The sequence below is a fragment of the Beta vulgaris genome, chromosome 8 (assembly GCF_026745355.1).
Source record: "Beta vulgaris subsp. vulgaris cultivar EL10 chromosome 8, EL10.2, whole genome shotgun sequence".
NCBI classification, from domain to species: Eukaryota; Viridiplantae; Streptophyta; class Magnoliopsida; order Caryophyllales; family Amaranthaceae; genus Beta; species Beta vulgaris.
Window position 1 is genome coordinate 36,237,137 of NC_079209.1, and position 144,179 is coordinate 36,381,315.

The 144,179-nt window shown below is 37.8% G+C and overlaps 5 protein-coding genes across 7 annotated transcripts; 3 read left to right on the forward strand and 2 right to left on the reverse strand.

Moving 5' to 3' along the window:
- Positions 1–9,831: 9,831 nt before the first annotated feature.
- LOC104901373 (uncharacterized) lies at positions 9,832–26,359 on the forward strand. Of its 2 annotated transcripts, XM_010688942.4 has the most exons (10): positions 9,832–10,199; positions 10,292–10,385; positions 10,970–11,119; positions 13,090–13,221; positions 15,247–15,310; positions 15,390–15,428; positions 15,526–15,600; positions 19,798–19,862; positions 25,629–25,719; positions 26,010–26,359. In XM_010688942.4, exons 1-10 carry the CDS (start codon positions 9,866–9,868, stop codon positions 26,058–26,060), a joined length of 1,095 nt encoding a protein of 364 aa, XP_010687244.1. In that variant the 5' UTR covers positions 9,832–9,865; the 3' UTR covers positions 26,061–26,359. The 2 variants fall into 2 exon arrangements, with proteins under 2 accessions (XP_010687244.1, XP_057247374.1); XM_057391391.1 differs by lacking the exons at positions 25,629–25,719; positions 26,010–26,359 and adding an exon at positions 22,649–24,649.
- Positions 26,360–27,476: 1,117 nt separating this feature from the next.
- On the forward strand, positions 27,477–53,482 carry LOC104901485 (uncharacterized). The gene is made up of 3 exons (XM_010689075.1): positions 27,477–27,550; positions 52,885–53,074; positions 53,162–53,482. Exons 1-3 carry the CDS (start codon positions 27,477–27,479, stop codon positions 53,480–53,482), a joined length of 585 nt encoding a protein of 194 aa, XP_010687377.1.
- A 30,929-nt stretch (positions 53,483–84,411) lies between these two features.
- Positions 84,412–85,077, reverse strand: LOC104901486 (miraculin). Its single transcript, XM_010689076.1, has one exon. The coding sequence runs from the start codon at positions 85,075–85,077 to the stop codon at positions 84,412–84,414; it is 666 nt and encodes a 221-aa protein (XP_010687378.1).
- A 19,609-nt stretch (positions 85,078–104,686) lies between these two features.
- Positions 104,687–105,971, forward strand: LOC130589900 (uncharacterized). The gene is made up of 2 exons (XM_057391531.1): positions 104,687–104,767; positions 104,868–105,971. Exons 1-2 carry the CDS (start codon positions 104,687–104,689, stop codon positions 105,969–105,971), a joined length of 1,185 nt encoding a protein of 394 aa, XP_057247514.1.
- Positions 105,972–127,263: 21,292 nt separating this feature from the next.
- Positions 127,264–132,374, reverse strand: LOC104901374 (hypothetical protein). Of its 2 annotated transcripts, none has more exons than XM_010688943.4 (4): positions 132,214–132,374; positions 131,955–132,095; positions 128,333–128,625; positions 127,264–128,238 (listed from the first exon to the last, which is right to left on the reverse strand). In XM_010688943.4, exons 2-4 carry the CDS (start codon positions 132,084–132,086, stop codon positions 127,401–127,403), a joined length of 1,263 nt encoding a protein of 420 aa, XP_010687245.1. In that variant the 5' UTR covers positions 132,087–132,095; positions 132,214–132,374; the 3' UTR covers positions 127,264–127,400. The 2 variants fall into 2 exon arrangements, with proteins under 2 accessions (XP_010687245.1, XP_010687246.1); XM_010688944.4 differs by having other exon boundaries at positions 131,955–132,092; positions 132,214–132,365.
- Between the last annotated feature and the right edge of the window lie 11,805 nt (positions 132,375–144,179).

The window sequence follows — 144,179 nt, forward strand, 5'->3', positions numbered from 1 at the left end:
ATTGTTCCCATTAGATGTCTGATTATTGGTGTTGGTTAAGGCTTGGAGTAGTTAGAATTCCCATTGTAAGCACTTCCCCCATTTCCATTCCCGTTTCCATTTCCATTTCGAGGTTGTCCCCATAATTCCCATTCTTTTGGCCATTGGGGTTCAGTTTGTTCTTCGAGTAGCACTCATATGCCCTATGTCCCAATTTCCCGCATTCTCGACATTCCACCTTGTTACCCTCACAGTCTTTCCAGGATGGTTGTTAGGGCACTTCTACACCTATACACACGCTCAGTCTGCGGTTATTGGTGTTGTTATTGCGGTTATTGTTGTTGGGATTAGAGTTGTTGTTATTGGGTCCCTTACCGAAATTCCTTTGAGGGTCTTGATGGTTTTGGTTCCCATTATGCTTCTTCTCAAACTTCTGGACCTCAGGGTTTGGATTTTTTCGTTTCTCACCCTGCTTACCCCCTTCCTCTCTCTTCCTGATGGCATAAAGATGAGCAGCTTTGCCAAACACATGATCTAAAGAGGTGAATGTATCTCCCCCCAGTCTTCCTTGCAGGTCAAGGGTAAGTCCTAGTTCGAAACGTGAGGCTTTATTTCCAGGGCAAATCTCATCAGCTCAATGAATTTCCGGTAGTACTCCTCAACAGACAGAGTCCCTTGTTCCAACATCATAAATTCCTGGGCTTTCTGCTTCTTAAGGTATGGAGGGTAATATTTGTCCCTTAAGGCCTTTTTGAAAGTTTCCCACCCAAAACCGGCTGACTCAGGAGGTTGTCTTAGCTTGGGTCCACCAGAAATGAGCATCTCCCTGAAGGTAGTAGCTCGCTAAGGGCACAGTTTTCTCATCAGGGCAGGATAGGTGAAGAAAAGTTTATCGAATTCCCCAACCCGTTCTCTAATTCTTCAGGTCCCCCTTTCCCATTCAGTATTGGTGGGTTCCTACGGGCAACCTTTTCAGATAAATCCCCTTCACGATTGTGACCTTGGGCTAGGTTGGCAGTGATTTGCACCAAGTCACGTATCGATTGCTGGATATTGAGAGAGGTTTCAGGTGTGCCTCCCGTCCGAACCATTCTACGCTGAAAATAACATAATAGTTATCTCAGTGACGCACCTCATCATTTATTTTCTTAACCAATACATATTGTCAATATAGAGCAATAGTTGTACGAACAAATATTAAGTCTTATTGACTTGCAACACACATCTCAACTGAGAGTCCAACAATAAAAAGGAATATCATAAAGTATCATTAAAGGTTTTCAAACATATATCATATATATATAGGTATTTAAGAGATAAAACGATCGTTTCAATCAAGTAAATAGTTTTGTCGCAAAATAAGGTTTTAGTTCAACACCATTTTTGAAACATCCTTGTACATCCTCTTAATGTAGTCATATTTGAAGATTTCAAGAATCTTTCACACTTCAATTGAGCAATCAAACAACACATACAAATTCAAGATACGAAACGAAATCACAGTTGGAATCATTCCTATGACTTAATGCACATAAAATAATATGTTCTATATGCTCCTATCCCATACTACCCATTTTGAAATCGTTTTAAAATGTCTTTGAAAATAAGAACTTCTAGCTCTGATACCAATTTTGTAACACCCCAAAATCCACACACGTCTACAGCTACGTCGCATCGACTTTGGGAGTGTTACCGCCGCGATGAAACGCAAGGAATGATAAGAAATAACGATAGCTTAAAACATTGTCACGGAAACTGAAACGCAGCGGAAATAAAATGTAACTACAACTCGGAAATCATCGACGACCCCTTTTATTCAACCACAACAATTTATGTAAGTCTTAGAAAATCCAATAGTACTTAATTTCAAATGCTTTAAATTCAAAAACTAAAGACTAGCCCCCGTATGCTTGATATCATGCAGCAGCACCAGCACACCTAGTCTGCTCCCCATTGTAGCATCAATGGTTCATCGCAGGTCAACAAACACATAATAACACACAATCAGCTATGCTGAGTACGTAATGAACCATTTAATACATATAAACATAAACAATGCACGCATGACAATCCTAAGCATGATACTACGTTACGTTATATCCTTTAATCTTTATTTACTTGGCATCGAACGGGCACCGTCATCTTACTAGAATCATACGGGATACTGAATCCTTAATAGACAACTTGGTCTATTAGATGAAATGCAAATACGGTTTTGTTCCGTCTCACCCCCATCACCTTAGTATGCATACCCCCAAGATCTACTTGAGTTATCAAAAATATAAGGACACTACTGTCGTCACAATAGGCCTGCGTAGGAGCGTAGGACAAGTCCCACACTCCCCCCATTGTTCATCACTTGTAGGGAGTCTAGCTACAAGTTATTGCCATAATTCACTTTAATACTGTCCATTCATTTCATAACCATATAGAGTCGTTTACATGTTCTCTTAGTTATAATGCTCAAATCGTATCTCTTGTAACACTCTTATTACACTACAGATCAGATTAATAATGCTCATATTTATACTACGATAGAATTACGCATTCCAATGCAACATATCGTTTTCAAATTATAAATGTCTAACCAAACAATCTCCACAATCAAACGTTCCCTATCATGCTTCTAGGTTCCAATAGAATAGATTGCAACCTAATCATGATAATAATACTTGGGATTAAACTGGTACGCGTACGTACCTTGTAACGGAGAATTTTCGCTGTCTTTAATAGAATGTTCCGCTTATGAAATTGGGACCTAAACCGTTAAATAAAACTTTTGTGCTACGTCCTTGATAAAATTAACAACTACTACGTAACTAAGACTATAACGATCTAATAATTCAAAATAAACGATAGTTAAACCCCTTGTTCATGAACTTTCGTTACTTTTCTATTCTAATGAGTTTAGCGTATTTTAGGAGTCAAAGTTGGTGAACGAACTAAACTTAGCTAGTGTAATTAGTCCACTACCTTTACCAAACCAATTAAGTCATAAGTTCAACCACGTCTTATGTCCAAAATCTTAAGTTCAAACCAGTCTTATGTTCAAAAGTCTTATGTCCAAAAGTCAGGTTCGCCTAATAAGATGGTACCTCCAACTAATAACAGGAATATAATTTGTTCTACTTCCCATCTTACTTAATTACAAACCTAAACCAGCTTCTCAACTAAAATCAGAATAATAAAATAATCAACTTATTGTTTAAACTTTCTTTTCATAAACTTTATTGCAGCTAACATAATTAGGAACAAATAATAGGGTGTTTGCAAAATCTGATCTTCTTTAACTTATTTTAAACTTGTTCATAACAACGGAAATCAAAACTGGTATTTGTATGTTTTATAAAATCAGAGTTAAGAATAACCATCTTACTAACTAGCTAATAAACCAGGATCTGATTGTTTTCAACTTATAAAATACTTTGCTTACAACAACAACTTAACTTCAACATTTATACAAGTGTTAAAGTAACATCAGAATTGTGAAATAAAATCTTCGTAAGAACTAAGAAAACAATTGTAAATCTGAAATATGGAGGTTACCGAACTCCTTGCCGGCGATGATGCACGAATTCCGGCGACTGCTCCCTCGATTTGCGCGATCGCACCTCGCACCACTCCGGCAGCGCTGCAACAAGGCCCAACGCTACCACACTGCCTCGCGCGAGCATGTCCCAACGCACCACGCACATCCCTTGACAACTCGTCGCTCGCTCGCTCGCACCGCACCCCAGCAGCGACGACTCGACGGTTCGTCGCGCACAACACGCCTCGTCTGTCACCCGCGTCACGCACGCGAGCCTCGCGCAACACTCGACGCTCGACTTCTCACCCTCGCTTGCACACCACGACGCACACACTCACACACTTGTTCGCACAAAGCCTTCGAGTCTCGTCGAAGGTTCGCACCACACAATGTGCGCACAACCCTCGCCCGTCGTTCGCACCCTCAAGCTGACCTCCGAATGCACAACAGCGGCGCTTGTCCAATCTCGCACTCGCCACGCACCCTCAGACCGTCGACGGTAAAGAGTTCAGGGGAGGTGACGAGAGAGAGGGAGAGAGGGAGAGAGAGAAGCTGAGAGAGGAAGAACAACGAGAGAGAGGAGATAGAAGAAAGGGAAAATGACGGCTGAGGGAGGAGAGGAAGAAATTTAGGGTTTCTTAAAATTTCTCCTCTTATTTTCGTTTTATACTCTCCTAATTATAAAGTGGCAACCCTAGGTCAAGTGAACTCGGTTTAATGCTTTATAAATCCGAAATTAACTAAACCGACTCGTATTATTATTATCCTATTTTTATTATTCTGTGAATAATACTAAAATACCTTTTTATTACCTTCTTTGTATTTTCTTAATTATAACGAATTAACTCCAAAATACGGAGTATTACACGACTATCATACATCCAAGTACGATCCATCTCATTCAAGAAGACCTCTAATAATTAAACACGACCATTCATTAAAATGCCTCAATCACTATTTAAGTACATACACTCACATATTCAAATCACACACGTATAGAGCAAGCTAAGATAGTGACATGTTCAATTGTATGTATGAAGCCGAAGGTCCTTATCACTCCAGCCTAACCCATCCTTGGACGTCTAATCTCACTAGTGAATATATGCCAACTTTTCAATTCTAAGGAAAATCCGACAGCATTTCCCTACAGTTCTCCAAGTACACAATGTAGATAATTGCTTATCTACATATGTACCTAGAGAACAATGTAGAGAAACGATAAGCCAAGAATTTCCTCAGAATTGAAACGAAGACACACATTCACCACCTAAGTGAGATCAAATGTCCAAGAACTGTCCCAAACCGGGGACTATTCAGGACTTACTCCTAATGAGGAAGTCTTGAACGGGTATCTAGGCATATGATGACGATTCAAATAACTTGTAGATTGCATAACTAAACTACATTGTGTTTTCATACAATCTCATATCAAAAAATACAAATAAATCTATCTCCCCAACCCTCCCCCACCCCTGCCAGCCTCCCCAACCTTCCCCACCCCTTGCACAGCATCCCCAGCCCTCCCCCACCCCCTACCATCCCTCCCCCACCCCCTGCCGAGCATCCCAGCCCTCCCCACCCCCTGTCCAGCTTCCCAACCCTCCCTACCCCTGCCAGCCCTCCCACCCCTGCCCAACATCCACAACCTCCCCACCCTGTCAGCCCTCCCCCACCACCTGCCCAGCACCCCACCCCACCCTACCCTCCCTCAGCCCTCCCCCACCCCAACCCACCCCAAACATCACTCTTTGAGCAAATACAAGCACATTTAACAACAAAAAATAGAAAAAGTTAGAGAAATGTAAAAGACGAGAGAGAGTGAGAGGGGATTTACAGCGAAAGAGAGTGAGAGAAGTGATGCTCCACAAACAATGCAGTAGTGAAGGAGAGAAGAGAAGATGGTGCGCAAGGTGGTGCAGTTGCGTGGTGGTGGCACATTGGTGGTGGTTCAATGTGGTGGCGGAGGTAGGGTTCGCGCAAAGAAGGTGGTGCAACTTCAACTCGCTCGTAAAATTTGTCTAAGGGAGAGAAATAGAAATGTGGGTACTGTACAATATGCGCGCAATTCATTAGAATCAAAAAAAAATAATGAAAGTGAAGGGATGCGCTTATCCAAAAAACGCAGCCCTTCGTAAAAGAAGGGATGCGGTTTTTTGGATAAGCGCATCCCTTCACCTTTAGGGCTGCGATTAGCCCAAAAACCGCAGCCATTCACTAAAAGGACTGCGGTTTTCTTTGAAACGTATCCCTTCTTGCAGTAAGAAGGGCTGCGTTTTCTAGTTAACCGCAACCCTTCACTAAAAGGACTGCAGTTTTCTTTAAAACCGCAACCCTTTATGAAAGAAGGGATGTGTTTTAAAGAAAACGTAGCCCTTCTAGCGCAACCCTTCCAGCGTAGCCCTTCCTTTTTTTCCCCTAGTGATAATAATAAATAAACATTCATAATATGATACTAATAAATATAAGCAGGGATAAATAACAACAAAACAATATGCAGATAACTTTTACTGAACTAAACTTTAACAATTTTTTTATTACTTTAATGGAATAGTTATTGGATCGATGTCTCATCTAAAACCAGCCCTCCCTTTGGAAGACGAAATACGGGCGTTACTGCGTATTCCATAATGACCTACGATATAGAGTAACATTTTAATAAAAATAGGAACGGTGATCAATATTAATACAATTCCCAGAAAAAGTCATGGCACGACCACCATGAACCCCAACTCCTGATTGTCGAACTTCATACGTGCACCAATCTAAAGTTTATTACTATCCAAGTTTCACTTTACATGATTTACCAATTATTACTTGTTATGACACACATGCAATACATATAATATATAATCAAATATTCACAACTTTATTCCTTTTTATCTTAGGATTAAATAAGGGATCATACAATTTACAACCAAAGATTAATTCCTTCTTTATTTCAATCCTTCTTATTTGTTGAACCTAGCCAACAACCAACTTACCTTTCAAAGGTATAAATTATCAACTTACCAAATAAGGCCATAGTCCTCATAAAGTAGTGAAATTAATAATATAAGGGAATACATGATTCAATCATGATCCAACTAATAAATATATATATTCCCCTATGTGAATTAGTAAATAGAGTTCTCAACCAACATGCTTGCATCCATATTCCATACAAACATGATATTAATCGCATAATTAAATCTCATACATCACATGTTCGCACGCAGGCATAAAACATGTAGAATCGAATTATAATAGCAATCATATATGAACTCACATAGTTTCCATACATGATATTATATAACTTTCCCTCCTAAAGTCATGATACTACATCAAACAACACATAGGTATGTACGTACCTTGTGTAGACAAATTGATCGGCTACTTTTAACAACTTTAGAAGTCGCCTACAGAGAAATCTCCGCCTAAAACAACCAATAGAATTTATAATCAATACTCCAAATAAATTCCAACACCTTTAAAATACTTTAAGTCTCATTTAAAAATATTTAGAAGTTTTTTTCATCCTTAAAACTTCAATTACTTATATTTCCTAGCATAGTACTATTATACTAGTCATTAAAATCCATAAAACTCCATTAATAACAACCTTTCTAAAATTCCAGCAACTTATAATTTATTAAAACTCCCTTTAAACATAATTAAACATGCTTAAACTCATAAGTAAAATCAATTTCATAGTTTATAACATGCTACTATGATTTTCTAATCTTTAATACCCTAAAAATCCATGCTTTGATAATTAAAAATCTAATTTAATTATAATAATCAAATCTGAATTTTTATTCTTTCAGTACATAATTTATATAATCATAGATCCATCATTAAAACAATAAATTAAAGATTCTAATCATAATTAGTACTAAAGCAAAACTTAATATTTAATCAAAACTTGAGGAAGAAGAAAGAAAGAAGGAAGAAAGAAAAATTACGTGAAGAGGGAGGATTGAAGCTGGCGGATTTTCTTGAGGAGGGAGGAGAGAGAATATTTTTTATGGGTAAAATATTTGGGCTTAATGATATTTATAGGCAAGCTTTCCTTTTGGGCTTAAAAAAAGGTAATTGGATCCTAAGTAGGATAGGATAATGAATAAGATTGATGAATAAACTCCTAACATTACTAGAAGTTCCTTTTCCTAATCCAATTAATATTTGGATTCCTCAAGCCCATTTAAAATTATTTTGCAAATCCAATTAGTATTTCCAATATTTTTCAAAGCATACCTTAATAAAATATTTTAACTTCCTTAAATCTATAAAATAATTCCTTTGACTTTCAAATAGTCAACCTTTTAAATAAATAAATTATATACCAAAATATATTTATAAAATCCATAAATTTACGGGGGATTACAAATAGTCTAAAGGTTCCAAATACGTTTCGTTCACTCTTCTGCTTGTAGTCCACTGCCCTTTCACTAAGCACTTTGATTTCAAATAAATTTATGTAATATAAAGTGTTCAGTATTAAACTCCTCTCATTCCCAAAATTTCTATATATTTTCTATTCTCTCTTCCAAAAGGTCAGTAGCAGGGGATTGTTGGAGTAACGCCTTTTGTTATACCTTGCACGGGTTAGGTGTCGCGTGTATGTTAGATCACGGCTTGGGTGTGGAGTAGGCTTCCCATTGGCCCCAATCTATGTTTAATCTTCTTTGAGTCTCATGAATTCTCCCCCTTAATGTAGATACTTCTATAACGATTACTCTTATTGGCTTTAATGAGTATTATTTTCTAATTTTGACGATTGGTTGATATTTCCTTTAATTATCATTATTTTTTTTATTTTTTTTTTTACTTCTTTGAATGTTTTGTTCCTCCACTAATCTTATCTATTATGATTTATCTTACGATAAGTATCTAGATTATTGTCTCCACAAAAAAAAGCTTTCATCTCTTCTTCTTTTTGGCAGTAAGTTCATGTGACTCCAACTTTCATCTAAAAGTGCCTTTATGTGAGAGAGGTGTGTTAAACATAAGTGACGAATCAAAGAATACAATTATAGATCTTCATTGCGCCGAATTATTATTTTCAAGTAAGTGTTATATTCCACGACACATCATTATTTTTTTGAATTATCATTCTATCTCATTTTACATCTTTTTATTACTTTTGAAAACCTCTATGTTGCCAAATTCAAACTACGAGGAACATTCCACTTAAGTAACCTGTCAACAATTGTAAGTCTTTGCTTAGTTGCTAACCAAAAAATAAACACGTTTTTTTAAGTAGTTCCATTGTTACAGATGATCATTTTTCCTTGAATCTTAGGCATGACACTTGGAATAGCATGAAGAGCCTTACCAATAGACATTTTATATCGTTGTAAAAGAAAAAGTCTACAGGTGCATAAATTGACTTCACCCACCATAAACAACAACAAGATCTATAAATGGAATGATCTTCTTGAGCATCCAAAACCCCTTGCTACTTATCCTAATTTGTTCCACTTACTGTCTTTTAATGTTATAAAGGTGGACTTAAGTGTACCTGCAACTTGTTTCCTTTGAAAGAGATTGCGCAAAGAAGTTTTAATGTTATCGGTGCGAACCACTACACTCGCAACTTATCTCTTTTGAAAGAGATTACCCAAAGAAATTTTTAGAATTGTTGCCTTGTTCCGCACGAACATATCCTTGATATACCACCCATCTGAAGCTTTAGGGAAAATAAATTGTAGACTACACATTAACAAAGTCAAATAAATTAATGATGGCAATTATAGCATCCCCACCCATGTTATTGCTATCATGAAAATATATTATGAGGTTTGATTATTAAAAAAAGTAGTTTTTAGACCGGGATATGCATCGGGTACTTACATTTTTTAATTTATTAATATTTTGCTGTAAAATAGTAACACTAAATATCAACCGATTTAGTGGTTAAGACTTTACTATATAAGCTTGAAGTCGTAGATCAAACTTTATACAATGTATTTATTAACTATAATAAAACACTCTAAGAGAATATTATGTGACACCATTCTTTATTTAGGAACATCTTTTAATATACTACATCTGTTTCAAATTAATAGTTACACTTTGACATTTTACACTATTCACAAATTGCACTTTGACCCTCGTTTGTGATTTATACGTGAATAAAAACATAATCATGTGGGATCTTGTTAGATTCGTATTAGTATGTATTTTATTAATATGTACTTTTTATAATTTTTAGAAATACAAAACTAAAGATATATGTCCACAAAGTTTTGCATTAGCATGCGTAAAAAGTGTAAGTGTAACAATTAATTTGAAACAGAGGTAGTATTTGCATCGATAGATATTGAAATAAATTTGGCAAGGTAAAGTACTACGAAATAAGATGAGTTAAGCTTTGGTATGAAAAGCAGCCAAGTGAGGCAAGGGGTGGTGCATTGGGCAAAAGGAGGGCAAAAACAAAGATTAGTAAAGAAGATGACAACGATTGAACAAGCCAGAATCCACCATTACCACTCCTTCAATCTCTACTCTTCCATTCCAACACCCACGTCCACCTTCTTCCCTCTTAAACTCCATTTTTTCAAAACTCACAATTCCCTCCAAATTAACAGTTCCCTCCAAACTAATCACTCCAACTCCAACTCCAACCAACAATCTCCCCTTTTTCCTCCCACAAACCCAATTTCATCTTCATTGCATCCTAACAATTTAAAACCTCTGCCTAAAACAACTGGTGGGTCTCTCTCTATGTCCCTTTTATTTATGTACTTTGTTAATGCGTCGGACGTTTTTACTATGACAATTGTTTTTTCTTGTGTGGTGTAGGTGCCACTGCCAGTGATCCTGAGTTGAGGGCAGTTCTTCAACTTGCTACCAACTCTGAACTTTTTGAGATTGAAAGAATTCTTTTTGGATCCAGGTACTGCTTTAGTGCTTTTGCTTTTTCCCCTCCCTCCTTGTGGAATTCAGTATAAATGACTAAATGAGCTTTTGGTTAAATGATTTTAGTACATATTCTTAGCGCCTGAGTATCATTTGTTGGCAATTAATACCTCAAAATAGTGATTTTGGGCTCGGAAATGCATCACCATGTGTGAGTTTACAAATTACCAACTCAAATGAATAATTGTAAAAAATGGTCTTAATATAAAGGTGATTTTGTACAACATTTTGAAAAGAATTGACTAATAATTTCTTATGGAATAACTGCTAGTTGATAACACTATTTTTGGAGGGATTTCGATAGAGGAATTGAATAATGGCCGGAATGGACGATTTCAGGCCCTTGTAGATTGTAGTCCTACCATATCTTATTTCTTCTTTCTTTTTCGTTACTAGGTTATAATTTTAGAATCACATTTTATAAGGTACTTGCTTTACAATGTTGTACATTGTCCACAGAATTTCATAATACAAGATGGAATGCTCACACCATATTTTTTGACGATTGAAATGGTTTGACTTGACTTGAATTTGATTTCTTCTTTTATGATGGTGCTGCAGCTACATGAGTCCCCTGCTAAAATCCATAAATAGTCCGGTGGAATTCGATCGATTCATGATTGAGGAGGACTTTGAAGAGCGAGAGCATTTCATTGAAGTTCTCGAGTCTCGATTCTTATATCTCGCTGCTGATGCTCGTTCCACGTTGAGGTTACTCCAAAGACATTCCTCTTTGAAATAAGCCTTCTTTGTTCCTATGTCCACAAGTTTCTCTCATATGGTTCCTTGCTTCACCTAGTTTTTCATATCTTAACTTTCCACCTTAGACGCATTGTTTGGTTCTTTTTCTGAACAGCAACTGTGCAAGGTTTCTGTTTTGTTAATATCTGCTTAACCACTTTACTTTCTGCCTTTGTTATTGATTTCTTATATTGCATTTTATGTCATTTCTTGCTTTCCTTTAGTTCTATAATTGGCTTTTCCATACCTCCTCCTTATCCTTTTTTCAGAGGATTTGGGGGGGGGGGTTGCTAACACGAAAGGCTTCACTGTTATAACCCTGTATTTATTTTGTGAAGAAAGACAATGTGTTGGTACTAGCGCTTGGCTTGAAAACCACGAGGAGTAATAGTTTATCGTGCTGGTGCAAAAAGCATATTGCCTGAGTTTGCTGTGGATATAATTCTATTGTATTTTGTAGGTTGCTCAAGAATTGTATACAAAAAGTCCCTTAAAAAGAATTGAATTGTTTACAAAAAAGATATTTTATTGTATGAAGTGGGAGTTATGTCCCTGGAGAGTAAGTTCTTTTTGTATATAATTCTTGAGTATTGCATAAAGCTCTAGGTGTCAGGCCCTCTTCATTGTTAATTTTGCAATTAAGCTAGCCATTCTATTAAGATGACAGGAGAGGGCAAAAAAATATTAGTGAGTAAAAGAATCTTGTAGCTTTATCTGTGGAAATTTCACTGGCAAGAGGGAGAGGACACAGGATGGCAAGAGAGAGTGAGAATTAATAGTCTTCGTGGATTGACCTTCGATATTGACCATATATTGGAAGGAAACCGCAATATATGAATTTGAGATTTTTATCACGTCAAAGATGTCAAGATTCTAATACATCACATATTCCTTCTCCCTGTTTTCCAAAGAAGCTACATTCTTACTTATTACCAAAACTCCCTGATAGATTTCCTCTAATTCATTATTGAGGTAGTCTTACCTGGTATCGTAACTTCTACAACTTCTATACTTTTTGAGATAATTCCCTTTCTTCAGCAGGAACTTTGCCATAAGAAACGGTTTTATGTCTATAATCCATGCAATTCCATCAATATAGGACATTGTAGGCTTTGTGTCAAGACTCACAATAATAAGATGTCTAGTTTATATGTAGTTTCTATATCTTTCTGCATGGAGATAGTATGGCCATGTCTGGAAATGAGCTGATGGCTACTGGTTGATTTATTAGTGTGTTTAAGAAATAATAGGATAAGCTCTCTCTAAAAATTTGGTAAAATTAGGTGTTGTTTACATGCAAAAAAAAAAAACTTCTAGGCAAAACAGCTGAAAAGGTTACAGCTAAATGGTATCCAGCCTGCTTTTTATGCTGTTATGTTTACATAAATTATGAACATTCACCGTCTAGGGTCAGCTTTTGGCATGTCTATATCCGTTATTGGGCACAATTGGACCCCTCACCCTCTAGTGTGCTGGATGCAGGGGTAAAATTGGCTTGATAGTTGAGGATCAGTGCACAAGTGATTACAGCAGCCATGACAAATTCTCTTGCAATCAAAAAAATTTCATGCATTCGCTTTTTTTCTTAAATTCCACTTTTTTGTGCATGCTGTTGTATGTGTCTATACAGTGAGCAGGTTTTTCTTACACCAGCTAACGTTTTTTTTGGGTTTCTATTGGACGATAGCTGCAGAGATTTTAGTTCTCTGTTATATCTCCAATAAAATTGTTTTTGGCATGAGTATACTTCGAAAATAGGGGTTTCCCAAGCATTATGGTTGGAGTTTCTTCTTTGGCTTGTTGAGCAGGAACTTATGTATCTTTTTTTGGATTATTTCTCAATAAAGTTATTAAGCTTTCAGATACATGTAGGCTGGTATTGACTTCTTGCAGGGTAGGTCTATGTATCTAACACATTATCTTCTTGTATATCTGAACAGAGGATGGAGGCCTTCATATAGAAAAGTTTTGCTTGACGTGAGAAAAGAATTGAAAATTCCTTGCTCTACAAAATTATCGGCGGAAGACTTAGAGGTGGAGATCTTTATTCATCTCGTTGGGGAATGTTCAAGGTAAACATACAATATTATACAATGCTATGAAGCATTTGGCTTTTTTTAGCTGTTGTAAGAATAGAAGTATTTGCTTTTTCTTTTTATTCTTAAAGAGGTTTATTTAAGTCTACATATGGGTGTTAGGGGTTTTGGTGGAGATGTTGTTAATTAATAATACAGATTTCTAGAGGTTGTTCTCTGACTAACACTAGTAACATTTCTAAGAGAGAATAAAGTAATTCGATATTTCTTAGGCCTCCGTGATACCAAAGTCTAATTTTCTGAAGGCATCAGGAAACTCATTGAAATCTTTCCATTAGTGGACATATTAGCATTTGTCGTGGAGACAAGGACCTTTCCCTTATACGAGAGGTCCGGGAAGGACAGTTATCTTATCATTTACCATATAGCAAGTACTTCCATGGTCTTATTAATGTCTACTTTGACGTTTCCCAAAGTTTAAGTAATTTTCCCAAATTGTCTACCCACTTCTAATAAATCTATTAATTTTTTCACAGGTACAATATAGATGGCAAAAAGTATGGGTATTATAGGAAAGCAGGAAGAGTTTGTAAACTTTTGAAGAACGCACTCAAGCAGACATATATTCTTGGTCATCCAAAGAATAGAAATAAAAGGAAAAATTGACACCAATCATCCTAACTATGGCTAAATAATCCCCATTATCGATTTACTACAGCGCCAACTATTAGGTTATCCTCCTCAAAATAGTCTCAAGTTTTTGTTAACCTGTTAGATAGATAAGGGCGACTTGTCATCGTTCAATTTGCTTGCCATTTTTAAAATGAAAATCCTGATGATGATCTCCCTTGCTGTCTGACATCAACATTCACTACCCAAAAACCCACCACAAACCCTCAGCCACCTCCCTCAACCACCATAACCCAATCTTGAACCACCCCCCTTCTTTCCCTAACAACACCTCAACCTCCCTACTCAACTTCTAAGCCCAATGTGACCCAACTTCTGTTGTTGATCTACATACAAGCCTCCACATCACAACCCTTGAAGAAATCAGTTCCCCTCCTTGATTTTCTGCCTTCACAAAACTGCTTTTTCCATAGCACCGACCTTTTCATTACCTTCATCTCTATCAACTAATCAAAGGTTCAAGGGAGAGATAATCGAAGTTGTAGAGGGCAATGATAGCTCATGGTTCTGTTGTCAGGTTGTAATGGTGGCCAAAGAAAGGGGGAGGGTAGTGTTGGTTATGAGTCGAAATGGGTAATGGTGGTGCGGTTTGTAGTAATGGTGGAAACCAAGCACGCTGAATGGTGGTGGCTTGAGCATGAAAATTGAATAGAGTTCTATCATGGGTTGGTGGTGGTTAATGTGGTTGTGCAGGGGTGGGTCAAACGAAAGGAGGAGAGAGATAATGGCAGGGCTAGGAGAAAGGGGAGGAGAGGGAGAAAAATAATTGACAGGTTTAAAAGGTTGCAAGTAAAGGTGGACTGTTTTTAGTAGGGAAAACCTTTTGAGAGGGTCAACCATAGTTGAGATTATAGATGTTAAACTTTTCCAAAATATAATAGCAAAAAGTTGGGGCATTGAAAGAAAGGAGTAGGCAAATGTAAACTGAATAGAAAGGAGTAGGCAAATGTAGTAGGCAAATGTAGATAGGGAAATATAAACTGTTTTAGTAGGGAAAACCTTTTGCTTTTCATGTGTACAATGTTCATTTTTTTATACAATTTTCAGCTTTGTTAAGCAAAGTATCATGTACCTGGTGCATAAGGTGCTTCCTTTGTGCAATAAATTTAGTTGTCTCCTATGCAAGTGTTATAGAGCAGAAGCAGTATATTTTCAGAATTTAGACTGTTTTGAGTTCAGTAATCATTTTCACTATTACATCAGCAACCTTGTTGTGTAACAGCTGGCTGTGCATATTGATATGCTGTTATGTTCTGCCATCATCTGTTGGCTTTTGTGATTGTATGTGACTTTGACTTGATGCCTGAGTGAAAATCCATAATGCTTGTTCGCAATGTAACCACATTCAATATCACCTTCATTCTGTTTCAGGGACTGGGATAATGCTGCTGCTATTAAAGTTGGGACAGCAGAACTATGTTCGATGCTTCTTAAAGTATTAATTCTTGTACATGTTTATCACTTCTTTGGTATTTGCATTGCATCATGTAATTCGTCTCTAGCTTTGTGTTTAGGGTGGTCAATTGATTTCTATGTTGAAGATTTCGGAACTGGTAAGAGATTAACTACAATGTAAAATCTTGGTTATTTTAAATTCCCACTTTCAATATTTGACTTGCCTCCTTAGAGTCTGCAATTTTCACTTGCTAGGTAACGACAAGATTGTCAGGAAAAATGCTTTATGAAGCAGCTAAACGTAAGCTAGAAAATGGAGTTGCTACAAAGGTACATCTTAACACTCCAGCTGATCTATTTTGTTCTTTGTTATTTAGATTGTCGGTTTTAACTGTAGCCCAACCTTTGAAAGGTGGAGTTTGGAAAAATGGAAACCTATCTTCCCACTGCTAATTACATTTAGGATAGACCTGTAGGCTCGTAAGTAGTCCATATTTTCCTCCTCCTTCGTAGGCTAGGCCAAGGCACATTTTGACGTAGTTCATATCTAGTATTTCTCTTGCTGATTCTTCCTCAAAAGGATTAGAGGGACATCTTGTGAGGTGGAATTTGGTCTCAAATCAAATTGGAAGTAGGTTTGGGTTTCAAGACATTGTTTTACAATTTACGTCATCAACAATATATTCAGGCTGTTTTGAAACAGATGAGATGCTTAGGGTACTAAAATAACGGCACATGTTATAATGCTTTTCTAGGGGAAGTTTAGTTTTGAGATGTCCTACATCTTGTTTCCATTACTCTCGGTTAATATTGGAGTATGTTCCCTGCATTCAATTCAGAGTATATATAAAAGTGGGCTTGACCTTTATGTGTCTGATTCCAGTTGTCATCACTGCTTAATGCCCATGTCTTCTGACTTTGTTGCGAATACTTGGGTTTCACACTTTCGGAGGCCTCCCCATGATAGAGAGAAATTCACTTTATGTTTGCAGTTCTGAGTTATAATTGCCGGATTGAAGGATTCTTGGCTGTTGGTTTGGCAATATTTCGGAGGTTATTTTAGTATTGCTTAACCTGTCTCCTCGCTACTCTTATTTCCTGTTTGCCAAGTTCATTTGAAAGGCCGGTGAGAGCTTTTGTGTTGACTTGGTATTGGGGTACTATTAATATTACTAATATGCTCCAATGGCCTAGATTGGCTATCTGACAATACTTTTGTGCTTTTTTGAGTTTATGAGTATTGTTCGCATGTCTTTCTCCATTTTGAGGTGGAAAGCTATCTTTGAAGGTGGTTGTGTTTGTCTAACTTAGCGGATCTCAGAGGGGTTAAGGGTCAAAAGTAAGTTGCTTTGGCGCAATGCTTTAATGGTGATAATATGATTACTGTAATAACAAAGTTTGCACCTTTTTTTGGTGATCTTATCATGTGGTCTTTTGAGGTAATATGGATGTTGCTTAAGGTGACTTAAGTGGTACGGAAGATTCAAAGGTGAGAGGGAGAGGGGGTGAAAATAGGGCTGGGTTTCATAATGGTTCATTGTCAGGTGCCCTTTTAATCCTGGAGCCTCTATTACCCGGACTCGACAAATTTTGCCAAATTCCAGTGTTGGTACAACATGACACCGACACGAAATTCGTCTCAGATTCGAAAGTTTCACTCGGACACGACTAAGATAGAGAGAAGAAGAAGAGGAAGCCATGCACTATAGTTTAGAGCTTTGTTTTCAGAATTTAGGAATTGAGAAGGGGGAGTAGAGGAAGTGAGGAACAACTGTCTGCTGATAGGTGGGTAGGTTATTTTTCATTTTTTTAGTGTGAATTTTTACATTTCATTGTTATTGAGTAGAGTAGGGGAAAAAATTATATTTAATTGGAAAATGACTAGTGGCCCCTCTTTTTTTTTTTTTCTTTTACTTCTTACTTCTTGTTTGATTGACTTTGCTGCACCTTGCACGTCTCATATCTCTCTGTGTTTTTTATTCCTTTTTTATTTTTAATTTCCCCTCACCACATCCTTTTTTCTTTTTCTACAGTCAAGTATATTATTTTGTTATAATAGAGATGCCTCTCTAATAAAATACTAGTTTAATTATTTGTTTGAGTATCATACTTCTTTTCAACAATAACAATTACAATTACAATTACAATTAAAATTACAATTTACAGTTTACGTTTATAATTTACAATCTACATGTACAATTACAATTACAATCACAATTACAATCACATTTAAAATTACATTTTGTTTTAGTATCATACTTGTTTTATCTTTTTATTTTTCCTTATCCTCTCCTTCACTTCTATTATGCTTTCTTTAGAAATAAGTGCTTTTGTTCTTTTCAGCCTCTGGCTAGGTTATTGTCCTTAATTATATTGGTATGTATTATAAATAGACAATTATAAAATTTAAATTAGTGGATTTATTAATATATTTTATATTATAAAATATTAATTTTGAATACAATTACCCGTGTTCAAATTTCGGTCTTGATTTTTGGGAAGTGCCGTACTGGACATTCGGATCCGTATCCATATCCGATACTGCTAGACGAGTTTAGGTAACATGTCTTGTAACTAGCAACACTTTATTCCTTTTCAAATTCTGTAGCTTTTGGATCTTTTCTCTCACATTTTCATTTCCTATGGGTTGAATGTGCTTGGTATATTATATTTCTTGTGAACAAGTCATTTTTGACAAGTTTTGGTATGAAAACTTACCAATGTAGTATGACTCTCAATTAATTTACCATCCCCACCAACAACAAAGATAGTCCCATCCCATCTAATCCAGAAACCATTCTACTAAGGGGGCGTTTGGTATGATTAATGGAAACGGAATGGAAAGGATTTCAGATAAGGAGGGGAAATAGAAATAATAATTGTTACCTTTAATAGTTGTTTGGTAATCTAGTGTAATAGATACAATTGAGAGGTTTATGATTGAGGAAGGAAACGTGATTTGTTTCCACTAGTTTGATAAGGGTAACAAATAGTGGGATTTACAATCCCTCTGGAAAACAGTATTTGTTACCTAACACTCATACCAAACAATTAAAAATGGAAATGCTTATTTGAATCTGTTTCCTATATCAATTTTTTCTATACCAAACACCCTCTAAGTAGTTACCCTTTTATCTTACTAATCACTCCCCTTCCCCTTCTCTCTCCTCACTTGTTGAACCCCCCACCATCTCTCCTTACCCCTTTCTCCCCCGCCACCAAAACACCTGTCCACTCTCTCCTCATTCGCTTCTCCCATGGCATCTAAGTCCCCCGTCACTCCCTCCTCCCATGCCATGGAAACCAAACCCCTTAACCCCCCCCCCCTTTCTCCTCATTCCCTTCTCCCCTTGTAAGGAAACCGCCTCCATTCCGCCTCACTCCCTCCTCCTGGGGAAACCACTACCCTCCTGTTCTTTCTCCTCACCCCCTTCCAATTAATCACGAGCCTCCTTCCCCCTTCAATTGAAACCTCCACTGTCCTTTCAAATACAACCATCACCACCCTCCTCATTTCAACTACGGCCACTATCCTCCTCTTGTGCCCAAAACTATGATGAGAGCATTATTTTGTTGTGTTCAATTTATTCTCCCTTTTCCCCAATAAATATTCTCGATAGTGGTGGTGATTGATTTATGGTTAAGAAAGAGGGTGGGGTTGGGGTTGGGGTTGGGGTTGGGGTTGGGGTGGTGGGTGATTGATGCTTGTTGGTTTTCTAACAAGGGTGAGGTTAGGAAATATGGTGGGTAATTGAAGATACCTACTGCTGTTCCCCGTCTGTAGCGTTTGAATAATAATTTGGATGGATCGCTCTTGTCAAAAGCCTACCTAAGCAAAATGGACTTGGATTAATACTCACTAAAATGTTCTAGAAAATTCTTTTTATGGGCGCAAATGTTCTAATTGAATTCTTTTTAATTAAATTCTTTTTAAAATACCGCATGGAGAGTTAAATTCCTGTAAGGGCCATGCTGATGAAATTTATTAGCTCTCTTAATTTATTTGGAAAATATTTCAAAATATCTTCAGATCTTTCCAAAATCCGTATTATGTTAAAAATCTGAAAAATTGTATAGGTTGGATAAAATCATGTTGAAAAATAGCCTTTGTAGAAAACACACATATAACTAGTTTCTACCTAACATGTGGCTAGCACAGGCCTTTCAGCATGTGGTGCAGCATTGCAGCTATTGGTGCATTTACTGCATTATGGTTACTTGTAGTGACAGTATAATTCTTTCAAATCCTTGCATTTTAGGAACTGTGTTCAAGAGCTTACTTTACTTTAGATTGGGAATGGCCTACTCATTCCATCGTGCTATCTAGTTTTTAGATATCGGAGTGTCTATGCATGTCTCCATTTTGCTTTCTTACTTTGAAGATCTATGTTTTCTTGTGTCCATTGAGCCTTTGAATGCTTAATCGCATGCCCCCTTAACTTTCACATTTTGCTGCTTTCTGGTTTTGCTGCCATTTATTTGTCGCCATCATAGAACTGAGACTTTGTATGTGATTGTTCTTATTAGGGGCTCTCTGCGGCTGCATCACGGTATTTGGGGTTCCGCAGTCTGGCTACTTTCATTGGTCCAATGTAAGAGACAACTTGTTTAATTGTTTTATCATCTTCTCTACAAATCGTTCATTTTGCATCAAAGAATCATGTAAATAATGCAATATTCTCAATATCTAAGACCTTTACTTAATCCCACTACGCTGCCTCAAATAATGAAATTCTCTTACTGTCTATTTTCTCCGTTTTGTTTTAAGGATTGATCATCTTCACTACTATCTTTGATATGGTTACCAAGCCAAGAAAGCTCAATAATCAAAGAGTTGCGCCAAAGTTCTTGAACAAGTCATGAAGTTTGTGAACTCAAGAATCAATTAGTACTAATCGAGAAACTAAAGGACGGATATTTCTTGTTTATAGAACACTCCTGAACTCTAAATTAAGAATCTAAATACACTTAAAACCACTCCTGGATTCAATTTGTTTAGCATCAATCACTTAACACTCCTGATTAATGATTAATGGATGAATAATGTCTATGAATAACCACAAACACTTATCAAGAATTTGTATGTGAATAACTCTAACTAAATTGTATTATCTGAAAATAAGCTTTATATAGGCGGTTACAAAGAATCCTAAAAGAGATAAAACAACTAAGATAACTATGAGTAAGAAAGGATAACCATGATCAACCACCTTCAGCCTTGCACACCATGTAAGGTGCACAAGCCTAATTACAGGCCACTTACTCCTAAGATGCTTCAAGTAAGAAAAACCTATTACAAGTAGAAGAGTAAGAACTTACAAGCAAAAGAACATTGAAACGACTAAAACACTACTCATACATAAGGTTCCTAACAGAGCTAGGAAACCATGTACTTAGACAAGTCCTAACAAAACTAGGACTCATTTCCATGATCTTCAATCATCTTCATCCTCAAGCCATGTCACCAACGTCACAAAAGCTTGATGTTTCACCATGAGATTGAACCCCATGCTTTGTAGCCAATGAGATTGGTTCTTCTAGCACAAGTGCCTTTGCATCCGCATCAATCTTCCATCTGAGAAACACCTCAATATGTCGAATAGTCCAATGGAGCTAAAGTTTAGACCTTAGTGTTGCGATGTTCTGGATTTAGTGTACCGAATGCGCTGAGTTAGGGGTTGGGGTATTGTGTTTGCCTGCCACTTCTATCTGAATTTTAATCCATATCATATCCTTTCTATTTCTCCTATCACTAGTATATATTAAGTTTGGCCTTCTAGCTAATGAATTTTTATTCAATGATATGAGCATTGTTGAAATCGATAGACCTAGGAGTCCTATGAAACTCATTGGAAAAATGAATGCATGGCATCCTCACTGTTCACTCTGCCTTTTTATAGTGTTGAATATACATTGGTACTGGTAACATATAAGAACATAACTCTGTTTAGGTTGTTGTCCTCATATATCTTGGTCACCCATGATATCTATGATTCTGTATTAATGTAAGCTATTTTTATAGATATGGTAGCTATGTATAGTAGCAGCAGACTTCAGAAACTTCCATCATCCTTTTGAGACGAAAGAACACTTCCTCTGTTTTGACATGGGGGGAGGGAGGCACACTAATTTAGGAGCCAAGAGAGATATCCCAAGTGATGAAAAGAGAGATAAAGAGAAAAAAAATATCCCTAGAACACCTAGAAAAAGGAAGTGTTACAACTAAATAGAGAACAGAGAGGAAGTATAACATATTACTGGGAGGATCCCATAGAAAAGCACCCAAACCAATCCTGGTAGAGTGCTTTATTGTACAAAGGTTGCAACCCAAATAACAATTCTGGAATACTCATTTCTATCTGCCATGAACTAACATAGCTTAGACACCAATAATGGCAGATTGTAAGGAAGAAGAATATGATTTTGATTAATAAACTGGAATCACAGGAAATGTAAGGATATTCAATCTTCCGAGATGCTTGATTCTCTCCCAATTAACTCTTAAAAGTTAAACAAAGCACTGCACAATATTCAACATCTTTCTCTCTCTGTTTTCTTGTAATGGGCCTCTAGGTGGGCGCCTTGTGCGGGGGCATCCCAAAGGATTTCTTCTTACCTTAAAAATAAATAAATAAATACGTTAGTGCCGAAAGTATCCTTTCCCCATTCATTAATTCTTAGCACTTTATAGCAAGAAAGCCACAAGATTGGAGAGGCATGTTGATTTCTGAAGGCGTATACTCTGATTTTTCCGTGCAAAACTAATTTTATGTCTTGAAATAGATGAATAGACACATACATAAGGGCTTTGATTTGATAGCCCTGCAAATCATTCATTCCTCATTACTAAGATCTCGAACTTATGCTAGATGGCAGAGGACTCCCAGAAAAGGTTTAAAGATTACCAACTTTAATGCTGCACGATTGTCATTGAAACTGTGGTTATCATCTTGTATGTCAGCTTCAAAATGCTGATGAGATATGCTATGAACTGATATTTTAGTGGAGGGTAATTTAGGTATTATCGTAATTAGTAGCTTGGGGAATAAGCTAGGTAGTTGTGCTAGGGTAATTACACTATATATAGGGATAATTAGAGAGAGAATGACATGTTGAAAATTGTTAAGGAAAAATTGGGTGAGCTCTTGTAGTTCATTTGGGAGAGAATCAAGCCTCTCGAAAGCTTGTAACTATCATTTCATATTGCTGTAATTTCTGTTTTTTCAATCAAATACTCATTTTCTTCCTTAATTTCTGCCATTAAAGTGTCCAAGCTATGTTAGTTCATAGCAAATGGTATCAGAGCAGAACAATTCTGGGAGATTAGAGTGCTGATTTTTCGAGTTTTTTTTTTTAAAAAAAAATTACTGCAATGAAGATCGCCAGAAGAACTGCAGCGAAACAGATGCAAATGTGGATCAATGAGGAGTACGCCTACGTCACACACAAAAGAGAACGAGGGATTTTAGATCCTGAAGAAGAGCGAAGAATACGATGAGAACTTCAACTTCTTGAGTTTGATGGAAAAAATGTGGATGACTAGATTTTATTGATGGAGGACTCCTTCAATTTTTTCCAGTTAGATACAGAGACAAGGTTACAAGCTGCCATAATAGCACTTGATGGCAACGCACTACGGTGGTTTGAAAGAGAACACCGGTGGTAGCCGTTCAGTGAGTGGCAACAACTGAAAAAACAAGTCAAGCTACGGTTTGGTTCTTCACGGCCAACCCCAACGAAGTTCACTATACCCACTGTCGAACTGATTCCGGCTGTTGAAGAGGCACACACTCGGGCACCAGATGTGGTGAAGAGCAAAAGTGGTGATGGTTTGAGCCTGGTTGTCGCTGGAAAGTGTGGAGGTGAGAAGAAGGAAAACCCAACCTCCATTAATCTGGAGAAACTTCTGCAAAAAAAGGGTGAATTACATGGAAGTGGTAGATCTGGTTGTAATTTGAGTGTTTCCGCAAGTCGAAACACCAATGGGGGTTCAAAAGTTGCTGCCAGAAATTTCAGGGAAGGCGGTGAAGTTTCAGTAGAACATGGAGGGGCTGATGGTTGCTGCTCTGGCAGTGGCCCAAGTTGCTTCGCATACGCCAATGGAACTTCACTAAGAGTTGATAATCTCGCACCAAGTTATTGTGAAGCTGGTGGTTCTCGCGGTGATTTTGGCTTAGATTTTTCGGCAGGTGGTGCTGGCCTTTTTGCCGGTGATATTAGTGACGCAAGGAAGATGGTTGGTAGAAGAGATAAGTTCACGAAGGGGGGCTCGTGTGCAAGTGGATCCGGTGGCGGTCCGGGAAGCCTTGATGACAGAGGAGGTGGGGCAAGAGGACTGTACCAGAATGTTCCAGAGATGGAGATTCAAAAAGAAGCTTATGGGAGAAGATGTGCTGAGTCATTAATCAGCTTGAGGAGGAAGCCAAGTGTAGCTGATGCAATTACTAAGGGCAATGCTGTAATTACCGAAAAAAGGCAGTGCCAGGTAGCAAGACATCACATGCTGGCAGCTACTATTATTTCACAGATTGAATTCGCTCTTATTAATGAGATGGAGCCCACTTTGGAGGCCCAAATTTATGAACCCACTTTCCCTCCTGTCCATCTACCTAATCAACCCAACCCAGTTCTAGATGTCAACACTCCTTCTAACTTCATGCTCAGACCAACTAGTGTGGAACACTTTTCTGGGCCACCATACTTAAATCTCAGCCCAATCATCTTTAAGCCCATTCTCTTTCCCAACTTGTCCAGTCCACAAACTCCCAACTCTGATTTTTTCTTCCACATCTAAATTCACTCTAGAAAAAATTTCTACAACCAAACCATTCAACACTGCTCTTACTTTCCTCAACCCACCCCCTTTCCATCTTACCTCTGAAAATCCCAATTTCAACCACTCTTTACTTCTACCCCATGACAACTTCAAGGCTGACTTTTTCTTAGCTACACCACCAGAGGAAGAACAAGGACTCCAAAATGAAGAGCTTGAACGCCAGTGGAAGCCGGGCATCAATTCTCACACGGACATTGCTAATTGTTACCAAGCCCTGGAATTTCGTTCTAATTACTATCCACCTTGAGGACAAGGTGGAAGTTTGGGGGGCCGGTAATGCTATGAACTGATATTTTAGTGGAGGGTAATTTAGGTATTATCGTAATTAGTAGCTTGGGGAATAAGCTAGGTAGTTGTGCTAGGGTAATTACACTATATATAGGGATAATTAGAGAGAGAATGACATGTTGAAAATTGTTAAGAAAAATTGGGTGAGCTTTTTAAGTTCAATGGGAGAGAACAAGCCTCTCGAAAGCTTGTAACTATCATTTCATATTGCTGTAATTTCTGTTTTTTCAATCAAATACTCGTTTTCTTCCTTAATTTCTGCCATTAAAGTGTCCAAGCTATGTCAGTTCATAGCAAGATATTGTTTATGCTGGTTTCTATATTAAATATTTACTTACCCATGTTTGCATACATTCTTATGGGAAGGGATATGTTAAGCTACCATGATTTTGAGGAGATTGTAATAGACTAGCCTAGAGGGGTAAGGCACTTTTGGTAATAAACACTAGTTATTATGTTAGCATTGGGAGTAAGGCAAGTAGACTATAAATAGAGGAGATGAGGGAGAGAAGAGATCATGAAGAATATATTTGAGAGTTCAAATTAGTGGTTAACTTGGGAGTGTGTCAAGTCACTGGAAAACTTGATAATCTATCTTTATTTTCTGTAATTGCCATTCAAAGCAATCAAAATCATCACCTTCTTCCTTTATTTTACTGCCCAAATATCCAGCTTATTATAGAGAGTAAAAGGATGTTAATTTTGTTTGATGGTGCTTAGTGTGGTTGTAAAATCATTTCGTTTTTGTTTTCTGTATTACTTGCATTCCCTTGATTTTGTGTACGTGCTGAGCTGCTGAAAGCTGCTCAATAATCAGGATTTCTTGTTGAAAGGCTCTAATTCTCTGCTCAACAAATGGCTCTAAATTCTTTCTCTATCAGTTACTCTAAATCTCTAACTAGATAGGATTACAACATGGATATGAATAGCATACATTCTGATCCTTGGATGAGAGTTATGACTCCCAACAATTCATTTCTTTGACACAACATCGATGCACGATTCTTGATTTAAACTCATGATTGTTTTTCTCATTTTTCTATTCACACGTTGAAAATAAATGGTTGTCTTGATCTCACCATTTCCTCGATCAATAATGTGATTCGAGGCATAAAGGATAGCCTGACATTATTGTTTCAATCGCATCTTGTTGGGATGATCCAGGAAAAAAAAAAAATTGGACCTCAAAAATTTATGACCTGTCTTATTTTTTTATTTTTTTTTATGTTCTTAGGGTGTGGGGAACGTTTTTGGCAGACATCGTCATCCAAATGCTGGGAACTGATTATATTAGGATCCTGCAAGCTATTTATGCCTTTGCTCAGGTATCGTTCGCATCTTTGATCCAATTGCATTGATAGTTTCCTGATTATGAGAATGCAATGAATCAATGGTTTACTTAATATAAATACCATAATGTTTTGTCCCATTTGGTTCTGTGAAAACTTGCTGGTGATTGAGCTGCAAGCTCTATAAAACTTGTTAAAATCTTGACTATTTGCGGGCCATACAGTAAACTTGCGTACATATAAGCTTCTTTTCTGTTCTTTTGCTATCTCATTCATTTTTTTTTCTTCTCTTTTTTTCCCTTGTTGGTTTACCCTTTTTGGTTTAGATACGTATTCTTCGCAGACACGGCCTACACTTGGATAAGCTGGGAACTTGATTTTGAGAAGCTGTTTAATTTTCATGAACTGCTTGTGTATAGTTAATAGATTGGAGTACCAGTGTTTCTTTTTCCTTTGTTATCAGCTAACAGTTTGTATAGGAAATATTTTTCTATTGGGCATCTGTCAGCTGATTAAAACTCACTGAACTAGGCATCTGAAATACAATCTTCGGCCACCCTTTGATGTTGAATTGAAATTGAAATCTAGCCCACTCATTTCTTGACAGATGATCGTAGAACTGGTTCAGACTTCAGAGTCTCTTTCGAAGTAATATAAAGTTTCATTGTGCTTAAAAGTGTGCTTGTATCCCTCGAATTGTAAAGTGCTTTATAAAATTTGAATTGCTATCAACTTGCTCGATTCCAATAAAGTTTAGCTTATATAGTATATCCTTCACTTCATTTTGTGGGAGGTCTTGGACTCGGGTTGAATTCCACGTAAGAGCATGTTCTTTGATCTCGGAATGTTTAGGTTGGGGGGAGGGGGGGAAGATGGTATGTTTGGGCTTCATCTAGGCTACAGGTTACCCAGGGAGCTCACTATATTACCCAAAAAAGCACCAACTTGTTGGAAAATAATTTTAAAACAACATAACACATAACTCGTGTTTTCAACTTGCATCATATAGTTGAAATTTATTGACAAATTAGTGAATATTAAGAAATGTATAACTTTGACTAATAATCTAGAAATAAGTGAGTATAAAAATATTTGGGATTTTAACCACCAACTTATTTTACAAGTGTGCTCTAATTCTAAGGACATTTACATGTGAGCTGTTCTACATTGGAGAGAGAGGAGAGAAAGTACCATCAAATAAGCTAGAGGAGCTACCCCTATTATAGTTAATTGATTTTAGTATGTGTTTGGACTCAATAAATGGCCAACTCAGTATCTCCACCAAATCATCATAAGTTACCAGACAAGCTCAGTGGGTCTTACCTTGGAGTTTACCTAGCTCCAGGGTGTCTAAGGATGCACAAAAGGGGATGGAAAGGCTAATTGCCTGAAAAGAGAACATAGTCATTGATTCCAAGGCAAACCATCCCATCAATGTTGCATGTCTTGGAATTTGCAATACCATAAATATCACTAGTGTCATCAATGAACAGAGATTGAATTCTCACATAATAAATTAGAGCATCTCTCTCTACACTTTCACTTTTTACCTCAACTGACTTGAGCGTCGGAGGGACGATTCCGGAATAACCCCCGGGGTAGTCTAACTTTGTCTTTCAGGTTTTTCGGCGTATGATTAACTAATTCCGACGAACCTTCTTGTGGACCTACTCTTACTTAACACACATCAACAATTTGTAATTCTAGACATAAACAGTTTGGTGTCGCATGTGAGGAAGTTACAAAGTTGCTTCACCACCACTCAGTAAGATTTTCTTCGGTGTTACTTAACAATGGCCCCACCCAAGAACACTCGCTTCAAACCACAACAATCAGTACATGCTCAGAGGTCAGTGCAAACTCAGAGGTCAGTGCAAGCTCAGAGGTTCGAACAAGTACCTTCTCCCCCATCGGAGGACCGAGCGGGAACCTTCACCCCCTCCCCATCGGATCCACCATGCAGACTATAGACCCCGAAGAAGAACAATCCAATAAGAATCGGCCTACTCCCTCACAACAATTGCAACAAGCAGACCCCAACCCTTATTCGCAACAAACATCACTCTGATAGCCACTCAGCTCTAATAGACCTTGCAATGCAGCATAATGGACATGCTGGCAGCCTGGCAACCTTAAAACAACGGTGAGTTTAACCCTATCCTAAGGAGCAAGTCTTGGTACCCTCTATAAGGGAAGAACATAATCCCCGCTCTGTCAACGGTCAACCTAACCGACAAAAATATGGAGCGAGGGAACATAGCCAACTCGATCGACAGAGATCTAGGCAGGGCGAAGAAGAGCGCCACCCACCGAGAGGGAGATCCGCTCGGCACGGGGAAGAGGCCCATGTCTCTCAATCACCAAGAAGCGATGTCAGGCAAAAGGCCAATGACGACCGACATTTTCTCAACAAAAAGTGCCTCCGCAAGGGGTATGATCCAGACACATCCTCAACATAAAAGTTGCTCAAAGAGAAGGGTAGCTGATTTGGTCCAATCCAGACCCCCTTAGATAAATACTGACACTCTCAAATTCACGGTCCCATTCAGCCAGACAATCCTAGAGGCACCCAATCCAGGGAAAATCACAACACCCACTATCGAACCATTTGTGGGACTAACCGACCCGGATGATTTCTTGGCCACATACAAAGCCCAAATGAGCGTTCACACCAGCTGCGAGGCTACCTGGTGTCGCTTCTTCCCTACAACACTGAAGGGGCTCACTCTAAACTAGTTCTAGGAATTGCCTGCTAGAATCATAACTAACTTCTCGATACCAGAAGATCTGTTCATAAATCGTTTTGTTGTGCGAAAAAGGAAAATTAAAGAAGCCTTCACCTGATAGCAGCCAAACAAGAGAAGAATGAAAGTCTAGTCGACTACATAAAAAGGTTCAATGGAGAATCGCTAAAGGTCTCAGAACTTCAGGATGCGGTAGCATTCACCGCCCTGATGTTCGGACTTCAACCCGATCGGTTAAGATGGTCCTTAACAGGAAACGAAGTTAAAACCTTTTTCGAAGCAATGAGCAGGGCTCAAAGCTTCATCCAGGTGACATACATATGTCGCCACTTGGATGATGGAAGTAAGAAGAGAAAGAAAGAAATCACAAGAACTATCCGAAACAACGAAAAACGGGGGGGGGGGGGGGTCGGTCAGACAGATTCAACGACCATGGTAACGACCCCCGGTTCACCAAAAACAGAAGAGATATTTGCTTGTAAATAAAGGATAAGTTCATGCTTCCCCACCCACTCCCATCAGAATTTCATCCGCTTGGAGAGACAAGAACCAATGGCGTGAATACCACACGGAATGTGGGCACACCACTAAAGATTGCAGAGAGCTAAAGAAATCCCTCGATAACTTAGCACACCAAGGAAAGGTGAACCCCTACCTCAAACACATAAGTGAGGAAAAAGGCAAACAGAAGGTGGGTCAGTCGAATGGTGGGGATACAGAAGGGTTCATCGGGATCATAGCAGGTGGCTTCGCGTCGGGAGGCCTGATCGACCGATCCCGCAAAGCTCACCTATAGAGTCTCAAGCACCAGGTGCTTGACGTCCACCACCCCGACCCGACAGCCCTGTAATGACCTTTGGGGAATCTAGTCCGGCCCTCCACATACCACATGATGACCCTTTGGTGATCATATTAAAAGTGGCTAAAGGGTCAAGAGAGTGTGAGTAGATAGCTGATCGTCGGCCGACATAATCACCATGGAGTGCCCAAGAAGTTGAAGTACAGGGAGAAGGATGTCACCCCCCTGAATCAAACGCTCATAGGCTTCGAGGGATACTGTGTGCATCCAGTCGGATCTATCAAGCTACCCACTCGGATTGGGGAGAAAGGCAAGGGAAGAAGCCTATCGATTGACTTCTTGGTGGTGGACATCCCTCCAGCATACAATGTTATAATGAGGAGACCAACTCTAAACAAGGTCAAAGCTAGAATTTCCATCTATCATCTCCTCATGCAATTCGAAACTAATGAGGGTAGGATCGGAAAGATCAAGGGGTCAACAGTCTAAAAAACAAGGCCGACGTCCAAGAGGACTCGAAAAAGAGAAAGCAAGAGGAGAGTCAGCCAATAAATGGCCTTGGGGTATACATCACTAAGAACCCTAAACCAGACGAACACCCTCAGCCAACTGAAGTGATGAAGAAGTTGTCATTGATAAAGAGTCGGCTAGACACTGAGGGTAAGCAAAGCCATGGACCCTCAAATAAGAGAGGGAATCATTTAGGTACTCACCGAGTACAAAGATGTCTTTGCTTATATAGCCTCTCGGAAATGCTCGGACTTGACCTCTGAATCATGTGCCACGAACTTAAAATATCAAAGAGGGGTTCAAGCCGATTAAGCAAAAGCTGAGACCCCAGGGTCCCGAGAGCAATGCTACAGCAGCAGAGGTTAAAAAATTGCTTGAGGCAGGCTTCACACAAGAGTGTCAGTACTCGGAATAGTTGGCTAATGTAGTGCTGGTCAAAAAGTCGAGCAGGGAATGGAGGATGTGTGTGTATTTCACAGACTTAAACAAGGCCTGTCCGAAAGATAACCACCCTCTACCCAAGATTGGCAGGTTGGTCGATTCAACAGCTGGGCATGGTCTCTTAAGCTTCATGGATGCAAATGCGGGGTACAATCAAATCCTAATGGCTGAACATGACGAATTCCATACCGCCTTCGTCACAAACTAAGGGGTGTGTTGTTATAAGATGATGTTATTTGGACTAAAAAATGTAAGGGCTACATACCAACAAATAGTGAACAATATCTTCAACGACCATATGGGTCGGAATATTTAAGTGTATGTTGATGACATGATCGTCAAAAGTAAAGTCAGGGAGATCATCCCTCAGACTTAAGGGAAATCCTCGGAACATTGAGACGGTTTCACATGACGTTGAATCTGAAGAAGTGTGTATTCAGAAAGAGGGGTAGGAAGTGCCTCGGATTTCTGGTGGATGAAAGAGGAACCGAGGCCAGGCCAGACAAGCTCAAGGCAGTAATGGAGATGAAATCCCCTTGTAACATGCGAGAGGTGCAACGCCTAATCGGCTGCTTAGCAGCCCTCTAACGCTTTCTTTCCAGATCGACAGATAAAAGCCTTTATTTTTTCAAAGCTTTAAAAAAAAAAGAGTTCACTTGGGACAAAGAAGTTGAGTAAGCTTTCTCTTCCCTGAAAATGCACATATCAACCCTCCCCAAGTTAATCTGCCCTTGCCGAGAGAAACATTGTTCATCTACTTGGTCGTATCAAAATACGCACTGAGCGCCGTTTTAGTAGTTGAGAGAGAGGAAAAGCAGCACCCGAAATATTTCATAAGCCACGCCTTCCGAGGAGCGGAGGCTAAGTATAGTGAATTAACCCCTCATTCGAGTATACTTGGCCAGTAGGAGATCCCTCTCCTTTGCGGAGCCGCTTTCATACTTAGCCAAATAGGATTAAGTACTAATTAGCACCCATTTGAGCAACACAGGGCTCAATAGCCCCTCATCTGAGTGGCGTCCGACCTACTCTGCCAGTAGGAGATCCCCTATCCTTTGTCAAGCCGCTTTCACACTTAGCCAAATACGGCTAAGTACCAATTGGCACCATTCAGACAGGATGGGGTTCATTAGCCCTCATTCGAGTGGCGTTGGACCCACTCAGCCAGTAGGAGATCCCCTATCTTTTGCCTACCAGCTTTCATACTTAGCCAAACATGGCTAAGTACCAATTAATACCCAGTCAGACAACATGGGGCTCATTAGCCCCTCATCCGAGCGGCATCCGACCCACTTGCCCTGTTGAAGACCCAACAATGAAAGGTTAGTCGGCATAAGAAAAACTACCTAAGGTTCTTGTTCCGCCATTAGGTCGGACCGCGGTTCGCGATGATCCTACCTCCATGGCGTGGGGCTAATATTTTGGGCTCAATAAATGGCCAGCCCATTATCTCCTCCAAATCATCACAATTTACCAGATATGTGGTGTAGTGGGTCCCACTTGGAGCTGGCCTAGCTCCAAAGTGTGTAAGGATGCACAAAAGGGGTTGGAAAGGCTAATTACCTAAAAAGGCAACATAACCATTGATCACAAGGAAAACCCATCCCATCTGTGTTGCCTATATGGGAATCAATAATATTATAAATATCACCAGTATCATCAATGAACAGGTATTGAATTCTCATCTAACAAACTAGAGCATCTATTTTAACATTTCATCTCTCTACCTCAACTGACTTGAGCATTGATGCGTGGATGAGGTCCTTTAGGGATGAGTCCTAATTCTGTTAGGACATCTATGTAGTATCCTAGTTCTGTTAGGAGACTATGTAGTTTAATTGCTTTTTAATTGATTTAATTTAAGTGTTTTAGTGATGAAGGAATCCTATTATACTTAGGAGTCTGATTCCTTTGTCATTGAGTCTTATTAGGAGTCTTATTTTTATAATTATCTTTAAAGTAGGCGTGTGGAATAAGAATAGATAAGTTTAAGTTTGTTATTTATCTTTATCCTTTAAGATAAAGATAGATAAGTTTGTTAGTTATTATTTATCTTTATGCTTTAAGCTTTACTAGATAAGTTAGGAATCTTGTACTATATAACAAGATTTTCGGCCATACAAATAAAAATAGAGAGTTTTTTTTTAAAAGTTAAACGTGAGTTTACTATTGAATTTGGACGGATTTTTCAGATTTAATATTGTTTTTAGGGAGTGAACCTAAACTACAAGATCCTTGATTTAAACGAGTGAAGTTTAGATTAAGATTAGGTGAGTTGTTTAGTGAGTGAAGCTAAATCAAATCATCTAAAATCCTTCCTAATTCAAGTTTAAGGTGAGTGAAGCCCTAAAAGTGAATTAGAACCCTCAGTGGAGATTAACTGAGTGAAGGTTATTCGAAGCTAAGCAGATCTCGTTTGCGGAATCATATCAAGCATCGTAGGGGTGATCCCAGAAAAACCTTCGGGGTAGTCTAACTTTGTCTTTCAAGTTTCCGGCATACGACCAACTGATTCCGACAAACGTTCTTGGGGACCTGCTCCTACTCAGCACACATCAACAATCCGTAATTTTTAGACAAAAATAATATGGAACATCCTTTGACCTTGTATGTGGACTGAACTCTACTCCTCCTTATTGTGTTGCCCAAGCTCATTTTCAGTCTTATCAAATTTATCAATAAGAAGTGTTGGGGTGGTGGTGCACTGGTGGGGGTAGAGGGGGAGGAGGTGGCACCCTTGGGCATATCTTAACTTCATGAGTGATATCAAAGAGAAATACTCAAGATCCTCGAAAGAAATTAATAATGTTCATTGAAATATGGAAATTATAGTTCTAAGTAACTAGATCTACCTTTTCTCTTTCATAAGGTTTTAAGCTAAGCATGAAATTTTTGAAGACTAATCTTTCTTAATTAAAGTGTAATTGGATAATATCAATTAGGGGCAGAAAATTCCCTTAATAGTAGCAGTACTTTAGAATCCTTAGCTTAACTACAACAAACTACTCCTAAAATCAAGAAAACAAGATAAGAGTTTTTTCAAAACAAGGTTAACCTAAACGGGTTGGGAGACCCGAGAGCTCGAGTAGCTTAATAACCCGAGCGAGAAGCTTAAATTACATGAGTGAGAAGCTCACTGCGAAGCAGTGTAAAACCCAAAAATATACCCGAGTGGGTAAATTTAGTTGAGCGCTTGGGTGAACGAAGTAGCTTTATCAACTTATTTTTTCAAAACACCATATCTCTCCTTTTTTTTTATCGGAATTAGAATTATGATCAATCGCAGAAAATCTCTTACGATAAACTTACATGTCCAACTTGAATTGTGCAAAAATGTTTAGTGATGAGCTGAGAATTACATGTATTTGAAGTTGACCCATGTGCGTAAAACCTTCCAAAATGTCTTACTCCAACGCGATATTCGACACTTGGACATATCTTGGCTTCATCGCCATTGAAATAAAATTAAAATCATAATAATCAACATAATGAAAGTAAAGAGAGAAAATTAAGTAAATCTAGCTCCTAATAAAAAATCTTCAAACAATATAAATATGAAATTGAGAAGAGGAACGAGATATACTTAAGATCTTCAAAAATATATTAACAACGTTCTTCATTGAAATATGAAAATTATAGCTTAAAGTAACTAGATTTAGTTCTTCTCGCTCATTGGGTTCTAAGCTAAGCATGTAATTTTTGAAGACTAATCTTGCTTAATTCAAGTGTAAGTAAATATATATCAAATAGGGGAGTATAATCCCCCTAAACTTTAGAAACCTAAGCATAATTACAAGAAAACCCCATACAATTATAGACAAATAAATCTATCTCCATATTTTAGTACCCTAAGTGTAGATACAAAATGTGTCTCTCCATTGAATACATATGATGAAACATATTGTCGTCGTAAATTGGTACGGTCCAAAGGAAGAGCAATCAAACATCTAAGCCCAAAAGCATTTCGAAAATATAAAGTTTATTTATTAAATTCAAACCCAATTTTATAGACTCAATTAATTATTCCAGATAATTAACTGTATTTTTAGTATTTTAATATTGATTATTCTTGATAATTAATTTTTAAAGGATATTTCGATATCATATTTTTATTCCAAATAGTTGATTTTCAATTTCAAACAATTATAAAATTTAGAAGTTCAATTAGTATTTTTAATTTTTTATTTGGTAAGTAAAAAATTGTATTGATACTTTACTCCAAACAACCTATCTTCCCAAGGAAGGAAAAGAACACACTTGGGCAGCAATACCCCTATTACAAATTAGCTAACCAAGCCCTATCTCTGTGACTCCACTTTGTGGAATTACACATATTACTCCTGTGATTCACTATACATTTTATTTCTTTGTATATACAATCTACGTTATGCACTTTAAGTTGCCTTAAAGCATCATTTCTAGCCCTCCAAACTTGATTCACAACACCTGCCAGTACTGTATACATGACCTGCCTTCTCATCTTTGTTCCTGATTAACCTCTTCTAACCCACTAAATCCATTGTTGCAAGGACTTATTACTTGCTGCTATTCCAAACCACCTGAGCATCTTAGCCAAGAGTTGTTGCTAAACTCACACTCAAAAAACAGGTGTCTGTGAGTTTCAACAAGTTGATTAATGAAAAGATGATTATGAATAACGTGAAATTGTTAAGCCAAAGTTATAATAGAGTAATTACCGTAATACCGATACGACGATACATATAGCAACTCAAAGAGACGGATAATCAAATAGACCCAAGACTCCAAAGTTCTATGTTACTATGTTACTATCTTTTAAGATCTACAACTGAAACATAAACGATGAAAGTCGTTTAATCTAATGATGCTTCTATTATTGTTAACCGTGTAATAACATCATTGATGATCGATCCCTATCTCGTATAAAGAACCCGTAACACGAAAGATGAAAGACGATCAATCTTTTGATGGTTTTGATTAATGTCAAAGACAATCAATCTTATGATCATTTGATTTATGTGAACTTTAACTTAACGAAAGTCGATCAATCTAATCTAATGATGCTTCGATTATTGTGAATCGTGTAATAAAATCGAGCCTTGTTTTGTAAGATAAATAACTGTAATGTGGTTTTCCAAATATGGACCGTTTAATATGATTGCCTCCTATGTTACTATCTTTTAAGATCAACAACTGAAACATCAACGATCTTGATCCTTCACTGATATGAAGTGTATTAACTATGATCTACTTTGATAGTTTCAATGTTTCAGCCTCTACTCATATGATTATGTATCATCTTGATCACAGTTATCATCTTCATATTTGATTAACGTTGATCATGATTGTTACTTGTTCAGTTGTTTCATGAACGATGAAAGTCAAACAATGTTATAATTACGATGCTTTCATTAATGTCAACCTACTTCTTTAATTCTAACTCCTTTTGTTGCTATGTAGTGACTTAGTGAGAGTGAGTAAGTCACTAACTACCTAAATGTTTAAGTTCAATAGTTTATCGACTCTAATCAATAATCGGTATGGACTTATGCCTTAGCCCTTATGGTTGTTACTTGGATACTAATGCAATCATGAATAAGAATAACCCGATGGGTAATAACCAATAATATAATTATATAAATTATAAGTCTTAGTTTCGTAACTTTTTAAATTAGTAATATAAGTATCAATTTATCATCACAAAATTCACAATGACTCAATCACAATATCAATGTATATAATTGTTATAGCTTTCGACTTCGTAACTTTATATATATATATAGAAGTGAGTTCATATGAGAATGCATACTTACATGGGAAATGAGAATGAATTTTACACGCTATAACTCTTATGAATAAGTGATGTAACTCTAATGAAAAAGTGATGTAACTCCAAAAAAAGAATATTAGAAAAAAAAATTCAAAACGAATTTTTTTATTTGGGCTTAAATCTTTTTTAGGCGGGTATAACTCTAATGAGCCAGTGTTGTAACTCTAATCCAATCGTGTGGTCATGATTCATTCTCATTTCTCATGTAAGGAGCATTCTCATGTTATATATATATACGACCCAATTCCTATACAGAGCCCGATTCATTTCGACCCAATTTATTCCTAAACCCAAATTTCTTCCGACCCAAGTCATTCTGAAAGCCGTTTTCTTTCGACCCAAGTCATTCCAATACCGATTTCATCCGACCCAAGTCATTTCGATATCGATTTCTTCCGACCTAAGTCATTTCGAAAGCCTATTTCTTCCGACCCAAGTTATTCTGAAAGCCGATTTGGACCGACTTCACCTTATTCTATTCCGACCCAAATTCACCCAGCCCAGATACCGGCCGACCCAGTCCCAGCCGACCCAGTTATGAGAGCCTCCCACTTAGTTGAACCCGAGTTAAATCCACCCTACCCATACAGTTTCGACCCATGGCATACTCTCACCCAGATTATTCCGACCCGGGTTGGATCTACCCAAACCCATTCAGTGACCCAGATGGACACCACTACTTTTGCCTATAAATACACTCCATTTGATAACTTTATTAGTTAATTAAATTGTAGGACTATAAGTAGTGGAAGGGGTATTGCAACCTCGCGGTTCCTATTGGAGTAGTTACTGACTAGGCTTTGACTTCAGCGTGAGGTAATATCTAACTAATTATGTAAGGGCCAACTTATCCAACTTTCGGGCATTAAAATACGTTTAAGCCGTGGATGATTCTTTGAACGACTTTTCACAATTCTTTCCTACACTTCAATACTTTGAAACAACACTTTTCCTACGACTTCTACACATACTCTCAAATTAAACACTCAAACTCATATTCAAACACTCCAACTCAGATTTAAACATTTAAATACTCAAACACATTCATACCTTCGAATTTCTTATATCAACTTTCAAGATTTCTCATCATGAAGATCATTGCATAAGATCCAGGCGATAGAGGTATAATTCGCGAGGGTCAATTGCAATTTTATTCTTGTTTTACTAACAATCTACTTGTCTGATATATATCTTCAAAGATTTAATGCTATACTATATTCTTCTCTAATCTTTTCGTATATATGCAAGTTACATGATTTTCCTGTTATGCTTTCATCACCCCACATGTTATTATTGCTAATTAAGATCTAAAGAACTGTTCTAATATAAATAAAAAGATTTGAACAACCTACTAAGGTCCTTGTAATTTGATTGCTTAATAACATGTCACTTACAAAATAATTTTTTTATGTGTTCCATGAACCAACCTAGACTAATATTTTTATGGTGTATGAAAATATTATTTGGTTATTCTTCTGCATGAAAAAAATGATATTTAGTAGAGGACACCAATGGGCGTATGTGGGTCCTAATCGTGTTTGTATCCTCACCCAATAACTAAATCTATGGTTCACTGACTATCTACAAAGTAATGATACGAAAATATATATTGGATAAGTCTCTAAGTTGTGCCTACGATTTTCCGATTTCCAATTAGGTTTATAATTATTCCTTTAAAGACTTGTTGGTATCTTCAAAACATTTTCACTACAAAACCTTTACAAGAGGTAGTCAAATACGCCCTCATCCTGCGTAGGCGAAATAAAATCACGCCTATAATTTGAAGACTCCGCTGGCGTGGATTTAATTTTTTTTTTAAATGAGTGGGTGAAACTCGAAAATATAATTCATACTTGTTTTGTGGCTTAGAATAACATTACAGTTTTGCATATGCATGGCTATTGTTTCAGCCACCATAAGGACAATCTCCGTTGCCTCATTAGTGCATGTTCTATGTGTAAGGCCACCCTCGGTGGGGGGTTTTGTGCTTTGTCCTTCTGAAAGCTACTTGAGCGATAGGGTTGAATCCTAGTCATAAGCAAACCTACCTAACCATGGAATTGCTCTCTTGTTCATGACTTGAGAACTGGAGTGCGTCTTACACGTGGCCACCTTTTTAAGCAAAGGTACGGAGAATGGATCAATCTCTTAGTCATGGACCCTTTTCAGCCTTAACATAAACATGACCATAGTTTCAAACATAGAACTGAACTTTAAGTTCAGAACTTTTGCATCCATGCAATATCACATTTGCTTGATTACAATTTTTGCATGTAATTTACTTGTCAAATTTTCATTGTTATGCATTGCGTCTAAAATCGCGTCTAAACAAAAAAATATCTTCAAAATTGGCCAAACATCGCCTAAATATTCGAAAAAAAATGTCAGGGGAGTAGTGCACCAAACACTTAAGCTGCGGCTGGCGCATTGCTCTCACGCCAAACACACCGATGTGCGCCGCGCACAACAGTGTTGTGTGGCACATAGTCTGTGCATCTCATGTGTTTTATCGATTTAGTCGTGGTGATGGTCGATCCTATGTTCTTTCCGTCTGCATTCACGCAAACTCACCTAATTTAGAAAAAAAAAAATCTTTTCATGCATAAAATCTAATGTCAAGTCTATCCTAAAAGATGCATATAGAAAAGTGTCATGTTAGAGTTAGAGTTGTCATGCATGTCTACCTTCTCCATACTATCCAACTATTCTTCCCTATAAATCTTATATCCTCTTTTATTCTACCTTTTTCGAAAACATTTACTAATCACCTACCACCGATTCAATAAAAAATCTTTTCAAAAGAAATCCATCACCTTTTCTCAATAAAAAAGAAAAATCAGGGGTCCCTTTCAAAAACGAATTTCGTTCTAATCCTAGTATAGACACCTTCATTCAATACAATCCAATCCATTTGCATTCATTTTAGGCCCTTGTTCATTAGAGTCCATTTTGCATTCTTCTTAGGTTTGAGTCCATACATTCACTTGCATTATAATCCATCTTAGGCCCAATCTAAGTCTCATCTCAGTCATTCCAATTTGAGTCCAAACCTAGTCTTTCAAAGTCTAGCCCATGTGCATCTCCTAGTCTAAGTCAAACCTAACTATATGTTAATCCAGTCCAAACTTACATAAGTGGAAAAAATCCCATCTGATGCGGTCAAAATTGGGCTTACGAATGCGGTTTTGGTCTGCATCAGATGAGAACGCAGCAGCTTTGACAAATAATCTGATACGGTCCAAAACTGCATCAGAAAGTACAGATAGGGTTTTAAAAAAAACGACAACAACAACCTGCTATCAACAGCAACAACAGTACTAAAAAAACAACCAAAACCTAACCAAGACATTGAGACGAATTAATAGGACGAATTAATAAATAAACAAGGCGAATTTACAATAATTAAACATTAAAAAAAATTAAAATTCGAAAAAAACCAGATTTACAAACTAAATTAAAGAACAAATATTATACAAACAAAAAGAACTAGATTATACAAATTAAAAACAAATTTCGGTGATGTCTTCGATGATGCAAACAAAAACCAGATCTGAAGGACGACGGATGACGTGTGGTGAAGATGTCTTCGAACGAAGAGAATGATGAATTCGACGAGCATGTGATGAATTGGACGAGCACGACGATGAATTCGACGAGAACGACGACTAGAGGAGGTGTTCGTTGCTGCGGTGTTCGTTGCTGCGCCGTGGTTTGAATTCGACGAGAAGGAAGAGGAGGTGTTCGTTGCTGCTTTGGATTAACGATTAGGGTTGAGTGTTTGAGTGAGGAGAGAGAGAGAAGGGGTGCCGTGGTTTGAGAGAGAAGAGGGAGTGTCGTGGTTTGAGAGAGGAGAGGATAGGGGAGGGAGGAAGGAGGAAAGAGGAGGGAGGGAGGCGTAGGGGCGTGGGGCGTGGAGTGAGGACAGAGAAATGAGATATGGGAATTACGTTAGAAATGAGGTGGGTTAGGTTTAAGCAAGTGATATGGGATTTGGGCCGCGAATTCACTTCATGGACATATTTTCTGACGCGATTTAAGAACCGCATCAGATTTTTTAAAAACTGCAACGGTTTTTTTAATCTGATGCGATTTTTTGAGGACCGCATCAGATTTTTTTGCCAACTTTCCCTCTTATTTTTTGGTTGCTTTTTTCGGATGCGGTTTTTCTGTTACTAAGTGATATATAAGGTTTTTTCCACTAGTGTAGGTCCATTTAGGGCCAATTCATATCATAGGTCTAGTTTGCATCTCCATGTAGGCCCTAGTCAGGTCCAACGCCTCCCTAAGTCCATAATAGCCTAGTCCTTGAATTTAGCAAACCTACTCCTTCCTAAGTCCATAATAGCCCAAATCCCTTAAGTCTAGCGCATCTGGTGCTTCCATAGATCCATAACTACCCAAATCCTCCACTTTAGCGAAGCTACTCATCCTTGTAACACCATAAAGACCACCCCTAAGTCTAACGAACCTAGCATTCCATAAATCCATATAGGCAAATTTTTGAGTCTAGCTTGCTTAGACTAATGTAAGTTTAAAAGTCTAGTTGTATAGCCTGCTTGCTCACTCATTAGTTTAGAGTCTAGTTGCTTAGACTGCTTGCTTCAAGTTAGGAGTCTAGTCTCCCTTATTGTCCGTCCTTCCTTAAAGTCTAGCCTACTTACTCATCCGTACGTTCAAAGTCTAGTCTCTCCTATCATCACCAAATCCCAGTCATGAAGTCTAGTCTGCTTGCATAGTCCAGTCTAGTCCAATCCATATTTGTATTTGCATATATTTAGGCCCATGTGTACATCATGTTCAAGTCCGTACTATAAAACCAAATATGTTTCTAATCCTCCATTTCCGTTTCTCAAATCATTTGTCATTTGCCATTTCCCATTTTCATTTCCCATTTTTCATTTCTCATTTTTATTTCTAGTTTTGAAAATCATTTCTTAAAATTTACAAGCAAGATCCACTCGATTTTTTTCATGACTGGTTCAGAGATTATAACTTAGGATCCCCCTTATGGAGGAACAAAAAGTTGAGCTTACTCTAAAGCTCATCAATCGTATAATCACCACCCTGACTTCATTTAGATTCATGGAGACTATTTTTGACCACCTTAATAATAGAGGCGTGATCTACAAGATTACTCCAAAACCTAAACACCTTAAAAAAATTCATTAGGTGCAACCTATATTTTTACTACGAATCCAATGAAGTAATGAATATCTAACATCTAGTGTCATATACCTCAAATGCAGCGCAAAATATAGTCGACGACGATAAACTTCTCAAACTTCCTACGACAAGAATCAACATCACCAGCAGCTCCTTAGGCAGTGCATCAACAATTCAATAGACTGAGTCTTTTATTTCTGGTTTTCTAGGATGAATCACAGAGTCCTTACCCTAAGTCGTTTTTGTTTTTTCCCATCGAGTCTATGTAACTATAGGGCTTCATCTATTATAGCCTCCACTTTCATTTCATTTCATTTTTATTTTTATTTTCATTGGCCTTTCACCATCATTTATGCTTCGAGTTCGATGATGAAACTCAAATCAAGTTGTTCTAATGACTTTGACTTTTTTTTTAAAAAAATGTACATACTTTGGATTAAGAGTTATTTCCCCTCTTCTTTCCATCATTCAAAAAAAGCCACCACCTTCAATAAACCATCCTCATATATGCAACTCAGAATAAAAAAAACATTAAGCCATCATCCACCCCTTAAGCCATCATTCTCCATGATCTTTAACCAAAACCCCCTTTCAAAATCAAAGCTCATCCACAAATAACATTCAAACCATCCACTACCTTAAAACGAAATCTTTTGTGCAAGCCTCAATACATAAAAAAAAAGTCAATGCTAAGCAAAAGTAAAAAAAAGTGAAAAATTCAAAGTGGGAAAAAAAGCAAAAGGAAAAGAAAAGGCACATGATAAAAAGAAAAACCGCAAAAAGAAAAAAAATAGAGGCCAAAGGCAAAGAAAGAAAAAGTTAAGTTAGAGGGCTTATACACAAGTTCTACCCCTCATTCAAATACTTCAAACAATCAAAACCTTAACCCATATAATCCAAATCCATGATTCTACCTCAGGCCAACCAATTGAACCTTCACCTCAAGCCTTAAATTATTCAACCTTTCATCAACCCTAATTCCTTTTAAAGGTATGTCTAAACTCGCTAGGTTGAAAACGAGAAAAGGCGGCCTAGCAAAAGTTAGGGTACAAAAAAAAGCAATCAAATCCAAAACTACGGATAGGTTGATTCCGCAAGGATACATAGGAATCCTCATCTCGAGGTCCGACCGCTTCAATAAAGAAAAAATTAATGATTTAATTTTATAGAGTTTAGAAGCATATTCTTTTTAGATCCAGATATAGCTTGAGTCTAAACCTAGCCTCGTCAAAGCCTTTTCCCACCTACATTGATTTAAGTCACAGATTTAAACATTTTGGGGTTGTTTGACAATCATCTGTTGGCTGTTGGTTTTTGCCTAGTTTAGTTAGCTTATTTGACTGGCTGGAAGCATTGGCTATATGTATTGGCTTTTTAAGCCAGCAATTGCAAAAGTGTTTGGCAAAATTAATTGTGGCCGTTGGCTGTTTATTAGAGAGTTTGTGGGCCAATAAGCCAAAAGCCAATTCAAAAAGCTGCTCCAGGCAGCTTTTCATTTTGGCTTAAAAGCCAGCTTTTCAGCCAACCAAAAAGCCAATAACCAAACACCTTTTTTAGCTGTTTGACCAAATTGAAAAGCCAAAAGCCAATGGAAAAACCATTTGCCAAACATGGCCTTTATTTTTCAATCCAAATTCTCTTTATCCTTGAAGGACTCTCCGACAGTTCCATGATCTCTAACAATATCTGACTTTGCCTGTATGAACTCCCAAAGGAGAATCCTTTGTTAAAAACTCTGAATGCTCAATACAAATCAAGTACATTTCAATCGAGGCTCATAGTGTGTAATTCAAGTAAAGATTACCCAAAGTGGGGGATTCTTATATATGTGGTGGTTCCTCCAAATCAAGTCCGGAAAGTTATAATTTGCAGATCTCACTTGCAGACCCTGACGTTTCCTAAAACAGTTGTAATACTCCGTATTTTTGGGAATTATTCTTTTATAAATAAGAAAATATAAAGAATAAAGCGAAAAGCATTTTAATATTATTTACAAAAAAAATACATTTTGGGTAAGCCTACAGTTATAACTTAAATATACAACCTACTTTTTATACCTAATTATATTTATATTATGATTTGGTTTTGTTTTATTTTCGAAATAAATAAAATAAGAGATAGGAGTTTGATTTGGGAACAAATCCTATTAAACTTACGCTTACCATCCTATAAATAGGAGAGAAGATGGAAAAAAAATAAAAAAATAAACAAAACCCTAAACATCAAATAAGCGTGTGTTTTTCCTAAGGCATTTTCTCTCTCCTTTCCTCTTCTCTCATCTCCCGCACTACTCTTGAACCTCTTTGTTGGGTTTCTTGGCCGGTAATTCGCGGCCTCCTTTGTCGCTCTCAGCTGCTGTTGAAGATTCGCACCTGCTCGTCGGAAGTCGCGGGGTTGGCGCTACACATCAGTCGTGGGTCGAATGTCAAGGGTTTTTGCGAGTGGTGTCGCACAGATGATAGAGTTCGTGGTGAGGGTTGTGAGAGTGGTGTCGCGCAGAGGCCGGAGTTTGTGGTTGGGTTCGTTATGCGAGTGGTATCGCGCAGAGGCTGGAGTTCGTGGCTGGGTTCGTTCGCGTGGGTTCATGTTTAGTGGCTCGAGCGTGAAGGTTGAGTGAGGTGCCCGTCGAGGTTCGCGAGTAGTTGGGTGTCGCGCAGGTCAGGGCGGTGGTCATCGGAGTTCGCGCGACGTTGCCGGGGGTTTATCGCCGGTGAGTCGATCCGGTAACCTATACTTCTAAAAAGAAAAAAAAATTCCTTCTCTTTCCTACTTAATTTAATTGGATAATCTAATTTTGTAATTCTAATGTAATTTGATTAAGTTTTAATTCGATTATGATTGTAATTATAAGTAACTTATAAAATAAGTAAAGGAAATCAGATTTATAATTATAGTTGTAGTTCTTATGATAATTTTATTGTCCAAATCTGATTTTTATAAGACTTGTACATATTGGGTTAAGTTTTGGTTATTATGAATAAGTATAATATAAGCTAACTAAAATCAGATTTGTAAACATATTATTTAGCTCCCAAAGACGTTAGTTTTACTAAAGTTTATGAAAAAGGAAGTTTGAACAACAAGATTGATTATTTTTATATTTCGAAACACTAAGTTTTACATAGTTGGTTAAGCTAATTTTTATTTTAATAATATCAAAGACTTAGGACTGAAATATTTTATTACTCGATTAAGTCCCAATTTCATAAGCGGAGCATTTAAATAGTTAGCAAAGATTCGTCGTTACAAGCTACGTACGCGTACTAGTTTAGTTCGATATGTTAGTATCATGTTCGATTATGAATTATTTCATTGGAATCTAGAATCATGATAGGGAACAATTGTATGATTATGATTGATGAGATTGTTTGGTAGAATGAAATCGATTGGAAATTTGTATGTATTTACTGGTTGTATGACTTGTGAATTGGATTGCATTATTATTGGAATGTGAAATTCTATTGTATCACAAGCATGAAATGTATTGGATTGAAATTCTTTGATTTATTGTGTAGCAAGGATGTTAGAAGAGCTAAAGAATTGAGCAATGTATCTAAGAAAGAACATTATATGATTACATGTTTAATATTATGTGAGTGGATAACACTAAGAAAGGATATTTGGAGATAAACTTGTAGTCGAAATCCCTAGCTACAAGTACTGAACAATGGAGGGAGTGTGAGACTTGTTCTACACTCCTACGCATGGCTACCCTGATGACAGTATTGTCCTTATAGATTCTGATAACTCAAGTAGGCGAAAGGTTCCGTACGATCTTGGGGGTATGCATACTAAGGTGATGAATGTGGGACAGAACGAAACCGTATTTGCATTTCATCTAATAGACCAAGTTGTTTATTAAGGATTAAGTAGTCCGTATGATTCTAGTAATATGATGGTGCTCGTTCGCGGCCAACTAATTATAAAAGTAATAAATGTAATACTTTCGTACTATCATGTCTAGGAATGATTCTTATTGTTTTGATTATGCTTAGTATATTATTTCAATGCTTTAAGTACGCACTCAACGTAATTGATTGTTTGTTATTTGTGTTTGTTTGTTGACCTGTGATGAACTATTGATGCTTCAATGGGGAGCAAATTAGGTATGCTGGTATTGCTGCATGAGGATGGGCATACGGGGGATATTCTCTGGTTTCTAAACTTTTAAATATTTTGGTTGAACTTATTGAACTATTATATTTTACTTAGTTTGTGGTTTGAATAATAAGGGGATGATTTCCGAGTTGTAGTTAACATATTATTTCCGCTGTAGTTTAGTTTTTGTAATAATGCTTTAAGTTAATGTTTTCATTCCAATAAGCCTTGCGTTTCACCGTAGCAGTAACACCCCCAAAGTCGATGCGACGTAGTTTAGATATATATATGGATTTTGGGGGTGTTACCACAATTTTTGAAAGCTTTCAATCTATTTCTGATCATTCCGTCTCTTTACATATCCAGATCTCCTTACATTGCAAAACTCTAACCTTGCATTACATTTGATACCTCTTAATCTTGCATAACCTTGACCTTGCAAAACATTACATCATTCTCATCCTTGCATAACCCCGACCTGCATGATAGTTCATCTTCCTTAGCTTTGCATAATCTTCATCCTTGCATAGCATCTCATGCATCCTTAGAGAGTTTGAGTTTACATCTTTGCATGATTATATGCCTTATCTAAGTTGTTTGCACCTATCTGCTAATATCTTCTTCAGCAGGTAATCAAATTGATTGTAGTTATTATCCTGCATACTAACATTGTTTTGCAGAAACCGGCGGCGACTTATAGCTCAGTTCTAAACTGCAGAGCGTTTAGAATCGTTCTCTGTCCCAACACAGTATACTTTGACTATCGTTTTCCTGAACCTTAGTCAAAAGTAAGGGTTTATGTAGATACAAAATTATGTTTTCCCCATTGAGTACCCAATAATGAAATATACCGTCGTCCTAATTGGTCAAAGGAAGAGCAATCAAACGAACTGAGCCCAAAAGCATTTAGAAAATATAAAGTATATTTATTAAATCCAAGGCCAATTTTAAGACCCAATTTATTGTTCTTGATAAGTAATTGTATTTTTAATATTCTAATATTAATTATTATTGATAATTAATTTTTATAGGATATTTCAAAAATTAGATTTTTATTCCTAATTTAAAGATAGTTGATTTCGGATTTCGAATGATAGATATCAAATGATAAAAAAGAATCTTAAAACAATAAAAACCGGATAAGTACGTGCGGCGCAAAGCTTTGTGTCTGGCTCACAACTATTTGTGCGTCAGGGTCACAATTGTGTGTCAAGTGCAAAGCCGTGCGCCTAGCGCACTGTTTTATTTTATTTTTACGATTCATTTTCTGTTTCCGTTGCCTATAAATACCTGGTTTCTTCAAACGAATTTTTATAATGCTTTCTTACGCTTTAATACTTCGGAACAACACTTTTCTAAGACTTCCACATATACTATCAAACACTCAATTAAACTGACTCTCAAAATTAGATTTACACATTCAAATACATTCAAACATATTCATACCTTCAAATTTCTTATTTCAATCTTCAAGATCGCTCATACTGAAGATCGTTAGATAAGACCCAGTCGACATATGTATAATTTCTGAGGGTCAATTTCAATTCAATTCTTGTTTTAATCTACTTGTCATGATTTAGATTTTCAGAGAATTAATGCTATACTGTACATTCATCCCTAATCTCTATTCTTTTTATATTATATAAGTTTCGTATATATGCATGTTACATGATTGTCCTGTTATGCTTGCATCAACCCACATGTTATAATTGTTAGTCAATATCTAAAGAACTGTTATAATATCAAATTAAATAATTTGAACATCTTGCTAGGATCGCTATAATTTGATTGTTAAATAACATGTCACTTAAAAAAATTGTCTTTTATGTGTTTCATGAACCAACCAAGTCTAATATTTTTAGGGTGTAGGAAAATAGTATTTGGTTATTCTTCTGCATATATAGGCAGCTGTTGTTTCTCCGATACCCGCAGTCTTTGAATAAGTAGTTGCTGAATCGACATTTAGTAGAGGATATCAATGGGCGAATGTGGTTCCTAACCTTATTCATACCCTTACCTGAACTCAATATATGGTTCCTTTACCATTTATGGAGTCATGACGGGGAAATATACATTGGATAAGTCACTAAATTGTCCCTATATATGATTTTCTAATATCCAATTAGATTTATGAGTCTTCCTTCAATGATTTGTTGGCGACTTCAAAACATTTTCAATACAAAACTTTACAACGAGGTAGTCAAATATGGCTCATCCCGCGTAGGCGAAATAAAAAAACGCCTACACTATGGTAAATACTATATTCGCTCTAATTGGTCCGGATGGAAGAAAGAATAAAAAAGGAGCCTAAAATTAACCTTTTGAAGTCCACTCCATATTTTCAACCCATCTTATAAGCCCACTTTCAGAAACCGTTTCAAAATACTTTTATAAGACCATCTTCGAAAACATTTTAAAAAATAGTTTTATCAAAGCGCATTTTCTAAAATCATTTTTCTAACCTAATTTAGTTAATAGAGTTGATTAATTATATTAGTTAATTTGCATTGATTATCTAAATTTTTTTCAAAATATCTTTTATAAATATCATTTGTAAAAGTTCATCTTTTATCTAAAATCTTTTCAATAATAAATCTGTTAATTAGCCACCTATCACTTATTAGATATGTAACACTATATCATATATACTTACACTCATTAATCTCCACCAACTAATTGTATCTTACCCAAAAAAAAAAATTCATACTTCTTCCTACTTTAATCTCACGCCTAACATTAGTCCTCTCTCACATTACATTAATCATTTAACATCATCATCATAAATCAAATACAAAAAAATCATTTACCACCATAATCTCCTAAGCATCTAGTACTCCACGCAGCCTCAATACACTAAATACATCTTCTATTCTCTCAGCCAACAAAATCACCATAAGCACCTTTAGCCTCCTAATAGTCATTTCCAATCACCACCGAATCATCATCACTACCTTTCAATCTTCTAGGGCTACATTACATGATCATAATGTTCATATCATGAAAACCTTAGCATTGACATCATACTTAAAGACCGAAACCTTTTTACAGCACAAAAGCAAACAAACCTCGCGTATTCCACGCAATTGTCATTCCAAAACATAAATATTTTTTAAGGGTTATCCAAACATTCGATCCAAGATCCGTGCAAATAAACGAACATAAAGGTATTAATTTATGATTGATGTGTAATAAATTTAACTCTTTTTTTATTGTTTTTTATTGAATTTACTAACTATCTATTCATGATGTAGACTGTTAATGCAATCTTATAATTTTAAATCTTTATGTATTATACAAACTCCTTGCACATATTTCTTTTCATAATTTTTTCATGTACATTATTTTTTTATGCTCGATTGCAATATATTTCCGCGTTGTATATTATTGCTAACAAGACCTAAATAAGTGTTCAAATGACTAAATCATTTAACTTTGACAACCTACTAGATTCCTTGTAATTTAATTGTTTAATTTAAGTGGTCATATAAAAATTAGATACTTGATATTGAAAAACCTAGTTAGCATTATTGTGTTTTTCAAGGTTGCAATCAATTAACCTTTTGAATGTGTAGCAATTTCATGTGTCATTAAATTGATTAGTAAGGATACTCACTGTAATTCTAAATCTTTTTTATTTTTGATTTATTAGTTTTTTCCTGAAAATTGATTGGGGACTCTGTTCTTACAAAAATGATATTGTGTAGGTCACATGATTTTTATGCCTATAATTTGGCGACTCTGCTGGGAATTTTGTTTTTTACATATTAGTTATTATCTTTAAAAATTAAATGTTTCAAAGGAAATTTACTCTCTGAAACTTGAAACAATTCAATGACATTACTATTACTATTACCATTACCATTACCATTACCATTACCATTACCATTACCATTACCATTACCATTACCATTACCATTACCATTACCATTACCATTACCATTACCATTACTATTACTATTACTATTACTATTACTATTACTATCCTTCAGAGCCACTATAAGGTTATTGTCCTTCCCTCACTAGAACATGTTCTATGTGTGAGACCACTGGGTTTATGTTTTATCCTTCCAAAAAGTTTATAGAGCCATAGTCATAGATCTTACTCATAAGCAAAGCCATCCAACCATAACGTTGCTATCTTTTTATTGACGACAGACCGAAGTGCATCTTACTTGAGATCAAGCTCTTAATGGCCCATTTTCAACCTAACCCCAGAACTGACCATAGTTTTCAAATGTAAATCAGATCTTGACTTTAGGTTGAAATCGCATTTTATTTCTTGCCTATTTGACATTTTTTATTGCATGTTTTCTATGTTTAATATGTATTTCCCTCATGTTCCTCTCGAAGTATGCTACAAGACGTTGAAAGATGACCTGTAAACTGTCAAACCTCAAAAAACTCATCATAGACATCATGTGCCAAACACAAGAAGCTTGCATGACACGCCTTATCGTGCCTCTGGTACAAGGTGTTTGCATGGCACATAAATGTCTTGTGTGTGGCGCAAGTTTCTCGCGTGTCACACAAGTATCTTACGTGTGGCTAATGTCTTGTTTATTGCTTTATTTTTTCAAATATTTTAGTTGGTGTTATAGTCGTTTTTGAGTTAGTTTAGGCTAGTCTATTAGCTATTTTCTTAAGTTGTGCAATTTTCCTCCTTGTATGGACTTTCTTTCGGTGCTTTGTTTCGTTTCAGGGCATAGGAGTACGTTTTCAGGGCACTTGCACAAGGTCAAATAGGAAGGTCAAGGAAGCATGAAGGAAGCATTACCGAGTTCATGACAAGAAGTTTTGGAAGGATTTTTTGCACAAGGGTCAACTTAAAATAGACATAACTTTTAGCACATGCAATATTTTTGGTGATTCAAGTTGTATATGAATTTTTGGCTCGACAACTTCCCAACGAGTTTTCCGATGAAAAACGAGCAAGATATGACCGTTTAAGAATGAACTAACGAAACAAACCAAGTTACCTGAGCGCCCGGGTCAACCAACCCTCTTGGGTTGATTTGTGAAAAAAAAATGAAATTTCAGTTGTGTTGATCTAACCTGCCCGGGTATTCTCCAACCCGTCCAGGTCAGTTTATATTCTGGAAATCTTTATTTCTAATTCATCTTTCTATACGGGGGTTTATTTGCGATTATACTTAGCTTATTTTAGTACTATATAAGACAAGTTTATGTAATTTTAGTTTAAGCTAATTTATATTTAAATTAAGTGAGATTTTATTTGGTTTATTAAAATTCTTAGAGCCCTAGGAGAGAGAAAATTGATCCTTGAAGCTTTTGAACTCCATTTTCAGATTTATACAAGATTAAAAGTTAATAATTTCTAATTTATTTCATTTATCTTTCTCTAATCTTGATTGGTTTATATTTTGCTTGATTAGATCTTATTTTTATTATTTTATTATTTTCCTTTTCTCTACCCTCCATTATTTTGGTGATTAAGTCATTTCAATCTTTAATTTGCTTTGTTGCTATGATTTGTGAGTAGTCTGCTACTAGGGGGAGGGATGTATTCATTTGTTCCTTTGATCCTAAATCTAAGTTAGCAGGCTAATATTTGGGGTTTAGCTTCTTTGGTTTGGTTTGGTTTGTTGGATGATTGGTCACCACTTGACTTGCATATTTCGAATCCCTAGTAAAGGATCGAGAAATGAAGTTAGGGATAGAGTAAACTTGATTGCTAGACTAGGATTTCCATGAGAAATACAGATTTTCTAGTTTCGGGAAGTTGATTTATGATATTGTTTCTTGATTTGCTAGATTATTTGCTCTTGTCATGAGAATAGGTCATGAGTGACTAATTATGCTCCTCTAATTAGGTCGAGAGAGTAATTAAAGAACCTAATTGTATGATATGCCCTTGTGATTCCCCCATATATTTTCTCCTTAACTTTGATGTTGGATTTTTGGATCATTTGTTGGTGACCCTCCCTAATCCCCTAGTTTCTTTATCTTTGATTTATCTCCCTTATTTGTTTTTCTCATTTAAGTTATAAATTTTTTTAGTTACCTTAGACTTTAGACCTAGTTACTAATCCTTTTCAACTTCATCCACATCTCCTATCTCCGGAATTAAAATTGTTGATAATTACGGGTCATTGTATTGTTTTGTTTTCCTATTATCTTAACATATCTCATAGCGCCAAATAAGCATGATAAAAACTGACCAACCCGAGAACCCAACACAAACGTAACCCCAAATAAGCGGGTTCAAATTGAAGTTTTCGACCCGTTTAACTAAATGGCTTCGACATGTATTCGATATGAAAATTAAATGGGTTATGTTTGCATTGAAAAATTCAACTCGAAAATTATCTGATTAATTAATGGGGTCAAATTAAGGCAGGGGAAACAGATTGAATGCTTTTTCTAGGTCAAGTTCAATGGAAGTATGCATAAAAATGAAAACGCCTAAAAATGATTGTTTGGTTTATTCCCCAGCTGTAGCTCAACCCTCCCCTCTTTGTATCTTTCTATCTCCATTGTATTTGTTCAACTCTGCTCACAAATTTGATGTCTCATTTGTTTTCAATAGAAATCCAAAAAATTGAGTATATATCAATACAAAATCAGTGATCTTGATCTTGTAAAGTCATACAAAAAAAGAGAGAGAAGGAGAAAGAGAAATGGTGAAGAAGAAACTCATAGATTAGCGAAATTCATATAATTGAAAATGGAAGCCATTTTTGCAGATTCAAGTACTAAACAAATAGAATAAGAGATATGAAGGCTATATAAAAGGACTCAATAATCAGTTATTGATAATAGTTCCTGGAGCTCAATGCCCCAAATTAATTATACTTTCTTTCTTATATAATTCTCACCATAGAAAACATGCCCACCTACTCTTGGAACTTTGAAGAAATTTTTTAAAATCAGGCTAAATGGTTTTGGTATTAGGTCAACCCGTTCATAAACAGGTCAAGTTCGGGCTGGAATTTTTAACCTATTTAGGTAAACGGGTTGGGTTCAGATTTGGGGTGCTAACCCGATTATATAAACAAGTCCACTTGATTGCCAGCTCTAGCGCCAAAGACGGTGAGTCTCAAATGCCTTCTCCATGACATGTAAAGTCAAGATGGAGACCGAAGAAGCGAAAACCTTCGACGAAACGGGTCGTAGCTGCCGATAATAGTAGGAGTCTATTGTGTTCTAGTGGATTTGATAGATTATTGTGGAGAAATAGGAAACCATCTAGAAGATCGGTCAAGAAAAGGACCGAGTATAAGATTTATTTATATTTTCTATAAAGTTATTATCCTAGTCAACTATAGTGATTAGTAAGTCACTATAAATAGAGAAAGATTAACTCTTGTAATGATTGATTTAGTTGAGCTGAGTAATTAATTTCTATCTCTTGTTTTCTTCCTCAATAAATCTTACTGTAATCTCTCTATGAATCTGAATATGATACCGTGATTACAATATCTACATGGTATCAGAGCGAGGATCTCTTTACGAGATTGAAATTTCTTTTGATATTTTTAGTGATTGAAAAAAATTCTGAAATTGTGCGATTTGTTGCGACAAAACTGAAATTGCGGATTTTCTTGATTTTTTCTGAAATTTCGTTGATCTGATTGTTTGCGATCTTGTTATCTTGCAATTCAATCAAAATCTTGAAGAACTATAGCTCAAAATTCCGAGGTTTCAGCTAATAAGGAAAATGGAGGAAACACTAATGGCAGAGGTAATGCTAATGGAGGAAATGTAGATAATATTGATCCTCTATTCATAGCTATGTTTGATAGTCCTACTGCATCTTTAGTTACTTCTATTTTTACTGGAAGTAATTTTGCAAGATGGAGCAGAAATGTTTGTCGTGCTTTAATTGCGAAAAATAAGGAAGGATTCATTAATGGAACCTTACTTATGCCTAATGAAATGAATAAGGATTTTTAGAAATGGAAAAGAGCTGATTATATGGTGATGAGTTGGATCTTGAGTTATATGAATTCTGAATTAGCTGATGCTTTTGGTTATATGGAGAATTCTATGGAATTATGGAGTGAGTTACAAGAGAGATTTGGTCAATCTAAGGGACCTTTGATATATCAATTGAAGAAAGAAATTGATGGTTTAAAACAAGAAAACATGACTATTGATGCATATTATGGCAAAATCACGAGATTGTGGGATGAATTGCAAAGTTTAAAGATGATGCTGGTTTGTAGTTGTGGTGCTTTGTACTTGCAATTTCTTGAAGAAATTACAAGATCTTGAAGCAGAATATGGATTGATGCAATTTCTTCTTGGTCTAAATAGTAGTTTTGACACTACTATTACTAATGTTCTTTCTATGGATCCACTTCCTTCTATAAATCATGTGTTCTCAATTGCTCAATAAATTAAGAAACAAAAGGAGGTTAGTGCTAGCGGTGTAGATATTGGTGCTGAAAGTAGTGCAATGGATTCACAAAGATTTTAGAGAGTACAAACACAACAGAAACCATATTTTTCTAATCTACCTAAAAGAGATTGGAAAAAGGAGAAAATGGAGAAATTTTGTGATCATTGCAAAAATAAAGGACATCTATTAGACCAATGCTTCAAGTTGATTGGTTATCCTGAGTGGTATAACACCATTAAGGCAGGAAAGAAAGGTGGAATGCCACATAACAACAATTATAACAGAATTGAAGCAAATGCTCATACTGAATATGAGGAGATACCTCTTGATTTCACTCTTGGAGCTGGCACTTCTTCACATGCTGCTAATGCTGCTGAATATATCAATTTTGATTTGGTTGCTTCTATTCGTCAACAAGTAATGCGTGCTATGTAAGGCAAGCAACAGTCTGATGATAATAATGGAGCTGGATCTACTAGCTTTGTTAGTTTTGCAGGTCTTGACTTGCTATCTTTTTTATGTTATGTGATTAAATAACATGATAATGATAGTTGGATCATTGACTCTAGTGCTTGTGATCACATGATATTTGATGAGTCATTCTTAACTGATAAAAGAAAGTTGCATGCAGCCATCAAAGTATGATTACCTAATTGAAGTCATAAGTTGGTGAAAATAACTGAAAAAGTTATTTTGAGTAGGGATTTAGTCCTACATGATGTGCTCTTGGTAGAAGGATTTAAATACAATCTGATGTCCATAGGAAAACTGGTGAAAACATCTGATATTGCAGTAATATTTATAAGTGATGGTTGTCTATTTCAGGCCCATTCTAGTAAGGATGTCATTGTTGTTAGGAAGAAGTATAATGGTTTGTATTTTTTCAATGTCAATTTTCTGAAGCATATCAAGAGCCTGAGGTATATAGTAATAAAAAAATCTTGTAATGTTGATGTAACTGAGTTGGTGGTTGATACTCAGGTACTACCTACTAGAACTGCTACTACCACTAAGAATAACATGCTCGTTTAGGACATGTTTCATTATCTAAAATGTAACATATAACAATTTGTAATTGCAAAAAGAATTGAAAGAATACAAATGTTCTGTTTGAATACATAGTAAACAAGAGAAATTACCATTTTCTATCAGTACAAGCAGATCTACTTCTTGTTTTGCTTTAGTGCATATTGACTTGTGGGGTCCATATAAAGTAGCTGCTCTTCATGGTGCATCTTATTTCCTTACTATATTGGATAGTAGGGTTGTTTGGACATTCTTCATACATAACAAGCTTTAAGTATCTAAGGTTGTTGCTGATTTTTCTAAACTTGGTAGACAATTAGTTTCATGTTGAGGTGAAAAGTATCAGATCTGATAATGGGATTGAACTGAATAAGAAAGAATGCTTAAGGTTGTTTGCCGAAAGAGGTATTATTCATCAGAAGAGTGTTCCTTATGTGCCTCAACAAAATGGTCGAGTTGATAGGAAACATAAGCATCTACTGGCTATTGCTAGAGCTTTAAGATTTCAAGCTAGACTGCCTAAGAAATTTTGGGGAGATTCTTTGTTAACTGCTACCCACATGATTAACAAACTTCCTATCAAGCTGCTGAATTAGAAAGCTCCTTTTGAAATTTATCTCACACACCTCTTTCTTATAGTAATCTAAGAGTGTTTGGTTGTTTATGCTTTACTTATAACATGAACACACAAAGAGATAAATTTGATACAAGAGCAAGAAAATGTATTTTCTTGGGATATCCATATGGTCAAAAGGCCTCTCAGTTGTATGATTTAAACACTCATACTTCCTTTGTATCCAGAGATGTCATATTCTTTGAAACCATATTTCCATATCCTAACCCTCCATGTCTTCTAATCTTTCTATTCCTATTCATCTTGTTAATTTTGAAACAAATTCTGAAGAATGTTCTGTTCCTACTACTCATTTTTCTTCTGATCATAATTCTACATATAATTCTCTCAATTCTCACTCAGATTCTTCCTTGAATCAACTTGACAGTCCTTCTCTTTCTCATGATTTTCCTAATATTTCTTCTCCTACATCTGTTTCTCATATTAACTCTTTACATTCTCTAGTTCCCCCCCCCCCACAAATTCTTCCCAGAACCTCTTACAAACAAATTACACCTTCCACCAAACTTACAGATTTTGTTTCCACTTATATTCCTCACAAAAATCCCATTATGAACTCTTCTAGTGAATCTGCTTCTTTTGTAGTTAATTCACATCATATTGTGGAACCTAAATTTTACAATCAAGATAAAAATAATCCTGATTGGATTATGGCTATGGAATAAAGAATTAGCAGCCTTGGAGGCCGATGATACTTGGGAGTTAACCTCTCTTCTTGAAGGTAAACAAGCTATTGGTGCAAAATGAGTTTACAAAACAAAGTTGCAGCATGATGGTAGCATTGAGAGACATAAAGCTCGATTAGTTATTATTGGTTATCAACATATTGAGGGGTAAGATTTTACACAGACCTTTGCACTAGTTGCTAAATTAGCAACTATAAGAGTTCTGATTGTTGTTGCTACCGTTCATGGTTGGCCATTGTGTCAACTTGATGTGAACAATGCATTTTTACATGGCTTTCTGGATAAATCTTCCTTCTGCTAGTTATACTAAGGCTTGTGATGGTTAAGTATGCAAACTGTAAAACTCCATTTACGGACTTAAACAAGCTTCTAGACAATGGAACAAGGAATTGAGTAAGTTCCTTAGAAGCTTAGGTTTTATTCAGTCTAAGCAAGATTATTCTTTGTTTACTAGACTATTAGATGGTCGATTTTTGGCTATCTTGGTTTATGTTGATGATATGCTAGTGACTGGTACAAGTATGCTTCACATTGATGACGTTAAAAGATCTTAATAATGCTTTTACCATCAAGGATCTTGGCAACCTGAATTACTTCTTGGGCATTGAAATATCCAGAAACTCAACTGGTGTTCTTCTATCTTAGAAAAAGTATATCAAAGACATTATCATTGATTGTGGAATGGAAGGTTGTGAATCCTCTTCTGCTCCTTTACCTATTGGTTTAAAACTCTCGACTGACATTGATGATATTCTTGATGAACCTGATATCTATAGAAGATTAGTTGGAATGACTTCTATACTTGGGTCTCACTAGACCTGATCTTTCTTATCCTATGCAACACCTTAGTCAGTTCATGCATCAACCTCGTGTTCCTCACTTAAGAGCTACTCTACATGTTGTAAAGTACCTACAAGGTACTAAGGATCATGTGCTATTTTATTTTGCACAAATCAATTTTGATATCTCTACTTACAGTGACTCTAATTGGAGTGTTTGTCAGTTTAGCAGTAGATCATTAAGTGCTTATGCTGTGTTTATTGGTAACAACTTGGTCTCCTGGAAGACTAAGAAGCAGACCACAGTCAGTAAATCTTCTGCTGAAGCAGAATATAGGAGCATGTCCTCCACAGCTAGTGAATTGATTTGGCTTCATGGTTTATTAGAAGATTTTCAAGTCACTCCACAACTTCCTATTTCTATCTACTGTGACAACACTTCAGTAGAGCATCTTACTCAAAATCCCAAATTTCATGAGAAAATGAAACATCTTAACAGGTATATGCATTATGTCAAGGAACAAGTAGAAGCAAGCTTTATTGCAACTACTCATGCCCTAGTGCTGCTCAATTGGCCGAGTTACTCACCAAGTCTCTGCCTTTTCCTCAACATCATTTGCTTTGTTCCAAGCTTGGTCTTGTTTCAACAAGTCCAGCTTGAAGGGGGAGTATAAGCTTTATTTATATTTTCTGTAAAGTTATTATCCTGGTCAGCAATAGTGAATAGTTAGTCGCTATAAATAAAGATAGATTAACTCTTGTAATGATTGAGTTACTTGAGCTGAATAACCGATTTCTCTCTCTTCTTTTCTTCCACAATAAATCTTTCTGTAATCTCTCAATGAATGTGAATATTAAACCTTGATTATGGTTTCTACACCGAGTTAGGAAGCCTCTCTCCATTCTTTCTTTTACATCAATAAAGTAGTTTGAAATCATCAAATGTATTCAATTCGTTCATTTATTTCTTCGCCAGTGCAGTAATTCCTGCTGATCAAGTAGGTAATAAAATGGGGGAAAAAGAATTTATTTTTCCTTTAATGTACCCTTTTGCCCTTCCACTTGTTTAACTGGATTGCTAATATGTCTATGTGGTTTATAGTCAGAATTAGACTTGGCAAAGTGAACACGCACTCATTACTAACTTGTTCGATAAAGTTTTGGGTTAAATTGGTTCCAATAAAGATGAATAAATCAATCAAAACGGACTAACCCTGTAGCAGTGACTAAAACTATACTATCTGATAGCACTTGGCAGTAATAATGTATTAACGTTTAAAAATTGCTCCCCGTCAATAAACCAAGCTACAACTAAGTGAGTTAACAATGACTCAAAGAGAAACAAACATCGAAGAACGTGCAGATAATCTATACAAATATATTAAAAGTCGTGTGTGACAATGTATATATGCCACGTGGCACCTCTATTATTCCATGAGAATTGTTCAATGTACATAAATCATGTCAATTAACAAAATAAAATTAGCTTGCAACAAGATTTGAACACGTGACCTTTTGCTATTATACATGACACAATTACCATCTTAACCAACTTTTAATCATGCTTTAAGTGCTCACATTATTATATTTATACCTTTTAAATGTTGAGTTTTCTTTAATATATTATAATGACATTGCAAAAAAAAATGCATATTAAATTTGGAAAACAAGACCAACCCGGGGCAACGCCCCGAGCCCAAATACTAGTTTACCTTTAATTAATGTAACAAATGGCTTCTAACAATCTCCTCACTTTCAATGGTCCAATTCAGTTGTTATCCAAACAAGGGAAAATGGATACATTCCTTTTGCTCCATTCTTAGCTTTAAACACACTAGTCTTATGTGCACGTTATGTACACAAAGTTATTATCTACACAGTTTGTAACTACTGCATATGCAAGTGTTTTAGCGATCAATTTTTCCTTTTTTTCCAAATTAGAAGAGTTCAATTTGTATTTTTAGTTTTTCAAATAGGGATATATTGGTCAAAAAAGATAGGCACCAAAGTTCTCAAAAATTTCCATACACAACAGAGATTGTAGGTCATGAAACTACAACCTCATTATAAAATAAGGGCTCAGATCGTTGTCAATTATGTGCTACTAGTTTTTGAAGATCTAACAAGGCAGCGAAATATGTAAAAATAATCCTATCTCAAAAGGCAATGGAGGGATCCTGATTGGGACTACTCACATTAATTTATTTGTCACTTTCTTTTACCATTGCCAGACACAAGGATAAAAATGTTTTTAATATTTTCCCTAGTGTATGTTAGAAATTGGTTTGCGGAATATATTGATTTGTATTGTGAACTTGTGATGAAAAGGTTATTGTGTTTGGTGTATAATTGGGTGATATGGTAGGAGAAACTTTGGGAATGATATCTTTTTTTGACTCATTGTAAGTTGCTTGCTTACATTCACACATATATATACTTGTTACGTAGTATGAAACTAGTAATTAAATATCACAACTCCCAAAGATAGGTTCTAAAACTGGAGACTTGTGCAACAATGATCGGCTCGGATCCCGGTACAAACTTCTGACCAGCAACCTGCAAAAAGGGACCCACCCTGGAGGTTTGGGTGGTATTTCCACCTCTATGCTTAAGTCAGATATCAGGGATATGAAGGAACTTTTAGAGAGAGAAAGTAGAGAGAGAGAGAGAATTTATGGCAGAATAACAGTACTATGCTCTGAAAAACGTACCTTTCCCCTGATTTCAAGGACTATTTATACTGTTTGAAATGACTGTTGTACCTTGATGTCACCCTAATTTGGAAGCATCTGATTGGCTGAGCAATAATATCAAGACACGTGGCAAGTGCTGATTGGCCAACACATTTTACCTTTTTGCTGAATCAGGCTTTACTCTATTGGGCCTAAGTACAATTTCAGGGCCACAAGGGAGCTTTTCAGTACACCTCTTCTTCAGAGAAGTGTACTTTAGCCCAAAGAACCTGCAGCCCTTTGTACTTTTCTTTGCATAAGCGAATGCCACATGTAGGGTTGAGATAGTGCCACGTGTCATAAGGATAGCTGTTGATTTTCAGGCTACAACATTTGCCCCTTAAAAGAGGGAGTTACTCATTAGGTGCCAAGACGGTTGATCTTCCTCTTTTGACCGACCTGAAACTGCCATCTTCTTTTTTCAAAAAAGAGGCGCCATTTTGCCGGTCTCCACAGGTCAACCCCTGAGGGCAACGGTTACTTTTACCGGATGAGGAGGTCATTTTCACCCCTCTATAAATATGCGACCTTGTCGTTTCTGGAATCATTTTAACGTTGCTGAGAAATTTTCTAGAGAGAGAGGCTCTGCAATTTTTACTGAGTTTTTTTAGAGAGAGAATTTTCTTTCGTCCAAGCTCTTGCAAACTGCTACTCCGCTCGTCCGAGATTTCAACTCGTCCTTGACATTCGTCCGAGCTTTCATCTACATGTATTTCTTCATTCATTTCCTTTATATTTTCAAGCATATTTTAAGAAAATGGATTCGTCCTCTTCATCGAACAATCTCGGCCGCTCAAGGGTTGGTGCTAACCCTAGAACAGAGGGCCTGACTTCCTCGGCATCTTCTAGAGTTAGACCTATCTCGGCCGAACATGCATTCTTTTTCTTTAGCCATGGACGGCATAGTCAGACGACCCAGTATTTACCTGTGCAGGGTAATCTGGCGCGCGTCAAGCAGACGGCTCGTATCAGAAGAGGGGTTAACATGCCGGCCTCTAGCTCAGACTAGGAGGCATCAATTGGACGGAATCCCGCTGATGGAGAGCGAGAAATCCAGAGCGCTCGTCCTGCCAATCCAAACCCGTCTCCCGACCTTGTCCAGGAGGAATCTGAAGTTCAAGGCTCTCCAGAGCCTAACCCGTCAAATCCAAGGGCAGCCTCAGATGAGCCGAATGAGGCCGAAAGCTCTTCTGCCGCCGGTAGCGACTCAGACGAGCCATCCACTACCTCTTCTGAGATAAGGCGGCGTCTTGGCCCCTTGTCTGACCCTAGATACATCCTGGCCGAAAGTGGCTGGTTAGGACGAGTAGGTCGCCATCTGGACCACCTTTCTTCGGCAATACCCATGCCGAGGTATCGGTTTGTTCTTCCTGGTCGGGAGGACACTATACTTAGTGCTCCTGCTGGCCATTTTGATGTCTATCGTCTGGCCTTAGATGTCGGACTGCGCTTTCCTCTTCATCCCTTCATCACTCGACTTCTTTATTATTATAACATAGGACTCAATCAACTTGCCCCAAATTCATGGCAAAATATTCTAACTTTTTTAGCCGTCTGTGAGTTTAAGGGTGTCGACTCGTCTATGGCGGCCTTCTCACAAATGCACTATGTCTCCAAGGTCCCCAAAACTGTTAATGGGGCTTGGGTTAGCGTTTACAACCGGCAAGGCTTCGTGACGTCTTGGGACAAGACGTCCAAGATGCATGCTTGGAAGGCTGAGTTCTTGTTCGTCCAAGCTCCGAACGAGGCGGTAGCCAGACGGTATCGCTTTAGTAGCCGGAGCGCTACCAACACTGGACGAACAACGTCCTTCCTGGAGCTGGAGAACAGCTCGGCTGAGGAATTGATGGAATATTTTAAGATTTCAGAGTATTCCATCAATGACATCTCCTTTAAGGGTCCGTCCAACTGGATCCCTTTCAAGGAGATGTTTTACAGCGACGATTTCTTGGTCGCGGCCGGGTTGAGGCCGGCCGCGGATAGAGGTATACCCTTCAAAAATTCTAAGTAAGCCCCTTCGTCCTAAGTTTGAGGTTCTCACCATGCCTTTTCTTCTTATGCAGATTCGGCCAAGGCGAAACTAAGAAAGTCTTGGAAAGGAGACATGAGTGCGTCCAAGTTCACAGACTCCCTCTAGAAGGAGTTCAGCAAGACTGGTGCTGAAAAAAGAGCGGACACACTGGTAATTTTTTTTTTTTTACGCGTCCAGTGCTCACTCTGGACGAGTTCGCTCTTTATGGAGCAAAGCGTCATAAATTTTTCTGGATGCTTTTCTTCGTCAAAGGGTAGAGCGTCTTTGGTTGATGGTTGGACGAATTCCTTCCCCCTGAAGCAGGCCGTCCTAACACCATTTTGGACGCCTGGTTTATTCAAGGAGCAGATCGTCCTAAGTTTATCTTGGACGCCTTGCTTCTTCGAAGAGCAAACCGTCTTTACTTTGTTCTGGACGCTTTGCTTCCTCGAAGAGCAAATCGTCCAGATAATATTCGGACGCCTTGCTTCCTCGAAGAGCAGATCGTCCTAATTTTTAACTTGGACGCCTTGCTTCTTCGAAGAGCAAACCGTCCTGACTTTGTTCTGGACACCTTGCTTCCTCGAAGAGCAGATCGTCCTAATTTAACTTGGACGCCTTGCTTCTTCGAAGTGCAAATCGTCCTGACGTTGTTCTGGACGCCTTGCCTCCTCGAAGAGCAGACCGTCCTGATAATTTTCGGACGCCTTGCTTCTTTGAGAAACAAAGCATTTTGGGATAACTTCAGGACGAGCCCCAGCTTCTTCTGATTCCTTTATCCTTTATTTTTTCAGAAAAATTCCCCAACGTCCAAAGCGTTGGCAGAGAAAACGGTGTCTAAGAAGAGGCCTGCCGCAACTGGCGACGCTCCTCCAGCCAAAAAATCCAAAGGCTTCACGGCCAAGAAGAAGAAACCTTCTCGGCCGATTCCCAAAGTCGAGATAGTCATCCCAGCCGAGGATGCTCCTCCAGCCGTCGAGGAGAGGGCTTTGGTTACTTACACCGGCCCTATCGATCAATCTGAGCAGCCTGAGACGGTTGCTCCAGTGGACGGATCCGAGGTTAAACCCTCTCAGCCGGACACGGCTTTGGACGGATCTGCTTTTACTGGGCCAGTTGCCAAACTGGTAGGCCTGATGCCGGAGGCTTATAGGACGGCCTCCCGTACTTCTGGTGAATCTTATTACTCAAATATAGTTAGAACACTGCAGGTTGGCGGGCGTCCGATGAGTCCGTCCAACAAACAAGCCGTGGTTATTCCAATCAGAAATATTGACGAGTCTAATCTTTCAGATAAAGGGAAGGGACCAGCCCCTAACGGCTCTCCCATCCTTTCAGACGATGAATTTTCCGCTGCCTTTGGGAAGATGTCATCGGCTGACCGCGAGAAGCTCAAGCTGGAGCTTTTCAAATGCTTCCCTAAACCTTACATCAAGGGGTTGAGGGGAGCATCATCAGGACATGTAGGCTACATGTCTCAACTTGCTGCCGAGGTACACCTTTCTTTTTCTTTGGACGCTTGTCTTTTCTACTTGTTAGATTTTTATGTTTGTACAACCGTCCTAACACATCGTCTTCTTTTCCTTTTTTCAGCTCTTTGCTCGCAGCATGATAACTGAGGACTGGGCGAGGGCGCTTAGAAAAGAAAACAAGCACCTCGTCCAGGATGTGACCAAGGCCGCGGACCATGCTCAGTATTTTTCTATGGCCGAGCAAGAAGTGCTGCACCAACAATCCAAGTTGGCTTGGGAAATGCGGTCAGCTGAGCTGGAGTCCCAAAACAAAACCTACCTCATTCGGCTGACGGAGCTGTTGGACGAGAAGGCTGCTTCGGAAAATCGAAACGCTCTTTCAAGGACGAGAGAAACTCGGCCATGCTGATGGCCGCAGATTTCTTCAAAGAAAATCTCGTCCTTAGGGTAAAAAACCAAGCCTTAAGAGTCGAGGTCACAGCCACGGTGGATGCGGCCGAGGAGGCCATGAATACCATCATTGACACTTCGAAGGACTGGGCCATGCAGGCCTTTGGAATGATGGCCGAGGAGGAGGATATCCCCAGGTATGCTCGCCGGCTGGAATTTCAAGAAAGCCTGCACAGAGCCAACATCAAAGGGGAAGAGCCCCCCGTCTTCCAAGAGTCTTCCGAAGACAAAGAAGAAGAAGATGATGTTGAGGCCCAGGACGAAGAGAATAACAGCCCTCCTGACGCTTAGCTTCTCCACTTTCAATTTTGGCCGCAGGCCACTTGTAACTTTTTGTCTTTTGTACTTTTGCTTTAGATTAGGTTGTAATTTAGTTTTTAGATTAGCTTGTAATCCTTTCTTCTATCTATGAAAGGTTATCTTTTTCAATCTCTAATGCTTTATACTTTAATGCATAAGACGCCTTGTTTCATGATTGAATATTTGTGCCAATTACAAAAGCAATTTGTCTTAACATACTTCAGACGATCCCCCAGCTCCTTTGGCCGAGTGTATTAAGGCATTTATCAATTGCCTAGGCTTCAATGCACAAGTATGAAAGCTATTCGTCATAACCTACTTCGTCTGAACCAATAGCTCTTTTCTGGACGAGTAGAAGTTAGGACATGCAAGAACTTGTGAGTTTAAAAACTGCTAAGTTAATAACTAGCTCGGCCTGAATCTGAATAATCATTCGTCATTGGACAAAGACTTAGTCATCTTTAAATTATACCCCTATATGCCCCCCTTCTTGGACGAAGAGGTTTTTGACAACCTTCCTTTGTTCAAGAAGGAGAAAAGGTCATAATTTTTAAATAACTTGGACGTTTTCATGCGGGTGATTGCAACCCGTCCATCTTTGTTAAATTATGAAATAACTTGTTCCTTTACTAAGGTTGTTATTTCTAAGTTTTTTGGCTTTTGGACGGAAGGTAGAATACCTTTACTAAGGCGTCCTAATTCCAGCCGACCTTGTTTAGGAGATGTTTAACTCTTTAAGTAAACAAACGACCAATTTTATGTAATTATCCATTTTAGGATGATAACATGTTCAGCCAATCTCCTAATGAAAGATGTGTTGTCTTGCTGCTCTGTTATATTAGTTAGCTTTGGACGATAGTATATAACTTAAGCAAATAAATCAAAAGAGAGTCATAGAGAAGTAGAGCTGTATTATAGAATTTTGCTTGACGGATAGTCAAGGTACATGTATACATTCTACTTTTTTCATTGTAATGCATTAAGAGAAGATTACAATTTGTCAAGATGCCCTAAACAAATATTCTTCAAAGTATCAGAATTCCACGTCCTAGGAATAGAACGTCCGTCCATGCCTTCCAGACGAAAGGTGCCATTCTGAACTACTTCGATTATTTTGTAGGGTCCTTCCCAGTTAGGGGTGAGCTTCCCTAGCTCCTTGGCTCGGCCGACCGCTTCCATTTTCCTCAAGACGAGGTCTCCAAGCTTCAATGGACGCCTTACAACTCTTTTGTTAAACTCCCTTGCCATTCTTAACTTGTATAGCTGCATTCTCAGCAATGCATTGCCCCTGACTTCGGGAACTAAGTCCAAAGCCGTCCGAAGAGCTGCCCAGTTAGCATCTTCTGAGTACATCATCACCCTCAAAGTTGGTTCTTCAATCTAAATAGGAAGGACGGCCTTAGAGCCATATACCAGCATGAATGGAGTTTCTCCCGTGGAGTTCTTGGTCGTTCTCCTTATTGACCATAAGACCAGCTGCAATTCTTCTACCCAAAGTCCTCTCGCATTATCTAACTTCTTTTTGATCCCGGCCGACAAGATCTTGTTAAAAGCCTCAACTTGCCCATTGGCCTGTGGATGAGCCACTGCAGCAAAGTGAGCTTTGATTCCTTGGTCGGCCAACCATTGGAAGCTTGGGTGTTTCAACTGCGGTCCATTGTCAAAGACGATCGATGGGCATACCAAACCTTGTGATAGAGTTCTTCCAGATGAACCCTTTGACGTCATTGGTGGTAATGCCTCTTAATGCTTCAGCTTCAACCCATTTTGTAAAGTAGTCACAGCTACTATTACAAACTTTTTCTGGCCGACGCAATAGGAAAGGGGCCAAGAATTCCATTCCCCATTTGGCAAAGGGAAGAGGGAAGAGGATTGGAGTTAAGTAGGACGCTTCTGATAGATGTTGCCATGCTTCTGGCAACTATCACATTTCTTGGCATAGAGCAAGGCGTCCTCTTTCAAGGTCGGCCAAAATAGCCAGTCCTCAGAGCCTTTTCTCCTAACGCTCTCCCTCCAATGTGGGAAGCACAAGCTCCTTCATGCAGTTCTTTTAAAACGTCCAATCCCTCCTTTCTGCTGATGCACTTAAGAAGAGGCCGGTTGTAGGATTTTTTGTATAAAGTCTCATTCCACAACTCGAACCACTTGTCCCTAGCCTTCACGTACTTAGCTTCCAAAGGATCAAGAGGCAACCGACCAGTCTTCTTATTCAATGATGGGGCTCATCCACTCATTTTCCCGCTGAGAATCAGAACTTCCTCGGCCTCAATGCTCTTGGCCGCCTTGACCTCCCAGAAGACTGTTCTAGGGACATCCCCTTCAGCCGAACTGGCCAGCTTAGAAAGACATCAGCCTGATGATTTTCAGATCTAGGCACTTGATCTAGGACGAAACTCTTCAAAGACTTGATCTCCTCTTTGACCAAGTTCATATATTTACTCATGGACGCTTCTTTGCACTCAAAATCTCCGTTTACTTGACTGACCACCAGCAGAGAGTCAGTTTTAGCCTCAATCTCCAAGGCTCCAGCCGCTTTGCACATTTTTATGCCGGCTAAGAGAGCTTCATACTCTGCCTCATTGTTTGAAGCCTGGAATTGAACTTCATTGCATACTCAAACTTATCCCCTTCTAGTGATTGGAAAATGATCCCTGCCCCACATCCATTCGCAGTGGAGGATCCGTCCACCATTAGGGTCCAATGCCGCTTTCCCTCTACTGGGTCTTGGACGCTTTCTACTTAGGCCGGGTAAGCTCTACAATAAACAGCTAGAGCTTGCCCTTGATTGCCTTTCGAGGCTCGAATGTTAAGTCAAACATATTGAGCTCAACGGCCCATTTCAACATTCGGCCAGATGCATCCATCTTATGCAATACTTGTCTCAGTGGCTGATCTGTATAAACAAGAATGCTATGGGCTAGAGAATAAGGCCTTAACTTCCGGCTGGCCATCAACAGCGTCAGGCCGGACTTCTCAATGGACGAATACCTGCCCTCCGCGTCTTTCAAGACGTGGCTTACAAAATAGACGGGTATTTGTACTGAGTCTCTCTTAGCCAAGAGAACAGCACTTACCGCGAATGGAGACACGGCCAGGTAAACGTACAATTTTTCTCCCTCGGCCGGACTGATCAATCTAGGTAGCTGCCGAAGATGATCTTTAACTTGCTGAAGCGCAGCCTCAGCTTCTTCCGTCCATTCAAACTTGGCATCCTTTTTTATGGTTGCAAAGAAATGGTGATATTTGTCCCCTGATTTCGAAAGAAACCGTCCAAGAGCAGCCAAACAGCCCGTTAGACGCTGAACTTCTTTGACTTTAGACGGCGAAGTCATATTCATGATAGCTTGAATTTTGTCGGGGTTGGCCTCAATCCCTCTCTGATCGACCAAAAACCCCAGAAATTTTCCAGGTACTACACCGAATACGCATTTCTGCGGATTGAGCTTTAAATTCTACTTCCTCAAAGTGAGGAAAGTTTCCCTTAAATAATCCAGATGATCCTTTTCTTCTCTACTCTTGACGATCATATCGTCGATATAAGCTTCCATATTTCTCCCAAGTTGTGGCTGAAACACTGTGTTGATAAGCCTTTGAAAAGTGGTCGGCGCATTTCTCAGGCCGAAGGGCATCCAGAGCCACCCATACAGCCCTTTCTCTGTAATGAAGGAGGTTTTATCTTGGTCGTCTGGCCACATGGGAATCTGGTGGAAGCCTGAGTAAGCGTCCATGAAACTCAGCAGTGCATGACCTGCTGTAGAATCAACCAGCGATCAATCTTGGGCAACCGAAAGCTGTCCTTAGGACAAGCCTTGTTTAAATCCGTGTAATCAACGCACATCCTCCATGTGCCATTCGGCTTCGGAACCATCACAACATTTGCTACCCAATCTGGATAATAAGTTTCACGTATAAACTTAGATTTGAGCAGCTTTTGAACCTCTTGGTCAACGACCTGATTTCTGGCTGGCCCCAGATGCCTCTTCTTCTGCCGAATGGCTTCTTCCCGGCTCAATGTTTAGCCTATGCACCGCCTCAGGATCTATCCTAGGCATTTCCTCTACGGTATAGGCAAATACATCTTGAAATTCTCTTAACAGCTTGATCAAGGCATCCTTGATCTCAGAATTCAGGACGGACCCAATCTTCAATGTTCTTTCTGGACGATCTGGTTTTAAACAAATTTCTACCGGACTTTCTACCGGCTCCGGACGTTCTAGTCCCAGACTCATTATTGCCATAACCTCCTCAGATGAATTCTTTTCTTCTTTAATAGCCAAGCACTTTCTCTTCTTGCTGGGCAAGAGCATTGACGGCTTGCTCTCAGGAAGAGGTAGCATTTGAACCTTCTCTACCTTTGCTTTAGCTCAACAATCTGACCTTTACTTCTCGGCCGAGTCATCCTCCGGACCTTTGGATGTTCTGCCTTTTCTTTCCATGATGATGGTTTGAGAGTGGTAAGGGACATTCTCTAGCAGCTTGCTGATCTCCATAGAGAGATCCAATCTTCCCCCATCACACTCAAACTTCATTAGCATTAAGTGGGTCACAATAAACCTTGATGTGATTTAAGGTAGGTCGTCCGAGAATGACATTATAAGCAGTCAAGTCTCGTACTACCAAAAATTTCACAAAAGCGTCCTGGCAGCATCTTTCTCCCCAATCCTGACGGGTAGAGTGACGGTCCCCATGGGATGGATGATCCCTCCGCCAAAACCGATTATAGGGTGATTTACAGGAACCAAGTCATTTTTATCAAACTTCAACCGAGACAAACAATCAGCACTGATTATATCAGTGGAGCTTTCGGTATCAATCAGAATTCGCCTAACCCTGAGGTTGGCAATCTTCATTTCCACATAGGGGTCATCATGCGGTTCTTACTTCCTCGGTCCAGCTCGCTGACCACTATTTTGGGAAAGGATCAGACTCGGCCTGGTTAGTGAGCATAACCTGACTGAGTTCCCTTAAATAGTTTTTGTGGCGCGATTTGTTGGACCTCCGGCCTCAAATCCTCCTGAAATGACCATTACAACATCATCATCCGTGCTATCACCATCCATCTTCTTCCTTGACGATATCTCTTTTCTGAAATTTCCTTCCTGACGAAGGTAGATAATTGTTCATCTTACCCTTTCGGCCAAATCTTCTAATGCTCTCTTCAAGTGCTTGATTTCATTGGTTTCATGCCCACAATCCTTGTGAAATGACAATACTTGCTTTTGTCTCTATTACGTAGGGCGTCTTCATTTCGCGCGGGCCTTTAGCTCATGCTGATCCTTTATTTCCATAAGAATGGAATATTGATCTTTGTTGATCTCTATAGGTTCAACTGAGGCCGCCGTCAGACCGCCTACTTCTCTTGGACGAGGTGGTCAAAGAAGTCATTGCCCAAGTTTCAGCTTTCTTGGGCGGATTCTTTTTTGGTGAAACAGCCTCTTCTACCTTCTTTACCTCCGGCTGCTTTGCCTCAGCACAAACCTCCGTGGGATGAATGAATGCTTCAGCCTCCTTCAAAGCTTCTGTCAAAGTGGTGATTTTCTTTTTGACCAAATCAAACTTAAAGCTTCCTGGTCTTAAACCTCAAGGCGTCAAACGCCACTCCGCATTCAGATCTTGGATCTGCAATGCTTCTAGGTTGAATCTCTTCACATAACCTCTCAAGGCCTCTTTAGGACCTGAATCACCTTACCCAAGTGCATGCTTGTTTTTTGTTCTTGACGGTTAGCCACAAAGTGACTAGTGAACAGGATACGAGCTCAGTGAAATTGTTCACTGAGTTAGGCGGCAAATTGTTAAACCATTTTGAGCTACTCCCTTCAACGTAGCTGGGAAATTCTTACACCAAGTAGCATCGTCCACCCCTTGGACATACATCTGATGCTTATAGGCTGATAGATGATCGTCTGGATCTGTTGTTCATCGAAAGGTTCGATCGTCGGGAGCTTAACCTTTGGAAAGGAGGGACTCCATAATTCTGACCGAGAAAGGAGTTGGCCAATTGATCTGGAGTGCCCCAACCTGACCCTCAATGGGTATGTGCTCCCGGCGGTACTCCTTTACTACCGGATTAGAAGAGGCGTTAGCTAAGGCCTGACGCCTATACACCATTGGCTGCAGAACTGTTTTCTCTTGCCTGGGCTGGAAAGCTGAAGGTCCATGGCTTCGTCCCACTGTTCTGGACGGGAGCCTCAATGACGGATCCTTCATATAAGGAGTGAAACCAGAGGCTGAACGCTGCTGAGATGCCGCCCTCTTGGCTTCCAGATACTCCCTAGCATCAGTCTCCATCTTGTGGCCAGTAGGGGAAATATTGTCTCCTGGACGGACTACCAACCTCTAAGTCCATCTTCCTCCTGGAGTCACTAACAGCTGGCTGCTTTCCCTTGGAAAGCGGCCTAGTCAACTCTGGCCGAGGTGGCCGGCTAGTCCCTGGACGACCCTCTTGGGACCTCCCTTTGAGTGGCTCTGCTGCCTCTCCTCCTGGACTTATTTGAAAGAACAACATATTGTTCTTAATCTGCTCTTCCATAACCACGACCATTTTAGCCTGGAAATCATTTAAGACATTTTCCAAGTGACCAGCTGTCATTGGACGATCAAGGTTTTCCTGGATGACCGGAGTCACGGTTCTACCCTCCAGATGAACGGCAGCATGGCCTCTGTCCCGTCCACGGGGTGGCCTCTCGTCATCCACTGTGTCTTCCACTTGAACTCTAAAACTTCTGTTCCTTGAAACATTCGATGAATGACAATCCGTCATTGTTGCGTCTCCCCACAGACGGTGCCAAATGTTACTGTTATTTCCCTAGGAACACTACAAGAGGGGGGGTGAATTGTAGGTGTAGAAATAAACGTAACTTTTTGCGGAAATTAAAACTTAAACGAATAAACAAGCTAAAGGAACACAAGGGATTTTTACGAGGAAAAACTTCTTGGGCCCAACAAGAAGAAACAACCTCGACCACTAGGGATTTTAAACTCAACACTTTCACTAATTAGGCCAAACAACTCGTTACAACCTAATTCTAACTCGAGCCACACCTCGAGTTCCTAAACTCAAGTTCCTGAGCCACTGTCCCCTTAACAGCAGTTCCTCTCAACTTCACTCGAAGTTTTCTTACACATACAAGCTTCACTCAAAGCCTCTCTCTTACAGAACTTCACTCAAAGTTCCCTTACCCCAAAAACCAAAATACAATTGATCGAAATAAGCTTAGTGGAATTAGAGTAAGAAGGCAAAGAACAAATGGCTATTATGAGAGAATGAAGGCACTGACACTTAATAAGTTAAACTCACTTAGTTACTTTGTCAGACACAATTTGGAACTTATCTAGACTTCTATATTTATAGTGTTAATCATGAAGAACGTGGGATTAATGTTAGAGTAAATGTTTAGTCCATTAACCCATGATGTTCCTTCCCCTAAGGAACACGTTTTACATCATGTCCATGATCCCATGAACTATAAATGAACGTGGATAAATTGCAGCCATTACTCCTAAGTAATAGGAGTTCCTTGAGCTTTATCCGAAAATCAGTTTTTATAAAACTCTTTTTATCTTTAAAACTGAATTTTTAACTTTAAGAAAATAATATCTTTTAAATAAAATCTTTCTAACAACCGGATATTTATTTTCTTATTTTCCGAAAAATAAAATCTTTTTCTAAACAGATTTTCTTTTTAAAACTGATTTTATCATTTAAATTAGATATAACTAATTTCCTATAATTTAGGCATGACTACTCAAATATCTTTTTAACCGTTACATATATACAGTCTAGTCTATTCCTTAACACCTAAGTCTAGTTCCTTTTATTAACTCAGTTCCTTTAACATATTCGCTAAGTGCCACTTAGTTTGTTCCTTACAAAGGAACAAACTCTCATTCTCAAATAGACTGCCACAGTTCCTTACCATTCTTTCTTTGTTCCTTTACATTGGAACTAGAAAATAAAACGCCTAGCTTCTATTATTCTTGATCCAATGCTTGCTCCAGTATCAACATAGAAACTTCTTTACTTAGCCTTTGAAATCCTCTCTTGACTTCTTCATTGACTTCGTATTCTCCCAGTTCCTTGCATTGATACCTTAACACCATACACTTAAATAATTCATTAGTTCACTACTTAGTTTGTTCCTTTGTTTCTTTGTCATTATCAAAACTAGGGTTCAACAATTTCCCCCTTTTTGATGATGACAACAAAGGTACAAACTAAGGAAAATAACAAATAATATAAGTGAATGATAATAAAAAACATAAAGAAGAAAATGAAAAATAAAACACAATTATGTAAGTAACTGAATTTTGATTTTTCATTTACCTTAACCTATTTTTGATTTTTCATTTACCTTATCCATTTTTTAATTTTTTTTCAATTTTTTTATTTTTTTTTATATGTACAGTTTGTTCCTTAAATCATTTTCCCCCTTTGTCATCCTCAAAAAGAATAGACTCTGCATGAATTGATGAATTGATTTAACACCTTAAGACCAATATACAAGCACCATTTGTGGTTAAGTTAGAAAAACAAAGAATAAACTTGCTCAAACATCAATCACATAATACTAGCCATTCCAAGGAAGAAATTATGCAAATCATTTAGAAACATAGACAAAATAGCAAAAGTCATTGATATATAGCACTTGTTCCATAACAAAACAAAGAAAGAAAAGAAAAAGGAAGAAACAAAAGTTGTGTTCCTTGATGAAAGAAACAGGAACAACAAAACAAAAAAAAATAATAAGAAAGGGAAGGGGAATGGTGTTCCTCTACAACTTCTTCTTCAACCACATCCTCCAATTTTTCATCACCACCCCATGATTAGTCAACCTGTTCCTTCAGCTCCTCAAAGGACGAGCCATAGAATCCATCTTCTTTTGCTGCGCAACCACGGTATCACTCAAGTTCTTCATAAGACTTATCATAGTATCAGTTTTGGCATCCAAAGTCCAATGAAGATGATTGTAAAATTTTATCATATGTTGTGCAGGAAGGCAGACTTCATTAACCCAGTTAGTATCATCCGGAGTTTCCTGTTCCTTACCCTTGGAACTGAGGCAGATGGGGGATTTGTGAAGGAACTGGAGGGTTTGAGTGGAAGGCTCATGGTCCAGGAATGGAAACAGAAGGTGAAGGGTGATAAATGGGAGGAAGGAATGGTGGTGTGGGTGGAAGAGTTGTGGAGGTGGAAGCAAAAGGATTTGGGCCTTTTATTTCATCCTTCAACTGCTCAAAACTGGAAGGAACAGAGAAGGACGAAGGTGAAATGGAGGGTAATTTTGTGAAAGGAACAGAGAGTTTGGGAGATGGTGTGGAGTAGGTTCCTTGAGAGTGAGGGTACCTGTTCCTCATTATCCGAAAGGACTAATGGAGAGTCCTCGTTGGAAGGAACAGGAACTGAGCAATTTTTCACGAGTGCTCTTCTCACTCTCAGAGGAACAGAGGGTTTAGGCTTAGTGGCAATGTGTTTGCGCCTCTTAGGTTTGGTTCCTCCGGTTTAGGAACAGGGTTATCCAAGATTACATCATTATCCTCTTCTAAGTCCAGTTTGGGCAGTTTTCTTTTTCCTGAGGAACTTGGAAGCCATTCTTCCTTGAATGAGAACACCTTCTTGGACAGACAAGCCAAGTCCATTTAGGGTCTTCTCATTCAAGATGTTCCCTTTTTTTGACTCCTATTGTGGTCCAACCCGTAAGTCTTACTTCAAAATGATGAAGCAAGGAAGTTATCAAGGCACCGTACCCAATAACACAATGTTTCAATCAGTGGGTTAATGTTGAATGAAGAGGGAAGGGAAATTGATTTGTATGTGTGGTCCAAGCAAAACATGTAACACATATCCAAAGACCCACTTCATTCCTCTTTTCAGTTCGAGGAATGAGTGCTCTCCAAACAAATTAAAAGCACTTTGTGAAGGGGAGAGAGTAGGTTATGGTTAAGTTTGTTTTGGCCAGCTGTTCCTCCAAAATATTCTAAGATTTTGTCTTGAGGAAAATTCGGAAAGGAAACAGTTCCTTTCCGTTTAAAATACAAATCAGTTCCTTTGCAAGGAACTTCCCATACTTTGCTTAAAGTGGCTTGATTAAACCTTATTTTCTTTCCTCTAACCTCAGTTGTGCAAGTTCCATTAGTATTAACAAATTTGCACAGAACTCATCCATAGCTAGAGGAACAAGAGCATTATTAAAGGCGAATTCAAACAAGAATTCCATGCCTTGTTCCTTTAGGATGGAGGTTAATTCTAGAAATTCTATTTTATTAGCCCATTCTAAATCGACGCAAAAACCCAAAACATACCTAGATTCACTTCGTTCGACCCTTTTCTTGGAAGACGAAGAAACAGTTCCTTTGGAAGGAACAGGTGCAGTTTCTTCTTCTTCCCCCTGAGATTGTTCCGGGGTTTCTTCTTCATCGTCTTCCCCAATCACTTTCTTCTACGCATCTCCTTCTAGGAGATTCTAATTGCTGTTCCTCTATGGGGTTTTCTTGAATTATGTCGGTTTCAAGGGTTTTGTTGGAGATGAAGAAATTTCCATTTTTGAAGTGTCGGTTGTTTTTGATGTGGAAAAAGGAGAGTTTCTTGAAGTTTTTGCCATGATTTGTGAAGGTTTGGAGGTTTTTATGGAGTATCAAAGGGTGTGATGAGGTTTCGGTATGGTGAAGATGAAGAGATTTAGAGGAACACGGTTTCTTAGAATGAATTAAAGAAGGAAGTTTTGCATGTAATAGTAATTATGACACGCGGGAAAGAAATAAAGCAAAAAAATAAAAATAAATAAAAGGAAGAAAACGAAAAGATAATAAGAACCAAGATTTAATTAAAACTGGTTCCCCTTATTTTTGGGATTTTTCGGATTTTTCGGATTTTTATGAATTTTAATTTTTGAAAGAAATAAATGCTAAGGAACTTGTGCTATAGGAACAACTAATGCTACATATCAATGTCCTTCATATATGCATGTTTCTTGACCTTAGGAACAGTAAGGGGAGTATTATGTGACATTTGTGAGTTGTTTAATTTCTTTGAATTCATGTTTATGTTTGCAACATTCCAATTTGCAATGGTCTTAGGCAATTAAACACAATTATTTTTGCACACAAAGTCACTCAAATTGATTCAAACATGGGGGAATGACATAGGAACAATCACTTAATTTTTATTAACCAACTCAAGCCTTAATTTTTCATATCTATCTCTTTGCAAAGGCTTAGTTAGAATTCAGCAATCTGATAATCAGTTTGACAAAACTCAAGTTTAATCAAACCTTTTTCAACATTTTCTCTTAAAAAGTGATGTCTTATATGTATATGCTTTACTCTAGAGTGATGCACTGGATCTTTAGATATACTAATAGCACTTGTATTGTCACAATAAATAGGAACACATTCAAAGTTTATTCCATAGTCACTAAGTTGTTGTTTTATCCAAAGCATTTGAGAGCAACATGCAGCAGCACTACATATTCTGCTTCAGCAGTGGATAAAGCAACTGTGTTTTGTTTCTTGGTACTCCAAGAAACTAAACTATGACCAAGGAATTGTGCCATACCTGAGGTGCTTTTCCTATTTACAAGATCTCCAGCATAATCTGCATCTGCATATCCTTTTAGTTCGAATGTATCACTTCTTGGATAGTAGAGTCCAAGATCATCTGTTCCTTTAAGATATCTAAGAATTCTCTTCACAGCAGTGAGGTGAGACTCCTTTGGATTTGCTTGAAATCTAGCACACAAACCAACACTGAAAGCTATGTCTGGACGACTAGCAGTTAGATACAAAAGTGAACCAATCATTCCTCTATATTTTGTTTGATCAACACTTGTTCCTATGGAGTCTTCATCTAATCTAGTTGAAGTTCCCATAGGAGTGTGATTTATCTTTGAATTTTCGAGGCCATATTTCTTTAATAGTTCCTTTATGTATTTTTGTTGGTGAACAATTATACCTTTTTCAGTTTGTTTGATTTGTAGTCCAAGAAAGAAATTTAACTCACCCATCATACTCATTTCAAATTCATTGACATTGATTTATGTAATGACCTAATTTGCCACAATACATACAAAACTTATCACTAGGTAGATCAACATATTTCTTTGTCTTGTTCCTTTTCTTGTAGTTTTCAAAACCAAGACCTTCCTTCCTTTTGGTCTGTGGTTTCTCAATCCACTTAGGAACTTTCATGATTTTGCCTCTGTTCCTTGCAACGACCAGTTCCTTTTTAAGATTACAGATCTGTTCCTTTAAAATAATTTTCTCTTTATTCATTTTTTCAATCTCAGATCTGTATCCTTTCAAAGGGGTTGATCTTATATCAAAGGAACTCAAAACAGGGACAAATTCTTTCAAGTGTGAAATCTCTAAATTAATTAGATAATTTTCATTTTTCAAACTTTCATAATATTCTTTGATTTTCAGATTTTTATCGAATAAATCAAAGAATCTTGTTTCAACATCTGTTCTCATTTTCTTAAGCCATTCTATGTGTTCCTTGCAAACTTTTAAGGCTTGTTCCGTTTGTTCACGTTTTTCACGTTCATCTCTACATTCAAGAATTGCATCATAAAGAAGATCATATATTTCAGTCCTAGTTTTACCATCTAATTCTGACTCAAGTCCATGTTGACTTACCTCAATTTTTTCTTCATCTTCTTTTTCGTCAGTGTTTGGCATTAGGCAAAGGTTTGCTGTTTCTTCAGTTGGTTGTTCCTCTTCTTCTTCCGTCTCTGAATCTCCCCAAGCAGCTATCATAGCTTTGCGCACATTTGCTTAGAGAAAGGTGCTTTTGATTCTTTGTTCCTTTCAGCAAAGCGTTCCTTGTTCCTTTCTTTGGTTTTGTCATTTTCCCAAAGAGGACATTCCTTGATGAAGTGATCTGTACTTCCACATTTATGACAAGCAGCTTTGTTAGAAAATTTCTTAGTTTTACCTTTGAAGTTTCCATTCTTCATGTTCCTGTACATCTTTCGAAATTTTCGAACCATGAGGGCTGCTTCTTCTTCTTCAGAGTCCGAATCATCTTCATCATCTGCTTTGAGAGCAATTGATTTTGATTTGGAGCTTTCACCATATTCAGTATCAAGGTGAAGCTCATGAGTCATAAGTGACCCTGCCAGCTGTTCTAAGTTGAACTTAGTGAAGTCTTTTGTTTCTTGAAGAGCAGTGACTTTAGCCATCCATCTGTCCTTAGGAAGACTCCTAAGAACCTTTCGAACCTGTTCCTCAGATGAAATAAACTTTCCAAGAGAAGCCAACTCATTTATAATGTTAGTAAAACGAGTAAACATGTCTCGGATGCTTTCTTTGGATTTCATGCAGAACAGTTCATATTGATTCATAAGTAAATCAATTTTCGATCTTTTAACTTCATTAGTTCCTTCGTGGGTTACTTCTAGTAAATCCCATATTTGCTTTGCGGATTTGCATCCCATGATCCTATTATGTTCATGGGGTCCAAGTCCACAATGCAATAATTTAATAGCCATGGCATTTACTTCCATTTTTTCAAAATCAGATTTGTCATAATCAGAGAGGGGTTTAAGAGTTACCTCATTTTTGTCATTTGTAGTTGTGACTTCGAAATCACCAACTTCAATGACTCTCCATACCTGATAGTTTTCAGCCTTGATGAATATCTCCATGCGTATCTTCCAATAGTTGTAGTACTTACCTTGAACATAGGAGGCCTTTGAGTTGGAATAACCTTCTTCAAGTTTCTCGGGGTATTCATTGTTCCTTGGATCTTTTTCTCAATAGGGTTTCCTATCTTACGTGAGTTCTAGCTCTGATACCAATTGTTATTTTCCTAGGAACACTACAAGAGGGGGGGGTGAATTTTAGGTGTAGAAATAAACGTAACTTTTTGCGGAAATTAAAACTTAAACGAATAAACAAGCTAAAGGAACACAAGGGATTTTTACGAGGAAAAACTTCTTGGGCCCAACAAGAAGAAACAACCTCGACCACTAGAGATTTTAAACTCAACACTTTCACTAATTAGGCCAAAAAACTTTATTACAACCTAATTCTAACTCGAGCCACACCTTGAGTTCCTAAACTCAAGTTCCTGAGCCACTGTTCCCTTAACAGCAGTTCCTCTCAACTTCACTCGAAGTTTTCTCACACATACAAGCTTCACTCAAAGCCTCTCTCTTACAGAACTTCACTCAAAGTTCCCTTACCCCAAAAACCAAAATACAATTGATCGAAATAAGCTTAGTGGAATTAGAGTAAGAAGGCAAAGAACAAATGGCTATTATGAGAGAATGAAGGCACTGACACTTAATAAGTTAAACTCACTTAATTAATTAGTGAGACACAATTTGGAACTTATCTAGACTTCTATATTTATAGTGTTAATCATAAAGAACGTGGGATTAATGTTAGAGTACATGTTTAGTCCATTAACCCATGATGTTCCTTCCCCTAAGGAACACGTTTTACATCATGTCCCATGATCCCATGAACTATAAATGAACGTGGATAAATTGCAGCCATTACTCCTAAGTAATAGGAGTTCCTTGAGCTTTATCCGAAAATCAGTTTTTATAAAACTCTTTTTATCTTTAAAACTGAATTTTTAAACTTTAAGAAAATAATATCTTTTAAATAAAATCTTTCTAACAACCGGATATTTATTTTCTTATTTTTCCGAAAAATAAAATCTTTTTCTCAAACAGATTTTCTTTTTAAAACTGATTTTATCATTTAAAATTAGATATAACTAATTTCCTATAATTTAGGCATGACTCACTCAAATATCTTTTTAACCGTTACAATAATTACACGCCTAAGTCTAGTTCCTTTTATACACGCCTAAGTCTAGTTCCTTTTATTAACTCAGTTCCTTTAACATATTCGCTAAGTGCCACTTAGTTTATTCCTTACAAAGGAACAAACTCTCATTCTCAAATAGACTGCCATAGTTCCTTACCATTCTTTCTTTGTTCCTTTACATTGGAACTAGAAAATAAAACGCCTAGCTTCTATTATTCTTGATCCAATGCTTGCTCCAGTATCAACATAGAAACTTCTTTACTTAGCCTTTGAAATCCTCTCTTGACTTCTTCCTTGACTTCGTATTCTCCCAGTTCCTTGCATTGATACCTTAAACACCATACACTTAAATAATTCATTAGTTCACTACTTAGTTTGTTTCCTTTGTTTCTTTGTCATTATCAAAACTAGGGTTCAACAGTTACGTAGTATGAAACTAGTAATTAAATATCACAACTCCCAAAGATAGGTTCTAAAACTGGAGACTTGTGCAACAATGATCGGCTCGGATCCCGGTACAAACTTCTGACCAGCAACCTGCAAAAAGGGACCCACCCTGGAGGTTTGGGTGGTATTTCCCCCTCCGATGCTTAAGTCAGATATCAGGGATATGAAGGAACTTTTAAAGAGAGAAATAGAGAGAGAGAGAATTTATGGCAGAATAACAGTACTATGCTCTGAAAAACGTACCTTTCCCCTGATTTCAAGGACTATTTATACAGTTTGAAATGACTGTTGTACCTTGATGTCACCCTAATTTGGGAGCATCTGATCGACTGAGCAATAATATCAGGACACGTGGCAAGTGCTGATTGGCCAACACATTTTACCTTTTAGCTGAATCAGGCTTTACTCGATTGGGCCTAAGTACAATTTCAGGGCCACAAGGGAGCTTTTCAGTACACCTCTTCTTCAGAGAAGTGTACTTTAGCCTAAAGAACCTGCAGGCCTTTGTACTTTTCTTTGTATAAGTGAATGCCACATGTAGGGCTGAGATAGTGCCACGTGTCATAAGGGTAGCCGTTGATTTTCAGGCTACAACAATACTAGTGCTTTGTCGGTTAAGTATTCTACAATTTTCTAATAATAGTTCTAGATTAGTCTAGCTACTTGTTTAGTTAGAGTGATTAGATTTTTCTTTAGTCTTTTCTAGAATTACATAGCTTAGATTTTTCTAGAGTTATTACATAGCTTAGATTTTTCTAGATTATTCTAAGTTTAACACTTCCCCTTAATCTGAAAAATCTTGTACTCCAAGTTGTTTCCTGAATTGGATGAACTTTTCTGTTGAGATCGCTTTCGTGAATATATCTGCAAGCTGTTCTCCTCTTTTGCAAAACTGTAACTCGATTTCCTTCTTCTCGACCATCTCACGGATGAAGTGGTGTCGTATCTCGATGTGCTTTGATCTGCTGTGGAAGACCGGATTCTTCGTCATCGCTATGGCTGACATATTGTCGCAAAATATAGTAGTTGGTTCTTCTTGTGTGTGTTGTAGTTCAAACAATATCCTTCGAAGCCAAACTGTTCACAAGTTGAGCTTGCTGCTGCTATGTACTCCGCTTCCGCCGATGACAGAGCTACAGTTGCGTGTTTCTTTGATGACCATTATATGGCCTTGGTTCCTAACTGGAACACATAGCCGCTTGTGCTTTTTCTGCCATCCACATTTTCGGCCCAATCAGTATCCGTGTATCCTGCAATCTTCTTATGTCTTGTACATGATCCCATATATCTTTGTGCCCTTGATGTATCTTAAGATCCTCTTTGTTGCTGTTAGGTGAGCTTTGTGCAATATCGGGCCTCGTGTGTGTAAGATATATGAGAGATCCGACCAGACTTCGATATATTGATGCATCGACTTTCTCTTTGCCATCATTCTTGGATAGCTTTTCATTAAGTGCCATTGGTGTAGCCGCCAATGGCTTGCATTCACTCATGTTGAACTTTTTAAGTAGGTCGTCTGCATATTTCTCTTGTGAGATAAATATTTTTCCTGGGCTTTGCTTGACTTGCATGCCAAGGAAATATTTCATGGCTCCAAGGTCGATCATTTCATATTCCGACATCATTGTCTTCTTAAATTCCCTAATCATTTTCGGATTAGTGCCTATGTAGATTAGATCATCTACATAGAGACACAATATAAGAAAATCTTGTGATACTAGGGCCTTGATACATAGTGATGGCTCACTTGGGCTTTTTGTAAACCCATTTTGAAGTATGTAGCCATCTATTTTGCTATTCCAGGCCCTGGGTGCTTGCTTAAGCCCATAAAGGGTTTTACGAAGGCGGTATACTTTGTCTTCTTTGCCTTCGATGAGATATCCTTGCGGTTGCTCAACATATACTTCTTCTTCAAGCTCTCTATTTAGAAATGTTGACTTGACATCTAACTGAAAGACTGGTAATTTAAGTTGAGCAGCAAGAGCAAGGACTGACCTGATAGTCTCCATGCGGACAACGGGAGCATATGTCTCGTTAAAGTCAATCCTTGGTTGTTGGGAGTAACCTTTTGCGACGAGACGAGCCTTGTATTTCTGGATGGAGCCATCTTCGTTATACTTGACCTTGTAGACCCATTTGAGACCGATGACTTCTTTGTGTTCAGGTTTCTCAACAAGCTCCCATGTGTTGTTTTTCTCGATCATCTTGATTTCTTCATTCATGGCCTCGATCCATTTCTCTTCTCGTGATGCTTCTTGAAAGCTTTGTGGTTCGCTAGCGAAGAGAGCCATGATAGCTTGATTGCACTGAAAATCCTCCAAGTAGCTTGGTGGTCGCCGATCTCTTTGTGAACGTCACACTACTGGAGCTGAGCTTTGTGAGCTTGATCCTAATGTTGGACTCATCGATCTTGAGGATGTTGTTGGAGATCTCGGTGATGATGGATTGGAGGATGACTGTGTTGCTAGATGATTTGGGCCTTCATCTTCTCTTGGGTTTGGTGGAAAGAAATCTCCTTCATGTGGTTGAGATTCCTTCTCTATCCACAGCCATTGAACTCCTTCATCGAAGATGACGTCTCTTGAGATGATTAACTTCTTGAATTCGGACTGATAGAGACGATATCCTTTAGACTCATCACTGTATACAATGAAAATACATTTTTCTCCTTTTCCATCGAGTTTTTCCCGATTTTCTTTCGGGATGTGGGCGTATGCGATGCACCCGAAAACTTTTAGGTGCTCGACGCTTGGCTTTCTCTTATGCCAAGCTTCATAGGGTGTCATACCCATGACGGCCTTCGTGGGAAATCGATTGAGAATGTAGATAGTCGTATGTACGGCTTCGGCCCAAAAACATTTGGGCAAGTTTTTGCCTTGCATCATACTTCGGGCCATCTTAGCGATGGTCCGATTTTTTCTCTCCACAATACCATTTTGCTGAGGTGTGCGTCTGACAGTTAATTCTCTTTTGATCCCATGCTCCTTACAGAAGCTATTAAATTCTTTACTTGTAAATTCTCCCCCACGATCTGTTCTAAGAATTTTTATTGAGTGCCCACTTTGTTTTTCCGTGAGGGCTTTAAATTGCATGAAGTGGGAAAATGCTTCTGATTTTTGCTCCAAGATATAAATCCACATCATGCGAGTAAAATCATCGACAAATAATAGAAAATATATTTTTCCGCCAAGAGACGGATTTCTGGTAGGGCCCCATATATCTGCATGAACAAGCTCTAATGGAGCTCTGGCCCTCCAGGATGAAGTAGGGAATGGCAATCTATGCATTTTGTCATATATACAACCCTCACATATTTTTCTTTCATTAGATATAGGTGGAAGCCCAAACACCATTTTTTTTCGTTTTAACAGTTTTAAACTGTTAAAATTTAGATGCCCGAATCTCAAATGCCACAATGTGGACTCATCCACCATAGAACTTAGGGCAACATTATTCTCCAATTGCATTCTTAATAGAAATATTTTATTAGGAGTCATTTGAGTCATAGTAATTAATTGCCCTTTTCTCTTATCAAATATGAGGCATTTAATTTCACCATATAACCTCTTTGAATTAGTTGGCCTACACTTAATAAATTTTGTGCAAGCCCGTGGACATAGAAAACATCAGAATTAATTTTAGACGAGCCGTTTTTTGTTCTAACGGCTATTGTCCCCTTGCCAGCAACCTCTTGGTTGCTTCCATCACCAAGAGTAATTTGTGTTTTTATGTTTTTGTCCAGACTGACAAATGAATTTTTATTGCCAGTCATGTGATTTGAACAACCACTATCAATATACCATATATCATTTGACTCTTGGTGAGCATTTAAACATGTATAAAATAATTGATCTATAGGCTCCTTATTTTCTGTAAAATTGGCCTCTTCCTTTTGCCGGAACCAACAATCTTTTTCAAAATGAGTCTGCTTTTTGCATCTTTTACACTTATACCGGCAATCTTGTGTATTATGACCATTTTTCTTACATAGATTACAATAGGATCCAGATTGATTATTATCTTGAGCTCCTTGATTTTTATAACTTCCTCTCCCCCTGCCACGGTTATATGATGTACCCCCTTTACCGTAGCCATTTCTACTTTTATTTTCTCCATTATTAGAGAATTTTAATTTTGCTTGAAAAGCTTGTTCTAGTGGTTGCTTTATAAATCTACGCATTCTATCTTCATGTGCGAGAAAAGAGCCCATTAATTCAGTTAAACTTAATTTAGATAAATCTTTATTAGACTACTCTTCTATAGCAACCACTATATGATCATAATTTTTGGGGAGACTTCTTAATATTTTCCGAACAACTTGGACATCTTCAATTTTATCTCCATTAGTTCGGATTTGATTTATAATATTTGTTACTCGACTAAAAAACTCTTGAATTATTTCATTTTCCACCATTAATAAATTATCAAAGTCTCTCCACAAAGATTGGAGTTTGAAGAGTATTACCTTTTCGAAGCCCCTATATTTTGTCTCCAGGATACTCCAAGCCTCCTTGGCCGTTGTAGCAGCCATGATGGTAGGGAGAATAGTTTCATCTACTCCCCGATAGATCAAGGATAGGGCATAATTATCTCTTATCCGATTTTGTTTATATTGCTTGCAGTGTGCTTCATCCCAAGTAGCTTCTTGGATTAAATCGTTTGGTTGTTCATAACCATTTTGCACTAACTCCTACAAATCTTGTGAGATAAATATGGATTTCATTTGGATAGACCATTGTTGATATTTTTCACCTTTAAATGTGGGTACCCAATTTACTTGGGGGTAGTTAAGTGTGTTTGAGGAAGTCATTTTAATTTATGTGGTTTGATTTTGTTTTAAAAAAAATTGAATATGTGGGGTTTAAAGTTGGGAGAATGTGTTTAATTGTTGAAGGCTTTGGATTATAGTTGCTCTTGATACCAGTGTTAGAAATTGGTTTGCGAATATATTGATTTGTATTGTAAACCTGTGATGAAAAGGTTATTGTGGTTGGTGTATAATTGGGTGATATGGTAGGAGAAACTTTGAGAATGATATCTTTTTATTAACTAATTGTAAGTTGCTTGCTTACATTCACACATATATACTAGTGCTTTGTTGGTTAAGTATTCTACAATTTTCTAATAATAGTTCTAGATTAGTCTAGCTCCTTGTTTAGTTAGAGTGAGTAGATTTTTCTTTAGTCTTTTCTAGAATTACATAGCTTAGATTTTTCTAGAGTTATTACATAGCTTAGATTTTTCTAGATTATTCTAAGTTTAACAGTGTATCAATGTATTGGCCCCCTGCTTGTATGGACACAAAGATGGAATTGTTTATTACTAGTACTGCTTGATAAATTTATCTACCTACCAAAACGTTGTTATTTAATTTGTTTTATGTAAAACTTTATTCTCAATTCGAAAGATGTTACTAAGTAATAAGCTAGTACAAGAACAGAAGTCCAACATACTCAGGCCTGGAGACAAAAGTAGACAAGCGAAGTAAAACTAAGCAGTCTTGACGAAAATCTGCTGGGTCTCGAAAGCAAACGCAACAGGATTAGTAGCGTTGACACCCAAATAACGTCCACCATTAAGAGAAACAATACCTAAACCTCCACACACTGACGCTGTTTTCCTCTTTGTAGAATCACAATACTTAATCTGGTAACCACCTTCATCAAGCTCTTCTATAGTGAACCAACTGTTTGTATCTCTTGATCTTCCCTTTCTACCGCCGAGCTCGACATAGACGATACCGGTTGAATCATCAGCAACGACTTTCCATACATTTGACGATGCCGGGCACACGAACGGTGGGCTAGCCGGTGGGGAGACTTTGCTGAAAAGTATGTTAAGTTTGTTGGAGAGAGTGATCTGATTCTGTCTCGAGTTTGAAGGGAAAAAAGCTGTTGGTTCACCAAAGTTCAGGTTATCTTCTACTTGAAGTACGTAATAATGAGGACATATGGCTAGTAATTCTTGTTTGAGTTTCCATGTTAAGCCGCCACCTACGTCGCCATAGTTATATGGTACGACGTAGTAATCTTGGCCGGCTAGAAGTGGATCTCCGATGACGGTGTACACGCTGTTGTCGTCAGCGGTTATGGTGGTGATTGCTGCTGCTGTTACTGCACAGTAGAGGCTTGCTAAGAAGAGGATAAGGTGTTTCATTACGGAACCAATAAAAACGAATGAAGAGCAAGATGGTTATTGGTTGTGTTGTCGAGTTTTCATCAACCCCAGCTTTGATTTATATACATCTAGATTTGCTATTGCCAACGTTTTCCATGTGAATATTTATTTTCAGACGTGAGACGTGATATATTCCTAGCCAATAAATCATAGCCATATACCCCCCAATCCATTCCTTCGTAGTACGTACAAATTATATATTGGACTGCTACACCTGTGAGAGGCAATTACTCAGGACCATTAGTTTTTGTGTCTCACAAAAAATATTAACCACCGTTTCTAAATAAGTGTAACAGGTTTAATTTTTACACTTGTTAAGGCACAACTTAACCATTAATATCTTTAATTATATATTTGTAAAAGTTATAACAGTTGATATTATGAAAATATTCATTGAACAAATCCAATAACATTTTGTATGATTATTTTTGTTTTTATATATTAGTAAAAAATACGATCAAAGGTGACGTGTGTGAATAGTGCAAAAATCAAAGTATTGCACTTATAGAGAACATATGAAGTACTTCCTCTCATCATATGTGACAATCACTTGTTCACAGTACCTGATGCAATTTTTTGTTCATTAATATTTTAATTGCATACAAGTAAAAATTATAAAAATTAAATATCTTTGTTATTTCAATAGGAACACTACAATGAATTGTATGTGTACAAATAAACGTATTAATTGTGAAATTATACAACAAAAGCAAAAAAAAAAAAAACAAGATAAAGGAACACGAAAGATGTTTACGAGGAAAAACTTCTTGGACCCAACAAGAAGAAACAACCTCGACAATAAGAGATTCTAAACTCAGCTCTTTCACTAATTAGGCAAAACAACTTTGTTACAACCGAAAAAAAACACAAGCTTAGGAGTGAGATTGTATCCCAATGGAGAAAAACACAAACATAATGGAACAGTAACTCCATTGATCATTTTTCGAAGTTTTCTTTCAGTGATTTTGCACTGTTGCCATGGCTAGGAAAACATCAGGAAAAGCTCAAGGAGGTAATGTTGGAAAGCAGAAAGAAAAGGCTAAGGGTCCTATGTCTGATTCTCAAGCCTTAAGAACTCGATCAATGGATGAGATTCTAGGGATTGAGGAGATTGATTTTGGTCTAGGAATTGGCGAGGTTCATACTCCGAAATCTTCCATTCAGTTAATGAAGCAGAGATCAGAAGTTCGATACAATTTCAATGAATGGTTGCAATCAATTCATTCGAACATGGAATCGAGGGTGCGTAGAGAAGGTATGTCCCCTATTCCAATTCTTCAGGAGTTCGATGATGAAACTGATGGAATTGTGGGAGATAAAATGATTGGTGATAAAAGAGTTGTTGATAAAATGGTTAATGATAATGGAGATAGTAATGTAGATGGTAGTACTCATAATAGTGATAGAAGAGTTGGAGATAAAGGAATTGAGAATACAGAGGAGGTGAAAATTTCATTTGAAGATGTGGAAGAGGAGGTAAACTTCTGGAACTCATCCCTGATTTGCTATGTGGTGGGTTCAAATCCTCCAACTCATGTTATGGAAGGATTTGTGAGGAGAATTTGGAAGAGTTATAATGTGGATAAAGTGGTTGCTGTGAAGAAAGGGATATTCCTCGTGAGATTTCGAGCTGTTGATTCTAGAGATAAGGTCCTAGATGGGCATTATTTCTTTGATAAGAAGCCAGTGGTGATGAAACCATGGTATCCTGATGTGGATTTTGAAAAAGAAGATATCAAAACTTTGCCAGTGTGGATTCAATTGAAGCTGGGACTGAAGTATTGGGGGGAAAAAACGATGCATAGAATTGTAGCTCAGTTGGGGGATCCTATCAAAAGAGATGAAGCTACTAGGAATAAGGATAAGGTACAATATGCTAGAATTCTGGTAGAAGTTCGATTAGAGCAAGAATTTCTAGAGCAGATTTATTTCATTAATGAATATGATGAAAGAATTGCAGTGCCAGTGACATATGAATGGAAACCTAGTCTGTGCTCAGTATGTAAAGGGTTAGGTCATGAGGCAGCTGAATGTAGAAGGAGGGTGAAGCAAGTATGGCAGGCTAAACCTAAAGTACCAGAGGTAGTGCAGGTTCAGGAGAAGACTGATAGACAGGAAAGTCCAGTGGATCCTGATGGATTTCAGAGGGCTTTAAAGCCAATCAGAGTCAGATCAGTGAGTGTGATATCCACTCATACAGGGAATGCATTTTCCTCATTACAAGAAGATCAAGAAGAAGCAGGAGGAAGGAAAGAAGCAGGTGAGAAGCAAGAGGCTGGAACAAGTAGGGGTAGGGGGGACCCTCCCATTTTGAATGGATAAAATCCTGTGTTGGAATGTTCGAGGGATTAATAATATCCAAAAACAGAAAGATGTGAAGGCATTTATTCACAGATTTCCTATTGGTATTGTTAGTCTCTTGGAAACCAAAATAAAGGCTAAGAACCTAGGTAATTTGTATCAAAGGGTGTTTAGGGGATGGTGTTTTACATCTAATGCTGCTTATCATGATGGTGGTAGAATAATACTAGCTTGGCAACCAGGAAGCTTTGATGTAACCATTTTGAAGGGCTCTAGTCAGTTACTGCACTGCTATGTTCAGCCTAAAAGTGGTTTACAAGGTTTATATTGTTCATTTGTTTATGCATTTAATGAACGGAGTAGAAGAGTTCAGTTATGGGAGGATCTTAGAAGCATTAAGATGCAGGAGCCTTGGGTGTTGTGTGGAGATCTTAACTGTGTCATGAATGTGGATGAGAGGATTGGTTCGCTTGTGAGACAAAGTGAAATGCAGGATATTAGGGAATGTATGAGAGCTTGTGATGTGGAGGATATTAAAGCAACTGGGAATTTTTACACATGGAACAACAAGCAGCATGGGGTGGAAAGAGTATATTCTAAGCTGGATAGAGTGCTTGCTAATAGCATGTGGCAAGAGAAGTATGGTAATGCTGAGGTGAGTTTCCAAAGTGAAGGAGAGTTTGACCATTCTCCTGCTCTCATTTCATTGCATCAGAATGGTAACAAGGGGAGGAAACCTTTCAGATATTACACTATGTGGAGAACTGCCACTCAATATAAAGAGTTGATAAGAGGAGTCTGGAATGAGCACATCCAAGGCAGTAAGATGTTTAGAGTACTAACAAAATTGAAGAAAGTTAAAGTAGTATTGAGAGAACTGAACAAGAATGGATTTCATGACTTGCAAGCAGCTGAAATACAGGCCTATAGAAGAATGATTGAATTGCAAGCACAATTGCATCACAATCATGTTGAGAACAGATTCACACAGCTAGTAGAAGAAGAGCTTCAAGCAGTGCAGGATTATAGGGAGAAACATGGTGTGTATATGGAGTTCTTGAAGCAGAAAGCAAAAGTGGAATGGCTAAAAGCTGGAGATGAAAATACAAGATTGTTTCATCAATCTATAAAAGCAAGAAGAGCCCAAAATCAGATATATAGCATATTTGATGAGCAGGGTATATGGCATGAAGATAATAATAAGGTGATTGAAGCTTTTGTGGGATACTATCAGAAATTATTGGGAAGCACTGATCAGCAGAGGACTCATGTAATGGCTGAAGTAATACAAGCAGGCCCATTGCTCACTGAAGATCATAAGGCCATACCGGAAGCTCCCTATACAGCAGAAGAAGTGAAAAGTGCCCTATTCTCTATACCTGGTGATAAAAGTCCAGGACCTGATGGTTTTGGTACTTACTTCTATAGAGATAGCTGGGAGATTACAGGCAATGAGGTAATTCTTGCTGTCTTAGATGTTTTACAGAGTGGTAAAATACTCAAAGAATTAAACAATACCACCATAACATTGATCCCTAAAACTAGATGTCCACAAAATGTGAGTGAATATAGGCCTATTTCATGTTGTAATACACTTTACAAGTGTGTCACTAAAGTACTATGTCATAGACTGAGGCAGGTATTACCTGATTTGATACTTGAAAATCAGGGGGGATTTGTTCATGGTAGATTCATTGTACACAATATAATGGTAATCCAAGACATGGTGAAACATTATAATAGGAAGAAAGGGAGTCCTAGTTGTATGCTTAAAATTGACATTCAAAAAGCATATGACACAGTTAATTGGGAGTTTTTGCAGGAAATGCTGATGCATTTAGGCTTTCCTAGAACCTTTACTAGGTTAGTTATGAATTGTGTAACTACTCCTATGTATTCTTTGATGATTAATGGCAATATGGAAGGATATTTCAAGGCTGCTAGAGGATTGAGGCAAGGAGACCCCATGTCTCCTCTTTTGTTTGTAATTTGTATGGAGTATCTATCTAGGATACTTCATAAAATGAGTGAGATGACAGATTTTAAATTTCATCCTAGATGTAAAGAGATGAAATTAACTCACATGTGTTTTGCTGACGATCTAATCATGTGTAGCAAAGGAGAATTTATCTCAGTGTATAGGTTATTGAGTGCCTTCAAATTATTCTCCTCAACATCTGGATTGAAGGCTAATGTGAAGAAGTCTGCTTTCTACACATGTTGTATGAAAGAGGAGGATATTCAGAGAATAATGCAAGCCTCTGGATTTATGAGAAGCTCACTGCCTTTTAAATATCTTGGTGTTCCCATATGCACCAAGAGGATCTCAAAAGCTCAATGTGATATTATTGTGGAGAAAATGACAGCAAGGATTAGAGTGTGGAGTTCCAGAAAATTATCCTAACTGCTAGAGCTCAGTTAATAAACTCAGTGTTAATGAGTTTACACCAGTACTAGGCACAAGTGTTCATCTTGCCAAGAAGTGTATTACATGAAGTGACTAAGATATGCAGAGCATTTCTGTGGACAGGTGATGCTTACTCTAATAAACCAGGAGCTGTAGGATGGGATTCATTATGCTGGAGTAAACAGTGTGGTGGCCTTGGATTTAGGGATGTGTTTGCATGGAATGTAGCTTGTCTGGGTAAATATGTTTGGGCCATTGCTTCCAAACAAGATAATGTTTGGATCAAATGGATACATTCTGTGTATGTGAAAGGTGAAAATTGGTGGAGTTACATCCCTAAAGGGAGTGTTAGTTGGTATTGGAAAAAAGTTTGCAAGATCAAAGAAGATTTGAAGAGACATTTTACTGAAGCTGAGATGTCTTCATGGCCTAAATATTCCATTCAGGAGGTTTATGATAAAATCAAAGGAGATAAACAGAAGGTGATTTGGGATAAAATGGTGTGGAACAGATTGAGTGTTCCTAAGCACAGATTTATTAGCTGGATGGCAGTTCAATCTAAGCTCCAGACAACAGCAAAACTGGCTCAAGTAGGAATCAGCACATCTGATAGATGTCTAATATGTCATAATGGAGCTGAGGACCATGTCCATTTATTCTTCCAATGTGAATATAGTGAGAGATGTCTAAAGGACCTGAAGAGATGGTTGGGGATTACATCTTCCAGGAGCACAATACAAGATCTTATCAGATGGCTAAAGAGGACTAAACAGTCCAAATTTGTGAAACAAGTGTTTTATGCAGGGCTTGCAGCATTAATATATTATGTCTGGCAAGCTAGGAACACTAGCTATTGGAATGCATATATTCCAAGTGTGGAAGCAACAGGGAAGCAGATAAGAGCAATAGTCAAGCTTAGAATTGATACGTACTACCACAGAAGATTAGTAGAAGGGATATGACATGGTTTAATAGTTTGTAATGGGGCTTCTGCTCTTGTAAGCTAAATTGGTTTGCCGTTTCTTTGTGATGAAGGGTCCAACCTAGTTGGTTCGTTTATCCTTTGAAATGGTTTGGTGTATTGTTTTTATCTTCAATGAAATTACTTGCTTGCTTATCAAAAAAAAAAAAAAAAAAAAAAAAAAAAAAAAAAAAAAAAACTTTGTTACAACCTAATTATATTCAGGGCCACAATTTGAGTTCCTGAACAATTGTTTCCTTAAGAGTTGTTCCTCTCAACTTCACTCAAAGTTATTTCACTTTAACTTGCTTCACTCAAAGCTTCTCTTATACACGATTTCACTCAAAATTCCCTTTCCCCAAAACAAAAATTATTACAATGAACATTAAACTTAGTGGAATAGAGTAAGAAGGTAAAAGAATAGATGGCTTATAAGATAATGAAGGTAATGACACTTTAATTAGCTAAACTCACTTAATCACTTAGTTAGACACAAATTGAAACTTAATTAGACTTGTATATTTATAGGAGTCATCATGTAAAACGTGGGATTCAAACATGTATTAGTGGTTTAAACATTTTACCATGATGTTCCTTAGCTTGAGGAACCTCTTCCATGAACTCCACAAACGCCACGTTCAATTAGAACGTGTGCATCAATCAGTTAATGACTTCCTAATTTCTAGCAATTACTTTTTCATTATATTCTTAAATTGAAAAGTACAGCTAAATAATTTGGCGAAAATTGCGAGGAAATCGATGATCAAATTGAAGAATCGTATTTGTAGTAGAATTAAGGTGCAGAAAGACTTGCTAGAAGAAGGAAACGTAACCCGGAGTTACAATTGATGGAGGAGAGAGAAAAGGAAAGAGATCCAGCAACTGCACTTTCAGGTGTGGCAACAAACTCACCTTCCTTTTGTTGTTAAGCGTCTTCCCCAAATCTCCATTGTTGTAACAATACAATACAATATGATATGATTTAGGTCTCGAATGTAAGAATTCGCCTTCTTCGCCACCGTAAAAGCGTCACCGGAGAGTTTGATGCGCTCGAATTCGTCGTCGTTGAGAAATAATGGCATGATTGCTGAGGAATTCGGGGTTATGTGAAAATTAGGGTTTGCGAAGGTTGGCTGGGAAGAGAATGGGGATTTAGTTGTCTGGTTTAGGTCAGGACGAAGAGAAGAGAGAGGCAAGAGAGGAGAGAGGGCAGAGGGTGTGAGGCTGGGACGAAATCGGGCCACGCTATTTTTTAAGCTGGGCCACAAAGAAAATGGGCCACAATAAATTGGACCACACGGTTTTTTTTAGCAAAAATAAGAAAATATGATGCGGTCCACACTGCATCAGATTTTAAAAAAAATCGCATCAGTTTTTTTAATTTGATCAGATTGTCCCTCCAGCTTCCTCTCCCATTTTTTAAGTTGATTTTCGGATGCAGTTTTACAAAAACTGAATCTGTTACTAAGTGACATATAAGGTTTTTTCCACTAGTGATTGACCATACATGGAGTCAAGACAGAGAAATCTACATTGGATAAGTCCCTAAGTTGTCCCCATAATTTTGCATATCCAATTAGGTTTATGAGTATTCCTTTAAAGACTTGTTGGTGACTTCAAACCAATCTACACTAAAACCTTTATAATGGGATAGTCAAATCAAATACGCGCTCATCCCACATAGGCGAAATAAAAACACGCCTAAAATTTATAAAAAGATTTTCCTTAAAAACGAAAAGGATTTTATTTTCGAATAAAGATAAAAGCTTTTTCTCAAAACGATTCTCCTTAAAAGCAGATTTAAACAAATAAAATCATTAACTAGATATTTCCTAAATTATAGCCTTTAAAATCTCAACAAACACCCTTTAACTGTTGAGATATATATTTCATGACAAGATCCTTTGATTGTGATAAGGATCCCCTGAATTTCTACCCAATCTCCTAGCCTAGAAATTAAGTTGTTTCACGGGGATGATAAGAAAGTTGAATATTCGATTAAGAACATTTGAAATCAAATGCCAAGCATAAATATGATCAATATTTATCCTAAGGCCTCAAAACAACAAGATCAATACATTATCATCATTAAATCATCACAATTACATTAACAATCTAGTGAAACTCTAATTCATACTTTCAGCCTAACCCGAGATCGGAGAATACTCACTAGTCATGGAATCTAAACATAAAAGCATAAAATTTATAAGTAATCTAGGGCTAAACATAATTAAGAGATGATTAATAAAATATAAATAAGCAATTACGAAATTTATTATAAAGAGAACTAATACTATGGACGATGATAGATTAATAATCACAAAGATGAATAAAACTGAAAACTTGCAAATTAGATTAATAAAAGGTACCTTGATTGTGTAGAAATCACCAATTGTAATCTCTAAATCTCAAATCTATGACAAAACTATGAGTTTTCTCTCTAAGGGGAACCTTAGAATAACTCCCTAATTACTAGAATAAAGCATAATCCAATAATAAAAACTTTCTATTGTTTTAATAGGCAATAAGCCTTATAAAATTCTTTGACAGAATTGAATGGTGCGGGCGCACCAATGTTACTGATCTCATAGTAAGTTCATCCGTCGAATGGTGCAGACGCACCATTGTAAGTGGCGCTTATAAGTGGTATGCACGCACCACAACTACCGATCTTGAGGAGCACAAATTTGCTGGATAGTGCAGGAGCACCATGGCGGCACGTGCTGGCGCAACTATATGCTAGTACGTGAACACCAGAGGTACTACTCAAAACTCCTCTCTTTTTCTCTTTTTGTGCGGAAAAAATCTTCAAACTCTCGTCCTGTGTCGTATCTTCAAACTTTCAACCACAAAAATGGTAACACCTGCAAGCAAAGCACGACAAAGCACTATGAAAGTAAAAGTGCTAGAAATCTAGTCCAAACAGACCAATAATCTAGTGAAATGTCACTATGATAAAAAAAAGGATTATTTGCCTAGAAAGGGCTCAACTATTCCCCATTTACTTTAATAAGTCCCACCTTTTGATTATTCCCTGTAGGACCCAAGTTTCACATCTTGTGACTTTTATAAGTCCGGTTTACTTAAAACCTGTTAAGAAGGTTAAATCTCTCCACCCAACCCACCCAAGCCACACCCCTCATTCTGCCACCCTTGCCGCCACCTTCCCAGCCTCCTCTCTCTCTCTCCCATGAAAAAAAAACCCAAACCCAAACACCCACACTTCTGCCACCCTTGCCGCACCTTCCTAGCCCCCTCTCTCTCTCTCCCATGAAAAAAAACCCAAACCCAAACCAAAACACCCACACCATTCTCTCTCTCTCTCACCCCATCACCATGGCTGCAAGAGTAGAGCTCCGATGAGTGGTAATGGAACACCGACGAGACAAGGCAGTGGGCGACGGCTTCACGGCGCGAGTTCAGCGGCAGCAACAACATAGACGAATCGGGGAACAGAGCGAAGGAAAGAGGAGAAGAAAACTCCGGCGAGCAAGGGGTGATGGAGCAGCAGCGCAGAGGAGGAGAGCGAAGGAAAAAGAGGAGCTGGGCGTCAGTGCGACATAGGCAAGGGTTCATCGACGAGAGGAAGAAAGAAAGGTGATGGGGTGAGAGAGAGAGAGAGAGAAGGGTGTGGGTGTTTGGGTTTGGATTTTTTTTTTCACGGGAGAGATAGAGAGGGGGGCTGGGAAGGTGGCGGCAAGGGTGGCAGAAGTGTGGGTGTTTAGGTTTGAGTTTTTTTCATGGGAGAGAGAGAGAGGGGGCTGGGAAGGTGGCGGCAAGGGTGGCGGAATGAGGAGTGTGGCTTGGGGTGGGTTGGGTGGAGAGAGGAAGAGAGAGATTATGGGTCGGGTTAGGAAGGCGGCGACAGGGGTGGCTCAACCCCTGTTTCCGGCCAGCTGATGCAGTGGAGGAGAAGTGAATGAAAGGGAACTCATGTGCTCTCATTAAGCTGTGAGCACGTGACATTCAACCTGCTATAGCAGGTTGGTTACCTGCTGGGTCTTATAAAAGTTACAATATGTGAAACTTGGGTCCTACAGGGAATAATCAAAAGGTAGGACTTATTAAAGTAAATGGGTAATAGTTGAGCCCTTTCTAGGCAAATAATCCTAAAAAAAATGATTAAGTGAATGAAATAGAAAAGGAAATGGAGAAGACAGGAGATAAACATATCAAGACAAGCTAAAAAAATCCCGTAAAGTGCGTTAGAAACGCAATTATCAAACTCCCCCCAAACTTAACATTTTACTTATCCTCAAGTAAACCAAGAATGAGAATGAAGAAAGGAAAGAGGAGAAAAAGGACGAGAGGAAAAACTCATGAAATGCCTTAGCCTAAATTCTCTAAATACAAAGCTACAAACATGACATGCAAGCTAAACGAGTTCATAACAAGATCTAGGAAACCAACAAAGCACAAGAGTAAATATTATTAGAAAGCACAGGAGTGACTTAAGGGATTCAATCCATCGATTAACCAAATCTTCTTGAAAATTAGCCTTTCTAGGAGTGATTTCTCACCCCTCTCCACTTCCAAGTCCCAAATTAGAATCCCCCCTATGGATGCTCAACCATATTAGATTGCCACTACCACATTTTGATGTGTCATCATGACTTGCACAAAATCTCACCCGCCACTAGTAAATTGACCAAGATTAGTCTAGAAGTCAATTGGGACTTTATTCTATTTTTAATATCTTATCTTTTTTATTTTAAATAAATCAAACTATTTTCTTTTCTAATTAAATATGAATTTAAAGTATATTTAAAATAAATTGAAAATATATTTTTCTTAAATTAATTTATTTTAAAATGGTTTAATCATTCTCCAAGTAATTTCTAAACCACGTAATATTTTTCTACTGCACGTTTTAATGAGTTAGTGGGTTAGTTTCTATGTTCCCAAGCAATTTAATTAGTGGAGATCATGGGGTTAGTGGGATAATTAGTGGTAAGATAATTCATGGCTACCTACTCTATAAATAGGCGTCTAATCCCAAGATTAAGGTGTCTAACATAAATTAAAATCCAAAGTTGTCTAAAGTGTCAGTGTCTTGTACCCAAGAGAATTCAAACTTACTATCTTTGGTTTTTACTCTTCCATTGTTATCAGAAATTGTATTTATTTGGTCAAAGGGTTAGAGTGAGCTCCTGTAAGTGTAAGAAAGCTTTGAGTGAAATAAGAGAAAGGGAAAAAAGAAAGGAACTTCGAGTGAAGTTTGGGAGGAACAACACTTAGTGCGAACTGTTGTTAGGAACTTGTGTTTAGGAACTCAGGGTGTGGCTCGAGAGAATTAAAAGGTTTGTAACAGAGTTGTTGGCCTATTATTATGAAAAGTTTGAGTTCAAATCCCTTGTGGTCGAGGTTTTTTCTTCCTATTAGCACTAGTAGAAAAAAGTCCATCTGATGCGGTCAAAATCGAGCTTACTGATGTGGTTTTTGTCCGCATGAGATGGGCTCGCAGCAGTTCCCATTAATTTACTGATCCGGTCAAAAACCGGATTAGTAAATGATTTACTGATCCGGTCAAAAATCGGATTAGTAAACGATTTACTGATGCGAATCTTAGGGAAGACAACATCAATTAATGTGATTAACTGATGCAATTTTCCGATTTTCCTTAAGAACCGTATCAACTTGTTGAAATATAATGTCAAAAGAAAGTTGCAGACCTGTAGGCTGCAGGTCTGCACTACTTTGCTGCCTTCAACCAAAAATATTACAAACCGCATTTATCTTATAGAAATAGCTAAACAATCTAATACCAATCCATCCACCATTTAACTTAAACTTCATGTTTAGTTCTACTGCAAATTAGCTAAACAACCTTAATACTAGTATCAAAATGAGATTTACATGTTATCTTTCTCACAACCATCCTCCATTCAACATAAACATAATGCTCGATCACAACCAACATATAAAAAAATTTCAAGCAAAAATTTGACATAAGTAATTATGGGAAATGGGAATAAAAATAAAATAACTTCAAAGAAACCCATAATACAAAATGCCAAAAGAAACACCCCCCACAAATTTTTTTTTTAAAAAAATTAAAAACCCACATCTTCAATTGAATCCTAACACCCAAAAGGAGCACGAATTTCATCTGAAATTGCCATAACAAAAATTCACCAAGCAAACCCAGCAAAGATCCCAATAACAAGTAACCAAAAACACCATAATACAAAGAAATAAATCGGTAAAAAGAGAGAGAAACAACAAAAAAAAACCTCTGCCACCATTACAAAAAAAATATTAGATACAAATTGTATACAACTAGAAACAAAATACATTCAAATTAATAGATCTGAAATTACAAACTAAAATATACAAAATCTGCAATTAAATATAAAATGAAAACAAACTAAAATACAAAAAATTAATAAAACGAACAAATCTATTAAAAAAAAGAGGACTTTAAAACCCTAAATTAATTCCTAAAAAATAAAACGAACATATTAATCACGAGAGAAAAAACTCCATTTCGGATTAAAAACAAAAATTAAAAGAGGACTTCAAATCTAAAAAAAATTTAAAAAAACCGAAAAAACTATTCGAGATTTGAAATTACAACTAAATTAAAAAACGAAAAACTCATATATGGAATAAAGAGTGACGAATATTGAGAGAGGAGACGAGATCGCTTCGTTCTTCATTTTCACTATTCGTCTCGTTTCTTCGTTTTCGTTCTTCACTTCTTCGTTTTGTTTCATTTCGTTTCTTTGTTTCCGTTCTTCGTTCCAGAGGGATGAGTAGAGAAGAGAGGGAGAGGTGGACTCAGGTGGTAGCGTTTGTGAGAGGAGATAGGAGATATGAGTTTAGAGTTTAGGTTCGCGTGTGTGAGGGAGGAGTACGTGGAGAGGAGAGAGAGATGGGAAAGGAAGAGCGATTAATTTAGGGTTTAGTTGAGTGTTGAGTGAGGAGAGAGGAGAGGGTGCCAAGTGAGGAGAGAGGGGAGAGGACTGAGCCACGGACTGGAGCATTTACAAGGGAAGAAAATGGGTTAGTGTGCTGGGGTTATAAGGGAAAGGAGAGGAGTGGGCAACGAGGACTGGGCTGAGGTTTTGTTTTTCTTTAGAAAAAATAAAAAATGTGATGCGGTCCTAAGAACCGCATCAAACTTAAAAAAAACTGCATCAGTTTTTTAATTTGATACGGTCCACAAGAGGACCGCATCAGAATTTCCTCCCATCTTTCCATCCCATTTTTTTAATTGATTTTCTGATGCGATTTTGGTTTTGTAAAAACTGCATCTATTACCAAGTGATAAATGAGGTTTTTTCCACTAGTGTGGGCCTATGAAGTCTTTCCTCGTTAAATTCTCTTGTGTTCCCATTGTGTGTTCCCTAGCTAACTTTTAATTCGGCAAAAAATTATGCTTATTCTCTCACTATAATCCCCCCCCCCCTTATAGTGCTCATATTATACAACAATAAGTAATTGAAATTTTAATGATGAAAACAACTGGTAAATATTTTTAAAGGAAATTTAAAGTATTTTAAAGTTGCTGAAATTTATTTGGAGTATTGATATAAATTATATTGGTTGTTTTAGGCGGAGATTTCTCTGTAGTCGAATTCTAAAGTTGTTAAAAGTGGCCTCCTTTCCAAAAATATTTTTCAAATATAAAACTTGGAGAATCATTAAAGCATTATCGCCTGTGTGATAACGTATCGGCTTATTCAGAATTTTTGCAGTGGAAAACATATAACTAAACTTAGAATTGAAATATAACAAATAACAAAGTAGCTTTAAAACTAAACAACATTGTTAACCTTAACTTCAAACCAAACTTAAATATAAATGTATCTACCAAAATAATAAATATGTCAATATGCTACACAAGCTCTCCATTTTCGAAACCCCATGATGCATCATCTGCACACATGTAGATATCAATGCATTAGAGAAACTGCTCACCAAGAATGGATCATCACAGGAACTGATATGATTCCGCGACGGGAATCTACTTAGCTTCGAATAACCTTCACTCAGTTAATCTCCACTAAGGATTCTAATTCATTTTTATGGCTTCACTCACCTTAAACTTGAATTAGGAAAGGATTTGAGATTGGTTTATTAGCTTCACTCACTAACTCACGCAAATCTCGCTTAGTTTTAGGTTTCACTCGCCTAAATCTAAGGTTCTTGTATTTAGATTCACTCTCTAAAACAATGAAATCTTGGAATTAAGTACGTCCAAAATTAATCATAAACTTACGTTTAATCTTTAAGCAAAAACAACTCTCTATTATTATGATGGCCGAAACTTATATTTATAGTACAAGTTTCCTAAACCTATTAAAACTAGTAAAGCTTAAAAGATAATAACACCTAACAAACTTATCTATCTTTATCTTAAGGATAAAGATAAATAACAAACTAATTACTTTTCTATAACACACGCCTATTATAAGATAATTACTAAGACTCAATGATAAGGAATTAGACTCCTACGTATAATAGGATTCCTTTATCACTCACACTTATAAAGCAATTAATATACGTAGAATCCTAACAGAACTAGGACTCCCAGACAGTCTCACTCAGTGGTTGGCACTGTCTGGCCAACAGCAACCTACCTTTTCGAACATGATGCTCCTCATACGCATCAGGAACAATAAGGCAAAGTCATGATCACACGTACAAACAAAGCACGTAGTCAGCAAAGCTAAGTACTACATAATAATAAATAAGCATTCCGAATATGATGCTAATAAATATTAAGTAGGGATAAATAACAACATAACAATCTGCAGATAACTTTTACTAAACTAAACTTTAACAACCTTTTTATTACTTTAATGGAATTGTCATTGGAACGAGTTGTCTAACTAAAAACTAGCCTCACCTAGGAAGAAGAAATACGGGGGCGACACCGTATTCCATAATGGCCTACGATATCGAGTAACCTTTTAAATAAAATTAGGAACGATAATCAATCCGATTCCCAGAAAAAGCCATCACACGCTCACCATGTACCCCAACTCCTGATTGTCCAACTTCAGATGTGTACCAGTCTAAAGTTTATCACTGTCCAAGTTTCACTTTACATGATTTACCAATTATTACTTGTTATGACACACAAGCAACACAAATGAAATGTATTCAAACATGCACAACTTTATTTCTTTTATTTTAGAATTAAATAAGTGAACATACAACTTACAATCCAAGATTAATTCCTTCTATCTTTATTCCAATCCTTCTTATTTGTTGAACCTAGCCAACAATCAACTTACCTTTCAAAGGCGTAAATTATCAACTTACCAAATAAGGCCCACGGTCCTTATAGAGTAGTGAAAATAATAATATAAGGGAACACATGATTTAATCATGATCCAACTAATAAATATATTAATTTCCCCATGTGAATTAATAAATAAAGTTTCTAACCAACATGCTTGCATCAATGTTCCATACAAACATGATATTAATCTCATAATTAAATCTCATACTCAACATGTTTGTACACAGGCATAAAACATGTAAAATCCAATATAATAGCAATCATATATGACCTCAGAAAGTTCCTATACATGATACTACATAACTTTCCTTCCTAAAATCATGATACTACATCAAACAACACATAGGTAGGTACGTACCTTGTGTAGACAAATCGATAAGCCGCTTTTAACAACTTTAGAAGTCGCCTACAAAGAAATCTCCGCCTAAAACAACCAATAAAATTTATAATCAATATTCCAAATAAATTCCAGCAACTTTAAAATACTTTAAATTCCCTTTAAAAATATTTAAATGTTGTTTTTTATCATTAAAACTTCAATATTCCCTAGCATAGTACTACTATACTAGTCATTAAAATCCATAAAACTCCATTAATAACAACCTTTCTAAAATTCCAGCAACTTATAATTTATTAAAACTCCCTTAAAACATACTTAAACATTCTTAAATTCATAAGTGTAATCAATTTCACAGTTTATAAGATGCTACTATGATTTTCCAATCTTTAACACCCTAAAAATCCATGCTTTGATAATTAAAAATACAATTTAAACATAATAATCAAATCCGAATTTTTATTCTTTCAATACATAATGTATATAATCATATATTCATCATTAAAACAGTAAATTAAAGCTTCTAATCATAATTAGTACTAAAACAAATCATAAAAACATAATCTTTAATCAAAACTTGAGGCAGAAGAAAAGTAATCAAACCAACACAAGAAGAAGTACAAGGGGAAGGAGCGGCGGCAACAGCAGTCGTCTGTCGGTGGTTGTGGTGTTGTGAAATTGTGGAGTTTCTTGTTGAAGAAGAAAGTATTTCTTGAAAGAGAAGAAAGGAAGAAGGAGAGGAAAAACGTGGAAGAGGGAGAAAGAATAGGTGGTCATTTTTTGAGGAGGGAGGAGAGAGAATTTTTAGTGGGTAAAATATTTGGGTTTAGTGTATTTATAACTAAGTTTTCCTTTTGGGCTTAGGAAAGGATTATTGGATTTTAAGTAGAGTTGAAGGATGAATAAGATTGATGACTAAACTCCTAACATCACTAGAAGTTCATTTTCCTAGTCCAATTAGTATTTGGATTCCTCAAGCCCATTTAAACTCCTTTTTCAAATCCAAATAGCATTTCAAATATTTTTCAGAGCATGCCTTAACAAAATATTTTAACTTCCTTAAATCCTTAAAATAATTCCTTTAACTTTCAAAATAGTCAACCTTTTAAATAAATAAATTACTTTAAACTAAATTACATTTAAATATAAATATATACGTATATATGTATACTAAAATATATTTATAAAATCCATAAATTTACGGGGAATTACAACTATATCATTCAAACTCAATATATCATGCAGAAACTCATTATATCATTCAGACGCTCACTGTATCATGCAGAAACTACATCTTTATTATATGCTAAAGCACGTGTCACGATATACTACACAACCTACATCTTTCTGCATGTTAAAACATTAAAATTAGGGAAATTCTCACTAGTACCATCCAACTATCGACTTTTCTCAATGGTAGACATTTTTTTATTATCTTCCCAATAATACCACTATATTTATGACTTTTTATTTAAAGTGTTTTATTGTTAACAGAAATTAGGCTAAACTTTAAATGTAACTAATAAATATTAAACAAAAAGAACATTTACCCTAATCTAATACTTGACTGCCATACGCACTACCCAACATCAAAAATTCATCCTCATCAAAATTGGACATTCCTCTGTTAATTGGAATGTGATGAATCGTTGGGATGTTAAATTATAGGAGGAAAAGTTAAGATAATGGGTAGGATTGTATTTCTACTTTATAGCCATTAATAATTTTAACTTATTTTTAATATAAAATCAATTTCATTAAGAAGTCATAAACATAATGGTACCATTGGGAAGGTAAAAGAATAATGCCTACCATTGAGAAAAGTCGATAGTTGGATGGTACCACTGAGAATTTCCCTTAAAATTAAATCTTTCACTTTATTGCATATAATATCACTATACGTTTTAAGAATCCATTATATTGTATAGAAATTCACTATATTTCTATAAATTTACTATAAGAAGTTAATATCAATTACCAACCGATTTACACTAAGTTAGTGTACACCTCGTCCATTTAACTTTTTTATATTAAAAGATGGAGAAAGTAAATACTGAACTAATTCATCCATGTTTCTAGGACTTCAAACTTATTACGCAATATGTTTTTATAAACTAACTCGGAAAAAGTTTTAACATTGATGAGATATTTTTAAGTTAAAAAGCACCATTACAAGTATGGGTTTTTTTTTTACAATACTTCTCCCATTTCTAAATGCATTTCAACATTTTCTCCTTGCCACTATCCAAGGCACCACCTTATTTCTTTTTGATTATATGTAATACTCCATATTTTTCGAAGTTATTCTTTATAAATAAGAAAACATAAAGAGTATAATAGGAAAGTATTTTAATATTACTTACAAAAATAATACAATTTGGGTAAACCTACAATTATAACTTAATTATGCAACCTACTTAGTATACCTAACTATATTATGGTTTGGTTTTATTTTATTTTCGAAATAATAAATACAATAAGAAATAGGAAGTTAATCTGGGAACAAATCCTACTAAAGGTAGGTTTACCATCTTATAAATAGAACAGAAGAAGAAAGAAAAAAATTAATAAAAAATTCAGCAAAACCCTAACACTAATTAGTCAGCCGTTTTTTGGTTTTACTCCATCAAATTTTCTCTCTCCTCTCTCCTTCTCCCTCGTTAGTATTCCCCTCCCCTGAATCTCGTCGGCCTTCGACGAGTTAGTAGTGCGCGTGTGGCGTGTGAGGAGTGGGTGTCGCACGAGGTGTGTGTGCGCGCTCGAGCGAGGTTGCGTGTGTGTTGCTGCTGGGTGCGAATCGAGGAGTGGGTTCAAGTGCTAGGCGAGGGTTGCGAGCGTCGAGTGTGCGAGGTGGTGTGTGTGCAAGCGTCGAGTGTGCGCGTGTGTTATGGTCGCGCGAGGTAGGCGGTGTGGTGCTCTAATGGGGTGTGCGAAGCGAGGGTGTGAGAGAGTCGAGGCGAGGCTACGAGTCGTGTTTGCAACCGTGTGTGCGTGGCGTGCGAAGTGTCGCATGTGAGGCTCGATCAGTTGTGTGTCGCTGCTGGAATTCCATCGCCGGTGATTGACGCCGGCGAGAATGTTCGATATAAAAAAATAATAATATAATTTTCTCTTTTCTACTTTAAATTATACTACCTCCGTTCTTTTTTAGTTGCAACGTTTGACAAATTGCACTATTCATGCTCTCTTACTTGACCACATTTATTGATTTATATGTTAAACAAAATATAGTCATGTGGGGTCTTGTTTGATTCGTTTCGATGTAAGCTTTCATAATATCAAATTTTTATAATTTTTACTTACATACAATTAGAGATAAAACGATTTGAAATTGTACATTGGTAATCTGATTTTGTAATTTCAAGTTGTAATTTGGTTAAGTTGTAGTATTGAATAAGTTGTAATTTGAGTAAGTTTGTAAATACTAGCAACTTATAAATTAAGTAAAGGAAATAAGAGTTATAGTTATAATTGGTAGTTCTTATGGTAATTTTATAATTGAAACCCGATTTTATAAGACTTGGACATAGTGGGTTAAGTTTTGTTTATTATGAATAAGTATATTATAAGCTAACTGTTTGGGCCCATCAAATCCCCTCAAGAGCCTGGCGCCACGTGGCACCGCCACCTAAGCTTCGTGGGTCCCACCAGCTACAGCATGGCTAAAAAAACATTGGGGGGATCCATGGGTCCCACAGAAGTCATTCTTGAAAAGGTATCTTCAATCCCTAGGTGAGCTGTCCCATCCAGCACACCATTTCCTAGGGGTTCTCACCACTATAAATACCTCTTATCACATCAATGCAAAGGTATTGAATTCTCACCTAACTAACTTGAGTTTCTCACTCTAGACTCTCTCTCTACCTCAATCATCAACTGACTTGAGCGTCGGAGGGGGATCCGGAACAACCCCCGGGGTAGTTTTTGCGTGTTTTGCAGGATTTCCGGTGAACTGATAACCAGCTCTGCTCGACAAGGACTTGCTCAGCACGACATTGACCTTAATTTCATGACAGAAACAGTTTGGCGCTGTCTGTGGGGAAAGTACAGAAAGTTACTTCGCCACCACTCAGAAAAGTTCATTCGCTACTCCGCAGGACTTGACCCCAGTGCTATCAGCTATGGCACCATCCAAGAACGCCCGTAACAAACATCTCTCAACCCCAACGTCCGAGAGGGAACCCTCACCCCAACAGAGGAGATCAGCACGAACCGATCCCCTCAGTTCATACGCTAGACCCTAACCTGGAACTCTCTCACGAGCAGCAGCCATCCCCCTCTCGGGAAATAATACAGCATGTTGACCCCCAACCCTTGCTCACAGCTGATATGGCACTCATAGCAGCTCAGCTGCAGCAAACCCTACAACAAAGCCTCATGCAAATGCTGACTACCCTCCAACAGGACAAGGTCAGAATCAACTCAACCTCCAGCAACGCTATGACAATGTCCAAAGACAATCTCATAGGGAAGAACGCAATCCTCGCTCTAACCATGGCCAGCCTACCAGCAAAGGTCAGCAGCTCAAGAACCTGGTCAGTCTCAAAGGGCACCTTCCCGGCAAGATGAGCACCCTCCACCTGGGGAGAGGTCGGCTCATCGGGAAACTGCCCTCCGAAGAGAAGAGACTCACGTCTCCAGGTCACCGAGGGGAAATCCTGGGCGCAAGCCGGAGGATGCTAGGAACATTCTTAATGAGAAGCGCCGTAGTCAGGGGTATGACGCCCGTCAGTTCTTAGATCGCAAGGCAGCTCAGCGAGAAGGACAAGGCGACTCGGCGCAGTCCAAGCCTCTAAGACTGGGCAACGAAAGCTTGAAGTTCATGACCCCGTTCAGTCGAGAGATCATTGACACCCCTACCCAAGGGAAAGTTAAAACACCGCTGATCGAGCAATTTGCGGGCCTAACCGACCCGGAAGATCATATGGCCACATATAAGGCTCAGATGAGTGTGCAGACCAGCTGCGAGGCCACATGGTGTCGGTTCTTCCCCACCACCCTGAAGGGGCTCGCGCTGAATTGGTTCCAAGAGCTGCCGGCCGGAATCATCACTGATTTCGCGGTACTTGAGGACATGTTTACCCATCAATTCGTGGCCGGAAAGAGGCAAAAGAAGACAAGCTTGCACCTTATGAGAGTCAAACAAGAGAAGAACGAAAGTCTAGCCGACTACATAAAAAGGTTCAATGAAGAATCTCTAAAAGTGTCCGACCTGCAGGATGCAGTTGCGTTCGCTGCTCTCATGTCCGGGTTGCAGCCTGGCCGGCTCAGATGGACATTGGCAGAGAGCGAAGTTAAAACTTTTTCCGAGGCCATGGCAAAGGCCCAGAGATTTATCCAAGCGGCGGACGTATGTCGTCACTCGGAAGAAGGAAGTAAGAAGAGAAAGGAAGAGGGCAGCAACAGAGATCAGCCCAAACAGCAGAAAACGGGCGGTAGGTCGGACAGATTTACAACATGGAAACGACCCTCGTTTCAACAAAGAACGGAGAGAAATCTACTGGAATCAAGCATAAGTCCATGCTGCCTCATCCCCCACCCATCAGGACCTCAGCCTATCGGCGGGACAAAAGCCAGTGGTGTGAATACCACCGAGAATGTGGTCATACCATAAAAGATTGCAGAGAGCTGAAGAAAGGACTGGATAACCTGGCTAACTAGGGGAAGCTGAACCGCTACCTCAAGCACACTAGCAAGAGAAGGGAAGCAAAGGTCGGTCAGTCCAATAGTGGGGATACAAAGGGCTTCATTGGGGTCATCGCTGGTGGCTTCGCCTCAGGAGGCCTAACCAGCCGGGCTAGGAAAGCCCACCTCCAAAACCTTAAGCATCAAGTGTTGGAAGTTAAGCCGAGCCGGTCGGACTGTCCCGTAATGGCGTTCGGGGAATCCAATCTGTCGGTCTGTGTACCTCATGATGATCCCCTGGTCATCGAACTCAAGGTAGCCAATTAGTAAAGCGCGTGTTGGTTGATAGTGGGTCATCAGCCGACATCATCACCTTGGAATGCCTGAAGAAGCTGAAATACAGTGAGAAGGATGTCACACCCCTCGACCAGCCACTCATAGGCTTCGGGGGTAACTCCGTGCAGCCTGTCGGATCGATAAAGCTCCCCACTCGGATGGGTGAGAAAGGCAAGGGAGAAGCCTACCGATGACTTCCTAGTGGTCGACATCCCCTACCATACAACATAATAATGGGACGACCCACTCTGAACAAAACAAAAGCTCTATCTCACTACCAACTCCTCATGCAGTTCGAAACAGATGAGGGGAAGGTCGGAAAAATACAGGGAGATCAGCAGGCTGGCGAGAATGCTATGTTAACAGCTTGAAGAGCAGAACTGAAATCGACTCCAAGAGGACTCGAAGAAGAGGAAAAGAGAAGAAGTTCACCAAAAAACTGGGGGTATACATCACAGAAACCCCAAGCAGTACGAACGACCTCAGCCAGCTGAGGAAGACGAAGAAGTAGTGATCGGGGTGGAACCCGGTCGGACAGTGAGGGTGGGCAAGGCCCTAAACCCAGAAACAAGAGCACAGTAGTGGAGTGCTCCGGGAATACCAAGACGTGTTCGCCTATGAGCCTCAGAATGCCCGGTCGACCCAAAATTATGTGCCATGAACTCAACATCAAGGAGGGAACAAGCCGGTCAAACAAAAGCTAAGGCATCAAGGTCCGGAAAGATGCAAAGCTGCTGCGGTCGAGATCAAGAAGCTGCTCGAAGCAGGGTTCATAGAAGAATGCCAGTACTCGGAATGGTTAGCTAACGTAGTACTGGTAAAGAAGCCGAGTGGGGCTTGGCGCATGTGTGTGGACTTCACAGACCTGAACAAGGCCTGTCCGAAAGATAACCATCCTCTGCCCAAAATTGATAGGCTAGTCGATTCTACGGCTGGTCACGCCCTCTTAAGCTTCATGGACGCCAATGCAGGCTATCATCAAATTCCGATGGCGGAGCATGATCGGGTACATACCGCCTTCACTACCCCCCAAGGGGCTTATTGCTACAAAATTATGTCGTTCGGCCTGAAAAATGCTGGAGCCACCTACCAGCGGACAGTTAACAAAATTTTTAGTGATCAGTTGGGTCGGAACATAGAGGTATACGTTAACGATATGATAATCAAAAGCAAGGCCCATTCTGATCACCCAGCCGACCTAAGGGAGACGCTGAGTACACTGAGGAAGTATCGTATGATGCTCAACCCTAAGAAGTGCGTCTTTGGGGTAAAAGGAGGTAAGTGCCTCGGATTTCTAGTTGATGAAAGGGGTATTGAAGCCAACCCCGACAAAATAAAAGTAGTGCTCGAGATGAAATCCCCTCGAAATGTCAGAGAAGTGCAGCGCCAAACAGGATGCCTAGCTGCTCTCGGACGATTCCTATCACGGTCGGCTGATAAGAGCCTGTTCTTTTTCAAGGCCCTCAAGAGAAAAGAATTCACCTGGGATGAGGAGGCTGAGCAAGCCTTCACCTCCCTCAAACTTCACCTTTCAACGCTTCCAAAGCTTATGTCCCCCTTACCGGGGGAAACATTGTTCATATACCTGGCAGTATCAGAATACGCCCTAAGTGCCGTGCTGGTGGCTGAAAGGGAAGGGACACAGCACCCAGTCAACTTCATTAGCCATGCCTTCCGAGGGGCAGAAGTAAAGTACGGCGAGGTGGAGAAAATGGTCTTCGCCCTGGTCATGGCTAATAGAAAGCTGAAACCCTACTTCTAGGCCCACCAGATCAAAGTACTCACCGGACAACCCCTTCGTAAAGTAATTGAAAGCAGGAACCACTCCAGTCGAATGACAGACTGGGCCGACCAATTGGCTGACTTCAGTTTAGAATATGAACCCACGAGAGCCATAAAAGCTCAAGCTTTAGCCGATTTCATAACATAATGCACAACCCGGCCCCCGGTCGGCCAAAGAGAAGAGTGGGAATTGTTTGTAGATGGTTCTTCCACCAAGTCGGGGTGTGGAGCGGGGCTAGTGCTCAAACCCCCGGTCGGGGAGAAGATGGAGTATGCAATCAAGTTCGAATTCCTGGGGTCAAACAACGAAGCAGAATATGAGGCTCTCATCCTATGACTTCAACTTTGCATTTTGGCGGAAGCTACAGCTGTTGAGGCCTGATCAGATTCCCAACTTATAGTGGGTCAGGTCTCAGGAGAGTACGAGGCCAAGGAAGACAACATGAGAATATACCTGGCCAAAGCCCAAGAGTTCATCAAAAAGCTCTCCCATTTCCACATCAGCCACATACCCAGGTCGGAAAACCAACAAGCCGATGCCCTCGTTCGCATGGCCAGCTCGGCAGAGGGGTCGGCTCCTCGGACTATCATGTGGGAGGTACTTCGCCAGCCCAGCATAAACGCCAAGGAACAGTTGATCCTAGATCAGACATCTACTTGGATGGACGAAGTGGTCGGATATTTGAGGGATGGAATCCTCCCAGCAGAGATCAAGGAAGCCGAAAGGATCAAGCACCGAGCAGGTTGGTTCCTATGGCATGATGAGCAGCTCTACAAGAAATCATACACGCACCCACTTCTAAAATGTGTAACCCCCGAAGAAAGAAACTACATCCTAAGGGAAATACACTAAGGGGTGTGTGGCAGCCACCAAGGGGGGAGAACTATAGCTGGGAAAGCTCTAAGGGCAGGATACTACTGGCCTACTCTGAAGGCAGATGCACAAGAACTGGTGAAGAGGTGCCCATCCTGCCAAATCCATTCGGATATTCCCAGAGCCCAAGCCACCCCCCTCACCTCCATCCAAGCAGTTCTACCATTCGACAAATGGGGCATGGACCTACTCGGCCCTTTCCCCCCAGCATTAGGTCAGCGCAAGTTCCTAATAGTGGCAATAGACTATTTCACCAAGTGGACAGAGGCCGAGCCACTCGCTTCCATCACTGACAAGCAAGTGCAAGCCTTTATCTGGAGAAACATAATCACACTGTTTGGGGTACCCCGAGCCTTGGTCTCAGACAATGGTCGGCAATTCAACAGCGGACCAACTTGGGAGTATTGTGCTCGTTTTGGCATACAGACCAGGTTCTCAGCAGTGTCCCGACCGCAAACCAACGGTCAAGCTGAAGCTGCTAACAAGATAGTGCTCAAGGGAATCAAAAAGTCCCTTGACGCAGCAAAAGGGGCTTGGGTAGACGACCTACCCGGAGTTCTCTGGTCTGCTCGGACAACTACTAAGGAAGCAACTGGGCACTCCCCGTTCAGTTTGGTATATGGTAGTGAAGCGGTCCTGCCAGTAGAGGTCGGCATCCCATCACCTCGAATCACCTTCTATGACTTCGAGCAAAACGAAGAAGAGAAGCCCGTCAACCTCGACCTACTACCAGAAACAAGGGGCAATGCCTTGTTAAGGTCGATCCGCTACAAGCAAAGAGTGACTCGGCAATTCAATCGTCGAGTAAAAACGAGGCCAATCCAGCTCAGAGATTGGGTGGTCAGGAAGGTCGAAGCAACAGGGCTCTCACACCTCAAAGGCAAGTTGGGGGCTAACTGGGATGGTCCTTACAAAGTCACCAAAGTAATCAAGCCTGACACTTTCCAACTTGAGAACCCTGAAGGCATTCCACTTGCTCGGCCATGGAACTTGGACAACCTCAAGAAGTACTATGTCTAATATTTGTCAATTTCAATTGGGGCATATATATGATGTAAACCAGCCAAGTATGGCATGTAATTACTCGGACCAGTTCAGGTCGTACATGTAAAGACTTAACCAGTCAGTTTCAAGTTATAAATAGACTTAACAAGTCAGTTTCAATTTTATCAGACTTAACCAGTCAGTTCCAATGTTGAATTTCATTTTTAACTAAGTCAATTCCGACCAACGCTATCATGGCATGACTTAACCAGTCCGGAAAACAACACTTGGAACAGAAACGAGAATAATTGCAATCGACAAACATAAAAGGTGCTCGGATAAAATGGAAGAAAATCAAATTTATTCATGTTAAAGAGTTACATCCTAAAGCCTGGTACTACCAAGGCCAGCTAAGCAAAATAAAAATACAAGCCTAAGCAACTGGGGGGTTGGCTTGCTCGTTAGTGCTCCCAGTCCGCTCATCAGACCTCGCAAACTCGGGCTGCTGATCCTCCCCAGCAACCTCCTCAGCGGCTTCGTCATCATCATCGTCAGTAAGGGCGATGTTAAGCTCGGAGAGAAGAGCCCGATCTTCTTCTTCCAGCAAAGCCTGGTAGCTTGCCATAGCCTCGGCCCAGGAGAAAGACGGATGGGACTTGGCCAGGGCCGCCTTCATTCGCTTGAGGCCATCGTCCACCCCCATCTTCTGGGCGGTCGAGCCAATCTCATTGAGGAACTCTTCACAAGCCTTGGACTCCTTCCAGGCTGCGAACCAGTCATCAACAGAGGAAGGGCGCGCCTCCAGCTCGGCAAAAGTGGCGTTTAGATCCGCAATTTTGTTCAGGGCCTCGGCATATTGATTATCGACAGCCAATTTGGCCAACTCCACATCTTCTTTAGCCTTGATCAGTTCGGCCTTGTCCTTCGCCCAGCCATCTCTCTCCTTCTGGAAGTCCTACTGGTCTCTCGCAATGCACCGGGTAGCATTGGCGAGGTTGGCTTCAACAATCCTTTGGCCTTCCTTGCTCGTAAAGCTTGTTGTAATGTGCCTTGCCCTTGGCCTGCAAGTCCGCCACCTCCTCGGATAGATGGACCCGATTCTTGGCCACATTCGCCAATCGGGTAGAAAACTGAAACAAAGACATGGTCAGGGAGCGGCATAAGAACTAAGGCAAAAATAACTGGTAAAATACATACCTCGACCCAGCACCTAAATAGGGCGTTGGTCTCCCGGTGACCGCTGGTAGCGTTGATGTACTCCTGGTCGGCAGGATGATACAAGCAATCGATCGCATTGGACCACCGAGTGTCGAGCTCGCGGATATTGAGCTCGGCAAAAGATTTTGCCAAGGCCAAGGCCAACTCCTCAGGATCGTCGTGCGGCCTTCGGCGAGGAGTGGAAGGAGTGTATTCAGGACTCGGCGCAGGGCGGAAGTCATCATAATGGAGGGAGATCCGCGTATCCTCCAGCTGCTCAGCTTTGCCCTCAGGCCGAGGACTGTTGATCTCAACAGACCTTGCCTTCTTCGCTTTTTCAGCTTGAGCCTTGGCCAGAGCCTTCTCAGTCTGGGCTACCTTCTTGGAGCCCGCTCCTTCCTCTTCTTCGAAGCCTTTGGCTTCGAGGGATCCTGCAAAAAGTCAAAGTCAGGTCGGAACAAAGAGACAAATGGTATTCGGGCAAGAGCAAAAAGCCTACCTTAGGGATGGCAGGAATGCCGAGCTTCTTCGCCTTTAGCTCAGCCTTGAGTTGAGCCGCCCTCATCGCAGCATAGTTCAGCTTCTCAGCCATATCAGGGTCGGATTCTAAAAGATAGGCTAAGGAGGAAGCTGCAAGGAAAATTAAGTTAAAAACCGCAAAAAGAAACATCAAACAAGTAAAATAACCCCCTCGGCCGATTACCCTTGGGGAATGTCCGGCTCAGCCCGACCGCCGACAGCAGATGCTCATTTTTGAAAAGACGGCAGCTCGGTAGCCAGTTGCTGGCCACATAAACTTCCCCCCCCTTGAACAATCTGGGCCTCGGTCAACATGTAAATAGCTGCAACCGCTTCTTCCTCGGACATTTCGGGCACCCTGAAGTTGAGCTCGTGATTTGGTTCAACATCCGGTCGGACTGTAGGGATATCCCAGTCCCCTCCAAAGAACACGAAGGCAAACTCCCTCCTGAACCCTTTCTGCAAAGAGGGAAGGTCAAGTACTGCCTTATACCCCTGTCGGGCTTGGAAGTACGACCAACCCGGACCATTATCCCTTGCCATCATCTCGACCAACTTAAACATATTGCGCCATAGGGTGATGGTAGGTCAGACACTTAGAATTGCACAGATTGTCTAAACTGCTATAATGCCTCCCCAGGAGTTCGGCGATATCTGGCTGATGGTCAGATTATAGGCGTTGAGAAGATCCTTCACAAAGGGGGTCAAAGGGAATCGGAGCCCCGTCTCCATAGACTTGTAATAAACAGCGATACAACCACGAGGAGGGGTCAGAACAGTGTGGAAAGCCTCCGGTCGGACCAGCATGTACGGATCCCTTATTTGAAACCTCGTCGCTTGCCCCCTCGGGTCCTCGAGAAAAGCCTTCATCAGCGAAGGCAAAGGAAACTTTGATCCTGGACCCCTTTTCGGGTCCAGATCTGGAAACTCCGGTTGACCTGAAGTAGATGTCTCTCCTTCGCCATCCGACATTGTTACCCTCACTACACCATCATAAATATATTTATCTAAGTAACTGGCTTTAGAAGGAAAGGTCAGGGACACTTCCCAGGGGAAGGGAACAGCGCCCTCGGCCTCTTCCTCTACTTACGATGAGGGGCACGGGAGCAGAAATGCGTCGGGAACGGCCGAGGGGTCGGAGCAACTTATTAAGGTTGACACCAGCGTTATTCCCATTCCTCTCACCTCCTCGGATAAATTGAAGGGAGGTGAGGTCGGGGGTGTCACCTACTCGGACGATTCTCCCATTATTGTATAGACAAGGGAGTCGGCCGTGGTTATTAAAAGAAAAGCGAAAAAGCTAAAGAAACAAGAGCGTACCTGGTCGGACGATTGGAACCGGAAGATCTGCTGAAAAGTTTAGAGAGAAGGGAGAGCTTTTAGAGAGCTTTTAGAGAGAGAAAGTAAAAATTTTGTGAAGGATGCACAAATGATTTCTCTCTCCTCTCCGTAAGTATATATAGACGTGCCTCGGGACGCGTCCCTTAATGGGCCAATTAGACGCTTCCAGATGGCACCGTTTCCGCCTCGAAAAGGCGGCCCATGGAAGATGAAACGTCGAAATTTTTGGGAAGCTCCGTCCAGCTCAACCACCCAGATGAAAAATGCCATGTGGCAAACTACTGATTTCCAGCTTAATGCCATCTACCCAGATGAAAAGTTTAGCTAAAGAAAGATGCCGGTCGGACAAGATGACGGTTCCCAAGTTTCCTTCACTTAGCCAAATCAACTAAGTGCTAGGGAACACCTGGTCGGCCTCTCCAGGGCTTGTTAGCCCCTGTCCGAGCTGCGCCCGTCAATCCATAACCCGGTCGGTCACATGGGGCTCTCTCACCCATTGTCCGATCAGGTCTCTGTAAGGTCCTTTCACTTAGCCAAACCAACTAAGTGCTAGGGAACACCTGGTCGGCCTCTTCAGGGCTTGTTAGCCCCTGTCCGAGCTGCGCCCGTCAATCCAGAACCCGGTCGGTCACATGGGGCTCCCTTACCCATCGTCCGACCAGGTCTCTGTAAGGTCCCTCCACTTAGCCAAATAAACTAAGTGCTAGGGAACACCTGGTCGGCCTCTTCAGGGCTTGTTCGCCCCTGTCCGAGCTGCGCCCGTCAATTCAGAACCCAGTCGGTCAGTCTAGGGGCTCTCTAGCCCCTCAGCCGAGCGGGTCTCTTCTTCAAGGACCTGGTCGGTCAGTCTAGGGGCTCTTTAGCTCCTCAGCCGAGCTGGTCTCCCCTTCAAGGACCTGGTCGGTCAGTCTAGGGGCTCTTTAGCCCCTCAGCCAAGCTGGTCTCCTCTTCGAGGACCTGGTCAGCCAGCATAGGAGCTCTTTAGCCTCTCAGCCGGGCTGGTCTCCTCTTCAAGGACCTGGTCGGCCAGTCTAGGGGCTCTTTAGCCTCTCAGCCGAGCTGGTCGGCCAATTCAGGGGCTCTTCAGCTCCTAACCGAGCCGGTCCCCTCCTCAAGGACCCCGGTCGGTCGATTCAGGGATCAGTTCATCATCCGAGCGGATTTCCACCATATATGGCCTCAAATTTGGGGCTAAGGATACTTGTCAATCCTCGTACCGACCTGGTACCCTCTCGGAGATTCCCGACCAGGTATCCAGGAGGCTTCCCTTCATGGTCTCCCGACCAGGTATCACCAAGGGGCCCTGATCGGTCTCCATATTGTGGGTTGGCCCAGTTGGCGTCATAAACCTGCTCGGCGATTGCCCGACCCGGTCTCCTACCAGTCTTCCTCTATGGAGGTCGGTCGCGAAGTTAAGGAGAATGAATTACGCCACGAACGGACTTCATCCGGTCAGACGGCTCTTCTGCCCATTCCCGGCGTGGGGCTAAATGTTTGAGCCCATCAAATCCCCTCAAGAGCCTGGCGCCACGTGGCACCGCCACCTAAGCTCCGTGGGTTCCACCAGCTACAGCATGGCTAACAAACATAGGGGGGATCCATGGGTCCCACAGAAATCATTCTTGAAAAGGTATCTTCAATCCCTAGGTGAGCTATCCCATCTCGCACACCATTTCCTAGGGGTTCTCACCACTATAAATACCTCTTGTCACATCAATGCAAAGGTATTGAATTCTCACCTAACTAACTTGAGTTTCTCACTCTAGACTCTCTTCTCACCTCAATCATCAACTGACTTGAGCGTCGGAGGGGCGATCCCGGAACAACCCCCGGGGTAGTTTTGCGTGTTTTGCAGGATTCCGGTGAACAGATAATCAGCTCTGCTCGGACCAAAGGACTTGCTTAGGACAGATCATTGACCTTAATTTCTAGACAGAAACACTAACTAAAATCAGATTTGCACATTGTTATTAGTTTCCAAAGATGTTAGTGTCAATAAAGTTTACAAAAACAAAAAAAAGTAAACAACAAGATTAGTTATTTTTATATTCCGAAACACTAAGTTTTATATAGTTAGCCACGTTGTTTTTATTTTAATAATATCAAGGATGTAGCACTAAAATATTTCATTATTTGATTAGGTCCCGATTTCATAAGCAGAGCGTTTCAATTGTTAGAGAAAATTCTTCGTTACAAGGTACGTACGCGTACTAGTTTAGTTGCATATGTTAGCATCATGTTGGGTTATGAATTCTTTCACTGGAACCTAGAATTCATGATAAGGAACCATTGTATGATTATGATTAATGAGTTTGTTTGCTAGCATGAAATGGGTTGGAAATCTGTATGTTCGTATTTCCTGATTGTATGACTTGTGGATTGGATTGCATTATTATTGTAATGCATAATTCTATCGTATCACATGCATGAAAAGTATTGGATTGGTATCCTTTGATTTATGGTGTAGCAAGGATGTTACAAGAATTAGAGAATTGAGCAATGTATCTAAGAAAGAACATTAAATGATTACATGTTTAATGTTGTGTGAATGGACAATACGAAGAAAATTTTTTGTTGTAGTTGAACTCCCTACAAGTAATGAACAATGGGGGAAGTGTGAGACTTGTTCTACACTTCTATGCAGGCCTACTGTGACGACAGTAGTGTCCTTATGAATTTCGATAACTCAAGTAGGTGGAAGGTTCCGTACGATCTTGGGGGTATCCATACTAAGGTGATGGATGTTGACGGAACGAAACCATATTTGCAATTCATCTAATAGAGCAATTATCTATTAAGGATTAAGTATCCCGTATGATTCTAGTAAGATGACGGTGCCCGTCGCTACCAACTAAATTATAAAAGTAACAAAAGTAATACCATCGTAGTATATGTCTAAGAATGATTCTTATTGTTTTGATTATGCTTAGTATATGATCTCAATGTTTTAATACGTACTCATCATAGCTGATTGTTTGTTATTTTTGTTTGTTTGTTTACCTATGATGAACTGTTGATGCTTCAATCGGGAGAAGACTATGTATGCTGGTGTTGCTGCATGAGAATGAGCATACGAGGGATATTTTATAGTTTCTAAACTTTTAAATGTTTTGGTTGAACATAACAGAATTATTATAATTTACTTAGTTTGTGGTTTGAATAAAAAGGGGTCAATGATGATTCCCGAGTTGTATTTAACATTTTATTTCCGCTGCAGTTTAGTTTTCATAATAATGATTTAAGTTAATGTTTCATTTCAATAAGCCTTGCATTTCACTGCGGCGGTAACATTCCCAAAGTCGATGCGACATAGTTTAGACGTGTATGTATTTTGGGGGTGTTACAAGACTTGTATCAGAGCCAGAAGTTCCTATTTTCAAAGATGTTTTAAAAGAATTTTTAAAATGGATAGTATGGGATAGGAGCATATATCTTACTTTTATGTGCATTAAATCACATGAATGATTTTATTTGTAATAATCTCTTTTCTTGCCTTGCATTTGTATGTGCTTTTCGATTGATTGAATTTATGAAAGGTTCTTGAAATCTTCGACTATGAATAGATTAGGAGGATGTACAAGGATAAGTACATGTATAGTGGTTAGGAGAGTTAAGTTAAATCTGAGTTGGTATAAAAGATATTTCAAAAACATGTTGAATTAAAACCTTATTTTTAATATTTTGGACAAAATCATTTAATTGTTGAAATTACTTGAACGTGCTTAAGGAGTTCTAAAGATTAAAATGATCGTTTTATCCCTTAGATATGTATATATAAAATATATGTTTTAAAACCTTTAATTCACAAGAACTTAGACTATTTCCTTTCTTTAATTTCGCAGATGGTTTACGACATAGGTCTTAAGGAATATGCGATGAAACACCGAATAGCGGAGGATTTGAACATCTGGGCCTATGAAATAAAAGCTGCTATGGACTATAGGATCATGCAGGGAGATACGAGGCTAATGACTGAACTGGAGAGGATACATTTCATGCTTCGCTATGTCCCTAACATAGAACCCTACTATTTCGTACACATAGGTATGGGGATTTGTGGTCCGAAGAGGGAAACCATATTAGGGAGAAACATACATACTAGAGCCAATACCTTCCTACCGTAGAGCACTTCATTACCGACCTCAAGTACTGCGAAAATGAGTGGAGAATCCGTGAGAAAAGAGGTTTAAACCCCTCTACCTCATCACCTTCAGTTCGAGGAACCTATCACGTGGGGGAAAGCTCGGGAGCTAGGACTGTAGATGGGAATTCTGAAAACCCAAAAGCTAAACCTGAGCCACAAACGCCACCTACAATTGTGAGAAGAGCAAGGTATCAAGCGTTTGAGAATGAGTTCTTACCCGAGGACTACCATGTAGCGTCAAACCTTAGAACTGTTACCTACATTTCCGATGATGAAGGGAATAATAGGACCTTTATCGCAATGATAGAAGAAAATCAGTTTGCACCTGTACTGGACATAGGAAATGAGGAAGAGGGAGATCCTAATGAAGATGAGCCTACTGAAGGGGATCCGATTGAGGAAGAGCCTGAAGAGGGGGAAGAGCCTGAAGAGGGGGAAGAGCAAATAGAAGAAGAAGATGAGCCTATGGTGTAATCCCCCGTAAATTTATGAATTTTATAAATATATTTTAGTATATATATATATATATATTATATATATATATATATGCATATATATATATATATATGCATATATATATATATAATATATATATATATATATATATATATATATATATATATATATATATATATATATATATATGCATATATATATATATACATATATATATATATATATATGTATGTTTATATATATATGTATATATAATGTATATATATATATATATATATATGTATAATAATATATATAATATATATATGCATATATATATATATATTATATTAATATATACATATATATATACATATAATATACATACATATATATACATACAATATATATACATACATAATATACATATATATATAATATATATATATATATATATACATATATATATATATTATATACATATAATATACATACATATATATATATATATATATATATATATATATATATGCATATATATACATACATATATATATATACATACATATTATATACATACATATATATATACATATATATATATATTACATATATATATATAAATATATATATATACATATATATATATATATACATATATATATATACATATATATATATATATATACATATACATATATACATATATATATACATATATATAATATATATACATATATATATATATATACATATATATATATTATACATATATATAATATATATATATATACACATATATATATATATATATACATATATAATTTAGTTTTAAATAATTTATTTATTTAAAAGGTTGACTATTTTAAAAGTTAAAGAAACTATTTTAAAGATTTAAGGAAGTTAAAATATTTTGTTGAGGCATGCTTTGAAAAATATTTGAAATACTAATCGGATTTGAAAAAGGATTTTTCAATGGGTTTGAGGAACCCAAATACTAGTTGGACAAGGAAAAGGAACTTCTAGTAATGTTTTGAGTTTATTCAGCAATCTTATTCTTTATTTTATCCTACTTAGGATCCAAGTGCCTTTTCCTAAGCCCAAAAGGAAAGTTTGCCTATAAATACCACTCAGCCAAAATATTTTACCCACATAAAATTCTCTCTTCTCCCTAACACACAAAAACCGACCAACTCTCCTTCTCCTCCTTCACGTGGTTTTTCTCTCTTCTTTCTTTCTTCTTCTTCAAGAAACACTTTCTTCCTCCACAAGAAACACCACCATCACTTCACGCAGACCACCACCGCCGACTGCTGCTGCCCGACGCTGCTGCCACCTTCCATGGTCGGCAGTTCTTTTGTCCTCTTCTTGTGTCGGTTTGATTTATTTTCTTCTTCCTCAAGTTTTGATTAAAGATTATGTTTTGTTTTGTTTTAATACTTATTATGATCAGAAACTTTAATTTACTGTTTTAATAATGAATCTATGATTATATAAATTATGTATTGGATGAATAAAAATTCAGATTTGATTATTATGTTCAAATTGGATTTTCAATTATCAAAGCATGGATTTTTAAGGTGTTAAAGATTGAAAAATCATAATAGCATGTCATAAACTATGAAATTGATTTAACTTATGAATTTAAGTATGTTTAAAGGGGGTTTTTAAGAATTTATAATTTTCTGGAATTTTAGAAAAGTTGTTATTAATGGAGTTTTATGAGTTTTCATTACTAGTATAGTAGTAATGTGCTAGGGAATATGGGTGATTGAGGTTTTAATGATAACAACAACTTTTAAATATTTTTAAAGGGGAGTGAAAGTATTTTAAAGTTGTTAGGATTTATTTGGGTATTGATTATAAATTCTATTGGTTGTTTTACGCGGAGATTACTCTGTAGATGATTTTTAAAGTATTAAAAGTGGCCTACCAATTTGCTACACAAGGTACGTACATACCTATGTGTTTTTGATGTAGTATCATGATTTTTGGAAGGAAAAGTTGTGTAGTATCATGTATAGGAATTTTGTGAGTTCATATATGATTTCTACTGTGATTGGATTTCACATGTTTTATGCATGTGTGCGAACATGTTAAGTATTCGACTTAATTATGAGATTAATATCATGTTTGTATGGAATATTGATGCAAGCATGTTGGTTGGGAACTTTATTTATTAATTCACATGGGGGAATTATTATATTTATTAGTTGGATCATGATTGAATCATGTGTTCCTTTATATTATTACTAGTTGCACATGCACGCGATGCGTGCGTCGATAATTTTATGTAGTTATATACAAATCGACATGTTTTTTTTAATCTAAAATTATTTTGATAGTGATGTAAATTATTAAGGTTCTTTTGTAGATGTTATTATCTTTTTAAATTAAAGGTGAATGATTTTTAACTGCTCAATATTGTTACTGTAAAATTTGGTCGATGATTTATTAATTTCTTTTAGCGACTTTAGTATAGTTCTTTAACAATTATAAATGTTAATAAACCATATTGTTTGAACTTTGTAAATATGAAATATTATGTTATCACGATATATTGCTAATTTTTTTGGTTGAAGAGTCTAATTGCTTTCGTGAATTGATTGTGTCAATCTAGTTTTTCAAGTTATTAATGGTATTGCTTATTGCATATTCCATTTCTTACCTACTCATATGGCAAGCTTCCATTGATTCTCATTTTTCAATTTTTATAAAAAGAAAATATGTTTTATATTATAGGAGGGTATTTTAGTCACTTCAAAAGAGGACACCACACCTCCCCCCTTTGCTTATATGCACGCGATGCGTGCGTCGATAATTTTATGTAGTTATATACAAATAGACATGTTTTTTTTAATCTAAAATTATTTTGATAGTGAGGTAAATTATTAAGGCTCTTTTGTAGATGTTATTATCTTTTTAAATTAATTAAAGGTGAATGATTTTTAACTATTCAATACTGTCACTGTAAAATTTGGTTGATGATTTAAAAATTTTTTTTAGCGACTTTAGTATAGTTCTTTAACAATTATAAATGTTAATAAACCATATCGTTTGAACTTTGGAAATATTGAATATTATGTTATCACGATATATTGCTAACTTCTTTTGGTTGAAGATTCTAATTGATCTCGTGAATTGATTGTGTTCATCTAGTTTTTCAAGTTATTAATAGTATTGCTTATTGCATATTCCATTTCTCAATTACTCATATGGCAAGTTTCCATTGATTCTCATTTTTCAATTTTTTATAAAAAGAAAAATATATTTTAAATTATTAGAGGGTATTTTAGTCACTTCAAAAGAGGACACCACACCTCCCCCCTTGGCTTATATAATAGAGATTTTCACAACTCTATAAGGACTGTAGGCCTTATTTGGTAAGTTGATAATTTATGCCTTTGAAAGGTAAGTTGGTTGTTGGCTGAGTTCAACAAATAAGAAGGATTGGAATAAAGAAGGAATTAATCTTGGGTTGTAAGTTGTATGTTCACTTATTTAATTCTAAGATAAAAGAAATAAAGTTGTGCATGTTTGATTATATTTTATTTGTGTTGCTTATGTGTCATAACAAGTTATAATTGGTAAATTATGTAAAGTGAAACTTGGATAGTAATAAACTTTAGACTGGTGCACATCTTAAGTTGTACAATCAGAAATTGGGAATTATATATGGTGGTCGTGCCATGACTTTTTCTAGAAATTGGATTGATTACCGTTCCTATTTTTGTTAAAAGGTTACTCGATATCGTAGGTCATTATGTAATACGGAGTCGCGCCGTATTTCGTCTTCCAAAGGGAAGGCTGGTTTTAGATGAGACAATTCGGTCCCATGATATTCTATTAAAGTAATAAAAAGATTGTTAAAGTTTAGTTCAGTAAATGTTATCTGCAGATTGTTAGATTGTTATGTGTTTATTTATCCCTGCTTATTATTTATTAGTATCATGTTAGAAATGCTTATTTATTATTATGTAGTATTTAGCTTTGCTGACTATGTGCTTTATTTGGATGTGTTGATCATAGCTTTGCCTTATTGATCCTGTGATGACCCATTCATGGTGAGCAGATTCTTTAGTGCATTGACATCTACAGGTGTGCAGATAATGCATCATGGGGATTAAGGAATGGAGAGTTTGTGTAACAGATTGATCTATTTATCGTTTTATAGTAGATACATTTACATTAAGTTGGGTTTGAACTAAAGTTAACAATGTTGTTTGGTTTTAAAGTTATTTCATTATTTATTATATATCAATTCTAAGGTTTAGTTATATGTTTTCCGCTGCAAAATTCTAAATAAGTTGATACGTTATCACACGGGCGATAATGCTTTAATGATTCTCTAAATTTTATATTGAAAAGGTATTTTGAAAAAGAGAGAATTATCGGGGTGTTGTATACGGAACAAGAGGAGCCTATGGAAGAAGAGGAATAACCCCTGGAGGAAGAGGAACCTATAGAAGACGACGAGCCTGTTGAGGACCAAGCTAACATGGAAGAAGAAATAGAAAATCCTAAGTCAGATGACGAAGCACACCGTTATAGTCCCTAATTTCCTCTGGATATATAATTAGGATTAGAGTATTATTTTATTTTTCTTTTACTTGTTTATTTTAGTTATAATAAGGCTTGCATGCCAAATAGTAAGTTAGCATTGTTTATTCATTTATTTCTTTATATTATGTTTCCTTGAAACGATAAATTTCAATTTCAATAATAATACATTTATTTTCATTCTTTTATTATTGGATGTGACGTCTTATTTGAGATATTTGTATTGCAAGTCAATAGAGACTTGATATTTGTTCGCAATAAAAACTTGTTGTATAAATGTGCAAATGTGTAATGGTTAAGTGAATAAAAAATTATTTGTGTGTCACTGAGACTATTATGTTATTTTGAGCGCAGAATGGTTTGGTTGGGAGGCACACCTGAGATCCCTCTGAATGTCGAGCAATCGATACGTGACCTAGTGCAAATTACAGCTAACCTAGCCCAAGGTCATAGCCGTGATGGGGACTTGTCTGAAAAGGTTGCCCGTAGGAACCCACCAATACTTAATGGCACTAGTAGAATACATGTTATTCGTTGCGGTTAAAAAGTGCCCTATTGCTGCGGTTTTGGGCGCGCAGCAATTAAGAGGGCAGTAATAGGTATTAATAATATTGCTGCGGTTTTAAACCGCAGCAAAATCTACAAATATTGCTGCGGTTTTTAGGCCAAACCGCAGCAATATTATTATGTGTTATCAATTTAAAAGAGTATATTGCTGCGGTTTTTAGGCCAAAACCGCAGCAATATGTCCTTATATGGCAAAAAAAAAAAAAATTTTTTTTTCATTTCAAAATTAAATTTGAAAGATTAAAACCATGCAATTAATCTAAAAATAAAAACAACATAGATCTCATTAATATATAAAAAAACAACATTATAACTTACTATTACAAAAATTATAATAAAAACAAAAAAAATAAGAAACTGAAATTCAGATCTGCTTGCGAGAAACAGCGAAAAAAAAATCAAATATTAGATCTAAAAAAACTAAAAATCCACAATCCTATTGTTTATTGTCGTTGTGTTGGTGGTTGATGATGATTTGATGTGCGCGGATATGGTAATCGAACCATCGCTGCTCTAGTGCGAACCACGTCGACGGCCGACGAAGAAAGGACGAGGAAATGAGAAGGGTGAAGGTGAACTGAGAGAGAATCCAACAAAATCATCAGCCAAACCTCGTCGAAATTAGATCAGAATAAATTGCAAAACAAAAACAGCAAATTGAAGAAATAAGTTCACCTTAATTTCGAATTTCCGACCTTGAAATTGCTGCGTTTGCGTTTGCGGTTCCCGACAAGTAACTATGAAATTAGATCAGAACCACGTCGACGGGGAAAAGGTTGCATTGGAGCGTTTGCGGTTCCCGACAAGTAACGACGAGAGACGTTGGAGACGTTGGTGGTGTCGCCGCACCAGAACTTGAATTGTGAAGGTGAGGTTTGTGGTTGTGGACTGAGAGTTCCCATGGATTGATGTTTTTTTTTGGTGGAACGAAGGTGAGAGGAAGGAGAGGGTGAGAGGAAACGAAGGTGAGAGGAAGGAGAGGGTGAGAGGAAACGAAGGTGAGAGGAAGGAGAGGGTGAGAAATGAAACGGCCGAGGAAGCAAGTGAGAGGAAGTGAAAGTGAACTGAGAGGGAAACGCGCCTTAGGTTTATTAAACCCTAATGACAATATTGCTGCGGTTTTCATAAGGAACCGCAGCAATATATTAAAATAATAATTTTCAAAATTATTTTAATATATTGCTGCGGTCCTACGTGGAAACCGCAGCAATATTTGTTGTTCAAAGCCCCACTTTATTTTAAAAAGTATCCGTTAGACAATATTGCTGCGGTTTTTGGCGGGAACCGCAACAATATTGTCAATTTCTATTTTTTATTTTCTTTTTGTGTGTTATATTGCTGCGTATAGGTAAAACCGCATCAAGATTACCGCAGCAAATAGCATTTATTCTACTAGTGTGGGAAAGAGGGACCCGAGGAATTGGAGAGTTGGGTTGGGGAGTTTGATAAACTTTTCTTCATCCTCACCTGACTAGATGACAAGATTGTGCCCTTAGCTAGCTATTACCTACAGGGAGATGCCTACTTATGGTGGACTCAAACTAAGGACAACCTCTTAAAACAACCTAGCTTTGGGTAGGATGCTTTCAAGAAGGCCTTAAGGGACAAATATGACCCACCATACCTCAAAAAGCAAAAAGCCCATGAGTTTATGATGTTAGAACAAGAGAGCATGTCTGGTGAGGGTGAATTCATCGAGCTGATAAGATTTGCTCCTGAAATTACCCCTATTGAGGAAGCTAAGGCCTCACGTTTTGAATTAAGGCTTGCCCTTGACCTTCAAGGGAGACTGGGAGGGAGATACCTTCACCTTGTTAGATCATGTGTTTGGCAAAGCTGCTCATTTATATGCCATAAGAAAACGAGAGGAAGGGGTAAACAAGGTGAGAAACGGGAGGAGAATCCAAACCCCGAGGTTCAACGGTTTGAAAAGAAACACCATGGGAACAGAACCACCAAAGCTCCCAAAGAAATTTTGGTAAGGGTCCCAATAACAATGACACTCACCCCAATAACATCAACAACCGCAAACCTGAGCGTGTGTACAAGTGTAGGAAGTACCCCAAACAACCATCCTTGGAGAGATTGTGAGGGTAATAAGGTGGAGTATCGTGAATGTGGGAAAATGGGGTATAGAGCGTATGAGTGTTACTCGAAGAATAAAGCTAACTCCAATGGTCAAAAGAAAGGGAACTTGGAGACAAGCCTAGGAATGGGAATGGTGGAAATGCATACAATGGGAACTCCAATTACTCCAAACCGCCAACCAACACCAACAATCAGGCACCCAATGGGACTATGTGAACAATAACAATGATAATAAGGGCAAGGGGAAGCTGTATATGATGACGGCTAGCGAAGAGGAAGCTCGTACGGATGTTGTCACGAGTACTTTTTCTGTCAACTCTACTCCTGTTAAAGTATTGTTCGATTGTGGAGCATCATTTTCTTTTATTGCCCATAGAACTGTTAAAACTAGCACTGGTTGAGTCCGAGTCAATTTCTATGCCTGTAGCTATTTCGTCTGGCGATATTGTTAATTGTTCTAAGAGATTCCTAAATGTGTCGCTAAAAATAGGGGAGGGATTCTTTCCTTCCGATCTAATAGAGTTTAATTTATCAAACCTAGACGTCATTTTGGGAATGAAATGGCTGGGGAAATACAGGGCTAAGATAGATTATGATGCACAGAAGGTGGAACTAAGAGATTTTTCGAGAAAAGGGTGTCATATAGGAGAATACCTCGAGAACCTGGGATTTAAATAATCAATGCCTTGCAACTTAAGAGCTATATAGACAAAGGATGGCATTTATTTATGTGTTCTGTGAGAAGGGTTGAGGATGATCCATTAATACCTGAGGATGTGCCTATAGTCAGAGAGTTTCAGGATGTTTTTCCTGTAGAAATATATGGTATGCCTCCAAGGAGAGATGTAGAGTTCATTGTCGACCTAGAACCGGACCTATCTCCAAAGCCCCATACCGAATGGCTCCAGCATAAATGAACAAGTTGAAAAACCAGTTGGAAGAACTACTCGAGAAGGGGTATATTAGACCTAGCATGTCACTATGGGGAGCCCCGGTCTTATTTGTGAAGAAGAAGGATGGTAGTTTAAGGTTATGTATAGACTACCGTGAGTTGAACAATATCATTGTGAAAAAAAAAATATCCATTACCTAGGATAGATGACTTGTTTAACCAACTTTAGGATGCGGGGATGTTCTCCAAATAGACTTAAGGTCAGGTCGCCATCAATTGTGGATTGCTGATCAAGATATACCTAAGACTGCCTTCAGGACTAAATATGGACACTATAAGTTTACCGTCATGCCTTTTGGGTTAGCCAATGCACTTGCTATTTTCATGGACCTCATGAATAGGATTTTTCGACCCTACCTCGATAAATTTGTAGTCGTATTCGTAGACAACATATTGATCTATTCAAGGAACAAGGAGGAACATGGGGGTCATTTTAGGCTTATTTTACAGACACTTCGGGACAACCAAATGTATGCAAAGTTTTCGAAGTGTGAATTTTGGTTAGAAATCTCTAAGGAGGATTTGTCAGTATATCCTGCAAAGATAAAAGCTGAGTGAATGGCCTATACCAAAAAATGTCACATATATAAGACGTTTCTTGGGTTTAGTTATTATAGGAGGTTTGTGAAAAACTTTTCCAAAATAGCAAATCTCATGACCAACTTAATGAAAAAGATTGTAGGTTTAACTGAAATGAGGACAGTGAGAAAGCCTTTCAAACGCTCAAAGAGAGATTAACTTCAGCACCTGTCCTAACCTTGCCTAACAGGAATGAGGGATATGATGTTTATAGTGATACGTCAAAGAATGGGTTGAGTTGTGTTCTTATGCAAAATGGAAAAGTCATAGCCTATGCGTTCCGCCAACTGAAACCATATGAAGCTAACTACCCGACACATGAACTAGAGTTGGCCACAATTGTATTTGCCTTAAAAATATGGAGACATTACCTTTATAGAGTGACTTGTCGAATCTTCACCGATCACAAAAGTCTCAAATACATCTTCACCCAAAAATACCTTAACATGTGATAGCACAGGTAGTTAGAACTCATTAAGGACTATGACTTAGACATATAATACCATGAGGGTAAAACAAACGTTGTTGCTAATACATTAAATCGCAAATCTAACCATAGCCTGAACACCTTGGTAGTTGCCGACAAGCTTTATGAGGAATATTCTGAACTCCAAATAAAGGTGGTTCATGAAGGGGAAGTAGAAAAGTTGTTGAGTGTCGTAACCATCCAACCCAACTTCCTCGATGAAATAGGAGAGAGTCCTTGATATTTATGAATAGTAAAACGCATATTGACTCATTTATATAAACGTGTCAAATTCTCCTAAACAAAAATATAAACGTGTCTAAAAAATTTGACACAACCACTCTTTTTTGGGTATAAAGTTCATATCATGTTATCTTATCATGTCAACTTCTAGCTGAGATGGGACTATAATTTTATTTTTGTTCCAAAATACGATAACAATTAGTTGAATTACACGGGCACAAAACTAGGTGTATATAAAACAAGGAAAACCCTAAATATATGTACAGCAGCAATCATTTAGGGCAAGTCTCCAATCCTACCCAATTTTGATCATGTCCTAGTTCACATCTCAAACAAAGGCCCACAGAGGATCTAGTTAAGCACAAGATGGTGCCTCGAATCAACGTAACTCTCAACATCCCACAGAAACGACCCAAAAGTAACAGCCTCCAAAACAAGTCTCCTCAAACCACTAAACCCAATCTTAATATGCTCATCCCTAGAAGGATCAATAGTTCCCTGAGCTGTAAGGACTATATCCGGTTTCCCAAACAAAGCTTCAGTGTGCTTCTCAATAATTGTAACCGCCTCCTTCGAGCGAATAGTCGCGTATTTCGCAAGTGTTTCTGCATCAAATGCCATCACATAGCTTCTTAGACGGGACGGTTTTACCCCTTGATCAAAACCCCCATCATTAATACCACTAGTAAAAGATGAGACCTCAGGATGCACTTGCGCATGATCCTGATAGTATGAAGTGGAGTCCTCAGAAGCCATAGATCCCCCATCTTCTATCATTAATTCATTTTCTCTTGCATCCATCTGCTCAGGCAGGATTTTCATTGCCTTTTCTAGCTGAAACCTCTGGTCTATGCGCTTCAAGAAGTAACCAAACATCACTGATGCTGCATACACCTGTCCAACTCTGAGTTTGCTTATCTGTGCTACTGAGGTCGAGTCTCCTGACCGGTTACCAAGTATAAGAGCAAGATGATTCTGGATCATCTCATAGGCTTCAGGAGAGTGAACTTCTACTAGCTTCTCGTCCAGACTAGGCCACACGTCAACACGATCTGTAGCATTAGCTGAAGATGGGGAAATAGAGGGTATCAAAGAAATATTTGCATCCATGAATTTTTGTACCACCAAGGTGTACAAAATCTCTTCCAAAGTTTTTCTCCTTTCATTCTCCTTAACCTCTGCTATCCTCCTGATTTCAACATTGAAGAGTAAAGTAAAGCTATGAGGTTTTACATAAACTAGAAGATATCTATCATAGTTCTGAACTAAATTTAGCTTCAAACCTGTATAATACAAGATCAGTGCCAGAAGCCGATGGCTCTTCCTTCTGTTTCTCTGATTCACAATTAGTCTGCAACTGCTCAAGTTGCTGGTCAACTGCAGCAGGAACAAGGTGTGGATGGCTTACTAAGATTTGGGACAGAAACTGGCCAACTGGAGACTCCAGCTGAAGGGGAGCAATAGGTGCAGTGGAGTCAAATGAGTTAGAAGATTTGGATGCTCTAACCATAAGGGACTTCCGACTCCTAGAGGACAAACTTCCACCCTCAAGCTTGACACGGCATGGAGAGGTAGACTGCAGATTTTCCAATGCAAAGAATTAACATCTTATCTTAACAAACAGTTTCCATACGCAAAGATATGATTTAAATAACACCCCAAAAAGAACAGGACAAAAAAAGGCTTTACTAGGTTCATTGAAACAATTCATAAAGCTTTTCCAATAGAATTCAAGAATGTTTATCAGCCAAGGATATGCAAACCAAAGAGAGCATACTACATTGAATAAACAACTTAAAATATGAATTAACATTGCTTCGATATCATGGCAGCCACTTTTTTAGATTATATATACTATTTAATATAGCAATAGCTTAGCCATAATATTATTCTTGTCTTAGTTTCAAAACATTTTTCAACCCCGGCTTATTTTGACATGATAGTTTTTGGGTTTATTTCAATTATCACCTCACGTATCAGTATATTGTACCCCCTCCGTTTCATATTAATTTACTCACTTCACTTTGGGGGAGAACCAAGAAGGAAGTATAAAAATATGAGAGATAAACTGAAAAGGTGGAGAGGGAAACTGAAAAGTGAGAGAGAGAAACAAAAGAGTGGGTTAAAATATTAAAAAGTAAATGACATGGTGGAAAAAGAGAAGAAAGTAGATGTGATATGTTACCAAATATAGAAAAAGCAATAGTGTGTAGATTAAAAAGAACGGACTAAAAAGGAAAGTGTGTAGATTAAAAAGAAACAGAGGGAGTAATAGACTAGCCTAGGGGGAGCAAGGGTATTTTAGTAATATACTCTAGTTAATAGGTTAGCTTGGGGAATAAGACAAGTAGACTATAAATAGGGAAGAGGAGGGAGGAAAAAGATCATGAAGAAAATATTGGAGAAGTTTATTTTAGAGGTTAGGTTGGGAGTGTGACCAAGACACTCAAAAACTTGGCAATTGTCCTTTTATTTTCTGTAATTTGCATTTCCATCAATCAAATATCATCATCTACTTCTTTACTTCACTGCCCAATTTCTTGTTTGGGGGGGGGGGGGGGATTTGGGATTGCGCTCTTCGGGAGGGGAAGGAGGGGGGGTTGCGCGACAGCGGAGAAGGGAAGAGGGAGGGGGTTGAGCAATTCCGGAAGGGGAGGGGGGGGATGCTCGATTGGTGGGGCAGTGGGGGGAAAGGGTAAGGGGTGGCGGAGTTATGGTTAGGATTTGGCTTAGATTTAGGTTAGTTAATTAGGGTTAGGGAGATTAGGGATTAATGACTAACGGTATTAGTGCAAGTTGATGTATTTTTTTAAGAGTGAAGGGTATATGGTGAATTTGAAAACTTGCTGAGGATATATGGTGCAAAAAGAAATTTATCAGGGATATATGGTCAAAAAACCGTATAAATTTTTATTCGAGAGAATAGACACCAAGTAAAAATTATTGGAGCAAAATATAATAACAAAGGCAATTAATTCTTTCATATATCCATTATAAACATTTCACTCCATTGTGATTACTAACTTTCTCATCCTATGCCCAAAGGCTTTGCACACATCCTCTTCATCCAACACCAAAGTCTTTGACTAAGGCCTTATACACTACCATTTAAGTCTTAGAAAGTGGGTAATCTACAACTAGGTACACCATGTTTTCTTTCCCATAGGCCATATGTAGCACGTGTCTTAATAGTTCGGTATTAAACAATACAACTCCATTGTAAATTACAATTTGTTGAATTAAACGCCTAAATTCCAAACAATTATATTTTAATGTAATTTTGAAACTAATGACCAACTTTGCATTCATTGTTCATTAAATGATCACGTTTTACCTAGTACTCCTTCCGTTTCAAAATATAAAGCACGCACGAAGTTTGAAGTCAAACTTTGACCGTTAATTACTCTAAATTTCGATTGTTTGAAACTTTTAAAAAAATAATGTCACTATAGTATTTTTCAAGATGAATCCAACTGTATAATTTTTCTAATTTTATTTATCATATTACGAGAAATATTTGTGGTCAAAACAAATTTTCGTAAAGCGTAAATGCCTTATATTTTGAAACAGAGGGAGTATCAAAGTAAGACAATAGCCAAATCCCAATATCACTACTTAGAGCAAACTCCAAAGCAAATAAAACAATGAAGAGAAGTAGCAATTCCTAAATATATTGTTCAAATGGTCCTTTTCTTCACTTGTTTTTCTCAGAAATTGAACTTCAATAAAATCCCACCCAAACTCAATAAATAAGCCCCAAAAACTTTACACAATACTCCCTCCATGACTCCATCCAATAATATAGTCTCGCATTTCTTTTTCAATGTCCCAAAATGACATGCCTATCCCTAATTTCTACATAAACTTTCTAAAATACCCCTACATTTCTTTCAAAATATATACACCTATTTATTGTTTTACCCCCTTCCAAGAAACATTTATTGTTTTTGTTTTTACAAAGGAAATGAAAAATAAAGAACTAGCTTTAAGACAAAAGTACTAATAAAGCACTTCCTTAAGCCCCATTCTTTTGAACTAGGAGAAACTGAACTGAATTAAACCTGGAGAAAGTTGACATGAGAGAGTGTCTCAACTAAACTGAACTGCGAGAAACCAAAATTAACTGAAAATAAGTTCAAAAAAAATTGGGCCTAACTATATTTTTTTCTTGGAAATCCTACTACTTCCATTTTCCTTCATTTTCAGGAAAAATGAGAAATGAACACTATATTATAGGATGACCGGGGTACTAAAGAATTAACAAAGATATACTTCCTCCGTTTCTAAATAAGTGCAACATTTGCATAGTATTTACTATTCACAGTTTAAACTTTAATTAGCTTTGGTGATTTACATTTTAGGAAAAACATAGTCATGTGGGATCTTGTTAGATTCGTTTGAATGTGAATTTTTTTAATATCAACTTTTTATAATTTTTACTTATTGATAATTGAAGATATTAATAGTTAAAATAATGCATTGGCAAACGTAAAAACAAGAAGTGTTGCACTTATTTAGAAACGGAGGAAGTACTAACTATTATATGTAAGCAAAAACTCAAGAAACTCTTTAAGTTTCTAAGAGTTATAAGCTAAAACAAAGCAATCCCTACCAAAAAACTTCTATACTACTCCCAAATCCCGCTATTCTCGCCATGATTTCCCACAACACCATGTTACAACTTATAACAGTTATAAATATGCAATAACTCAGAAAACTTAATAAACGGGAGGATCTGTTCAATCATCAAATTCACAACAAGAGCAACAACAACAACAATAAAAACAACAACAATCATTGGGGACAGCTAACATGAATCGTCATAAGAAATGGTCCTGAAACAAAATAAAGATATCAATTTTAAAAAAAAAATTATCTAGAGATTAAGAAAACGGGAAACCAGACCTTGCTGAAGCGAAAATTATTGGTGAAACGCATAAAACTGCTTCCATTTGGGACAGAAACTGAAGGTCTTGAAGCTAATTTTTGAGGGATCGAAATGCTTAATGGCGATCGAAGAACAGTAGCTGCTTCCATCTTCACCTACTGCAAAAATTTATAATCATTTCACAAACCCTAACTCAAAATAAACAAAAATTGGCAAACCAAATTTAATGAAAGAAAGAAAGCAATTCAATTTAATCATTAACAAAAATTAGTATACCTAAAAACACGAAGCAAAACCACAAAAAATGTTGTCCTTTTTCTTCAAAGGAAGAGTTGAACGAAATTGTTTGGTAAAAGATATATAACAAAATGATAAGAAAAGATTTAAGAGGAGTAATTGTATATATATATTGTATATAGACGAGATGAAAGAAAACGTGGTGAGAAGGAATAGATAAGATTAACCCTGAAGTTTGAGTAGTATTGCAGTGCACTATATGAATGTTTAAGTTGAGGTGGGAACGTGGGATGGGCTTATTGGTAATTTTACATGGTTTGATTTAGAGGGTTCTAGTGTTCGGATAAACTCAGGGAATATGGGACCTAGTAAGATACTAGTGTGAATTTGTGATTGTGAAGAGCCCACCATGGAGTAGTGTTCAAACTTGAAAATGAAGGGTAATACGAGTTCCGTGGAACTCTGGAGTAAGAGGACTAAGTTGTGGTCGCCGTTTTATGCTAATTTGTGGACTAATTTGGCACTCGCTTTGGTTTGTGGTGTCTCCTCATCCAGGTATTAGATTTTTATATTCATTTTAGAGGGTGAGGGGTTGAAGAATAAGAGTAGGTTGTTAGGTTGTTGCCAGTCGCAAGAATAGGTTCCTTTTTATATAAAGGGAGTGTTTCATCTAGGATCGACTTTTAACATGTTCAACCTATTCTATGGAAATAGGGTCATTTAATTATATGGGCTCAAACATAGAAAAAGTTCATGCTGTTTAAAAAAATTGGCTTCCCACAAAAGTCATGGAAGTAATATGTATCTTCTTCAAGCTTTAATTCCCAAAAACATTCACTTTATCCGTGTTAATTACACTTAATCTAAGCCTTTAATGAGTCTCTCACTTCACCATCTAATGTAATCATTTATTCCATATTTTCAATTATCCTCAAATGAGACACTGAAAATTATGTTGTTTATCGGGAAATTCTTTTATTACCTATTCATTTGCAACCTATTTCAAGTTGTTCCAATTTAGTTTCTAATCATCGATAAAAGAGATAAAAGAATGGAACTCGTGTTTTCTTTTCACTTGGGCTACCCTCTTTTCCTAATCAGATTAGAGGAAGTGGATAATCATGAATGGATGAGCTATAAAAAAAGCGAAAGTTATAGACAAAAAGAGAAAGAAAAAAAAAAAGAGGAAAGCCCCAATTCTTCAGTGCCAGAACCCTAACCCTTTGAAAAAATCACAAATCCTCAAGAAATCATGCTATTCAAATTATTCGTTTCAAATCGTTTCACTTTCAGTTCGTTTACCTGTAATGAAGTAATAATCTCCTATTGCTTGCCAACAAATTGTGTTAATGTGGCTTAATTTGGTTAATAAATTTAGTAACCCTAATTTTAGTAATGATTTGTCTAGTCTGCGATGGCGTAGCATTCATTTTCAATTAAAGCTACTCAATTGGTTTTACATGCCTAGTATTCTAACCTAGTTTGCTTTAGGTGAGAGTATTACTCCTCTATTAGTAGGACTAATTATGTTTTTAGCCTTTTTTCTAGGCTTTTCGGCCTATTGGGGCTTTTCATTGTGGGTGGTTTATTTCCTTCATTTAATGCATTTCAGAGAGTTAGAGTGAAAAGTGAGATTTTTCTTGGATTATCTGTAAGGTTTGGCTCTCTCTATGAGATGGTGGTACTTAATTTATCTAGTATTTGGCGTTTTTAGTAGAACCATATAGCTATTTACCGTCTGTATTTACTAAAAATCTACCATATTTTTCCTTTGAATGCCCCCCTGAACCCTCCCCTTTCACCTCACTCTTACTCTATCACCTCTTATCCAACTTCACCCCACTCCTACTTCCTCACCCCTTTCACATCTTTTGCATTGCCACCACCGGACCACCTCCACCGCGGACCACCACCACTAGAGCCATACTCGTGCAGCACCACCTCCGAAGGTACACTCACGTACCACCACCGGACCACCACCTCATTGTCGCGGGCCACCACTGTCACAACACCACCGGAGCACTACAATGTCCGGCGAATAATCGTCAACGCTAGCAGCATCACTGGAAAGGAATGTGGTTACTCTTTAATATATTTTTTCCGCCACCAATGCACGGTACCAATTTTTTTTTCCGTTTCCTCCACCGAGGAAACGAAACAGATCTTTGTTTCCTACATGAAGGGAACGATCTTTCGTTTCGTTACCATGCATTATTGAAAATTTGTTCAGTCGTATATCATTGAAATTTTTTCGATAATTAGTAGTAATTTTATGATTAATGTTGTAGCCTAAAATATCAATGGCTATAAATGAGACACGTGGCTCCATCGCCACCCTACACGTGGCACTCTGCTGCTGCAGTCAAGTACATGGCCCAGAAAAGGTGGATGGCCTAAAGTACACTTTAAGGAAGAATGTACTAGTCCCCTTCTGGCCCAACTTGTACTAAGGCCCAGTAAAAAAAAAGGAACATCTCTATATAATGGATGATGTGTACTCTTCAATCAATGATCGCCACGTGTCATAATATTACTGCTTAGCCAATCAGATGCTTTCAAATTAGGGTGACATCAAGGTACATCAGTCTTTTCAGACACTATAAATAGTCCTTGAAATCAGGCTAAAGGTATTTTTTCAGAGCAGTGTACTGTTATTCTGCCATAAATTCTCTCTCTCTACTTTCTCTTTCTAAAATTTTCCTTTGCACTCCTGATACCTAACTTAAGCTTCGGAGGAGGAAATACCACCCAAACCTCCAGGTTGGGTCCCTTTTTTGCAGGTCTGAAGGCGGAGCTTAGGTTCGGGTTTTGAGCCTAGGCATTGTTGCACAAGTCTCTTATTATTGAACCTACTGTTGGGGATAGTAGTATTTATTAACGAATTTAGCACTACGTAACAATTAGCATAGTCATTGTAAAAATCTGTTGATGTTGTTAATGAACATTTGTTATTAGGTTGTGTAATTATATATTTAGTTAATATTAAGTTTAATTTTTTCTGGTTATATTTCGTATTATTGGAATTATTCTGATAATTAGTTGTTTTTTTTTTGTTAATAAATAATAGTCGTGTAAAAATTTTCTAATTTTGTTAATGGATATTTATTGAATATTTAGTTAATATTAATAATTGTGATTAATTAAGTAATTAGTAGCTACGATTAGTAAGTGATTGATTTAATTAGTCAATAGTAGTGATTATTGCTTGTTAATTGTGATTATATGTTGTCTAAATAGTAAATTTCAAAATATTTTAGGTTTATTTACCAGATTTTAGGGGTGATTATATAGATTATAATCACATGCTTTATAATAAAACGCTTTGGGCTGAGATAAATGAAGTACAAGCTTGGGATAAAATAAGGGCACGTGAAATTGAGTTTGTGATGATAATTTCGTCAAATCATTGTAATATCCGAAACTTTAAACATGTTTAATAACATAATTAAGAAAATTAATTTTTGTTCAATAATTATTTAGTTAATCAAGTAAGTTCAGTTTTGAATTATTTTGAGATTCCAAATAAACCAAACTATTAATAAGCTATAGGGTAGGAAATAAGATTAATAAAACTAACAAGAAGTGATGAATTAGTGTAAAGTTTACAAAATAAAACAAGTAAAAAAAGAAAAAGGGAAAAGAATTTCCCCGCAAAACAATGGCAGCCCTCTTCCTCATGTTTTCTTCTTTTTCTTCTCCTTTCTTCTTGGAGATGTCCCCTAAACCATTGATATCCAAAGACAAGTTGTTGCCCAAGGACCCAACTCACCACTCATCTCCTCTTCTCCTCTAACCTTGTTCCCTTGAGTTTGGCTATAAATAGCCATGGGAATCCCTCACAATTTCACAACAAAAAAATCCATAAAAAAATCTAATCAAAACTTCATCTTTCTTTTCTCTGCTCGGAATCACCACAGTACCACCGAGCACTACCGGTGAACCACTAGTGCACCACCTGCCTTCGACCACCGCCCGTAACCCTGTTGTTGCAGCACAACGCCCCTGTTTTCTCTCGCACTTCACTTCGTCTACTGCGCAGCTCGCACCGAAGCTCCTCCGCTCGAACCATTTGCCGCCGTCGCCACCGCTCATCGGAGCTCTGCTCCATTTTTCTTCTACCCTGTCGTCGTCCCTGCTCCTTAAGAGTAGAGTCATGACCTAGCTTGCACGGAAACGCGACATGGGATAGGACACGGGGACACGGGAAAACGCAAATTTTAAAACTGAGAAAACGTGAGGGAAATGCAATTTTTTTCTAACAATTTATTTTATACTTTATAATATTAATGAAAATAAAATTCAATATAACAAACAAGTTTAATTTATAATATATAATATTCAAACATGTTCAAAACTAACGTTAACCAATGCAACTTATGATAAATCCAAATAATAATAATAATTAAGTGAGATTATATTAGCTAAAACCACTAAGGGAAAAATACAAATTCAAGATCCGGTTCATCAAGAGAAAGGTCGGCAAACTCTAGAAAGGCGTTTTCATCGTTCCCATCATCCATGACATCAAATTGATCACCACCTAAATCCCACAATTTTGTCTTCCTAGCTGTGTATTCATTTGTGTTCCTTGATAGAAGACACAGATTAGTGTGAATCTTCACCAAATTTTCAGCTCATTTTGGATTCAACCTATTTCTCCTAAGTGAGTGAATAAAAGAATATATGCTCCAATTACGTTCACAACATGAAGATGAAGCAGGTTGTCCAAGATATCTGAAGGCCAAAGCTTGAAGCAAAATAGTAGATGAACCAAAAATAACCCACCATGACATAGGATCCATGGTACCCCTAGTATATAAGTTTTCGCCGCCCATGTATACTCCAGACTTGTATGAGAACATGGTATACTCATCCATAGCTCGGGCAAAATCAGCGTTGTCAGGAAATAGTCTTCTAAAACAACTTACTCTTCCTTCAGATATTTCTGTGTCTCTTACGGAGATACTCTATTTGGATTTTGTTCAAGCCATGCCTCACTATAAAACCTTCAAAAAATAAAAAAAATATAGAAACAATCATTATCATGTAATATTAAAAAAATGAGTAAATTGATCTAAATATATAAGAAAGAATTTACCAAGGATTTAATGAGTGAGCTAAGCAATGAAGAGGAGTGTTGCTTTTTGTCCAACAAGCTACAATAATGCGATGAACTACTTCAAAAAACTCGGAGTAATCATCATCTTCATCATCTGTCAATCCTTCATGAGTATAGATCACAATTTTCACCTTTTCAAGCATAGAGTCCCACATCTTGTATACCAAATGTAGACTTGGCTTATCGGTATCACAAGCCCTTATCATCTCATAAATGGGTCCAGTGAAGGCAAGAATGTAGTCCACTTTATCCCACCAGCTATCACTCATTACTTTTTCTTTTACAAAACTTGTCTTGCCTTGATCATCCTCTTTGTAACCCCCCCATTCTTCACTTATCACCATGGCCTCAAGAGAACGCCTAAGAAGCTTAAACCTCTTTAGCATAATAACCACTGAAGCAAAACGTGTATCAGCCATTGTAATTAATTTCAAAGAAGAAAATCGATTGAACATTGCTAGTCTCATAGAATGATTCATAATGAAGTTTTTCACCTGCACTGCATCATCATGAACTTGAGTAATCCAATGACATGCATTCATCATATGTTTCAATATTCGATTCTATATTTCTTGCAGCACAAATATTTTTCAAAGCAAGGTTTAATGTATGGACAACACATGGGGTCCAGTAGATCCATGGATACTTGATTTCAATAAGTTCACCAGCACCCTTGCAATTGCTAGCATTGTCTGTTATTACCTGAACAACATTCATGGGACCAATTTTTCAATAACTTCTTCCATAAGATCTGCAATGAAGTACTTGTCCTTGACTTCACCAAAACAATTCACATTTTTAATGAAAATGGGACCACTCTCACTAGTAGCCATAAAATTAATCAAAGGTCTTCTTTGTGGATCACTCCAACCATCAGACACTATTGTAACCCCTTTCTCCCTCCACGTAGCTTTTATTGGTTCCAAAAGCATATCTAGATGTTCTAATTCTTTTTCGAGTAAGGTGGTTCTTAACTTGTTATAGTTTGGAGGAATATAACCACTCAAATTATTGTCTGCAGCAAATTGAAAAGCCTTCAAGTAATGTGGGTTTCTTGCCAAATTAAAAGGTAAACCACCAGTGTAAAACATACGAGCAATCTCAGCATCTAGATGATTCCTACCTTGTACATCATATAGCTTAGTGATTGGATTCTCCTTTCTTTTCTTGGTTTGTACATCACTTGGTTGACCATCACTAGTCTCACTATAAGGAGGAACTCCTGGTATAAAGTAAGGGTACATAGTTTGGGGCATTGGCTTTCTTTCTTCTTTCAGCCTCTTCATCCAAGTTTTCATTTGACGCACCATTTCTTTTGTGGTCTTAGTACATTTTCCAATTCCTTTCCCCTTAATTCCAAGCAAATGGGCCCTCACTCTTGTATACGTTCCTTGAAAAAACTTACCACAAATATCACAAACAATCCTTACATTACCCCTTTCACTGCCCCATCTTCAGTTTCAGTGTTGACAACATTAGTAACATATTTCCAAAGAGGTTTATCTATATCATCCTTCTTAGATTTGTCATTTGCACTACTAGATTGAGGATTAGACATATCACAAATAGTGAAATAAATCGACAAAAGCTGCAAATTCATGGATAAAAAAACAATAAATCATAAATATTTTAAATTGCAAATAATATAATTTATCAACTATTACGTTAATGTAAAAGTTACATGATCATATAAACTATTTAATTAACTTGCAAAAAAGAATTGTCTTTATTAACTCATGGCTAATTAATTAATATGAATACCTGATGATGTTAATGAAATTGAAAACAAATTGATTAAGTAAAAGTTACATGATCATATACAAAACCTTGGAAATTATCGGTACAAAATTATAAAAAAAATCTTGCAAAACTAATTAATCACATCACTATTCATTATTTCACAAATATCACAAAAAAGCAAAAACAAAATCACTATCACTACGCATTGTGGCGTCAAAATCAATTTGGCTACAATACAAGAGTGCAAGTCTGCAAGTCTACAGTTCATTAATGTGGAATACATTACTTTCTACTTTCCTCCTAGACTCAAGCAAAAAAAAATTGATAAAAAACCTGTAAAATCTGACACATGATAAAAATATTTTACCTTATAAAGTACTAAAGTGTGCGCATGCGCCTTGCGGTGGTACTTTTAGTTTTAGAGAGAGAAATACTTGATATGGCGGTACAGTTAATGAGTTAAATAGGTAGGGTTAGGCTTTTATATCTATCTCAATACACGTTTTTAATAGCTAAATAAAAAAAAAGCCCGAGCTTCGTAGCGCATGTTCGACACATTCTCCAGCGTCTTGACACGCGACACGCAAGCTCGGTCAGCGTGTCAGTGCTTCATAGGTCATAACTCATATCTCTTGACTTTAGCTATTCTCATTTTTAAAGTTTATAAAAAAACTAATATGAACTCGGTGCACACTAGCTTGCACAGTTGTACCTGATCCATCTCACATGAGTTGTAATGATTATAACTTTTAGTTTTTGCCGCGTTCAGTCTTCCACTCTTTCTCTCTCTTGATAACTTCTTTCTCGTAATAGTGTATTTTGAAATGATATAGTGGATTTTTGAAATAATAGTGTATTTTAAAATGATATAGTGTATTTGACATGATAGTATTTTGCTGAGTTTTTTGGCACTAGTGTTTTGCATGATATAGTGTATATTGACATGATATAAAGTATTTTGAAATCATATAGTGTGTTTTGACATGATAGTGTTTTGCTGTGTTTTTTGGCATGATAGTTTTGCATGATATAGTGTGTTTTGATATGATATATTGTATTTTGAAATGATATAGTGTAGTTTATTTGTATATTACACAAAATTATCATAATTGATCGTTATAGTGTTGGCATGATAATGTATTTTGACATGATATGGTATGTTTAACATGATGTAATGTATGTTTGTTCTGAACAATTATTTGTTAAAATTTTAGAGCGAGAAAATCTTACTGATGAGAGAGAAAATCGCGGATTTTGAAAAGTGGGAGTGACTAGTTTGTAAGGGGGCACGTGCCTGGACCTGATCCACGGTATTTTTGATGTGAATCGTGTCCACGCAAAACGGATTATAATTCAAGCCCCAAGGCTAATTAGACCCATTAATTGTTAATTAGTTAGAGTTGGGCCTAAATCTGAATTATTTTAGTGTTAATTGAAGCCACTTAGGTAAGCTATTTAATAATTGGACTAATCTTATATGAAGGACTAAATTGATTAAGTTGGCTTTAGGTTAAACCACCTAGCTTAAGTCTTTTGTTGAACTAATATTACTTAAAAAATAATTGGATTATAATATGTTAAGTTTATTAATCACCTAGTTTAAATCTGAATTTATGAGTAAGGGGTGAAATAGTTTGTGTAAATATTTTTATGATAATTAGTTTAATTCATTAATTGATTAATATGTAAGTTTCTATATGTTACGGTAAAATTGAGATTATATGTATGATAAGTTCAGTTAGCTAAAGTAATATAGATAATTATTGTAGTTTAGTAATAATCACGCTTAAACTTATTTGTGGAATGAATGAGTAATTTGATAGTTTAATAAATTATCAATCACTAGTGTAATAATTGGTGAATCATGTTAAGATTTAGAAATAATAATATTGTTATATGGTTGGTTTGGTTATAGTATATTCATTAGTAACAAGTACTTATAATTGGAATAATTAGAATATGAAAACCTTATTTGCAAGTCATTAAAACATGAATTATAAATCGAGATTAATTATTATTACCACCTATATAGGAAACTTATGTGTAAAAGATGTTTATAATAATAATAACATGAATTGAAACACAAGATCATATTAATGTTTACGCTCACGTAAGTATGACAACTAATGAAACATTATTTTTGAAAAATGCATCTTACTTAAATAGTAATGAATTTCTTTATTCGATTCTTAATTAGATTAAAGGAAGGAATATTACAAGCCTCCTTTGGCTATCAAAGTTGCTAGGTAGGAATTCAGGTAACGTCTACTGCTAACACCCGCACTCCCCTTCCAACTATGTTTCATATGATGCTTTTATGAAAATGTTTATGCTATGTTTTATATGGTGTGTGAGATATGAAATTTTTGTCTATGTAAACTATGTTTATAAAATGATTTGATGCTATGAAGTATGACAACATTGATGTTACGAAAATATGATCATGATTACGTCTAATGATTACGATTACGTTTTAAGATTAGGATTAAGATTATGTAATGTAATTATGATACGTAAAAGAAACAAAACATGATAACGTTAAGAGAAAGAGTATTAAGTTATGTCCAGTCATGCACGTACCTTCTGACGGCAACGCTATCTTTTGATAGGGGACAACGTCCTCGGTGGCACCCGCATTATGGCATTATGACATTATACCACCTTCTGATGGGGGACAACGTCCTCGGTGCCTCTGTCTTCGGTTACTATTGGCATTATATGCCACCTTTAGATGGGGGATAAAAATCTTTGGTGGCTTTTGCCTTCTGGTATGATTTATGGCATTATGTGCCACCTTCTGATGGCGGACTTATGTCCTCGGTGGCTTTGCCTTATGTTGTACTCAATTAACTAATGGAAGTTTTCAAATGATGAATATGTTGATAATGATATATGACAATTCATATGATTTAAGTTAAACGTTTATGAAATGGTTTGACTATATTATCTCCTTCTTGATTGCAACTAAAATGAATTTAAATGCTTTTACGATATAAAGGTAGTATGTTACTGAGCGTCGGCTCATGACGTTTTGTTTTTATGTTTTAGGTATGCTTATGAAGATGGTAAGGCGTAGCAGTGAGGAAAGATTAACTTTAGATCATGCAACTATGACGGTTATGTATTATAAGTTCACTTACACTAAATTATGAAATTTTAGCTATGTTTAAGTCATTAGCTATGACTATTATAATATGTTTAGTTTTATGAAAGAATATTGCCTTGTACGGTTCCAATGGGAGCTACGATAGTGACGCTGCGACTAAATTTGGTCTTCTACTGCAAATGATTGATTAATTAATCTAATAATAATGCTTAGGAGTCGAGGCGTTACAATCATAGACTTGAGCCTAGTTCTCGAGAGTATGTTTATATGAAATGTAACCGAGGTGAAAGATATCGGGGTGAAGGTAGCGATCTTAGCGTAGCAGAACGTATAGCTACAAAAACAAAAGCATGTGGATGCAGAGTGGGAATTAAGATAAGAGTTTTCGGATTACATTGATTGAAGAGGATGGGTGATCAAAGTAGATTTAGGGATAAGGGGCATGCACAATCATGAGTTCATTCATTACAGTGAGGGCTACCGACCAATGAGCAGCCTTAGTCCGGCGGCTAAGCTTTTCGCTCGCGATATGATTAAGTCGCACGCTAGGCCTGCTAGTATCATAAAAGTTGTTAATGAGAAATTTCTCGACGATCATCCGTATATGAGACACTTCTACAACCTAAATAAAAAGATAAAAGGGAATCAATGGATGGTAGAGACCTGATGCAACAATTCCTCCACCTTGCTCGAGGGCACGTCTACCTTCATTAGGTAAGACAAGACGAGGAGAAAAATGAAACAACACAAGTGTTCATGGTGCACCCGCAGTCGGTAAATATCCTCTGTACTTATACACATGTTGTTTGTATGGATGCAACGTATAAAACCAACAAGTATAACATGAATTTTTAGGAGCTCATCGGGATGACACCATATAACAAGAACTTTATGGTTGGTTATGCTCTGATGGCCAACGAAATAGCTGGAAGTTACAATCGGGTGTTAGACAAGTTTAGGTTGCTTATCGGGGTGAATGTTGTCCCTATTGCACTCATAACTAACCGTGATTTGGGTCTGATGAAAGCGGTTCGGGAAGTGTTTCCTAACTCTGCACATTTGTTATGTAGATAGCATATCAACAAAGATGTCCATAGTAGAGTAAATCTCATCATGGGCAATGATAAACCCCATAAATTTATAAATTTTATAAATATATTTTAATATGTATTTATATATAATTAAGTATATTTTAGTATTTAAATGATTTATTTCTTCAAAGGTTGACTATTTGAGAGTCAAAGGAATTATTTCAATGATTTAAAGAAGTTAAACATTTTGTCTAATCATGCTTTGAAAAATATTTGAAAAGGTTAAAACACTTTTTGGGTTAGGAAAAGGATTTTAATATTGGGTTAGAGGAGCCCAAACCTTATACCTTTTCCTATAAACATCCTCTTTTAGCTAACCCACTAGTGCCCAACTCCTAATTGGACCCCTAGTGGGGGAAACTATAAATTCCTTGTTTACACACACTTCCCCACACATTAAACACATATTATTTTCTCTCTTCTTTCTTCCTCTCGCCCGACTTCTCTCCCTCTTCTTTCGGTTTTCAGCCAGCAGCTCCAGCACCACCACCAGCCGACTGCCACCACCACTGGCAGCAGCGCCGCCCCTCCTTGCCTGATTTTTCTTCCTCCTTTTTTGTTGGTTATTTCTTCCTCCTCAAGTCATTTTCATGCAAAGTTTATATTTTTAGGGTTTGTTTTAATATGATTATGTTTAAAAGTTATAGTTTGATGATTTAATTATGAATCTAAGATTATATACTTTGTGTATTAAGAAAATAAAAATTCAGATTTAATAACTTACTATGTTTGAATTGGATTTTTACTGATCATAACATGGATTTTTAGGGTTTTATAGTTGGAAAATCATAATAGTATATCATAGTTTATGAAATTGAGTATTCTTATGATTTTAAATATATTTAAAAAGAGTTATGTTATATGCTGCTGGAAATTTGAAAAGAGTATTGTTAATGGAGTATTTATGAGTTAAACATGAGTTTTTAACAACTAGCGTAGTAGTACTATA

Excerpts from the sequence above, each read along its gene's own strand:
- LOC104901373 (XM_010688942.4), top strand. The coding sequence starts at position 9,866 with ATGAAAAGCAGCCAAGTGAGGCAAGGGGTGGTGCATTGGGCAAAAGGA. Across the intron at positions 15,429-15,525 it reads TGTTGAAGATTTCGGAACTG|GTAACGACAAGATTGTCAGG; the intron begins GTAAGAGATTAA and ends TTCACTTGCTAG. Across the intron at positions 25,720-26,009 it reads CTATTTATGCCTTTGCTCAG|ATACGTATTCTTCGCAGACA; the intron begins GTATCGTTCGCA and ends TTTTTGGTTTAG.
- LOC104901485 (XM_010689075.1), top strand. The coding sequence starts at position 27,477 with ATGGCCCCACCCAAGAACACTCGCTTCAAACCACAACAATCAGTACAT. Across the intron at positions 27,551-52,884 it reads AGGTCAGTGCAAACTCAGAG|AACTATAGCTCAAAATTCCG; the intron begins GTCAGTGCAAGC and ends AAAATCTTGAAG. Across the intron at positions 53,075-53,161 it reads TTGCAAGATGGAGCAGAAAT|AAATGGAAAAGAGCTGATTA; the intron begins GTTTGTCGTGCT and ends AAGGATTTTTAG.
- LOC104901486 (XM_010689076.1), bottom strand. The coding sequence starts at position 85,077 with ATGAAACACCTTATCCTCTTCTTAGCAAGCCTCTACTGTGCAGTAACA.
- LOC130589900 (XM_057391531.1), top strand. The coding sequence starts at position 104,687 with ATGGCACTCATAGCAGCTCAGCTGCAGCAAACCCTACAACAAAGCCTC. Across the intron at positions 104,768-104,867 it reads CTACCCTCCAACAGGACAAG|CAAAGGTCAGCAGCTCAAGA; the intron begins GTCAGAATCAAC and ends CCAGCCTACCAG.
- LOC104901374 (XM_010688943.4), bottom strand. The coding sequence starts at position 132,086 with ATGGAAGCAGCTACTGTTCTTCGATCGCCATTAAGCATTTCGATCCCT. Across the intron at positions 128,626-131,954 it reads ATAATTTTCGCTTCAGCAAG|TCTACCTCTCCATGCCGTGT; the intron begins GTCTGGTTTCCC and ends GAAAATCTGCAG. Across the intron at positions 128,239-128,332 it reads ACTGATCTTGTATTATACAG|GAGGATAGCAGAGGTTAAGG; the intron begins GTTTGAAGCTAA and ends TGTTGAAATCAG.